This window comes from Hirundo rustica, chromosome 16 (genome assembly GCF_015227805.2).
Source record: "Hirundo rustica isolate bHirRus1 chromosome 16, bHirRus1.pri.v3, whole genome shotgun sequence".
In the NCBI taxonomy this organism is placed as follows: Eukaryota; Metazoa; Chordata; class Aves; order Passeriformes; family Hirundinidae; genus Hirundo; species Hirundo rustica.
The window spans coordinates 1,238,175-1,378,877 of record NC_053465.1 but is presented as its reverse complement, the minus strand read 5'-3'; the positions used below and the strand labels follow the sequence as shown (position 1 = coordinate 1,378,877).

Genomic DNA, 140,703 nt, shown 5'->3' with positions numbered 1-140,703 from the left:
ATGTTGATATGTTGCCATGGAGGAAGGCTATTAATGAGAGGAAATTAAATTAGATCACCTCTGTGCATTTATCTGCACACAGCGCAGCTACAGTCTCGAGGAGAGGGAGTTCTTGTGGGAAAACAATTAATAGATGCAGGTGCACAGGAAAAAAAAAAAGAAAAAAAAGGGCATTTCTTACAGATCTCCGAAGGATGCAGATGATATTTAGGCTCTTTCACATGCTAATCACCAAATTTCACAGACACGGGCTGCTTTATTTCACACAAATTTCCTAATTAGCAAAAACGCCTTGTTTTCCCGGAGCCGCTGTCCAAAGGCAGGGGATGTAAAGCACGAGGAGAGCTGCTGGGACACCCCGGCACCGTGTGGAGCACGGTCCCACCGCAGGACCATGGGTGGGGAGTGCCCAGGAATCCCGGGGTGCTGCTGGGGAGTGCCCAGGAATCCCGGGGTGCTGCTGGGGAGTGCCCAGGAACCCCGGGGTGCTGCTGGGGAGTGCCCAGAAATCTCGGGGTGCTGCTGAGACCAGGAATCTCGGGGTGCTGCTGGGACCAGGAATCCCGGGGTGCTGCTGGGATCAGGAATCCCGGGGTGCTGCTGGGATCAGGAATCCCGGGGCGCTGCTGGGACCAGGAATCCCGGGGTGCTGCTGGGACCAGGAATCCCGGGGCGCTGCTGGGACCAGGAATCCCGGGGCACTGCTGGGACCAGGAATCCCGGGGTGCTGCTGGGACCAGGAATCCCGGGGTGCTGCTGGGATCAGGAATCCCGGGGTGCTGCTGGGGAGTGCCCAGGAATCCCGGGGTGCTGCTGAGACCAGGAATCCCGGGGTGCTGCTGGGATCAGGAATCCCGGGGTGCTGCTGGGGAGTGCCCAGGAATCCCGGGGTGCTGCTGAGACCAGGAATCCCGGGGCACTGCTGGGATCAGGAATCCCGGGGCGCTGCTGGGACCAGGAATCCCGGGGTGCTGCTGGGGAGTGCCCAGGAATCCCGGGGTGCTGCTGGGACCAGGAATCCCGGGGTGCTGCTGGGACCAGGAATCCCGGGGCGCTGCTGGGCCGGGAGCGATGGGGGGCACTGGGTGTGTGTGGTCAGCTGGGACAGGGAAAGGGCTGGGATTCAATGGATCTTCTGAAAACAGCACAGCCACGGGCAGGAGGGCTCTGTGCCAACGGGAACTTTCTGCCCCGGATCCATGGAGATGAAGCTCCTGAGTGGAGCCTGGAGCAGACCCTCAGCGCTGCCACATCTGCTGGGTTGTTTGCGCTGGGGTTTTTCCCTCCTGTCGCTTGTTTAGAGCAGCTCTTGAAGGAGCTGAATTTGCCCCTGGAGGGCTCCAGAGGGGAAGGTGGGCAGGACCCTCCAGGCCAACATCTCCCTCCTTTCACTCCCCTAAGGAGGAAGGGACAGTAATTATCATCTCTGACCAATCAATTCCCACTCCGTGACAATTCTTCACTTATTTTTTTGCGTGATGGGGTGACGAATGAAAGATTTTATAACTGGAGGTAATTGTCCTCGGTTTAAAAACAAGGAAATTGAGCCCCAAGGTGACCAGAATTACAGTCAGGTACGACACAAGGTATTACCCACAGGGGGTAAAAATCCTTCTGAACAATGAGCTCGGCAAGGAATGGCACAAACTCTTTACTCTGGAAGGAAATTCAGTAGAGATTAGGAAAAACTGTAATTAAGATAAAATATGTATATCGTACATTAACAATGTCGTAGGAATAAACAAATACACTAGAATTAAATAACTGTGCCACCAAAGATTTTTTTCAGTAGATCTTTCACTTCTAAGTTTCGAGAGAGATGTACTTAAATTAATTTGGATGAAGAAAATGTACAGTATATTTGCTGAGGTTTTGTTCCCCAGGGAGAACAAATTAAGGACAACTTCTCTTTTTCTCTGCGCTCAGCCACAACCTGGCCGAAATCTGAACAATAAATTCTGCCCCTGGGCTGAAATCCTGTATGACGAGTCACAGCCCCGAGCGAAAATTTCCGAGCTGAGCCAGGCAAAGCCCTGCAAACGGGAGCCGCTGCTGATGACAATCCCCCCAAACCTCACCGTGCCTGCGCGAGTGTGCGCCACCATAATACAATTTCGTATGTTAAACAACAGATGTCAAACAGAAGAAAGGAAAGAGGCCTTTGCTTTTCTTCTGCTGTGGACCTTGTTCTCCCAAAGCAGCCATTTTTTCAGTTGCCATGACAGTGTTAATAGGAGTTTATCATTTTCCCATGCCTGCTGCATACTGATGAGGGATCAATCCGGGACTGCTATCTGCGGGGCTGGGGAGGGTCCAGCGCCTCCAGCCCGCTTCCAGAGGGAGCTGTTCACCTTCAGTCCAGGCCAGGCTGAGGATACGCAGCAGCCAGGGCTAACGAGCCAGCCCAGCCACCAAAAAGTTGGATTTGCTATTTCCTGATCTGTGCCAGGGGGGGAAAAGCAGCTGTGAAATATTCAGAGAGATAAGGAATCCCTTCAGCTGCATGGGGAAAGCTGAGATTTCTGCGAACTTGGCTGAACTTCGGGTCCTGGAAAGTTTTTCTTTGGGGCATTTTGTTTTAGTCTGTGTGGGAAAAGTGAGATCTCACCTGCCTGAAAGCTCAGGGATTTATTTCAGAGGTGTTTTGTCAGGGCGTTGTGTGAGCCGGGGCATCCTGCACAGATCTGAGCATTTTCCTCAAATCCAGCAGTGAAACAAAGGAAGAAACCGAGATTGGGAACTGACTGCAGAACGGCTGGGGGTGTGATTAAAGTGATGCTGGACAGTTTTAGCCTAAAAGTTGAGGAATGCCACGACACAAAACCCAGCCCAGCGGCACAGACTGGAAGAACTGAGCCCCAGATGCAGAGGCTGTTCCTCCTCATCAGTGCATCAGCTGCACTGGGAAATGCGGGGTGGAATTAGGATTATTCACATTTCTGCCCTGATTTACTCTCGGTGGCCAAGTGAGCTCCAAACCAGGCCCGTTGGAGCTGTTTGAGACTCTCAAACGCGTTATTTATCATCACACCGATGGTGCCATGGATTTCTAGATGTAAATTTTTCACCCACTTTCCTTTTGGCTTCCTGTGTTTGTTTTGCTGCTATAAAAGCCCAAGGAAATGAGGGCAGACTCTTTTCCCTTTTTCTCCAAGCAGATTTTTTTTTTTTAAAAAGAAATCTGAAAGAGTTTTTTTGGTTTGCCTTTTCTTTTTTTTTCATTCTTTCTCTTTTTGAGTGTGTGTTATTTGCAGTTGTTCTTTTATCACTATCTTCAGGAAGCAGCATTACCATGCTGCAGATAAGAGGCGCATCCAGATGTGCATATCAAAGGATGAACAACTACTTATTAAGAAAAACTTCTTTTACTCCGAGCAGGGTTCAAAGGAGGAGTAAAGTCTGAGGCATAAGCGACAAAACTGTCTGGCAATTCTGCGCATTGTCAACCTAATGCACAGAATGGGGGAGAAAAGGGTTTCATCCCGAAGAAATGGTTGCAAAATGCATGTGGGAAGACAAAAAGACTCAAAGGGCAAACACCCTTCTGCCCAGTGACAGGATCACCCAATTCCTTTAATTTTTAACTTTAAATTTTTAATTTAAAAAGGTTTAATTAAAAAAAAAAAGTTGTTGAAATATGCTATCTTTTTTTTTCATAATGTAAAACGAGAAGTTCCCAGGGAAAGGCAGATGAAGCCAGACTCATTTGGATAATGCTGGGAAATGCTTGAGCTTGCAATGACTGTGTGGCAAAGTATTCATGTGTTACCCATAATCCTCATAAAATATTCAGCTTTCTCTTGAAAACTAAAGGAAAACGGATTTTTTTTTTTTTTTTTTGCGAAAATCCCAACTTCCTCTCCATTGCACGTTCAGTGGGACTGGGTTAGATCTGCTGAAGTGCATGAAAATCAGCTTTTCCCCCTCTGCTTCCCTGTCCTCTCCCACCAAGGGTTGGGAAGACATCTCCAGGGAGGGTTTGTATTCTTTTGGGTGGAATCGGTGCTTTCTGAGAGCTCTCCAGTGCCTCTGGATATCTGAAATCACAGCTCACTTCAGGAGCTGAAATATAAAAACGCCGCAGAGGCTCAGGACTAAGAGTGGGAATCTGATGGAGGTGCTGGGGTGAGCAGGATGTAACTCAGGACTCACCCTGCAAGCGACCAGGGAAATTCAGCTGCAAGCAGCAAGGTTTTCCCTCGTCCTTGCAAAGGCCTTCTGACAGATTATTTGATTATTCCTAATCAATCTTTCACAGTGATTAATTGAAATAAAATCATATTCAGGTTCCCACCCTGGCAACAACACAGCACAGGGGAGTTCAGCAGCTGCCTTAATCACTGCGAGTTTCTGAGCCCTTTTCATCTTTAGCTCTGCTGAAAATATGAGATTGCATAATGCACTCCTATGTTTTATATAACAGCCTCACATGGCTCCACATTATAATTTCACATCGGTTTTACCTCAGAGTTTCTAACAGGTCAAGTAACCTTCTGATTTCATTTAAAGTTTCCATTATTCTCCTCTGAAAAGGAAAATCTAGCTCTTGTTTGGACAGCTTTGGTAACTCCAAAGGAAAAATTGGGCATTATAGTGAATACAAAAGATTCACTTTCCATGCATTAGGCTTTTGAATTGCTTTCTTAATGCAAAGTTGGACAGGAGAGTATAGGCAGGGGGAAAAAAAAGATCATTTTGTGTCCATGGTCAGATGTCAATATTGACAAAAATAAATGGAATGTAACAATAGATCCTTGCAAAGATGAAGGTCATATGACTAAAATGTCTGAGCAGGCCTTGCACTGTGGTTGTATCTTATTGCTGTTTGTGATAAATCACTGGGTTCCCCCCCACCACCTCCTTTAAAACATGCAAAAAGGAAATCTGGAATTTTAGCCTGTTTGAGGCCAAAACAGCGAGGGTGAATCTCAACTGTGGCACTTAAACAATGAAAATAAAAATAAAATTAAGATAAAGAAAGCAAGAAATAAGCCTAGGGGGGGTCAGGAGCGTGGGCGTCACTGAGGTCTGTGCACATCACTCCCCAGCGCACGGTTTGAGATTTATTTGTTCCAGACTCAGATGATGCAAACTGCTCTCCCTGCCCAGGGCACTGGCTGAGCCCCGCTTTGTAAATTGGGTTAATTAGTGATAGTCTGCAAACTCCTGGCAGCTTCAGCTGAGAGATTTCCTCATGCCAGACTTTCCTGCCCAAGTCAATCCCTTCATGAATTCATGAAGCGATTCTTGCAGGGTCCTTGCAGGTTTTTATTTTGCCCGGTTAATGCCATTGTTTGAAGTGGAAGAGGCTGCTGGGGCTGAAGCCCTTTCCCAAGGTGAGGAGCAGAGCTGAGCCCTGCGCAGCCCCAGAGCGGCACTAAACCCTGGGCAAAGCCTGCCTCGCTCCCTGGGCACCACAGAAACCCCGCTTGTGCCGGACCTTCGGCTCCGCACCCCCTGGGAATTTGGAAGTGCTCATCATTTATGGTCTCCACACGCAGTTTCTCGTGGGTTTGGAGTTCCCACCTCTTCCTTTTTTATTCTGGGAAGGTCCCTATCCCAGGCATTACTGCTTGTCTTTTGTGAGGCCGAAAGAAAAATCCTTGGATGCCCAGAGCTCCCAGTTCAGAAATATGGACAGACACTGTAAAGTGATTCAAAAAAATAAAATAAAAAAAGCCACTTCAAGTGCTTCAATTTCCAGCTGATTTATAGACCTGATGAAAGCGATATTCTTGACATGATTTTTTTTTTTAATGACTCATTTTTTTTTATTACCGCTGCAGTCTGAGAAGTTCCTCATGTCTCGTCTTGCATGACAAAAAATCGGCTGTTGAGTTCAGCCCAGAAGACAAAGCAGTGGACAAAGGTTTCCCAACCATGGCATTGTCCTCCCGGAGCGCTGAACAGCCCCACCGAGTCTGTTTCAATTACACTGCCATTTCCTAACTCAATCCAAAATATTTCTTCAAAAGGCTCGTCTGGTTGAGGGTCATGATCATAGGTGGAAGGTCAGTTAGTCATTCACAGAGACGTTGGCTTCTCCTCAAATCATCTTCCATAAATCTTAAAGGAATGCAGGATTATGGCAGGAGGGGCAGGGGAGGGTAAGAGATATTCACACAAAATTTCCTCAAATGCAATGTGAGTAGGAGTTTTTCCTTTTTGACAAATGAGGATTTCCCCACCTCTGAAGGAGAAGGAGCTGCACTGCTCCTGAGCACGAGAGGTTTCTGTCCAGCACAGGACCTGCCGGGGAATTTATGTCAAGGTGCCCGTAATCACTTGTTAATTATATGATATGGTATAAATATGCGTATTAAAAAAAAAAGTGTGCCAGCACAGCTCTTGTGAGGGCAGAGAGGAAAAACACGGGAGGGGAAAAAACCTCCTAAATTCCAACAAAAACCACGTCAGGGCCACTTTGTTTGCTGATTTGCTCAGTTCGGGACGCGCAGGCTGTGCCTGGCCCAAGGACGACAAACCCTGAGCTCCCCAGGGGATGCCCTGGAGTGCCACCTCCTCTCCACCAGCTCCTGGATGTCTGGAATGTCCTGGCAGCGCTGCCAGGGACAGCCCTGGGCTCACCCCTGGGTGCTGACAATTTTGCTGCAAAGCTTTTGGAGAGATTTTGGGGGATCCATTGCTCTGACTGCGAATCATTCAGTAATTTCAGTGTGGGAAATTCTTACTCTGAACGTGCCCAGTCTGGAGAGCCCTGGGTGAGCCCGGGGTTGATCTGATCTGCTCGAAGTACAACGAGCCAGTCCCAGAAAACCGACAGTGCTGCCACTGAACGGCAGAAGAAAAGTTCCTTAAACAGCTGGCGAAATAAACTGTTGATCAGATGTAAAGAGGAGAGGGAGGATTCCCAACGTATCCTTAGTTGTGCTGGAAAATACAGAAATTGGCTGGGTGCTTCGATTTTCTTGTGTAAAATTAAAAAAAAAAAAAAATGAAGAAAGGTTCAGTTGTACTCATTGCACAAGAGTGTCTTCCCTCATTTGGAAGAGTTTGTGAAGTTTGGTGGGCGAAAACTGTTAAAAAGATGTCGAGTGTTAGCAGCAATAAATCCGTATTTGCTTTCGCTTCTTAAAAAGACTACAGATTTCAGAAATCCATACTGGAGATTATTCCAGCGCCAGCAGAACTTTTAGTGCCTCTCATAAAAAAAATAGAGGGGCTGATTCTCCCCTCCTGATTGTCGGCAGGGCACAACAAAAGAGTTCTGAACGTGGGTTTGATGATGAGGTGTGAAATGTTTCAGTGATTTGTTTTGTGCTCGTTCCTTTCATTTCTAGATCACTCATGACAAACAGCAATGTATCAGCAGGACGAGACAATTTACCACTGCATGAGCTAAAAGGGGGAAAAAGTTCCATACATTTTATATCCCTTCTGTAGTCACTGCGCTGAGCTGGAGATGACCGCGGGTCACGGAGCTTGTGCTCGGCGCGGTTTATGTGTTTTATAATTTCTTTGGAGGATCTCAGCTATTTTTATTTTAGGGTCCTCAGATAAGGATGGTGTTGTCTGGGCTTTCTTTCACGAAACGCCCTCTTTCCTGACACGATTCAAAAAATCGCTTTCTCGTTAAAATAAAATAAAAATAAATTAATTATTAAAAAAAAAAAAAAAAAAAAAAAAAAAAAAAAAAGCCCCCAACCCCTGAGCTGAAGCTTTTCCCCCTTCTCAACTGAATGGATTTTTCCTTTGTTTGTACATGACAATTTGGAGGGGGGGAGAGTTTTGTGCTTAAACTGCTCATGTGACTGTGTCACATGCGTGTCAGCTACAAAAGGAGCTTTGGCACGTCAGGTATAAATCTCCATTAAGAGAGAAAACAGGCAAGTTTTACGTGACTGGTATCTCATTCACAATCATGAACCCATTAACCATCTCCAAGCACTGTACCAGCCGGGGCAGGACAACCAGAAAAGGAGAGGTTTGGTCACGCTGTGGCACCTACAGGAGCAGTCAGGTTTCTTAGCACAGCCTCCAGTTCTCATGGTATAAAGTAGAGTTTTTATAAATGACAAACTGTTAATTTGGAGCCGCTTCGTGCTGATTTCTGCAGGAGAGGAGACCCGTGTGACAGCCTGGTGTCTGTCGCTCCTCGCAGACCTTTCACCCCAAGAAGCTCTTGCATTTGTTGCCTGGTCTGATCTGAATTTGAGGGGGAGGCAGAGATTCATTCCATGAGAAGCGCTGGATATCACAGAGGGGCATTTTTATTTCCAGACTGCAGAAAGAGCTCTGATGTGTCCAAGTCTTTACTGGACTGCGAAGCATCCAACTGCAAAACACACAGGAAACCTTCGTTAATTCCACTGCTTGTCCAACAGCTGCTCCTTCTGTACCATTTCCCCCAGCAAGCAAATCCCTTACAGCGGGCAAAACCAAAAGGACACGAGCACAACAACAACAACAACAACAAATTTACTGTAAACAGGATTTTTAATTTGAAACAAACTTTGTACTTTGTTCCTATCCCTCCCTGTGCCAGAGACACACAGCCCCTCTCATCTCCACCGCGTAAAACTGAAACCAAGTTGCTGGAACAGCCTGGCAGTCTTTATCTCATTCATCAGCATTTTATGATCATTTTGAGTTAAAACTCCACTGAAGGCAAGCTCTGAGAGCCTCACCACATCCCTGGCAGCACATGGGGTAGCTGCTTTTCCAGAAGGCCAGGGTAACTCTGCTGATGGTGGTCACTCAGACAAGACTCCTGCATTAATATTCTGGGAACCTCCGAAACGTCCTGTGCTCACTCAGGGCTGAAGGAGCACTCTGGTGGTTCGGAGAGCTCAGGTTTGTTCCCTCAGTGGCAGCCAGGTGTGTGTTCCCAGAGCAGGGGGTGAGGAGAGGGAGGGACAGGCGCAGCCAGGACAGCTCTGGTCCCTTTGCAGGGCTGGAGCTGAGGGGTTGCTGTCATTAAGCTGCAAAAGCAGGAGCCTGCACCAGGAGGAAATGGGCACATAAAGCCGTCCCCCACAAATGGTGACACCCCTGAGACCATTCTGGTTTTAAGAGGCTTTTTAATTTGTCCGTGGGTGAAAGGAAACGTGGCTTTTGTGCCGAGGTTCTGATCAATCTCTTTGTGACCAGAGGCAGTGGACAAGGCACGGGGACAGATCCCTGCGGGTGTGAAAGGGCTCTGTGCCCACCCAGAGCTGGCAGCTGAGGGCAGGATCTCTGCAAAGTGCAGCTTAGCCTCCAAAAGGATTTGATCAAACATTTTTGAGGTTTTTTTCCTTCAATATCACAGCCTGTCTGAGAGAAGCACTTCTCTCTCCGTGACATTTTCGTTAACAACGTCGGAGCAAGGTGGAATCGAGAGGCGAAGGTGACAAATAATGAGAAGGTGTTAACCCAGGCAGTCTGTGCAGTGTCTGCACAATTTACACTTGTGACAGGTTTGCTCCAACGCTCGGGGCTGGAGTTCATTGCCAGAGGTGCAACAGGGGCTGCTTGTGCATCATCCCCATCCTTTGGGAACTGCAATGCTCCCTAAAAACCTGGGGCACCCTACCAGTGCTAGAAAGTGGAGCTAAAGACGTTCCTTTGGAGGGGGAAATCCACCAGGCCAGGCCAGGATGGGCACAACCATCCCACAACCAGCCAGCCTTGAATTTACGAGGTCAGGCTGAGCTGCAGAATTGATCTGGACCTGTCTGTGCATCCTCTGAATTTCCTGGCTTCACTTTTTGGTCTTTTGGCTTCGTTGAACGGACTCCTTCCTTTTGGGGTCGGTGTGAAAGTCCTGCTTGCATTTAGCCCATCAGCAGTGGCCGCTCGCCCTGCTGCTCTGGGCACTTTGTAAAGGAACTCTGGCTGCGATTGCTGGTTGCCATCATAACTGAGAGGCTCCTCCTCTGGTGCCTCGCTTTAAACGCAGCTCTGAGGCTCGCTGGTCACTAACGCAGCCTGGTCCCTGCGCTTGAAAAGGCTGGGGAAGCACAGAAGTGATTCTGGTGTTTTCCTGCCCCCATTAAAAATGCTCCACGTCCTGTATTTGCACGGCTGCCAAGGCGATTTCGCCCCGGCCTGCTAAGCCCTTTTCACTCTACTGTAGGTCTGATTGTGGAGGCGTTTTCCCAAAGGGAAGCCCGGGGTTTCCCCCTTTGCACGGCCCAGAAGCGCTCCTGCTGTGACCCTGCAGCAGGGTCTGTCCCAGCGGGGCACGGGGGGCACTTCCAGCCCCGCTTCCTCCTGCAGGCACTGCCCCTGCCCCCGGGCACTGCCTGCCTGGCCGCTGCTCGCCAGCTTGCAGCCACACCTGCTGCGGGCCACTAGCCCCCTTTGATGAGGAAAACCTTAATACCTTCCAGTAAAAATCACTGCCACCCCCTGAGCCTCCCCTCCCGCTCCTCCCTGCCGCGAGCAAACCCATCCCTGGGTTCGGTGCTCCGGGTATAAACGTTTCCTGGAGCTCATAAACACCTTTGTCATTTATCAGAGCAGCGAGAGAGGTTTATTGGGCAGACAGAAAACTCTGATGGCATCAGGAGACTCCCAGATCCCGTGTGTGGGATCCCAAAGAGGGGCTGAATGTGGGGCCAGGTTTTAATTCCCAATACTACGGGCAGTTTTTAATTGCTCCTAGCGATGATTGCGACTTCCAGCAGGAGCTGCTGAGCACTGTCTGGGCAGAGCTCATTTTACAGCAGTCCTGACCAAATTGAGGGAGGTAAAAGGAAAGGGCTGGGGGAGGAAGAGGAGATCTATAACTGGCATGTTAATAAAACTCCAGTTTGTCACTTCAGCAGCACACCCTGAGTGTAATAACCAAGCTTCCTTTCTATACCCCCTATGAGCTCCTTTGTATTGACAGATGCCATTTGTTCATTTACGACGTGATAATAAAAACCTTCAGCTCTACTGAATGTTGTTCTTTTCCTCCCCTGACACTGGGGCACCAAATGGTTTGTACTGCACTCAGCAGGCACTTTTCATTAAAGATCGTGCCATGGAAATGAACTGTATTTGAAAACCATTTAGGAGCAGAAGTTCTGCTCTTGAATAGGCTGCACAGAAACCTTCCCTGGCGAGGCAGCAGCTTCCCAGGAGCCTCACCCGCTCCCATGGATGCTGGGATGAGTGGGGGGTTTATGTCCAGCAGCATTTGGGGGTCCAGCTGCTCAGATTCCTGTAGCAGTGATTCTCCGTTGCTATCAGCTTCCTGTGATTTTTTTTTAATCTCTATCTGATTTTAAATGCCTCAAAAAAAAAAAATCTTTCTTTGTGCTTATCTGCGCTTCTTCAAACTGGTGATTTCAAAGTTTTCACACGCATGCAAATGAAGCCTAAACTGTAAATTCAGATGGCTGAAAACGAACATTTGAATTGATAATTAAGCCTTTATTCAGGAATGCTTTAAACGTGGCTCAAACCATATTTTAAGTACTGGTCAAAATTCAGGCTGTGACAGCACCTGCAACTGTGATTTGATTTGCAAAGTTACAGAATGCTTCGAATTCCCACTGACCTGGGCAAAACACGAATGTACAGCTTTGGGCTGGACTCACCTTGGAGAATCAGGCCCACAGGTTTGCAGTGCTCTATCCAAAACGCAGTACTTAAAAAAAAAATTAAAAATTTACAACGGATAAGCAGAGCAATGAACAACATTTGTTCAACCCATTAATTAATTTTTACCCTGGGCAATAAGTAGTATTTCTCTCCCTCTGTAGAGTCAGTTATGAGTTTAGTAGCTGGCTGTAGGTTTTGCTGTGAGTATAAATAAATAATCTGCATGAATTATTTCTAATTAAGCCCCCCAAAAATTATTATTGAAGCAAAAATAATTCACCAAACTGGAACACAGCCACACTCTACTTTTTAAAATACCAACAGAATGCTCTCAGCCTCTTCCCTAGGCAGAACTCTAGAAACTCATTACCAGCTTCTGCAAAGCTGCAGTAGGACAGTGTGTCTTTATTATGATTAGGATTTAAATTAATCATATTTCATTGTACTTTACAAAATACCTGTAAAAGGAGTCATTGCTAACCACAACAAAAGGTACTAATAACTGTTCTCATCCTTCCCCGCTCATCCAGGAGGGACCTTTATCGCCGACATTATCACTTGTTGCCAAACAAGTACAGAGACGTTAGCCCGGAGGATGGAATAGTTTAATCATGGGGAAACAATTTGCAGTGCACAGATCTCAGCTGGTTCCCTTTCATCTGCTCGCAGTTACTCAGCGACTCCCGAAAATCTGTTTTGTAGCTGTAATAAAATTCATTCGCCACTCTGGCACGCACACACCAAATGGTTTGGCTAATTCCGAAGTGTCACAATCACCTGGAACAAAGACAGGATTCATAAGTTTTCAGGGGGAGTATCCTGGGGTTTTGAATTGCATAAACATGATATTTGTCTTCCAACAAATACACAGAGTGGATGACATTGTAGATGGAAAGTGCACGTAATGCACTGTAGATGTGTAGTACAGTACAGATGTAGGGTCCGGGTTTGTCTCCGGATTTACAGCATCCATGTGCTGATTTAATCCACACTACACGTGTGTTCTCACTCGCTGCATGGATGCACTTCGACTATTAAAAAGCAACAGTTACATTTATTCAATAGCCCCTTTCGCTTAGTATGACCAAACCCAAGCAATCACTTCTTGGCAATTTTTCGTTAAGATCTAAATAATTTTAACTTTGTCAGAGCTGTCTATCAACTTCTAACTTGCTACCTGAGCAAGCCCGTTTCTTAAACTTCGATTAGACTGGCAGTATCTTTTTCTGTATCTCTTAAGAAAGTGCCCTCTAACACCTTCAAGCCCTGTACATCCGAATATGAGCAGCACAAATACACGTCTAATGTTTTTCATGTTCCCTTATCTCTTCCTCTCTCGCACAAAAATGGCTTTTGCCGGTGGCAGATAAGATCTCCGGGTGAGCACAAAGCTCCGGGGTTAACTCGGAGGGTTCCTCGCTCTTCTCAGGCTCAGCTGCTCCCGGGGCCGTTACTGTGGTCAGGCAGGGCTGGGTTCAGCTGCCGGGGGAGCCACAGGGGCAGCAGAGCCGGCAGGGAAGGGACAGCCACCTCCTGCCTCTGGTGACACTGACGCCTTCCCTTTTACCTGCTGTGTTCTCGGGGTTCTGCGCTGCCCAGGGCGCAGCTCTGAGCTCACACTCAGTGTCACTCAGCTCTCTGCACACGGCAGGGACACAGAACAAATCCTGCTCCTGATGGACACCAAGGAACAAGAAGGATGAGACCTCACAGCCTGGAGATGGAATCGGACAATTAAACCCCAATATGCAAATGGACCAAAACTCATCAAAGTGTGAGACCTTGTGACCGTTTGTCCATTTTTTTACCATTTTGTGCCCATTTTGTGTGCATTTTGTGCCCATTTTGTGCCCATTTTGGTTCCACCTCGGGTGTGTCCCTGCCCAGGCTCTTGTCCTGCCCAAGCTGTACCCTAAAGGCCTTTCAATAAATCTCTGCTTTATTCTCCGGCTCTGTCCAGTCTCTGTTCCAGCTCAGCCCTCCCAAGGCATCCCCAGCAGAGCACTGGGGCTGGGCCAGGCTGTCCCTCCAGGAGCTCCCTGGGAGTTCCATCAGCCCCTGGAGAGGTTTGGTGTTCAGCTCCGTGCAGAGGGGACACGAAGGTCCCCATGCTCACCCTGCAGGGTAGGAGCTCGTCCCAATGTGTGGGTGAGGGAAGGGGGCAGCTGAGAGGTGGGATGGGGATGGCCACGGGCTGCTGGTGTCCGAGAGCGTTGTTCTGTGTCAGGACAGCTGCCTCTACCCCAGCCCACACCCCCCGTGCCTTTACTGACCCCTGGGATCCCAAACTTCCAGGGGAGAGGAGCTGGACAGTACTGAGAGGTTCTGGGCAGTTCTGAGAGGTTCTGGACAGCTCCAAGCTTCCCAGGGTGAGAAACCAGATAGTTATGAACTTCACTGACCCTTGAGATCCCAAACTTCTTGGGCAGAGGACCTGGACAGTTCAGAGAGGTTCTGGACAGTTCTGAGTGGTTCTAAACAGTTCTGAGCTTCCCAGGGTGAGGAGCTGGACAGTTCTGAGAGGTTCTGGACAGTTCTGAAAGGTTCTGGATGGTTCTGACCCCCAGGCCAGCCTCCGTCTGCACTGCAGCAAACAGAGCAGGAACAATCCGCGGGCTGCTGGAGTCCATGGTTTGTTCCCTGTGGCACAGGAAGCAGCACAGGTTCTCTGCAGGACGTCAGAGGGGCAGGTGTGGCCCCTTGCAGACCCCTGGCACCCCTGTGCCCCGGCTGTGACACCCATGCCCTGTGCCCCGCAGGCCCCCGGCTCAGCCCTGCCGAGAGCCCCAGGGTGCCCATGGAGGAAGGGAGGAGCAGAGGGAAATGCGGCGTTGGCTGAGGACACTCACAGCCCCTGGTAGTGCCCTCCCTCAGCTGGAAACTTCCTGGGCAACCTGGAGCAACCACTCTGCTCCCTCTGCCTCAGTTTCCCCCTCTGTGCAGGAAAATGTGCACATTTCAGTGTTTCCCAAGGCTGCTGTGACACATCATACCCAGCTACTCCCCGATGGGGACCATATAAATTCCACGGCTGCTTTATCTGATCCAGCAGTCGTGAGTCTGCCTGTCTGAAAGCTGCTGCTGCTCTCGATAAGGAAACATTCCAGCTCCAGAAATTCCTTTTTGAGGGGAGTGAGGAAGGTCTCAGTCATGTTCTGCTGAGCAGGTGCCTGGGCAGCAGCAGATTCATGGTCACATCCCTGTCCTGGCACTCTGCGGTTGAGAGTCTCTGGAAATGCGCACCAAGGTCCCCTGGCAGGCACCTCCTGCCATTTCTGCAGTGCCAAGGTAGCCCTGGAGCCCAAATTTCTGCCCAGTTTGTTTAAAATGAGTCACTGCTGGTCGTCCCTTTTAAACAAACTGGGCAGAAATTACTCTTCTCATGGGTTTGGCTTGTGGAGTTTCTTTAGAGCAAAATAATGGAAATTAGTTATTCTAATCTCGCTTGAAAATTAGATTTTAATGTGTTTAAATACACGTAAAAGCTCCTGACTGTAGCCACTGCAGTACCCCTGAACTCCTCTGCTCCTCCTGGGTGGCAGCTGAGGGCCCTGGGATGCAGAGATGCCTTCTTTACCTCCTGTGGCAAACTAACCAGAGGAGCTCCAGGCCACGGGTCTCTCCCTCCACATGCAAACACAGAAGAGGTTTCTGGGTTACAAATTCCAACGGCGACGCTGGCAGCGCCCCAGCTGGGCACACATGCCGCCAGTGCCCACGGAAACCCTTGGAAAAATGCCATCGTGCCACTTCTGTGGGCTCCGAGGCTGCACGTGAGCGAGGCTGTGAGCTCCCGGCAGAGGCACGGGCAGTTTGGTGAGTTTGTTACCCAACCCTCCCCTGCCCTCCCCACCTTTCCATTTCACCCCACCTCCCTACAGTCAGTCCTGCAGGGTTAATTCAAATAACCTGTTTATTACTGCAGCAGTTCACAAGAAACGTGACTTGTCTACTTCTGTTTATAGAGCATGTAATCATTAGAATAAAATAACAACAAAGATCAAATCACCATCTGTATTTAAAAGTGACCTCGAGTCTTTCCTGGGACAGAAACACTGCTGTGAACACCTCGGAAGCTTCGGGGAGCTCAGCTAAAACCTTTTCCATTTTTTAACAATGCACATCATTAGCTTTTGTTACGGTGGGCTTTGCTGTGTACAGTTATTTATGTTTTGTTGCTATGGCAGTCGCTTCTGGCTTTGAAAGGTGGGGATGTTTTGTCAGTCAATTGGAATCAGATTAACTGAGCTCCTTCTGATATAAAAGTCTCAAATCAATACAGTGTTCACCTTGTAAAATGCACTTTTTTTGTTGTTTGTTTAATGCCTCCTGAGATCAGATGCATTAAAATCCACGTGGAGCTAACTTTTCTTTCTCTTCTCACCCCCACACTTCCCCATATGTGGTTTTGATTTTCCCCTCAGGGTACCTATGGGAGGTCTGGAAAACTCTTGGGAGCTTTCAAAGAATGTTAATATGTATAACGCCGCATTTTCAGTTTTAAATACAACATGTAAAGACCTTTCTTTTTGAGGATAAACAAGGAAAGCTGCTAGTTAAAAACTATTTGTAAGAAAAAGTTCCCACTTGCCATAAAAAAAGCTTAATAACATTTAATTGTATTTCTTAGCATTTTGCACCCATAGCATTAAGCTTTTACGGTTCCTTGTAAAATGTCTGGGTAACATTGACTTTTAATTCTTCCGAGCTGAGCTGGTTTTTAACTCTTCTCGATAAGAAATTTCCACCTAATGGTCCAGTAGAGCATTTTCTATTCAAACCCCGAGCGTTTTGTTTGCCTCAGAGCAGAATGTGCTCCTGGTATCTGCGCTGATCTAACAAACCCCATCTCTGCCTGATGCTTTCTGTGAGCAGATTGCAATCACAAGTGGGAGCAGAGCTTTTTTTCTTTTTTCTTTTTTCTTCTTCTTTTTCTTTTTTTTTGCCGTAAGTAATTCTGCAGATAAGGAGAATAAACATTTATAAGATCAAACTCCGCAGCTCAAGCACAAAGACCCGGCAGGTTTGGGTAGATGGCGATTTCGTGGCGGTGATCAGCAGGCATTAAGTTATTGGTTATAGCTGCACTCCCTCATTTTATCCTCACTTGAAGAGTTAGCTGGGCAGTGCTTCAGATAAAGACTGTGAAATTTGATCACTGGAACTAAAATGGATGGCTTAGCCGCCTAATCTCCTCCATCCCGTTATCATCGGCTCCCAATCCCCTCCCCACACCATCCTCAAAATTGGGAAACAGCCCCGGACTTATGGGAATATGCTGCTGGGGTAAAGTAAACAGCCCTCCCAGACTGTGTGGCCCCAGCCCCGGCCACAGGTGGGCCCGCTGGGCGCCCCAAAGAGGGAACATTAACTTTTGGGGAGATTATGGCACGTTTGTCTGTGGCATCAGCTTCTCAAAGTCGACGGTAACTGATTGTCTCGATAGCAGAAGCGTCCGAAAGCATCTGATAATATATTGCTAACTTGTATAATCTGCCTTGATCCCGGCAAATTGCCTCTGAGGCCAAATGCTGGCAGGCAAGGGAGGAGTTTGGAGCGAGCCAGGGGAGAGAGAGCTCCACAAACCGGGGAGAGCAGAGCCCCAAATGCTCCCCTGCCACGGGCATCACCCTGGGTTTGCTTTGGGGGTTGCTTTGCTTTCCCCCACAAGAGACTGCTCCTCCGCTAATGCCAATGAAGTTAATTCATGTTGCAGGATCGGTTATTGATCCCTTCCCTGTGGCTGCACTCGAGGGAGGGAGCGAGCCCAGATGCGTTCCCTTTGTGCCGGGTTTCTCTTCACCCAGAGCCAACCGCCCAGCCTGGAAATGCACCGGGATTGCTGCCTGAGCGTCCTTCACGGAACTTCCTTCATCTGAAGGAAAAAAATAGGTGTATTCCTGATGTCACACGTCCCTTTTTCATCCACAGATCCTACTCAGCCTCACAAAGGGGAAAATGATCCAGATTTTGGTGATAACTATAGTAAAGTACAACTAAAATCCTAGTTTAATACGAGGTGTTTATTCCATGCTGCAGGAGTATATAAACACATAGTATCTCAGATTTTGAACGTATCAGGCTGAAAATAATTTTAGGGGAAAAAAAAACCAAAAAACAAAAAACAAACAAAAAAAAAACCACCAAACTTTTTTTCCCAAACTACATCAATCTCTTTGTGAGAAAAGGTTAAAAGTGGGACAGAAAGTAAACGGATTGGGTTAAGAACCTGAACCTCTGGAATTCCAGCAATACAGGTTCATGATTAGATTTTAACTGGACAACTTCTTGGGCATATTGATAAATCATCCCCGTCTACACTGTGTACACTGCTGCACCTCCGACAGAAAAGAGCTGGTGCCAATTAACCCAGCCGGGACTGTCTGTGATGTTATTGGCGGCGTTTGGCCAGTTTGCCCCTGGTCTGTCGGCTCTGGGCTCCCGCTCCTTGCTCTGGGCAAGGGGGAATCTCCCAGGTACAGCTGGAATGCCGCAGGTGGGGCTGGGGCTGGGCTTTGTTCTTCACGTTGTGGCATCAGGACTGCTGTGAGTAAGGAAGTGATGGCCTAATTGAATATATCATTGTTGCAGTTTGTGTATTTCCTCCGTCTCACTTCAAATCGAACTCCTCTCTCCAAAAAGAGAAAGCTCCCAGCGCCCGCGCTCCCCATCCCCCTTACCCAGCCAAGGGCATATTTAAAACTTAAGGGCAAAAGTTCCATAAAACACCGCCCAACCCTTTGCAAATTCCCTGCATAACTCTCACATGCATCCTCTAACTTCAGTCCATCCCTACTCCAAAGTTGTAATTTGCCCTCCAGTCCTTTTCTGTCTCTCTCTTTTTTACAATCACCGAGATGGCAATTAGCTCAAGAGATGCACTCAGAGCTCCGCTTCAATTACCGATCCCTCCTCTCAAGCGCTCTGCTGCTCTATGCTAATTTAAACCTCCTTTTGCATGAACATCACCCCGAATTCTGTAATTGTTCCCTCCTGATCGGAGATTTGGCTCAAGCTTTTCACCCACGAGTGTGGTAATCACAATCCCAAAGGCGAATTTGGGACGAGGTTTGGTTAAAGAAAATCCCCTGGGGCAGAATCAGTAAAACTAAAGGAAAAGAAAAAAAAAAAAAATTAGCAGTACTAGACCATTTATGCAGATTTTTTTTTTATTTTTTTTTTTTTTTTTTCCCTCTCCACAGAGCTTCCAAAGAGGAGTAAACGTTGTCATCTGCACGTTAGAGGAGCGAGCCGAGGCAGAGAGCAGAAAGTTCCATCTGATGGGTCTGGGCAGAGCCAGCGCTGATGTGGAGCAGCAGGGTTTGGGGCATTCTCTGTTTGAGCCATTATTCCCTGTTGTTTTTTGGGTTTTTTTTTTTCCCCTGGATGAGGTTCTAAAGGGGTGATACAGCCGATCCAGAGGGGTCAGCACGACATCCCCTTCTCCTGCAGGTCGTTTGTCTGAAATACACGCCGGGGATATCCTGAGTGGAATGTTTCTCCTGCTGCGAGCCCCAGCTCTTCCTCCTGCCTTGAGCTGAACCCTGTCAGTGCATCCCAGCCCCCCGAGGTGTCCCCTCTGCCTTGCACACAGGACAGATTTAAATAACACGGGAGAGGAATAACGTGGGAGGTTTAAATAACAGATTTCAATAACCTGGGAGAGGTTGAGGTGTCAGATATCGAGGTGCCAAACGCTCTGGAGCAGCCGCTGGGAGAAGCAGCACAAGAATTCGAAGGCAGCTGTGCCAGTGCCAGGAGTCCTGCCTGGAAAATGGTGCCGGGCCTGATGGCTGCAAGGCCAAAAATTGAACGTGACACTCTCCTACTCCTCAGACCCCAAATTCCTGCTGCTGTGTATTAAGCATCCCCCTCGTGAGGTTAAAGCAGCCCATAAAAGTGCGAAGCAAAAAGTCCAAACTTCCACGGGGACCGTTCCATTTTCTCTGTGTGGCCATAATGGGGTTATTTATGGTGCATGTAGGAAAGATTAAAGGTTTTCATAATAAAGGAAAGCGAGAGCTCAAGAACTGGGTGCCTCCTAACAGCACTGACTCTCAAGACAGGATAAATCACCCAAGCAACCATTAAAACTTCAAGAAGATTGCTTGTAAACCTCCAAGCCATGCCAATAAAGCATATTCCTCTCCACGGAGCAGCCCGGACGGTGGAGCTCAGCAGTTTTCAGAGCTCAGGGCTCCGCACAGTTTCACCCTCCTGTCCCTCTCCGGGGAGGGCACGGTGCCAAGGAAGCACTATGGAATCGATGGGATCTGTAAAGGTGGGATCACAGGGACAGCAGGCTGGGGAGGAGGGAACCTCCCAGCCAGAGCCCACCTCGGAGCTGGGCTCCATTCCTGCCCTCAGCAGCTCCGGGCCGTTTTTCATCCCGCTGCTTCTTGGGGGTCTCCCATCATAACACAGTCTCAGAGGCGCGTTTTTATGGGCTTCAGGAAGTCAGGAAAATATTCCAAGGCCCTTCAGGGTTCTGGTTCATTTGCATTTTAAAAAGTCAAGACTTCCAGCTCCTTCCACTCTGAAAGACCGAGTGGAAAGTGCAATAAATCACAGTTTGAGCTTGTGTGTGGCACAGCACCAGGCAGGGATCCTTCCCTGAGTCCTACACCAGAGAAAAGCCCCAAACCAAAGCTTTTATATCGTTTCTCCTCATCCTGCTGGTGTTTGGTTGTCTGGTTGGGATTTGTTCCGTTGGTTTTGGTTTGTGTTGGTTTTTTTCTTCCCCATTTCTGTTTCGGGAAAACCCACCCCAGATTTCGAGGTGTGACCCTGCTTGCCCAGGCTGGACAGAGGTAGGTGCTGAGGAAGGTGATGAAGGAGTTAATCTGGGCCAGCACTGGCCCAAGAATAGTCCCAGAGACAGATCGTGCCTGGTCCAAATTCTACAAGCGGATTTTCCTCATGTTTCATTTCTTTTTTAAGCCTTGCTCAAGAGAAGTAACCAGATCCAATTTTCATGTTAATTCTCAAACTCGATTTAAGAGAGAGGAGTAGATTTATGAAGAGTCTTAATTCTGCCGACTGCAGGCTCCCCATGGGGGTGTTCAGGGATTTTCTGGGGAATTCTGCTAACAGACTCAATTCCCACAGCAACAGCTTGACTCTTACTGGGGGATTTCTGCTGTTGTTAAGTAATAAATCACAATTCCCATAATAAAAATAAGGAAAATCTACCGATATTCAGACCAATGATAGTCAAGCAATTGTTCAGATTTTGGGAAGCGTTTTTTTCACAGACAATATAAGAAAGTCTTTCTGGGATAGAAATGAATTAAATATCTCCAAATACATTACCAATTGTCACCCGTGTAAATCAATGGGAGGATGAGGATGACAAACCAGTGCAATGTCATTCTGTTTTTTTCATGGAATTCTAAATCTAAATCGTTGAATTTTAATTCCAAAGCTGTGCAGGAGGAATTGTCCTATTGAGTTGAAATCCATGGATCTTTGTTCAAAGACTTTGGTGCAAACTGGGATTTAACAACAGGAGAAGATGGATCCAAAGCTGCTGTCCATACAAACCAAGCTGTCACAGTGCCCAAAACAACCTCCAGATATCTCATTTACCACAGGCCTGGCTTTAAATTCATAAATATTCCAGTCCCCTGAATGAAGGAATGAAGGGAAATTTAGAGGAGCTAGAAAAACCTCTCTAAAAATGAGGTGAAAAACATCATCGAGCCAAAATCCCACATCTTTCCGGGGAGGAAAAATTAAGAAATATCAGTGCCAAAACTCTCACAGGTGATTTGGGGACCCACTGCAATAGACACGAGCACTGGGATGGGCCCAGGGTGTGGGGGCCATGGGGGGTACTGGGAATTTGCCCCCCAAGCAGTTGGAGCCAAGTGGTGGTGGGGAAGGGGGAGATGTGTCTGGGAAACCCCAGCAAATTCCACCCTGGTGCTCCTCCATGGCTTGCACTGCTCCAGGAAAACACTTGGCACCTGAGTGAAGAGAGAGTTTCCTGTCTGGAGACGCCAAATTGTGTTTCGTGGATGGCCAAAGTGCATTTTCTTTGTCTGGGGGAAGGTCAAAAGCACTGAAGCAGCAGATCTGCAGTCACACCAAAGCAGGAGAAGTGAATTGGGAGTATAAAACAACCTGGCAAATGTGAGGCAAGCCCCTGAAAATCTCATTCCTGTTTATTTCTGCTCCCTTCCTCCGCAGATGTTTGTTGTGTTGCCAGCACAGTGTCAATATCTGATTTATTTTAAGCTCCCTCCTGAATTAACCATCCAGAATCCCCCCAGAAATGCCCACGAGATTTGAAGTTAGCCTGGAAATCTTTCAAAAGACCCCAAAGATAACCGCACTGGGTCTCCTATTGCATTTCCATTTTATGGCATCTTTTTATATTCTGCAGTAGCCTTTTCTGAATAAAAATGAGACAGCCTCTTAAGAGGCCTTTTTATTATTTGCATTTGGCAAAAACAGCCTTAATGAGCTGTTAAGAGTCATTCCCCTGCCCTATTGTTGGCGATGCATGGGAGACTGTAAAGCGCTGAAAAGCCAAAAGACAATTTATGATCCCTGATGCCATCCCTTCCTGAGACAATCCCACAGAAAGGAAGATATCCGCGGAGTAGGAAGTCCCTTTATTTAAGTGCCTGAGTAACTTTTACTGGAGTCATAACTGTGGAATTCGCTATTTTCATTTCAGAGCCGCCCCCAGCCCGCCTTCCCCGGGAGAGGAGCGATGTCACCTCCTGCGCTCCCCGCTCGATGTCACCTCCTGCGCTCCCCGCTCGATGTCACCTCCTGTGCTCCCAGCTCCTTGTGATGCGCAGCCACGGAGAACAGGGAGATGGCTCAGGGAAAACTCCCCGTCCATCCCCGGGATGGAACAAATTCCAATCCCGATAATAAATCCCCATCCATCCCTGGGATGGAATACATTCCAGTCCCAATAATAAATCCCCATCCATCCCCGGGATGGAATCAATACCAATCCCGATAATAAATCCTCATCCATCCCCGGGATGGAATAAATTCCAGTCCCAATAATAAATCCCCACTCATTCCTGGGATGGAATAAATGGCACCAAACTCCAAGCAGGCACCAATGAACTTCTGAAACTCCTTTTTCTTCTTCAGGTTCCGTGCCCAGCCCTGCTCACATCAGCCGGGGTGATGATGAGGTGCTCACGCTCTGGGAAGGGCTCAGGAACTCGAATTTCCTCAGACACGGCACAGGAGCACCAAGGAAAAGCCCCACGCCAAGCGTTTTTCCAAGCAGAGGAACGGGAGGTTCTGGGCATTGCTGTCCCTGGAAATACATCCAGGAAATGTCCGAGGTGTTTGCAGGGACTGAGGGCGCTGAGGGGATGTGAAAAAATGTTGTTTATTTTTTTGTTAAAATGTAAAATTTTAAAAAAAGATGGTAGAGTTAATAAAGTAAAGGGTTAACTTTGCCAGATGCCAGATGCACTCAGCCAAGAGCACACTTACTATTTTCTGAGACATTTTAAAAACATTTTTTTTATTCCATTAGCTCGTCACATATTCATAGACTATTATGTATATTCACTTTTTTTACAAACTAGTTTCCGTATTTCAGGAACGCTCCCGGAGGTGGCTGTGAGAAGGGTGACGATAAAGTGACACAAGCCCTCAGCAGCTGGATTCCTGGCACTACCCTCGGCCTCTGATTCTTCCAAATGTTCCTTCCTTGGGGAATTGCATTTGCGTGAAAACGCAGCACAATAATTTGAGGACTGCTCGCCCTCACGGTGTGCAGAGGAACAAAGCAGCTGAAGAGTGAACTAAGCAATCAGTTATATTTCATTTTTTTCCCTGAAATCGCACCTCTTTCACTCTCTTTCCTCTGCTGTGACTTACAAAAGTGACTCGCAGTGCAGCCGGGGCAGTAAAACGAGGAACCCAGAGCCGCCCAACGAAAAGGGGTTTTCTGCCGAGAAAAGCTCCCCAATAAATGTCGTGTTCTGCACAAATCGCTCTGCTCCCGGCGCACATCCCCGGCAGCCCTCCCTAACGCTTAACTCAGCCACCTCACAAAAATAATTGTGCGAGGCAAATTTCCTCCACCTCTCTTTGCTCGCTGCCGGGCTGGAGAAGGTTTTTATGGAAATGGAGGGGGGGAAGGAGAGCAGAACGACCCCAGGGGCTGAGAGGGGATGTCCCTGCAGTGGGGACACCTGATGGAGAGTCCTGCCGGCCCCACAGAACTGCAAATCAGAGCAGGGGCTGGAAACCCAGCCCAGCTGCTGCTGCCACGTGGTATAAATATAAATATGAATATGAATATGAATATGAATATGAATATGAATATGAATATAAATATAAATATAAATATATAATATACAATATACAATATACAATATACAATATACAATATACAATATACAATATACAATATACAATATGGTATCTAGTATATAGTGTATAGTATATGGTATATGGTGTATAGTATATGGTATATGGTATATAGGGTATAGTGTATAGTGTATATATATAAAAAACAAATTTATAACGAATATATATATGAACATATATTTTATATATACAATACATCTATAATATATAAATATATAGATATATAAAAATATATATAGCGATATATAAATATATAAATAGATACAAAACTATAATTATACCTAAACATAAATATATAAATATAAAATAGAAATAACACTATAAATATATCTATAAATAAACATAAACATGTCTATATTTATATATTAATACTTTAATATATTTCTATTTCTATTTCTATTTCTATTTATATTTATATTTATATTTATATTTATATTTATATTTAAACACCCCGAGCCCTGGGTCTGAAGCGGGGTGAGGGAGGGAGCAGGAGCGCGTTCTGGCCGCGCGTGTGAGAACCCGGAGCACAAAAGCCGCTTACGCCCGGCCCGCGGAGATTAGCTAACGAGAACCAACCGAGGCGTTCCTTTCAGGAGGCGTTATTAGCATATTTTTCATCAATACTGCACTTAGCAGGCGCTGCAGAGCAGGAAGCGGTGTTTAACCTCTGGTTCCGACGTAAGGAGATTACTGGCGGTGCCCGTGTCACGTTCCACCCCAGAGCCCCTCCGTGCCCAGCTCGTCGCGCTCGCTGCAGCCGATGCTCCAAGATTTATCCAGAATATTGACGTTGACGTGGCTTTGTCTTCAAGGCTGCGCTGAGGGGGTAAAACCCGGCGCTGACAGATAATTGGTGCCGTTAGAAAATTCCGCCGGCTTCTGGCGGACTCGGGGCTTTAACCACGGAAATGTGCAAAGTTTAAAGGACGGCTCGTTCTGAAAGTTAAAATTCTTACAAATAGATGGACATCGCCTGGCTTTTGAGGCACAGCCAGGTGAAGCTACTTTTTCCTGTGTTTGGATAGAAAACTCTGAGCCAGGGGAGATTCTGCTGCCAAAAACTTCCATTTCTCAGTAACTTTGGTGAATTGGAAAATGACAGAAGTAGAGTTTGGAATAAAACTATAAAGCAGGTGAACTTTATGGGCTGTTGTATTTCTATTTTAAACAATTCCTTGCTCCTAACAGTTTCTTTTTTAAATTTTTCTTTTCCTAAAGGATTTGTCAATTGCAAGGTGGGTACCAGGAAAGTTTTTGTTATTTGAAGGATGCAGCATTAATTAATAAAATATAATGCGAAAGGGGGAAAAAACCCCTGTAACCGCTGAATTTAGTTTAGCGGAGAGTTGCAGCAGCATCTCCCGCTTGCAGGAACTGGTTTGTTCTGTTACAAAAAATCTTCCAAAATAATTAAAAGAGCCTCCTTTTCCATCTTCTGGAAAAACAGGGGTTTATCTCCATGTAAAAGAAAGGAATAAATAAAGAAACTCATTAAATTCAGCCATTTAGCTAAACAATGCAGCTGTTTTGCTGTTTGGCTGGAGTGTTGCATGCAGCAGATTTCGTGCAGCAGCACAAAAGAGACCCTTCCGATTTTTTTCCCCCCTTCCACCCATCTCCCCAAGACTCATCAGCACAGCCCCGAGCTCTGCATTGTTTTTTAAGCCAAAGAAAAAAATCTCCAAGTGAACAGTGACAAAGAGTTTTCATGCCCAAGATTAAAGTTAACAAATCAGGAAAAATTCAAGACGGGGTATTTTTTTTTCGTCCTCTATGGTGTTCCTTCAGAGGAAGTCTTTAGACCCTTTTTTTGTGCATCTTCAGGCTGCAAAGTTAATTCGAAGGGGCACTGCCAAGGTTGGCAAGCTCGGAATTTGATTTGACTGGCTGTGCGTGTTCCCTAATCGCTGCTTGGGAAGCCTGCATAGCTGCACATCTTTCTATCTTGAGGGAGAAATAAAAAATTCCTGCAGGGAAATATATCAAAGCTTCACGTCTGACTTCATGGGCAATCCTGCAAATCTGCCCAGAGTTTGTGCAGAATAGAAGAAAAACATATTTGAATGAAAAACAACTTCCTTTGCAAGGTTCCCAAAGGGATGAGTGTAGTTTAACAAGAAAAAGAAGATGATTGAGGAAGAGGAGGATTCTGTAAGTATGAGCACTACTGAAATGTAAAAACCAAACCAGCACAGGAAGCATTTGTCAGTGGCTTAGGGGACGCTTTTTATCATTCCAATAACTTCTGAACAGCAGCCTCAAAGTGATTTTCTTCCTTTTGCTCTGAGGACATCATGCGTTTGCTCGTGACTGACGAGTTACAGTCAAACCCCGTGGAATTATTCCTGCAAAACAGATCATGGAGCACCCGAGCTGGAGTCTCTCCGTTTTCCTACCAGCTCCAGGTGGATTTTCCTGGGGGGCTGAGGGGTGTGAGGGTCTGGGCTGGCTCCAGCAGGATCCATCACCGCTTTCCCCTGGAGCGTGTTCAGGTGAGCTGCAGCTCTGGTGGGAGCTGTCCAGCAAGGGCTGCACCAGCAGCAGCAGCAGCAGCAGCAGCACACCAGGGATGCTCTGAAAGCCCCAGATCCTGCTTGGCTGCTTTGCACCCGGAAAAACCCAACAAAAATCGGGGACTGCGCATTTTCATCCCCTGGGAATTGTGCAGAGCCACAGCAGCCGCTGCAGGGAAGGGAGGGATGAACCTCCCTGGAGGAGAACAAACTCAGCCAGGGCCACATCCCCGGGCCCTGCAGCCCCTGGGCCCTGCCCTGGCTGCACTGGGGGGTCTGTCACACCCGGGGTCACCTGAACTGGGGTCTGTCACACCCGGGGTCACCTGAACTGGGGTCTGTCACACCCGGGGTCACCTGAACTGGGGTCTGTCACACCCGGGGTCACCTGAACTGGGGTCTGTCACACCCAGGGTCACACCTGAGAGAGAAGGGTCACCTGAACTGGGGGATCTGTCACACCTAGAGTCACCCCTGAGAGAGAAGGGTCACCTGAACTGGGGTCTGTCCCACCCAAAATCACACCTGAGAGAGAAGGGTCACCTGAATTGGGGGGGGGTCTGTCACACCCAGGGTCACCTGGACTGGGGGGGTCTGTCACACCCAGGGTCACACCTGAGAGAGAAGGGTCACCTGGACTGGGGTCTGTCCCACCCAAAATCACCCCTGAGAGGGAAGGGTGACCTGAACTGGGGTCTGTCCCACCCAGGGTCACCTGCACAGGGGTCTGTCCTGCCCAGCACCAGCCCCGTTGGCTGCAGATCTGTGGAACCCCACCTGCTGCCATCTCCTCGTGCAATCAGCACCTCTCCAGGGATTTCGGGCTTTCTCCAGCCTCTCTTTTCCCCAGAAGCTGTCCCAGGTTCCCTGTCCCAGGTTCCAGCCCCTCCCATCCCACCTCCCAGCCCGAGCCATTGAATTCCAGAGCCAACCACAGCACTCCACTCACTGTGTAAAAAGGAGGGATAACCACACGTGAGGGATCCATTTCTCAGCTGGAATTCAGCAAAGGATCGACTCATGTACCAAAATTTAAGTCATTTACAGGCACACGTTCTCCCGGTATTGCTGAAATGTTTAAAGCTGGGTACGAGCAGAAGCAGATTTGTTGAATCAGGACCTGAAATGGCACCTCCTGCTCATATAAAATACACTTTAAAGCTCATTTTGGAGCATTGTACTAGAATAAATCCTTATCTTAGTACTAATAAAAATAATTATTTTATTATAATTATTAGAATAAGCAATAAATATCATAATTATAATAATGGAATTAAATATTTATAAACAAAAATATTTATAGTAAAAGAAATCCTTATCTTAGTCCTAATAAAATTATTGTTGTTGTTGTTGTTATTATTATCATTATTAAATAATAATAAACAAAATATTTATAGTAAAATAAATGTTTGTCTTGGTACTAATCAAAACCACTATTATTGGTACCTTTCCTGCAGCAATTCACAGAAAGAGAAATGCTGTACAATCGCAACTGACCTTGCCTCTTGATCAACCTGATAATTAATAGCAATAGAGAAAAAGCCCTGTATTTCTGAGTGCTGATCGGGCAGCAGAGGCACTCCAAACATCTGAAGAAAAAACAGTTTGTTAATTGCTGTCTAGACAGTTTATTGCTGCAATAAGATCAAAACACAGAATACTGAGGTTTGTGGTATGAATCATGCAGACTAAACAATTGTTTTATTGCATTTACAGAGCACTTGATTTATAATGCAGTCAGCTCGGTAATAAAATTCCTCCGTTGTATATCCTGAATAATTTCACCTCGTTTCACATCTCCCTGGCTGAATTCTGTCGAGATGCTTCGAAAATGTCTGGATGGAGAGGGGATTGGTGCCTGGTGTGCACGCAGTGACCGAGCCGGGGTCTCTGCTGCGCCGTCAGGGGCACCCCGCGCCCATGCAGCGTTCCCTGGGTCAGCTCTGGGCTCGGGGATGCCCTGAGGAGCAGATTTATGGGGCTGCAGCCCCGCTGAGGGCTCTGCAGGGCCCGTCAGGCTGCCCCATGGCAGGAGGGTTCACCCCACCCTCAGCTAAAAGGGGTCAGTCGGGCAAGAGGCTTTTCTCCTTTTTTAAAAACTTTATTACTCTACAAAAGTTTACTAAGAAGAAAGATTTATCTGCCTGCTTCTGTGGGCATCTCTGGGGCTGAAAGGGAGCTTTTTTGGAAACCAGGAAGCTTTGGGGATGATGGAAATTCCTCCTTATGAAGCGCTGAGCTGGGCTAAGGGAATAATTGCAGGAATCTGAGTCTGTGCAGTGTGCCACCTTTCCCTGGGAGCATCGAACGATGTTGCCTGTGTTTTGGACAAGACATCTTTGTATCATTTTCATTCCCCTACTTTTGACAGATAACAATCATCCCAATATCCCCAAAGAAATAACAGATGAGGTTGTAGTTCTGGAGCAAAATCAAACCAGAGACCTAAACGTGGAGAATCCCAGTTCCCCAAGTGCTGGGCTGCCATTCTCCCTCCATGGAGTGGAGGCCCTGACCTCCCTGGATGACAATAATAATAATAATAATAATGATGATGATGATGATGATGATTCAGGGAACAGCTTCAGAACGTGAGCCCCAGCAGGAGGGTGGCACAGCCAATGTGTCCTCTGCTCCAAAGCTGTCCTGGGGAGGACAGAGCAGAGGAAATCCCGGTGGGAAAAAGAGAGTGAGGGAAGGATTCTGTCTGGGGAAAGGCACCAGAAGGTTGTAGAGACTGTGAGCAGCAAAGGTAGGTGCTGGGAGGTGCCACAGGCAGCCCCAGGGGTGACAGCCAGGGTGTGACAGTCCCTGTCCCCTGGCAGGGCACCCTCTCCCCCAGCAGCAGCTGCTCCAAGCACAGGGGCTGGGGGCCCTCAGCCCTTGATGCTTTTACTTTCTTTTACTTTCTTTTGCTTTCTTCTGCTTTCTTTTACTTCCTTTTACGTGGCTTTAAACGCTGCGAGCAGCATTTCTGTCGTTTATTGCTGCTCAATAAAGTTTTATCTCGTGGAAGCCGTGATTTATTTACTCCCTCTTGCAGAACCAGGCATGTGCTGCGTCCCACACCGGCACCCCTTTACCAGATTCATAAAACGTGTTAACAATTCGTTTAAAATTCATGCACAGGGCAGGCACAGCTCCCTGCCAGGGCAGTATAAAGCAGCACGTGCCCTGGCGTGTGGCACTCGCTCCCAGGGTGTGCTCTGGGCTCTCTGGGGCTGCTCCCCTGAACAGACACGCAAACAGCATCTCCACATCTCCCGGTTATCGCGCTCATTTGCCTCCTCAGCTACCAGGAGAGCACAGACTGTGAGAGTGGTAGGTTTAGAGAGCGGCTGGTCAAGAGTTTATCTGCAGCCTTTCAGTTTCTGCGCTCCCTGCTCCGCTGGGCTTCCACCTGCCCTGACAGGAGGCAGCTTTTCGCTGCTCTGGCTCTGCGTTAGGAGCAGAAAGCTAAGGTGAGGTGAGACTCAAAATGAGGAGTTTTATCCCTCTGTGCCTCTGTGGGAGAATCATCTGAGCCTGTGGCTCTCCCGGCAGTCCTTCAGAAAGGTGTGGCTTTTAGGAATGGCTGTGGAACACCCCTGGTTGCTCCCTTGCCCTGTGTTTTGGGGTTGCTGCACTGCACCTGCTCACAGCACTGCTCTTTTCACTTTCCAGCACCAAAGGACCTGAGCCACGAACATCCCAGCCCGGGCTGCTCTCAGCAAGATGCCCCACTCTGGGCCTTGGCCAGGCAAAGAAGATTCTGGGAACACAACCTCAGGCTTCCTCATCCTCTGCTTCCTCTATAGTAATCAATAATTATAGTAACTAATAATATAATAATAAATAATTATAAACAAAAATTCATTTATAGTAAAATAAATCCTTCTCTCAGTTTTTGCATAAGAACGGAATTTGCATAATTCCCAGCCTAAGGAGATGGGACTATCTCTGCAGTTTGCTTCTTCCCTTCCCACCCAGTCCCAACTGGGGAAGGGAGTTTGTGAATTCCAGGGGATAAGTTAGTGGCAATTCTGAGGTGCCCTAAATAGGAACACTAAAATTTTGGGGTGTGGGCAGGTCCCAGGAGTGCTCCAGGCACCAAGTGCCCTTCAAAAGAGCGCCCAGCTGGGTGTGCATTCCTCACCACGTTGCTACACACGGTTGTGCAATATTTGGCTTATTTGTGCAACATAATTAATGAAACATGTCTCGTTGGCACCAGCGTCCCCAGGGACCCTAAAGCAAACGGGGGCCTTTGAAGCCAGAGAGGGTCTTAAAAGCAGAAAATATTTACCACAAGTTTATTAAACCAAGCTTCACTGGTAATAAATTAGCAGCCTGTAGACAGGCCCTTATCTTGAAACGCTGCCACGGATCTCTGAGAAAAATACAGCAACGATTTCCAGCGTCCAGAGCAGCTCTCAGCCTCTCACTCGCCAGCTGCTGACACACCTGGCTACCGAGAGCCCCAGGTTTGGGGGGTGAGACGTCACCCCACAGGGTGAGACGTCCCTTCCTGGGGCAGCTCCTCTGCAGGAACCTGAGCCCCAGGGCTGGCGTCCCTGTGCCATCCTCAGACACCCCCGGAGGACGCCCAGCCCCGGAACCCCCCGTGTCCCTCCTGTGCCCGCAGCCACCCAGCCATGGCTGGAAGGGTTTGGAAGGCACAGACCCAGAGTCTCAGTGACCCCAGAGTCTCAGTGACCGTGCCGGGGGTGGTGACAATGCCCACCCTGCCATCTCAGCTCGGGTTCTGCTGTTCCAAGCCCTCCAGCCGCCGCGGGGTGCGCGGGTTTGCACGTCCCTCACGCACGCTGCCCCACTGCGGGGCAAAGGATCCCGCAGCCTGGCCCCAGGGTGTTACACCCCCACGAGCTCTGCCCGGGACCCACACTTGGAGCATCAAAGAGCACAGGAGAGCTCCTTGCTGCTGTTTCCCTTTGGGTTTTTAACGGCATTTCTGCAGGTGCACAGCTTAAAAAGGTTGTTTGTTGGTTTGGTTGGTTGGTTGGTTGGTTGTTAGGTTGTTTGTTTGTTTGTTTGTTTCCTCAGTCTGCAGGAGTTGGTCCAAATTCCAGCTGGAGCAAGAGCCATTCGCAGCAATGTGAGGTTTGATCTTTTAACTGCGATCTCCACATTTTGTGTTGCATCACTGAAAAACTGTTCAGATTTATTTAATAATGATGTGTTGGAGTATCTTTCTCTTCAGTATGTTTTATAGGTGGGGGCAGTTTCTGCAGCCCAGCCAGTGCTAAATCAACCCCAAGGCGGTTGAGGATGTGTGCAGCTATTCATAAGTTCATTTTAGTGCAAATGCCTGCCTTAGTTAATAAACAATTAAGTTTAATTGCAGAATCAAGCAATTATGTGCCAGGCAGCATAATCCTCATCCCGATAACTACTCAAGAAGCCCAAAACCTCTGGATTGTGGCCGTGCCTTCATGGCACCAAGGGCTCAGGGCATTCTTGCCCTATCACATCTTTCCCAGTCTCCATCCCTTGATTTTTGGGTGTGTTTTTAAGCTGGACCAGTTCCCTGGACTGAGTCACAGATTTCAGAACAAGGTGAGCCAGCACAGGAAGGACTTTGGCGCATGGAAGAGGCAGCGTGGAGGGAATCCTGGATTTATGGAAACCACAACTGTGTCCAACCCCACGGAAACAGGAATCTGTGCTAAGGTTGGCGATGGCCCCAACCTGCCGCTGATGCCTGTTCCCATGGGAGAATCCCTTCCCAGCAGGGCTCTGCACGGGGCTGATCCTCTGCCTTCCGAATTCCTGGAGGGCTGAAGCTTATTTGTACATCAAACAAGGCCCAGTTGGAGTCTACCACGCAGAATTGTCCCCCTAATATAACTCAGCTGTGTGTGTATTTCATTGCAAAGAAAATAGAGCCATGGCTTGCACCAGGTCCCCTCGTCAGAGGCCACGACATCAGCGCCAAACGCTCATCTGATTTCTGTGTGTTAACAGAGCTGCACCGGGCAGGAGCCTCCAGAAATGCAAGTTTATTCAGAATCATCTGAAATATCCGGAGTTGCAGGCACAGGGGATTGTCCTAGTTTCTGTCACCCAAACACTAACCCCCTATAAATCATTAATTTCCAGACTGTTTATTATCCAGGGGAAGTAACAAAACAGGAGTATCACATAACACATCCTAAGAATGCCTTGTTCATTTTAAGAGCAAATAAAACTAAATAGCACCAAGTTGTTACCGATGCAGCCTACGAGGCCGAGCAGAGCACAAAAAGGGGGCTTAATCAGACAGAGGCCACAAAATAAACAGGGGGGGAAAAAGAAGGGGGAAAAAAAGGGTTTGGACAGGAGTGGCCACACGTAGACATCTTCACACAGATATTCTTTGTTTGCTGTCCCAGGGAAATTGCCTCTGCTCATTCCGTGGCGGGGCTTTCGGAGCAGCGATGGTTTCCACAGCTGCCCCCAGCCTCCTTTCTCACAGGAATAATTTAACACCCGTCCCCAGGCAGAGCACAGAGCAGAGCCTGCCTTTCAAAATAAAGAAAAAAAATCATCTCAATTAATTGCTGCGTGGAGAAAGCAAACTTCTGGGTGTTTGGTTAGCAGGGCCTGTCCCTAATGGGTTTGTCATGTGGCACCAGGGGCTGCCTGTGACGGGGCAGGGACATTAATTCCCAGCTGAAGATGAGGAGCAGAGGGAAGGGACATTAATTCCCAGCTGAAGATGAGGAGCAGAGGGAAGGGACATTAATTCCCAGCTGAAGATGAGGAGCAGCAGAGGGATGTTTATCTGAGCTGTGATTTCTCTGCATTTCACCCTCCTGAGCAGCCCCAGGGGTGCAGAGAGGATGCTCCAGCACCCACACCCTGCCCAGGCACAGAGAGCCACCCTGCTCCGAAATGTCGGCACAGAGGTGCGAGCAGGAACAAGAAAACGAGATAAATGAGGTGGGAATTGTGATTTATTTTGTGGCCTTTCAATGGATAGTGCTGACAGCTGGGAAATGCAGATATCCCGGCAGGTCTGCTAATACAGCACAGCCAGGCTCTGAGCGGCTCCGTCCTGCTGAACCTCCCCAGCCTGACTTTTTTGTCAATTTAGCTTAAATGCCTGCCAACTTCCCCCAGTAAAAAGCCCTTTTCTGGGCAATATTTCAGCGTTTTTAGTGAGCTGGGTGTTCTGCTGGTCACACTTGTCAGGAAGGTATTGTGCCACTACAAGTGATGTTAGTAAAACTGTAAGCCGGGCCTCACACGTTATTTTTGCTCCATATGTTATTTATTTCAATCTTTCAAGGTCCCAAAATACTATGTATTTACAGCTGCCCTTTAAAGTTATTGTTAGTTACAAAATATTAGAAACATAGTTTCATCTATAAAATGTATAATTAAATTAATCTTTACCATACTTTCTTTTTTTACCTCACACAGGAAGCATTTTAGTCTGATGCATACCACGGACATATAATTAGTACTTTTTACCATAAACGAGATTATAACTTACACTGTCCACCCTGGCTCCAAAAATCCTTGCAGATTTTAATTCAATTGCTGCCCTTTATCGGGATGAAAGCATTCAAATTCAATTACTGGTTTGGTTATTCAGGGTGGGTTTGTGCCTCTGTACGGGTCAGATGTGGTGGTAGTTTTAAACACGGGTTTAGTGGAAGTCTCAAATTAGGCACTTGCATCTATATTTAGGTGACTAGCAGGGTTTAAATGCTGAACATCTGACTTTTCCAGCTGAGGTTTGCCCAAGTTGGGGTTTAATGGGAATGGAGGCTGCACGATGAAAGTTAAGGGACAGAAATTCTGAGGTGTGTCTGAATTCCAGTGGGAATTGGGCACCTGAAATGCTCAGACTCTTTTGAAACCTCCCTTCCACGCCTAACTGTCCCCTTCAGTGCCCAAATCCCTTTCAAAACCTGGCAGGACACTTCACAAAGTCTCCTCATTCTCTGTGACTTGTCCTTTCCATGCCTGAGAAATTCCAGATGTTTTCAGCACCCTTTAGGCAGAGCTGCCCTTTTGTATTTTAGCTGAAGATGAGATAGGTGTGCTTGGAGTTTAAAGACATTTCAGACAGGGCTTGGAACGAGCCAGGATCTCCCTTTTTGGGGTGTCTCTCTTAAAGACATTTCAGACAGGGCTTGGAACGAGCCAGGATCTCCCTTTTTGGGGTGTCTCTCTTAAAGACATTTCAGACAGGGCTTGGAACGAGCCAGGATCTCCTGTTTTGGGGTGTCTCTCTTAAAGACATTTCAGACAGGGCTTGGAACGAGCCAGGATCTCCTGTTTTGGGGTGTCTCTCTTAAAGACATTTCAGACAGGGCTTGGAATGAGCCAGGATCTCCTGTTTTGGGGTGTCTCTCTTAAAGACATTTCAGACAGGGCTTGGAACGAGCCAGGATCTCCCATTTTGGGGTGTCTCTCTTAAAGACTTTTTAGACAGGGCTTGGAACGAGCCAGGATCTCCCGTTTTGGGGTGTCTCTCACAGATGGAGCTGTTTGCAGAGCCAGACCATTTATCCTCCTCCTCCAGAGCCAGGCCTGTGTTTATACCAGCTTGTTTAGCTTACTCCTAATGCACATCCTAGGACCCACCTCTCACACACATCCCAAGACGTGTTTATGAAAATTCTTTATAAGCAAAATATTTTACTCGCCTCGAGCGAGTTCAGATCCAGAACAGCCTCAGCGCCACGGGCTGGTTCAACACCCTCCCTGTGCATCCTGGGTTTGAGAACTCAGCCTTCAGCCCACCCACATCACCACAGCAGCTCCAGGAGCAGGAGCACGCGGCCAGTCCTGCGCGGGCTTTGCTGTAATTATTAGTCAGGAGATTAAACACCACTTGGAGATGCAAAGTGAGCTGTCAGCTGGAGAAGAGCCGGGGTTTGGGCCCAGGTTTGGATTTAATTCTTTAAAGGTGTCTTTGGAGCAGGTAGTACATCCCTCTGCAAAGGGTACCCCTGAGCTGTGACCCTCCTCTGGCAGCTAATTGGGAAATCTGTTCCATCCAGGGGTCTCCAAGCAATGGCAGCATCGAGCTGCCTGAGCATCAACACCTCGGGCTCAAAGAGATCCTGACTCTGCTTGTGGGTGCTCAGCACCCCTGAAAAATCAGGCAAGAGGCTTTGAAAAACTGAACAATAGCCTGAGTCCAGCAGGAAGCAAAATCATTTCAGATTTGCAGAGAGACACATAAAAAGGGGACACGACACTCAGGAGATATTTTATTATATTGGACAGCAACTTCATAGGAAATGCTTTCTCAGGGAAGTGATTTATCGAACTGTGCGGGACTCATGGCCACCCAGAGAAGGATTTTAAAAGTTTCATGCAGCACTGGATGACAGCACCATCTTTGTTCAGCTGCTGTTGCTAATGGCATTTCTGCAAGGCTTCATTCAACCTCGGGCTTCACCGTCTGATCTATATCTGATTTTCAGCTCAAAACAGAACCAAGTGCGGTGGCTGATTACCCTGCTGCTCTTTGGCACCACCTCTCCTGAGCACCAGATGATGTCCCGTATCAAAACTCCTCACTGGATGAGACAGGCACCTTTCCCTCCTCCTGCTTTAGTTATTTCTGTCCCACACGCTCATTTCTGTTGTCCTGAAATCAAGTTCTGGAGCTCACACCCTGCAGGAAAGGTGAAATAACCCTCAGGGAGGTTCTGCCTCTAAAAGATATTGGGGATGAGCTCCAAAGCCCAGCAACAGGCAGCAGCTCAGATAAGTTTGTGTTGTGTTTTATCTTTTTTTCCCTAGGGTTGGGATTAAATGTGTGAGACGCTGTTTCTTGTTCAGATTCAGATGTTTATTAATTCTTATTTATACTACAGTCTCACAAACCGTGAGTGCTACAGCACTTCAAGCCAACAAACTAAAAATGGAGCTGTGTTTTTTCTCTACAAGGCCTTTTAAGGATAAACTGTCCAATTAAGAAATGACACTCAACTTATTTTTATTTTTAACTCAATAACCAGCCGCCCGTGGCTCGCAATATGGACTTTTTTATCTAATTACAAAATACTACCTAGGTTCATGAAGAAGAAGGTGAAAAAGGACTGGCCTTTGCCCTAAAACGTCTATCTTGATATATATATATATTACTATATTCTAAAACTTTAAACCCTAAGTTCTGCACCCTGTGCTGTCACACACTTCTATCCAAACCCCACACCCACAATCCCAGCGCTGTCACTGGATTTTGGGAGCTGTTCCACAGCCTCAGGTCAGTGCAGTGTTTGCCTGGGGTCGGAGCCTGGCAGCACAGGAACTCTGGAATTCCCAATGCCCAGGGTTCCAAGAAGTTTCCTTCCCTGCACACTGGTTTGTACCCACACCGAATCCTCACATCCTGATGCCACCTGCCCAAATTCCAGATTCATCAGGATTCAGGCGGGCACCACTGAACTGCTGCTCTCAGCCTTCTGCTGCATTATTTATGGTCATTCTTCCCTGAGAGGGGGGCAAGGAAGAAAGAGAAGAAAAAATATCTAACGTGCTTTTTAAACTCATAAATACAACGACTGAAAGGCAATTTGGCAAACCCGTTCCGTGGCTGTGGGCCCAGTGTGGATCTGCCCACTTAGCTGAGCTCAGCCTTGCTGAGGCTCCCTTCCACCTCGAGGAATCTGTCACGGGAGCCCATCGACCAGAACGTGTCCCTTTATTCTCCATGCCCTCACTTGCTGCCATCCATCTCCCTCAGCATTTCCTCTCCCCATCCTTGATACCTGGTCCGAGCTGGAGCTCCACGATCCATTTACCTGCCGTGACCATCGGACCAAAACCAGCAGTGGACTGGAGCTCAGGTTGCCAGCAGGCTGGAAGCTGATTGCCTGCCTGTTTTATTCACCTGGCATTGAAAGGAGCTGGAAAACTGAATATTCACCGAGTTTAGATGAACAAATTCCACATAAGACAGAAACACAGCATTTTGCTCGCAGTTTTAGGAGGAAAAAATCCCTACAGAGCACAGGCCTACACACTGCCAGATATTAGCTTAAATTATCCCCAAAAGCTCCAAAATTACCTTAAAGTTATCTGAGACTTTATTATACATAAATAAATACATATATACACACAGAGAGGTTATATATAAATACTGGAAATATCTATATACCAGAAATATATATACTAAAAATGTTCTGTTTACTTTCTGAGGGCTTATGACCTTAGGATGAACCCCACCAAGACCCCACATTTTCAAGCTTTCCTTTATCATGCCATATTTTGAGATTACTTTAGAGATCTGCAGAAGAAAGGCTGCTCTTACAAGCATTTGTTTCTCCAGGAACTCCAGTTCTAAATGAAACCTCGACCATCGTGGGAGCTGGAAACCCGAAACCGAAGAGTTTGTATGAAAAACTGCTGGATTTGAACAGTGAGGGCTCTGAATAGCCCTCATTCATTTGCAGGACGACCATCAGCTGCCTCTGTAATTGCAGACCCCCAAAATTATGGAAGTTTGCAAAAACATCCCCTCATGCCCTGAACTGAAAGCCTTTTTCCTTGTTCTCTGAGCACACGGACGGAACTTCCACGGTATTTCACAGGTGACAAAATTACACAAAAGGTTTGGTGTACACGGGAGTTTTGGTCGTTCAAGGATCACCCGGACATCACCTGGACAACCCCAAGGTGAGGATGTTGGGGTGTCTGTGCAGGGCCAGGGGTTGGACTCGGTGATCCCTGTGGGTCCCTTCCAGCTCAGGAGATTCCATGGAATAAAACCAGATTTTATGACATGAAATCAGTTTTTTGTTTTGTTTTGGTTTGGTTTGGTTTGGTTTTTTTTGTCTGGTTGGTTGGTTGGGGTTTTTTCCTGGAGTAAATGTTGAAAGCAGAAGGTAGAAAGGAGCTGATGGGTCACCAGCATGAGGGGGCCAGAGCCTCAGGTGTCCCCCATCACCCCACTGGTAATGAGCACATTCCACATTATTCCACTGCTAATGGACACCTCCACTCATCCCAGCGGGGCTCTGAGCATCCTCACCCATCCCAGAGATCCCTGAGCATCCTCACCCATCCCAGAGAGCTCCGAGCATCCTCACCCATCCCAGAGAGCTCCGAGCATCCTCACCCATCCCAGAGATCCCTGAGCATCCTCACCCATCCCAGAGAGCCCTGAGCATCCTCACCCATCCCAGGGATCCCTGAGCATCCTCACCCATCCCAGAGAGCTCCGAGCATCCTCACCCATCCCAGAGATCCCTGAGCATCCTCACCCATCCCAGAGATAATGAGCATCCTCACCCATCCCAGGGATCCCTGAGCATCCTCACCCATCCCAGAGAGCTCCGAGCATCCTCACCCATCCCAGAGATCCCTGAGCATCCTCACCCATCCCAGAGAGCTCCGAGCATCCTCACCCATCCCAGAGAGCCCTGAGCATCCTCACCCATCCCGGAGATCCCTGAGCATCCTCACCCATCCCGGAGATCCCTGAGCATCCTCACCCATCCCGGAGATCCCTGAGCATCCTCACCCATCCCAGAGAGCTCCGAGCATCCTCACCCATCCCAGAGATCCCTGAGCATCCTCACCCATCCCAGAGAGCTCTGAACATCCTCACCCATCCCAGAGAGCCCTGAGCATCCTCACCCATCCCAGAGAGCTCTGAACATCCTCACCCATCCCAGAGATCCCTGAACATCCTCACCCATCCCAGAGATCCCTGAGCATCCTCACCCATCCCAGAGATCCCTGAGCATCCTCACCCATCCCAGAGATCCCTGAGCATCCTCACCCATCCCAGAGATCCCTGAGCATCCTCACCCATCCCAGAGATCCCTGAGCATCCTCACCCATCCCAGAGGGGCTCTGGGCTCTGCTGGGGAGGGAGCCCAGCTTTGGAGGATGGATCTGGGAGAAGATGCTGTTCTCTGGCTGTGGAACAACAGAGGAGCTGGACATGCCACTCCTCAGGACTTAGTAAGGCTGAAGAGGTGAATTTATGGATTCCTTTGTCCTTTCCTTCCTGGGGCAATCCCTGGCCAGGTTTGGAGCTTCAGGGAGCAAATCCACAGCAGGGGAGGCTGCACCAAGAAAACACCGGGTTCCTGGTCCCAGGAGCCACACACACCCCCCGGGACAGGAAACCCGGTGTTTGAGCAGCGACAGGATCAGGCTTTGCCTTGTTACACGAAATTTCCAGGCCTTACCAAGTTCTCCATCTACACCAAACCGAATTTTGGTGTCACTGCCCACGTTTAACTCTGTAGACACCTCAATACTGGAAAAGCTGCTTTAACCTTGGGGAGCACCCTCAGAGCTCCACTGCAAAGCAGGGAGCAGAGGAGTCCGGAGGATTTTAAATTCCCGGCGCTGCAGCAGCTCCATTCACACAGTCAGGGCCTGAAACAAGCCCAGCCCGGAGCTGCAGAGGCAAACCCTGCCCGCTCCGAAGCCAGCCTGCCCTGAGCACCGCTCTGTTAGCGCTGTGAACAGCAGAGCCAGACAAAGCTGGAGGGAGAAATCCCCGCGGTTCTCATTTACACCGTGCACCCAGCAGCCTCCCCCCTCCTCCGGAAGAGTTACAGAATGCATTAATTGAGCTTCGGGGTGGCTGATAATTACATAATTGCAGACTAATTTCCCCTTTCCTAGAGGTGAAGTTGCCCCGGTGGCAAAGAGACCCTCAGAGTCCTTTCAGGAGCAGAAGTGCTCCTGCACAAACCAGAGCTGCTCGCGGCTCGGAGGGCGCCAGGCTGATCCTGGGTGGGCAGCTTGGGGCTGGAGGGCTCCAGCCCCATGTGCAGGCTCCCCTGCTCCCTGGAGGGACCTACATGCACATTTTGTGGCCTGAGGAAATGACCCAGCTGAGCCTGCAGCCTTTTTTTTTTTTTTTTTTAACTGGGTTATTTTTCAGCCAGTGCAGCACAAAAAGAACGAAAGCGAGGTGGGAGCACGGGCTGGTTCGGCCGTGGTGCTGTTCATGCTGATACTCAAATGTCACCGAGCTAAACTGGGAGGCTTCGGCTCTGTGGGCTCAAAACCCTGCCCAAAGCCTCGCTGCCACCTCCTTCCTCTGCCCATCGCTGCCTGGGAGCAGGAATTTGGTTCATCCCAACCCGGAATTCCCACCAGGGCTCCTGGCTGGGCCTCTTGAGCTTTGCCAGGTTCTGGTTTAACAGCCCTGAGCACACCCAGGGCCCAGAATAAAAACCAGAGGGACTGAGGGGCTGGGGCTGCTCCCAGGGCATTGGAAGCAGTGATTCCATCTCTGCCAGAGGCTTTAGCACCCAAATGCGGGCTCCTCAGCCTCGAGTTCAGCCAAAATTCAGGATCCCCAACCTTGAGTTCACCCAAATTCAGGATCCTCAGCCTTGAGTTCACCCAAATTCGGGCTCCTCAACCTTGAGTTCACCCAAATTCAGGATCCTCAGCCTTGAGTTCACCCAAATTCGGGCTCCTCAACCTTGAGTTCACCCAAATTCAGGATCCTCAGCCTCGAGTTCACCCAAATTCAGGATCCTCAGCCTTGAGTTCACCCAAATTCAGGATCCTCAGCCTTGAGTTCACCCAAATTCGGGCTCCTCAGCCTTGAGTTCACCCAAATTCGGGCTCCTCAGCCTTGAGTTCACCCAAATTCGGGCTCCTCAGCCTTGAGTTCACCCAAATTCAGGATCCTCAGCCTTTGAGTTCACCCAAATTCGGGCTCCTCAGCCTTGAGTTCACCCAAATTCGGGCTCCTCAGCCTCGGTTTCACCACCTCTCGCTGAGTTCAGCACCGATCTCTTTAAAGCCGGAGCCAGGCGCGGGTGCTCTCAGGGTGATGAGGATGCTCCACCTCGAGCGGCTCCTCCAGCCCCGGGCAATAACTTCATGTCGCTGTAGGGAGGATAAATATTTGTGCATTTCTTGAGATTACCTCACCTGGCATCTGAAAGCCAAAGCGCTTCCCAACCTTTTGCTTTTCCCCCCGCACCCCCTCAAAAAAAAAAAAAAAAAAAAAAAAAAAAAAAAAATATATATATATATATATATAGATATATTTCTCAGCTGTTTTGAAACTCGTGGCCTCAGACTCCAATAACAGCCTGCAAAGGTTTGTAGGAAACAGGTTTGCAAATGTATTTAGTGCATGGAAAATGATTTTCTGAAGAACATACAAGATGTTCTATCTCACCTAATTCTCTGTATTGATTTCTGCGGCATCATCTTCTTCCTTCCCTTTCTGATCTTTTAATGCATTTCTGTTGCTTCCCAAGGCACAAAACTCCCCGGTTCTTTTGCGAAACGGAACAAAGAAGTTTTCCTTCCCAATCAGTAATTTCGTTTTCCTTTGTAATTGTAAAAAGAAACTCCTGAAAAATCAATACATGCTTGCCAAGTCGTACACAGCCGGGAATGGAGCAAGCTTAGTAAATAAAGGAAATTGCAATTTTTCCCCCCTCTCTTCGGTCGCCCTTTAGCACACGCAAGGTGACTGCCAATCTCTTCGGCGCTTCCCACCCCAGCTGCTCTCCCTGCCCTCCCTGAAAATTTTCAAGTTAATCTCGGAGATGAAAAGAAAAGTTTGAAAAGAATTGTTCCTGGAGCCCAAATTCCTGATGTCCCAAATTACAGCAACCCCCACCCCGAAGCGGCGGCTCCTCGGGGTAATCTGAGCCCTCTCAATTAACCAGCACCGAGATAAAGATTGCTCATGCTAAAGATGTCACACAACACCGGCCTTAGAAATTGGAAAATCTCGGCCACAGGGAAGATACCTGCCCGGCTGGATCAATAGTTTCAACATCTATCAATATTTGGAGACGATTTACGTTCTTGATGTGCAAAATTGAGTGAATTTGTGCACCCGAACCAAACGAGAGAGGCTTCTTGTGGAAAAAAAACACTTTAATTAAAATGTACGAGGGACCATTTACAAGCGAGAGCTCAGAGGCTTTTTGCCGTTTGTAAAATCCCCACTCGGATTTTGGGGGCTGCTTCCAAATCTGAAGGGGCAGAAGAGAGCTGTGTTACCAGCTTGATTTGCACCCGCAATTAAACAGACACCGAGGCCAGGCTAATTTACGCTGAAACTTAATTGCAAGCATAAATCTTGTGTATACAAACGACATACAAATAAAACCTCTCGCAGATACTCATGATCTGTTACACAAAGGAGCCAAGAGTCCCAAATCTCCTTTATTTTTTCACAGTTACAGGTCTCGCTTCGGGCCCACAGAATTACTTTAACGCATTTGTCTTTTTTTTTTGCCTAAAAATACCTAACTCTGGGATGTCAAAAACAAAACAAAACAAAACAAAACAAACAAAAAAATAAAAATCCGGAGCCAGTTTGTCCTGGCACTCTTTTAAACGGGGATGTTGTTAACAATTAATCAGCTGAAGAGTGTGGGGAGACAATTGATGGACTCTTACTCCAGCGTGCTGCGAAGGTGCTTTGCTGCTCTTCAGTTTTGGTGGAGGGAGCCAGGACTGAGTGTTCTGAGGGAAAGCTCGGGGGGTTGTGGTTGGCTGAGGCCGGTTTTTTTTTTATTTTTATTTTATTTTTTAAACCATATTTCATGTGTCAAAGCACTTTGAGACTTCAGGGCTGAGCTGTGCCCAACCACAGCAGAGCTCTTTTTGCCAGCAGCAAATTTCTGCGCAGTCCAAAGGAGGAGGCGAGGAAAGGGAACACCCAAAAAAGAACAAACATCAGTCCAGGCTGGGCGCTCCCCCTGGAAATACCTCTCACGTAATAACTTAACTCCGTATAAAATTGGGTGTTTGGGGAAGCCTGGAGGAGGAGATGGAAGGAGGGGAAGGTGTGAGCTGGAGTTTGGTGCCTGGACCAGGCTGGAGCATCCTTTGTGGTGTTGGGATCTTCATGGAGGCTCACGTCGAACTCGCACCGGGCACTCGGAGGGTGGAATTGTCATTTCCTTTGGTCTCACGGCTGGTCAGTTCAGAGGCAGTTCGAGTTTTGTTTTTCTCCCCCGAACTGTATTCAGGAGGGTTTTTTTCCCCCGCTCGGGCTTATTGTGCTCATGGTGTGACCTACTTAACCAGGGGCTGGAGGCTCGCCGGAGTGAAAGGCCACAAACAGGAAAAGATATCATATTAAAAAAAAAAAAAAAAAAAAAGAAAAAAAAAAAAGTTTTCATGCTTTTGTCCTTTACGTGCTGCAAGGTGTCAAGCACTGAGGCAGCGCCGGGACCATTGTTCACCCAAGTGCCCCTTTCAAATGGAAATGTCTGCAAAAGCCATGTCAGCAAAAGGAGCTCTTGGCTTAAACTCCGGCTCCTCCCTTATACCCCACAATAAAACCCGAGACCCATTAGTCCATGCTTAGGACTCGTTTCTAGGTTTTAAAGCTTCTTTCAGGCACAGTTTTAGCCTCGTCTGGCTGTACCACTACCACGGGCGAGATTAAAAAGTGGCAAGGTTATGTATCCATGGACCTGAACGTCAGGGATCTGATTTAGGGTTTTTACGAGCGAACCCTGTTAAACAATCTCCCTCTGGAGCTCCACGGGCCTGGCTGCGTCCACAGGAAACAGGCTCAAGGATTTCCAAAGGTTTGTTGATTTTTCAGCTTTCATGCTCCCAAGATATATTTCCTTTGAAGTGTCTCAAATAGGCTAGTATCCAATTATATTTGTAATCCCAATCTAATTCAATCAGGGACTCCAATTATAGCTGATCTGCCTCTTAATCTAGTTAAGGTCTGTGGAGCAGACTGCACCTTTGCTAGCATAACTACATTAAAACTTAAGCTGTTGATCCAGGGATAACCAAGTTACAGGACACAACTAGCTGAAAAGCAGGGGGTTTGCAGTGGAAATGGGTTTATCCCGGTTCAACCCAAACCCTGCACCAGCTCTCATTGCAGCCAGACCCCCGCCAAGATTCTCACTATGAAGGGCCTTAAAATGCACTTTTGTCCCGAGCCAAACACAGCTGATTGAGCTCCGGCTGGTGTTTTCTTCCTCCCCAATTCTTCATCCCAGCTCCCCGCAGAGAGGGAGAGCCAGGTCCAGAGGGGCATCACCCCGAAACTCTCTGGGGCCTTGCAGCTGCCTGGCACCTTCCCTGCTCCACGTGTGGCCTTGGCAGAGCTGGAACGGCCAGGCTGCCACAGCTGGAACAGTCAGGCTGGCACAGCTGGAGTGACCAGGGTGGCACAGCTGGAGTGACCGGGCTGGCACAGCTGGAGAGACCAGGCTGGCACAGCTGGAGTGACCGGGCTGGCACAGCTGGAGAGACCAGGGTGGCACAGCTGGAGGAGCCAGGCTGGCACAGCTGGAACAGTCAGGCTGGCACAGCTGGAGGGGCCAGGCTGGCACAGCTGGAGAGACCAGGCTGGCACAGCTGGAGAGGCCAGGGTGACACAGCCTGAAACTTCAGACAAAAATCCCTCAGTTCATTTAAAAGAACGGCATTGGAAATGTCATCAAACCTGGAGATAACGCACTGACATCACAATTTCTCGGGACAGCTATGGCCAGCAGAAGGTGCCAGCAGCTTTGAGTCTCGGACAAGGAATGACCTGCAGGAAAAGCTGGAATGGGGAGAAGGAAGGGATGAGCTTCTCCCACACTTTGCTCTTGGTACCAGATCTATAAACTGTGAGAAGAGGACAGCACTGAGTAAATCATGCAGATGCTGAGGTGTGATCATTCTGTCCCCTGCATTTTCCCCTCCCTCCTGGATAAAGAGCAGAGCTCTAAACTTGATAATTTTAGATATTTGAGTCTTCATTCCAAGCTAACGCTTCATAAAAATACAACTCATACATTTTCATCTTTTTTTTTTTTTTTCCTTTTGCTTTTGCTTTTATATGGATAAATCTGTATTGACTTCTTTTCATGGTTTTAAGTGTTAATGTTTTGGTTTGAGTTTTTTTCCTATTGACTTCCAACCATAACAGTTGGAGGCAAGGGACTTGGGGAATTTTTAGTTGGTGAAAATCTGTCTTTTTAACTGAGTTATCAAAGAGCAGATGGCACCTCCCAAACCTGCTCTGAATCTCCACTAACAATTGGTTGCCAGTTCTCCTCAAAGTGTGGCATGAACCAAATTCACCCACATGGAAAGTAGCCAAAGTTAGGACTGGGGTGTAACTGATAAAAGTAATCGGAAAAACTGCTGTAGCAGAAGAAACGGAATTAAGTCTATCTAACACATTTTTTAAAAAATGTTATTAATCATAGTCATTAAAGCAGAAAATGAAAGCTAATTTTACTAAGTAAAAGCCCCCTGCTAAGTGGTATTTTGACATCTGAAAATAATTCAGTTTCGATCTCCGTGCTCCGCTGACACGAGCGAGGAAATTGATAATTCTCTCTGGAGCTGCCGTTTCAAGTCATCTCCACACAGATGATCTTCTCTGCACGTACCAGGAGCAGACCTGGAACCAAACTCAGCCCCTTGCCAGGACAGGCAGCGCGTTCCTCGTGCCTTCCACCAGCTGCCTTTGAGGAAAACACACAGTGGACCAAGAAACGGATCACGGAGCAACCGCTGCAGCTCCATCGCGGTTACCTGGGACAGGGACACAGGGGGAGGCTGCCCTCCTTTGCCATCCACCAGGTTGTGTTTCCACTGCCATCTGGTTCAATATTTCACTGGCGCCTTCAGACACTCTTTGGTGTTCCCTTAAAAAAATAAAAATCCACCTCATAACGCAATTCCACGCCAGGCAGGGGATTCGCCCTGCCCGGGCTGTGGCAGCCCTGATGCACCCTCACAGCAGTGCTGTAAAAAGGGAGGATGATGAGACATCTCCCGAGGCTGCGTTACAGCAGAGTGCTAAAAGAAAGGGTTTGTGTACCTTGTCTGGGAGGAGAGGATCTCACAGGATTCCTGTTACTCTCCCCGATCTATCACGGGGCCATGAAATTCAGAGAAGACAGCAGACAAAGCCAAGTTACACCTCCCTCTGATCTTAGGTTTATTCAGAAGCGAGTAAGTGTTTGTAATTGAGCAAATATTGCAGAGCAGGGGGAATGTTACTCACTTAGCACCCAGGTAATCCATCCCAAAAAAATACTGATATTCGTGGGGGAAAGACCTCTCATTCTCAGACCGCATCTGACATCTAACACAAGACATTGCACAGGGACGCTTTTCACGCTGTGAGAAATCAGAGCTGGTAAAGTTTACTCCTGTGCAGGTGGAACATTGTGCAGGGCATTTTAACAAACACCCAGGGGTTTGTTTGTTTACCTGCCTAACCCACACGCCTCTCATTCCACCCGGCTGGGAGCTCTTTGGTGGATCTTTCATAAAGTTACAATTCCTGTGTTATTCCTTTCCCTCATCTGGGAGAGCTGAGCTCGGAAAGAACACCTCTAACTTTGGCCCGAAGCTCAGTAATGAACAGGAGACCCCGAAAACACAAACATATAAAAATCTAAACACCAGGAGCATGGCTCAGACGATAGCTCAGTGATGTTTGCATTCACAGTTCCCACAGGGAAGCTGCTCCAGCACTGCTGTGGCTGCATTATCTGCAGCTGCACCACCAGGTCCAGCAGGGAGCTGCTCCCCGAGTCGTGGCTGAGGTTGCTGAAGGATTGCTCTCCATCCTTCTCCCACTCCTCAGTGCTTTCCCTGCTCAGTCCCGCTTTGCTGGCTGCCCCTAAATCTCCTTCCAGCCACCACATTAATTCGGGTCTCTCTTCTCTCTGCTGGTGATGGTTGTCACACCATTAGCACAAACTCATGTCTTCAAAACTCTTGGCCGAGGTGCTCAGCAGCTTCGAAAAAGGAAGAGGAGGACGGACTGAGGAAAAACATAACCTTTATTTTGCTGTACAGGAGGAAAAAAAAAAAAAATCCCTCCATTATCAGTCATAATGGTATAAACGGTGATTAAAGAGGAGTCTGCTGGGTTTGGATTGGGGTAGAGTCTAGTCTGGAGGAGTCTCTGCCCTTGCCAACATTCAATTTAACACCCTTATGAACTGCCTCTCAATTTGAATGTCTGGGTCCCTGCACTCAACCTTGATTAACCGGCCCAGCCATGAATGTTAATCACCCCGATTTACATCGCCTGCAGAGCTGTGGTCAGCTTCATATCATGGGCAACCCGGCAGCTCCCTCAACATGTCCCAACAGGGAGCTCTCACTTCCACGCCGAGGAGATGAGCCCTGGGAGGTTTGTGTGGCAGTGAGCTGCTCTCGGGAGCAGGGCAGGAGTGCCTCACCCCAGAGAACCGCTGTGCCCCAAAGACCTGCTCCTTTTTCGGCTCTCCAAGCTATAAAGATGTAGGTAACACACGGGAAAAGACATTTTTAGTTACATTTGGAATCTTGAGTATGTATTTAGAAATATGCATTACTGAACGCATAAAAAAGAGACAGGCTTTAAACTTGTGAGTTCCTCCCAGCAACAAACTGAGCTGGTCAGAGGAGACAACGCAGGATTTAGGACAAAATTCTTCACTGCGGTGGGAATTAATAACCGCATAGGGAGATGTATACAATATATACATCTTCAGCAAACACCCCTAGCAGATTTTTCCATAGATGTAACAGTTTTGCAGAGACATTCCGGAGGACAGGAATTTCCAGGGCTGGGCAGAGCCAGCTGCTGGCCACAGTTTCTGGTGGCAGGAGTTCCAGGTGCTGCTGAGGCTGGGTGCTCAAAAATCCCTTGTTATCACTGCCTGCTCCTGGAAATCCGCCTATCAGGGACGATGCCGCAGCTCTGTTGGTGGTAGAAGATTGTTCCTGTGGACTTCTCTTAAAAAAATAAATAAAATGTCAGGCTCGAAAAGGAAGCCTGCTATTTTTCAAATCCAGGAGCTGTAATCATGCTAATCCATATGATCGTGCTAAAGCCAAGCAAAATGCCTTTTGCATATGATGTAATCAGCCGGGGTCGCCTATTTATAACCACCACTGCCTGGGAACACCTTCCCAGAAAAATACAATCAGGACAGCTTTCCCTTGGTCACATTCTCCCCCTTCCTTCCCGTATTTTTCACTTTCTTTGTGCTCTTTCACCTACTTTTGCTGTCTTTCCAACCCTTAGTATATCAACTTCTTTATTTTTATTTTAAACCAATGCTTCCCATGCATTCTGTTTTATCTATGCTTTAGAGCCGTGCTGAGCGAAATCCCGGTCCTGTGAAATCAATACCAAAACTTCTATTGATTTCATATAATATATTCCTTTAAATTCAGTCCAAATGCTCCCCAGGAGTTGCCTGTTCTAAGTATGGATCTACTGTACAGGGCTGTCAGCCTCTCACAGCTGGATACATAAACCAGCGTGGTTTAATAAATTCATCGGTGTGGCTCGGGAGCTTTCTGTGTAATAACTGGAAATCAGTTGGTCATACTGAGCGTATCAAGTGTAAGAGGAGAGGATTCGTCAATGCAAATATCTATCTGTGGATCGATTGGTATCAATCTTGTCTAACAGTCTATTTCCTCAGGACACACTTTGGGAACAAAGAGCAATTCAAACTGTTGGTTAAACAAACAAATATAGAGGAGCTCTTTGGGCAACACGGGGGTGGAGTAAACACCGGATAAAAATGGTCAGCGATTTCAAACACCTGTTAATATCTTTCGTTTTATATCAGTAAATACAGAGTTTCTCTGGATGTAACGTGCCCAATAAAGTGCATCAAGACAGGAGGTTTTAAACCATTTTCTGCGTGCAGGAGAAAGCGGCCTGGAAACCAAAATTTGTCCCCTGACCTCCACGTTCAGTAGTTGTTCAAGGAGGAGGGTGACACCTTCTGCTCTGCAAGATTTGTGTTATCCTTAGCTAAATAAACCCCCCTTGTGAGACGCTATAAAAACAAAGCCAGCCCCCAGGAGGACACAGGACTAATTAGATCAGGATGCGCTGCTTACCTTGATCTACAGCATTAAGATATTTTATGCCTGTCCCATCCAGGTCCCCCCTCCTCAAGCACCACTGAAATAAAGATAATCCTGACCACTACTCGCCGTGACCGTGCACAAACACCGATTTTAGCACCGAGTCGACGCTGTACAGCCCCCGGGGGTTCTGCAGGGGAAAAGTGCCACTAAAGGACCCGGCGAAACGAGCCCGTGGTGTTGCGCAATGTCCCGTGGCAGCTGCGTGCCTGCCTGGGGTGCCATCGCTTCCTCCCTCCTGCTGGTGAGTCAGGTTTGGGTTTTCCACTCGGCACCTCCCCTCTGAGCCCCGTCACCCCGGTGGACGCTCCTCGGCACAGCAGCTGGGGATCCCTCAGTGCACGGGAAACTGAGGCACAGACCCTGCTCGGTGTTTGCTGGTGGACGCAGTGACCGAGCGAGCCTTCGGACGAACCTGATTCTCCCGAACCCTCACCCCATCTCCTCCTCCTCCTCCAAATCAACAAAATCATCCCCCCATCAAATAAATCTCTCTGCAGTGTTTTCCAGAGAACCATTTTATTTTTCATGGACAGACCCGGGGCGCGTGCGTTGCTCTACATTAAATCAAAAAGCAATCACGCGTCCCACAAAGATTTGCCGTCCGCATCTCCACTCATTCATGGATCCTCTTGTGCAAGATCCGTCTGGTTTCAGTGGGGGTGGGAGGGCTGGGGGTGACTCTGCTGTGACACTCGGGGGCTTTAGAGCACAGCTCAGCCCCAGGCTCAGCTGAGCCGGGTCCCGCAGCCACCTCCAGCCACACGGACTGTCCCCAAAGTGCCACCCAGGGCCGGGGGCCACCCGGCTGGGGCCCGTGCCACGTTCCCATGGAGCCAGCAGCCGAAAAGGGGAGCGGACATGAAAATCATTCCACTCCGCATCAACGCAGTCGACTTGGTGTGGGAAAGCGCTCTGAAAGCGCTGTTGCTTCAACTTTTTCACACGAGCCTTTGCGCGCCCCACGTTTTTAACTTTGCTGTTAAAAACCCGACTCGCTCAGCTCCGCAGCAAGCGAGGCTTTAAAGAGCCTGCGAGCAGCTGAAGCAGAGCAGCCTCATTACGCTGCATCCGCTTTTAAAGCCCCTCCGGTCGCCCACCCCACCGCGGGAGCCCGGGCTCGCCCCTCCAGCTCTTCCCTTTGCCACCTTATCGAGCGACAAAGGAAGAATGAGCATTGTCCCGGGCTTGTGCTTGCTTTAGGGGGGGGAGAGAGAGAGGGGGGAGGAAAAAAAAACAACAAAAAAAACCCAACAAAAACCCCAAACAACAAAACTCTTTAAAACGCGATCTAAAGGGCGCAGGTGAGACAACAAAGGTGCTGTCGGTGTGCCGGCAGGAGAGCCGCGCCGCCGGGGTGTTTGTTCAGCCGGGGAGGCGGCGGTGGCCCGGGGGTGGCCCGGGGGTGCCCCGGCCCCGCGGGGCTCTCGCCTTTGTCGCCCGCCGGGGCGGGCCGGGCGCGGGGACTACATGGCCCAGCGTGCCCCGCTGCGCGGATCAATGGGGCTGATTTGAATAATCTGTGAGCCCTTGGACTCAGGCCAATCAGCCGTCAGGGACCCATGATAAATCGCAATGCATTATTGATAATCATAATTACTCTGACATGCGCATTCCGCCCAAATTTCCCAACTCTAGGAATTTGTTGTGAAGGGGAAAATAATTGCTACTATTGCACGCTCCCGATGCTGGTGCACCATGTCGCGACGGAAGCAGGCGAAGCCCCAGCACATCAACTCCGAGGAGCAGCCCCCAGATGCTGCAAGTGGTGAGCGCAGAGGGGGCGCGGAGCGGCCGCGGCTCCCAGCGCGGCTGATGCGAGCGGCGCTTCCCGGGGGCTTTTTCCACCCTCGTGTTTCACCCCCCGCTCCTTTCCCCCCTCGGGCTCTGCCCGGAGCCGACCCTCGGCTCGTCCCAGGGTTTTTTTGGTTGTTTTTTTTTTTTTGGGGGGGGGGGGGTTGGTTGGGGGATGAACTCCCCCGCGGGTTTGAGCGAGGCACGGGGGGCTCCTCGTTATTTTGGGGGGGGCTCGGCCGCGGGCGCAGCGCTGCCCCTCGCCCCGCAATGCCCCGCACGCTCCCCGCCGAGCCTCCGCCGGCTCCCGCGTGGGGCCGCGGCCGCGTGGGAGGGGAGCCCCAAAACCTCCCCGAGGCCGGGGAATTTGGGGGGATGGGGGGGGAAAGGGGTGGGGGAGCATAGGGAGAAATTACAGACAACTGCGGAGGGGTGGGAAATGGCTGGGGCTGGGTTTCATCGGTGTACTTAGCACTTTGTCGGGAGTTCGATGAGGATTTTTGTGGGGCTTTAAAAAAAAAAAAAAAAAAAAGAACGGGGGTAAAAAACCCGCCACACTCGGACTATTTCTGTTGGAGATCACAATCGCCCTGGACCTTTTGTAGCTTGACCTCCAGCCATCTTTGATTTCCGACTTCCTAAAATAACTCCGGTGAGCTAATGTGGGGTGTGCGCCAGCGCTTTGTACTTGGGCGGCGTGGGGGGACTCGGCCAGCGCGGATCGCTCTCCCCGTTTCGGGGAGAGCTCGCATTCCTGGGCCCTACTCCGGGAAAAGTAGAAATTCGGGCTGAAATCATCTCCCGGCGGGGCGGGCGTGCAGGGGAAGGGCGGAGGGGGCACTCCACGGGAGCAGCATCCTCCCGAGCCGGGCTGCGGGGGCTGCGGGCTCCTTTCCCCCGGCGCTGCGTGCGGGGCTCCGGGCGCCGCCGCCGTGCTCGTCCCGCGGCCGGAGGAGGGCACGGCCCGTCCCGGGTGGGGAGCGTTCCTTCCGAGTTGTTGTGGCTGTTGTGCCCCGATGTTCTCCGTGTGTGTCCCCCCCCCACCCCCCAAGAACTTTCTTTGGGTTCTTTGCTTGCGTTTGGGACTGGTTTTGTTTCCATGCCTAGAACCGATCAAAACCCGTGCGCATTACGGGAGCTGCTTATTCCCAGTCCGCAGGAGGTTCGGGCTCTTTAATTTTTTTTTTTTTTTTTTTTTTTTTTTTTTCCCCTTCCCTCCTCCCCCCTTCTCTTCTTTGAGTCGAAATGTGCAATTGTTGGGTCCGGTTAATGGTGACTTAAGAAACAGCATGCTGGCCAGAAGGCAATAAATCCCATGTTTAATGCATGACTGTTTTCCTTTGTGCATATGGTTAGGTTGGGGGATGGAGGTGATGTTTCCACATGTAAATCTCTGCCCGCTGCTGGAAAGGCACCTCCGGCCCCGCGCTGAAACAAAAGGGTTAATCACTCCTGATGCGGCCGCTGGGGCGGGGGAGGCGTGCGGGAGGGACGGAGGGAGGATCGCTCCGCACCGCGCTCTCCGGGGCAATGGCCAGCTGCTTTTTTGTTATTGTTGTTCGGGCTTTTTTTTTTTTTTTTTTTTTTTTTATTTTATTTTCCTTTTCCCCGCTCCCGTTCTCAATTTTACCAGCCGAACCCTGGATGGAATTCCCTCCGGGAGCCCTCAGCGGCCGCCCAGGCCGGGGGGAACCTGGGGGAGCTGCGAATCCCTGGGGGGGTTTCTCCTGCTGCTCGTGGGGTGCCGTGGGTTTGGGGGGCTCGGGGCACTGAGCCCCCGTCCTGCGGCATCTCCGCTCCCCGAAATACAACCGGGGGCTGCGGCTCCGGCGGCTCGGACCGCCCGCCAGTCTCCCAAAGAGTCCTGATATTCCCCGCTCCAGGTGTGCCCGTAAATAATAAGTGATGAAGCTGCATAACAAAGTCGAAATTCCGCAGGGATTTGTCTGGGGCATTAGCGGGGATATACACGTGATCGTAATAATAAAATCAAGCCCTTATCTCCTTTTTTGCAAGTATTCCCCTTTTTTTCCACCCCCTCCCGCAAAGCGATTTGGGACCCACCTCTGTGAACAATGCAGCGGGTTAAAGTGTCCCGCGAACCTGGGGATCCATTAACAGGTCAAAAAATCAGCAGGTGGTCACGGGGGAATAATGCTACACACTGGAAATTAGCATTTCCACAAAAGGGCTTGAAAATGCCTATTGTGCTGGATTGCTGCCATTAAAAATCGGATTCATTCTTAAAAAATACAGTATCAAACTGCAACTTTTTTTCTTCTTCTTTTTTTCCCCTCGGGGTAAAATTAGCGTAGCTTTGCTTCAATGATATCTGCGATTGGTGCGCTGGGCTCTGTAGAACCGGAGAGGGATGGTGGACGAGGAAAGGTTGAAGGAGGAAAGCCCGAGTTTGGTGGTGGTTTATGTTTATGTCAGGTCCGGTTTCGGTTGGTGCCGTCGGGTCTGCCCGGCCCGGAGCCCCGGGCTGCGGGAGCATCCCCGCCGTGCCCGGGGTGCTGCAGCCCTGGCAAGGGGGTGCCGGGGGGGCGATGCCCGGCTTCTTTTTCACTTTTACCTAAGTGGACCATTACACTGGGCGCGGGGATGGAGCCCTTTCGCCGGGCTGGGCGGCGTGTGACGTTTTGACAGAGCTGCTGCTCTAACCTTTGCCTCCTCCTGCTTGCCGTGGGTGGTAAGTTGATGTCAGGCTCACAATTAGGACTCTCATGCAATTGACCTTGGCAGCGGGGTTTGCGCCGTTTAGCTCGCTCTTAAACGCCGCGCCAGCGTTCGAGCGCGCTCCGGGCAGGTGTGGCCGGGCGGGGGGCTCGGAGCGACACCCGTGCCTGGAGATCGCCGTGCGGGGGATGCCGGCGGCTCGGCTGGGTGCCGCGGTGGCGGTGGCCCCGCCCGGGGTGTTGGTGGCCCGGCGGGGTCGGAGCGTGGGCCATGAGTGCCCTCCACCGACCGGCCCGGGCAGCTCCGGGCAGCGAGCGCGGCGCTTCCCCGGGGGGGCTCCGAGCCCTTCCCCGGGGGGGCTCGGGGCGCTTCCCCGGGGGCTCCGAGCCCTTCCCCGGGGGCTCCGAGCCCCTCCGGAGCGGGGCTGTGCCCTCCGGACCCAGCGCCTCGGGTCCCCGCTTTCCCCGCGGGTTTTAGCGCTTGTTTTGCTCCTCGCAAGTTCTCCTTCACTGTGGTTTGTTCTGTCTTCGGCTGAATGTCTCGCTTGAAGTTGTGCCTAGGCCAAAGGGTGGGTTAGCGAGTGGATAACGAAATAATTGAAGCCTTGAGAGCGGGCCCTGTAAGCACGTGAAATGCTGAGTGTGGGTGTAACGCGTTTCTGCCTCTTTCTTGGGTAGGAAGACGCAGCTGATGAATTCAGCAAGGCCTTTGGAATACCTCTGTAAGTCGTCAGTGGTGCGTTTTACTCGCTCGAGAAAGTGATTTTGTCCCAGTTTAAATGCGTTAAATGGCGTTTGCTAGCGGGAGAAGGGCGATTTGGGGCAGGGCAGAGCTCTTGGGAGCAGCAGAAAAGCATCGGGGAAGCGCGACCCGGAGCGACAGCGAGCTGATGGCAGGGGGTTCGTGTCTGGAGAGGAGTGGAGGGCTGGTAATCAATCCTGCAGGGGTTAATCTAAACCGGGGAAATGCGTGGTTTTGTTAACCTTAAGGCAGTCGATCAGATGTAGGCCGTGAGGAAAGTAAGCTCAGCAAAGGTATTAAAACTCATGAATAAAAAAAAAAAACAACTGGGTGGGAAAGCTTGAGTTGTTTCATCCGAATTCAAGTGAAATAGTTGAGGAAAAAAACAAGTCACTAATGGCTTAGCAGCACCCTTCTTGAGATTGCATCAAACCAGATTTACTTCACTACTTTTACTGTGTTCTTAAAAAAAAAAAATTAATTCGAGCGGTGTGGATTTTATCAGCCTTCCTTGTCGATGACCGTCTTGTCCTACACAATAGTGGATTTTTTCCATCCATTTGCCAGTGATTCAATCTAACCCCCCTGCTGGGTTTACTGCATTCTTCTAACTTATTGGATAACTAGATGCTGAGAGATAACATTCCTGAAATTCGGGGGTGGGGAGATAAAAAAAAAAAAAAAACCCCACGCCACAGTAGAAGTCCTGTCCCTGGGAAGCCTTTGGAGGAGAGGGTTAAGTGAAGTGCACGAGTTGTTGTGGCAGAGCTGCCCTCTCTGAGTCCAGGCCAAGATATTATCGTATTGTTATTATATTATTATTATTTATTATCTTATATTATCCCCAATGTTTCATTCGGGGGAGCTGAGGAGCTCTGATGGCAGCACTTGGGCCGGGGAGAGGAGGTGGTTACAAATCACCACGATTTTCACAGAAGCTCTTGGGTTTCTTACAGAAACAGTCAATTGCTCCTTTGTTATTCCAGCTACTGTAAAAATAACCCAGCGCCCTGCTTGTGAATGTATCTAAAACCCTTTCTTTAAGGTGAAAGGGAAAATCATGCAGAATTTCCCTGTTTGTCATGCAGCAAGTCGTTGCAAGCTCCGAATTGAATTTATTCAGAGTCCTGAGCTAATGCTTCACTGCCAGGAAAATGAAAATACGTGGCAGGGCCAGGCTGCCAACCTCTGCCCGCTGCTGCCCAGCACGGGGACCTTCGGTTTACTGGGGTTTCTTTCTCTGAGATGGCAACTGCTGCTCAGAACCAGAAACGTTCTCAGAGATCCTCGGAATTGTGAAAACGAGGAGCGTGGGCTGTGCTGGAGATTGGGAAAGGGGCATTGAATTTAGTGTGATCTTATCAGCGCAGAAGTAGAAAAATAAGGAGTATTATCAAGGGAAAGGAGATAAATGATCAGATGCTTTGAAGCAGTTAAAGTTTGAGGACTTGTCTAGACATTATCCTGGAGTATCTCCTTGGGGGTGGGCAACAGTGTTTGGTGCAGACATTTCTGTGCCACTGGAAAAAGTAAAAGCTGGGCTTATTTTTTTAGCATTTAGTGACGTGGAGCCAGTGTTGTTCTGCCTGAGAGATGGAACGGGGAAGGCCCCAAACACTTAGAGATTTGGAAGAGATGTTCATGTTTTAGTGTGTTCTGTGAAACAGGAAAGTAGTCAAAGACCTCTCGAGTCAGTGTAGAGCAGTTCTGGAAGTTTATTGTCTTTTTTTTTTTTAACCCAGGTACCTCCTCACCAAGTGTATCTACTCAGACTCCTGCAAAACAAGTTTCAAATAATTATTCTTGCTCTTGATCGTGTAGTAGTTGTACTTGTCTGCAGGCTGGACTCCTGTGTGTTTTTAGAGTCAAATCACTTTAAGATTTAGAGACACTGCTTTAATGATATTTGGGATGGGAAATGTGTGCTGCTGTTCTTGTTTCTTTCACTTAGGGGAGTTGTTCGGGCTGAAGGGGAAGAGTTTAATTCTCTCTGGTTAAATAGAAGGCATCCAAACATTTTTGATCAGAGCTGTGCTGAGAACTTTCCTCCCCGTTCAAGGACTTGTGCAGGTTTGGATTTCCTGCTCTGCAGATCACAGCAGCACAGGCCTCTGGTACTCGGAATTTTTGAAATTGATCAGATGTTTATTTCCAAATGTAAACATTAAACATGGAAATTTGCTTTGTTGGATACACACAGTGCCCTTGTAGAGGTAAGAAATGGCAAGGTTTGCAATATCCTCCCTCCGAGGGGTTTTACACCCCCTCAAGCAAGGTCATGTGTTTGAGCTGGAGGGTTCCTCTCCACGTTCAGGACACTCCGGGGTGGTTTGGCCACACCTGGCACAAACCAGAGCCTCAGGAAGCTCCTGAGCTTGCAGAGTCCCGGCTTCACCTCGGCCCAGGGGGTGGCTGGTGGCAGGGACTGGTGCCAGGAGGTCTGGGCAGGACAGATGAGTGACCCCGCTCCCCGTGAGTGACCCCGCTCCCTGTGCCCCACTGGGCAGCGGCAGGTGAACTCGCTGCGCCCTTGGCTCCTCTCAGAACTGGAGCAATCCCCGTGATCTCCAGGATTTCTCTGCTGATGGGGGCTGGAACTCTCCCGGAGCCCTCCCCGCTTGCCCCTCACGGGGAAGTTTTCCCTGCTGAGCGCTCCTGCCCTGGGCGCTGCCCCGCCTCGAGTGCGGCGGGTGTCTCGTTTGGAGGATGGCAAGGCTGAGCAAAAACATCCTGTTTTGGTTATAATTTCTCTTAACCTCTTCCAGTTCACATATTTCACCGATTTGTTGTTGTTTTTGGTGGGTTTTTTGGGGGTTTTTTTTGTTTTTTTTTTGTTTTTGTCCACATGCTGATTCTGCTCAGCCCAAGCAGAGGGGTGCTGGAGTTGGAAGGGCAGGAGTGGACTTGGAGCCCAGCTTGGCTTTCCCTGCCCCTTCCCAAAAGTGGGCGAGGTGTGGGTGCAGCTGAACGAGGCCCCCTGTGAGGATTGGAAATGCCTTGGCGTGGTTTTGGGAGCAGGACTTCGTTATTTGTGTTAATTTTGATCACCATCCGAATCAATGCAGGCTCATACTTACTTGTGCGTCAAGTTCCGGTTTTAATAATTGCCTTGCTACTGTGTCCATGCTGAGATTACTTTTGGGGTGTGTTTGCTTTTGAAGGATTTCAGCGCTAATACTGGCCTGGCTTTGCTTTTGTCAGCCCTCTTGGATTATAATTACTATTAATAATGGCAGAGTTAAAGTCGATACAGTTAGAATTGCTCAAAATTCCTCTGTTAATGGTCTTGTACGAATTTCTGAGAGATGGTTAACAAAGAAATAGAACCTGAGGTGCAAAGAGCAAATAACTCTGTGGTGTTTTGCACAGTGCTTCAATGCTTTCTCTGTCCTTGTGTTCCTTTTAAGCCGTGTTGCAGGTGCTGCCTTGCAGGATTGTTCCAGGGGTTTTTTTTACCTTTATAAAGGGATTTTCGATAAATCTCTTTTCATTGAGACTTGTGAGAGTCCTTTTATAATATGTTTTTTCTTGTAAGCTGAACTGAGGTGCATATTTCTTTGGGGTTGTGAAGAAATGGGCATCAAAACAAAGAACAGAATTTCAGGTTGATCTGAACTTGATTCCAGTGTCTTATATCTTTAATTTGCAATTTGGGTAGAGTCAGTGATCCTAATAGTGCATGCTTGGCCTAAATCTAGCAATTATTAATGTGACTTTCTTTTCTTTTAAGGGAGTCCACAAGACGTCCCAGGTGATAGGGATGGTGAAATGAGTTCCAAAAGGTGCCGCACGGAGGAAACCAAAATCTGTGAGAAATGCTGTGCAGAGTTCTTTGTTCTCTCTGAATTCCTTGAGCATAAGAAAAATTGCACTAAAAATCCACCTGTTCTAATCATGAATGACAGCGAGGGAGCTGTCCCCCCTGAGAGCTTCTCCGAGGCTTCTCTGGGGACCTTCCCAAGCGACCGGATGGACGGCAGGGCACGCAAGGACGTCCAGGCCAAGGGCTGCGCCGGCTCTGTGGAGAAGAGAGAAGGAAAAATGGATGCTGAACCGGTAGGAGGAATGTACCTTAAAATAGAACCCCCGCTGACGCCCGCGGCTCCCGGCCTAAGCTATCTCCCAAAACCCAAAGTCCCGAACACTAACGTGACCCTGCAGACGATCCGCGGCACCAAGGTGGCCGTGAACCAGCGGACGTCCGACGCCATCTCCTCCTCGGCGGCCGGCTTCAACGCCATCCCCATGATCCTGGAGCAGCTGGTGTGCCTGCAGCAGCAGCAGCTCCAGCAGATCCAGCTGACGGAGCAGATCCGCATCCAGATCGCCATGATGGCTCCCCACGCCCTGCACCCCTCCATAGCAGCTGCTACTGACCCGCTCAAAGCTCTGGGCGCCCACATGTCCCAGCAGCTCTCGGCTGCCGTGGCTCTGATCGGACAGAAGGCTGGAAGCCAGAGCCTATCGCTGGAATCCTTGAAGCAAGGAAAACTACCTCATTCTAACACTGGCATTGCAGCCGCCAGCTCGCTGGCTGCTGGGCTCTCCTCCTCCTTCCCCCTGAAGCCGGAGGGGAGCCGAGGCCTCCCCGGCTCCATCTCTCAGTTCCCGAATCCTTTGCTACCTCAGTCCTCCAGCTCGGTCATCTTCCAGAACCCGCTTTCGGCCGTCTCGTCCGTGATGGATTCCTCGAAGAAGGGGAAGGGGAAACCCCCCAACATCAGCGTGTCTGAGAGCAAACCGAACGCCGAGGAGCCCTTCTTCAAACACAAGTGTAAATTCTGTGGGAAGGTCTTCGGCAATGACAGTGCCCTGCAGATCCACCTCCGCTCCCACACCGGGGAAAGACCCTACAAATGCAACATCTGTGGGAACCGCTTCACCACCAAAGGAAACCTTAAAGTGCATTTTCAGCGTCACAAAGACAAGTACCCCCACATAAAGATGAATCCTTACCCGGTTCCTGAGCACCTGGACAATGTTCCTACCAGCACCGGAATCCCCTACGGGATGTCTGTGCCGCTGGACGAGTCCAACCTGATTGTGGACAGCAAACCTCTCCTCACAACTCTGCCTACCTCTGCGGCCACCGGCGCACCTCAGAGCATCTCCAGCCTGGCAGGCATCAAGGAGCCGCTGCCTGGTACGTTCTCAAGCGAGCTGCAGTCCAGGCCCTCTCCCGAAAGCGAGGGCGGCTCCTCCTCGTCGGGGGCGGTCGGTCACGAGTCGGGGACGGAGCAGAGCTTGAGCTCACCGCAAGCTACCTGCAGCGTGAGCATCTTCCACGTAAGTGGGTCAAACGAGCAAGGCTCGGAGACATCAAAGCTCCAGCAGCTGGTTGAAAACATCGACAAATCCTCTGCTGACCCCAACGAGTGCCTGATCTGTCACAGGGTGCTGAGCTGCCAGAGCTCGCTCAAAATGCATTACCGCACCCACACCGGGGAGAGGCCGTTCAAGTGCAAGATCTGTGGCCGTGCCTTCTCCACTAAAGGGAACCTCAAAACCCACTACGGCGTCCATCGGGCCAACACCCCCTTGAAGATGCAGCATTCGTGTCCGATTTGCCAGAAGAAGTTTACAAACGCCGTGGTGCTGCAGCAGCACATCCGCATGCACATGGGCGGGCAGATCCCCAACACCCCCGTGCCAGAGCCGCCCTGCGACGGCGCCGAGGCGGATCCTGCCGTGCCCGAGAAGAACGGAGACGTCGGCCGCCCCGAGGAGATGGTGGAAAGCATAGACGTGGAAGATGACCTGGACTCTCAGGACGGCCCCAGGAGCTCTTCCAAACCTCCCACTCCGTACGACGCGCAGTCGGAGTCGCCCGCCGCGGCCGCCGCCTTCTCTGGGGTCACGGCGCTGGAGAACCAGATGAAGATCGTCGCCTCCTCTCTGAATCTGCAGCGGCAGAGCAGCCTGAAGTCCAGCGACAACGGCTCGGCAGAAAGCGATGGCATGACCAACGACTCGTCCTCGGTGGCGGGAGATGCCGACTATCAGAACGGCCGGAGCCCCGCCGCCTCCGAGGCCGCGTCGCTGCAGGCGCTGTCCCCGGCCAACAGCCAGCCTGAGAGCGTCCGGTCAAAGTCACCCGCCTTCAACAACCAGGAGGATTCGGGCACGGGCAGTAAACCGGAGGGCCCCGAGAATGCTCCCGCGGAAATGGAAGGGGTTGTCGGGGCGTTGGATTTAACGTACGGCAATATCGGTCGGAAGGTCATTAAAGAGGAGCCTGGGCTACACTTTGCGAATGGAGAATATGGTGAGTGATAAAACGCTGGCGGGGATTTGGGGTGGGGCAGTAGGAAATCAATCCTGAAAGCACCAACAGGGAACACAACTTCCTCAGCTTTCCCCTCTTGCTGCTCCTCTGTTTGGATAAGGGCACAGGCCCTCTAAAGTTTTCCTGACTAAGTCGGGCCCAAAATGCAAAGGCTTAAGTGCTGTCATCTCATTAAAATTAATGTAAACTGTGCCCTGGCTGCCTTTCATGGGCTCACTTGGTATCTCCTTACAGCTCATCAAAAATTCACATTTGTGTTTTAAGGGAAAACTGCTTATCCCAAGAGTGTGACATGAAAACCCTGAGGTAGTTTGCGTTGTTTGCGGGCTCTTAACCATTGAGGTCAAGGTTGATCTAAATTTGTCCTGAAAGACTTTCTATCTCATAAGCTCACCAACAAACCCTGGGATGAACTGATTTGTTTTGGGGTATCCTAGGAATTGTGGTGGGCTCTGCAGATGTGCTCTTCAGGCCCACGCAACTTCAAAGGCAGCGCCTCGAGTCTCAGCCAGGCTTAAGCTCAGAAACAGAATTATGTTGGGATAAGCATCACCTTTGCTTTCTTTCCAGGTCGAAGCAGTATTCCAGCCGCTTTTGTCAGAGCCCCACCAGCCCTGATAAAGATGGAGCTGCCCAGCGATCGTCCCCTCAGCGCTGGCCACTTCATCGGCCCTCCAGCTCTGTCCCCTGGGGTGGCCCCTCTGCTGGTGCCGCGCCCCAAGTTCTGCCGTCCCGCCAAACAGCACATCTGCACTACCTGTGGGAAGAACTTCTCCTCCGCCAGCGCCCTGCAGATCCACGAACGCACCCACACTGGGGAGAAGCCCTTTGCCTGCACCATCTGTGGGAGAGCCTTCACCACCAAAGGAAACCTGAAGGTGGGTCCTGTCTGCTGTCCTCTCCTTAGTCTGTGAAACTAAGACTAGAGATGGAAAGACCCTTTCTAATGTTTGACCTGCCTTTGGGACAGCACTGATTTGTCTTTTAGTTCCTCGAATACTTTTGTCTCTTGTCTCCTTCCTGAGTTTCTCCACCAGTTTTTTGTGTAAGTTACTGAGATCACCTGCAGGTCTTTGCTGCTGTCCTTGACTTTCCTTCTGGGATGGAAGGGAAGGCTTAGCCCTCACTAAGCAGATTGCTTTCTTTTTTGATTTGGATTTGGATGTGTCAAGACATAAGCATTTTGTAGACTGCTACAAAATGCTGCCTGCTGAGTAAATGCATTACACTGCGCTGCTTGAAATTTGGTGAGATGAGAGGGGATAAAGTAGGATAATCCTGAGATGGCAGAAAGTGCGTGGGGATTGTGTCTAAGCACGCGCTGAACAAGTGCTGTGAGTCTGTCCTCTTGCCAGATGAATCCATTGGCCCCGTGAGGGACTCAGCTCCCTCACTTGCACAGAGGCTTCTCCCTCCTTGTGAGAACCTCTTCAAGCTCTTCAGCCCTCTGGCATGAATGCTGATGGGGAGAGAAAATGCTCTGCAGTGTGTGAGCAGTGCCTCGCTGGGAGCGCCAGCAGAACGTGGTGTGCAGGATTCATTACTTGGTGGTTTTTTGCATTACCCAGTATTTTTTTCAGTATGGTCTGTTTGCAGCAGATAATGTGCCTTCTGTTTTGGGGGGAGAGAGGGTGGCTTTGCCAGCACAGTTTATTCCAAGTGTAAAACACAGTCCTCCAAGCCAGCTCCAGCGAGCCACGGTGATGTCAGGCAGTGGAACGACTGTGTCTTACACATGGCCAGGAAGGGAACTCCAACAAGAACCACCCAGCTTAAATATTCACCTGCATGCGGACGGAGCAAGCCTGACTTCTTTGGGCTGCTGGGCCGCAAGCAAAGCGGGATTTGGGTTACACCACCGGAGAGCTGCGGCATTAACGATTCTCTTTGCTTTCCCCCCCCGCTCCGGAAGGTCCACGTAGGAACCCACATGTGGAACAACTCAGCCAGGCGGGGCAGGCGCCTGTCCATCGACAACCCCATGGCCCTGCTGGGGAACGACCCCAAGAAGGTGTCGGAGATGTTCCCCAAGGACATGCTGGCGCCCTCGGTGAGCATCGACCCCGCCGTGTGGAACCAGTACGCGGCCGTGCTCAGCACCGGGCTGGCCGTGAAGACCAACGAGATCTCGGTGATCCAGAGCGGCGCCCTGCCCGTGCCCATGGCCGGGGGCTCGCCCCTGAACTCCGCCCCGGCCTCCAAGGGGGACGCGGCCCAGGCTGGCGCCGCCTCTGACGCGGAGAAGGCGGCCGGCGCTGCTGCAGACAGTGTGCCAAAACACCAGTTCCCTCACTTCCTGGAGGAGAACAAAATCGCCGTTAGCTGAAGGCTCGAGAGGAGTCTGCCTACAGAGAGAGCAAATATATATAGACACAAAAACGTATATTTTTAAGAGATTCCACTTCGGCCTCCTATTTTCCTATCGACGTGCAAATGATTTTATGGTTGTCTTTGTAAGAGTTGCCCGGAGTACAATCATCATATTGCTTTGCAAATAGTAATTAATAAAGAATAGGATTTCCTTCTATTTGGAAAGATGCGGGTCTTGCAAAGTAGTTCCTACGTGTGACTTTAACGTGTACAGCCTTACAGAAGTTTCTGCAACTTGAAATTCCAAAGGTTAGCGTATTTACCTCTTTGTTTAGAGTGATAATGGGGGTTTTTGAACAGAGTGGAAACAACCTACTGTTGATGGAAAAGCTTCTATTTACTGATGAGAAATGGAAACTATTAATGCGGGTAAATATCCTAGAATGTCTGCCACCCTCTTAGAATTTTTTGTTTGGGTTTTCGGCTCTGTGTGGTTTCTGAATGTACTTTTTCTTAAAAATGGCTATAAAAACTACAGTTTTTGGTTTTGTTTTGTTTTTTTTTTTTTTAATTCCTTTGGGTTTTTTGCCTCAGAAGTTCTATGAGAAGCAAGTTGCTGTTTTTTCTTTAGTCACTGCTCCTAAGTAATTAATTCTTTGTGTTGACTGCTGCTTATTTAATACTACTAGTAGGACGGTCCTTCAAGTATAGTGCCAAAATTCCTGCTTCCAAAGATGTGCAGTTTCTCCTAGATGTTTTATTTCAATACCAAGAGCCCCAAACAAGCATGGGTGGGTATGTATATACTTTTTTTTGTTGTTTGTTTGTTTGTTTCCTCTTGAAAGGGAAGACTTGCCTTGGGAAGTCAGGTTTAAAAGCTCTGCAAGGAATCTCAGGTGACTGTTGCAATTTGCCATGGGAACTGGTTTCCTTAGCAAGAGACTTTTTGGTTTTTTGTTTTTGGTTTGGTTTTTTTTTTTTGTTTTGTTTTTTGTTTGGGTAATTTAGGAGATCAGTCTGTGTAAACCTGTATTTAAATATGAAGTATTCATGCTTAGGTTAAATGTTTTGTGGGTTTTTGGATGGCATTCCTGCTCTGGTCGTTAAGGTTTTTTTGGTGGTCTGTGAGCTTGCATTCCACCAGAACGGTGATTAATGATCCGTGTGTGTTGTATGAAGGTTGCTGGGATAGTCATCTGGATTCTAAGCTATCTACCTCATTTTTTCCCTTTTGTAGTTGTAGTGTCTATTTTTTCTAATAATGACCACTGTAATGGCTGAGATTCAAGCAGATGCTTCCATGCACTATGTGAAACCAAAACCTGATGTATTATTAGTGGAGGCACCTGAGGAGTTGCTGGACTGACCTTTCACTACTCCTCGAACGCCTGCTGGAACTGGATGTGTAATGGGATCTGAACCAGGCTGCAATGGGTGTGGAAGGGACTGAAGGAGGGAAAGAAACCTGGCTGTTGACTGCAGGAAATCTTCAAGCCCAGTCTCTGTTGTGGAAGGCCCCAAAAATGCAGATTTACCAAAAGTTTGTGTGATGTTGTTGCACCTGATTCTTGCTATTATGATCTCTGTTTGCCGAGTTGTGCCTTTCCCGCTGGACTTGTGGGTAAGAACATACCAGTACCTGTTTACACTGTAAAATGGATATTGTTACATAGACCACACAAAAGGCATCCCAAGTGTTGCGTTTCTACGTTGTGAATGTATGACTTCTGAGAACTCTGTAGTTTTTGAGTACCTACTGATGCGTTTCTGTTGACATTTTTTTGAGAATAAATTTTGGGATGGCTTTTTCACACTTGGTGCTTAACATTTTTCTGGCAAAAGGCTTTTTGTCTCCTGAAGGGCGAGTTCAAGAGGCACTGTGCTGCTTCACTCCAGGGACCTGAAATCCAGGTAGAGTTAGGCTGGAGTTCATTACTTTTAGAACAACAGGAACCAGGAGAGCCGTGGAGGAGTCTGAGCTCCATCCCTCAGGAGCAGCTGGGGTTTGATGCAGGGGTTGGGACGTGCCAGGGATGTTGATTTCCAGAATTTCTAGAACGGAATGACAGGAATATGTGCAATCATTTTTGTACTGTGATCATCCAACAAAGGGAAAAAGAATATTAAGTTGTCAAATTGCCAGTGCCTGAAGATGCTGGCTGCATAGAAGAGGGATAAATAACTTCCCCTAAAGAGCAAAGAAAAACAGTTCTGAGAGCAGCCCTGATAAAATGGAAAAGTGCTGAGATCCCGATTCTTAACAACGTGAACCAGCAAATTTATTCTGCCCTGGGGAGGTAACAGGGGAGGAAAAGGGGTGCAGAAGCAGGGAGCCCTAAAGCTGCACCTTTCCAACACCAGAGCTGCCTGCTCACGGTGCTCCTCGCTCCGGCAGAAAGGCAGAAAGCAAACGCTGGTTTTCTCATCTCTGCCCCCAGGCTCTGAAGGAAGGTGTAGGGAGGGCAGGACCAGTCTGAGCTCCAGGAAGCTCTGTCCCTTCCAGTGCTGGGCTGGATTTCTGGCCGAGCTGTGGGCTCTGCCTGCCTCTTCCTTACCCTCCGTGGTAATTCCGTGTTCGTGGTGCAGTGAGGTGCGTGTATTGTTCGGCATTGAGGGGAGGTGAGGAGGGAAGGAGTTGGCACAGCCGGGTGCTGGTCCAGGAGCAAACAGCGAGGAGCCTGCTGGCGGAGCAGGGCAGCACGGGGCGGTGGCAGGCAGCTGTGCTGTCCCTGCAGCTCGGGGCTGTGCTGCCCTGCCACAGTCAGCGGGCACCGCAGGGCTCTGCTCCCCAGGCCACGGCGTCAGGCGCTGGCTGTGCCCACAGCTGTGCCAGCCCGGTGCCGAGGCAGCTCCTGGCTGCGCCGGCCTGGACCTTCCCACAGCGCCTGGACACCAGGCAGGATGGAGCTGAGCCCATTCCCGCAGCAGGAGCTGGGCCGGGGGATGTGAGTGTCCGCAAGGCGAGCGGGGCTGGGGCTCGCTGCTCTCCCCTGTGCGAGGGCTGAGCCAGCGCCGCCTGAAATCCGTGTGGTGGAACTGCCCACGGAGGCACGCGTGCTCAGCTCACTGTAACAGCTGCAGTCGCACCCTGACAGCTGAAGGAGACAGCTGATTGTCCTGTGGCCTTTGCTGATGTGCGGCAGGAGCGGGTTTAGCGAGCTGCAGCGGGCTGAGAGCACGGTGGGCTCGGTTTGTGCGCTGTCTCTGCCCGTGAGCCTCTCCTCGCCTCTTGCCTGGAGGATTTGCTTGTTGGTGTTTGTCACTGCTTACTTTGCCCCTCACACAGAGGATGTGCAGGCTGTTGCTGCTGTGTAAGTAGCGTATGTGCTTGCGTGAGTTAAGGTAAAATCTGGCTTGATTAAAATGTTAAATTTGAACTTTGCATTGCTTAAAACAAGCTTTAACAGTAAGTACATTTGCTTTATCTTGATGTATCCTCAGATATTCCTCTAAAGAAAGATTTCTTTTAGCCTGTCCTTTCTGTTCAAAACTACCCAAAAAGCTGATGGGAACTTCGAGGAGGGGATTTGACAATTGCAGATGAGCAGCTCTGGGCTGAGCTCAGCGAGGCTGGTTTGCCTTTCCACAGCTGGCAGTGGGGTTGGCAAATGCCGTGTGGAGCAAAGGGTGAATGACCATGGAGCTGGGATCAGCACAGGGGAGAAGGACTTGCCTGAGCTGCTTGGACTGACAGGATGGGGCTGAAACAAAGGAGAAGAGATGAGTATTACATTAATTTTCAATTTTTTTTTTTTTTTTTCCTGTTAAAGGCCATGGTGCTCTTTTCAGGGTTTTTATTCTGGAGTCAGGGAAGGTGATTGTTTCTGTCTGCAAAATCACAGCGTGGGCAGAAAGCTGCCCTGGCGTCTGTGTGATCCCAGGAGGTTCCTGCTCACAGCTGAGGTTTTCTTGGTGCTCCTCTGTGCTGTGTGCTCAGCCCAGAGGCTCCTCTCTGCCCGGGGTGTGCTCGGTGCTGGGCTCACGTGTTTGACTTCAGCTCACGTTCACCACTGACCTAGAAAAGCTCCTGGCACTGCACAGCCACAGCAGGACAGGAAACAGCTCAGAGGCTCAGAAAGAACCAGCAATTACACACTCCTGCAGCCCATTACCGTGCTGTCTATTCTGTTATCATGGCTCCTGTTTTGTGCTTGGAGTTCGTGGCACAGAAGGGGCCGTGTTCTCTGTGTCCTCTGCAACATCCTGGTTGCTGTTGGTGCTGTCTGGTTTCTTGGAAAGCTTGTTTGTTAATAATGCCTGTTGTCAGTGGTTCTGTGCTGGACGTCCCAGCCTTCTCTGGCAGCATCACTCTCCTTTTAAACTTCTTTATTAACATATCTGATTGTCACATCTCACCGGCCAAAGATTCGCTTCTCTGACTCAATTTCTTTGTGCAGAAAGTTGAAGTCTCAAGTCAGGATGAGAGCAGGTGGATCTCAGCATGGGCCTTATTTTCCATACTTGGTTTAGGCAAAATCCAGACGTGACTAAACATCTGTGTAAGTGTCCCTCTACAGAAAACTGAAATGCCAAATCCAGTAAAATTCACCGCATCTAGTGCAATTAAATAGGTATGTGTATTTATCTTGAACCCAGCTCAGAGCCACCTCCAGGGATGGGGACTCCAGCCCTCCCTGGGCAGCTCCTGCCAAGGCCTGAGCACCTTTTCCAGGAAAGGGAACAAACCCGAACAGCCTGAGCTGGGTCAAAGCACCCAGTTTGTGGGCTCATGAGAACCTGAGGGCCAGGTGCACGCACACACCATGGTGTGTTGTGAACAGAAGGCGATGCAGGAGGAATGTATGGCAGAAAGAATGGCAAATAACCAGTGTTCTCAGCGTGGTGATACAGAATCAGTCCTGAAATCTTCCATTCACCTGCTCTTCCCAGCTACTCCTGGCTTTGCAGTGCTGTGCCTGTGGTAACAGAGGATGTTTGTAAATCAAGTTACCTGCGCTGGCTTTGCAGCCCTTCACAGTCCCGTCAATCCACTTGACAAAGTTTGTTTTAGAAAAATTTGTCTCCACGCAGTCTAGATGTTCAGAATGCCAAACATAACCTTTTTTTTTTTTTTTTTGACACACTGTTTTGGTTTTCTTTCCCACGAAACCAGTCTGATTACTTAGGTCCTTAAAGTTCAGTGCACATTCAGGTGATTTGCTGCCTCAGGCTACCTAAATTTCTGTCTGTATTAAAAGTACTCCACCCCTCTCAAGTCCCAAAGTCCAGATTTGAAAAACATCAGATTCCTTCATTACTTACTCTTCTGTTTTCCTCTCAATTCTTCCAGTATCAAATGACAAAATAACTAAACGTTATGTAGGGATTTTGCTTTTTGTTTTGTTTTTTTTTTTTTTAACTTTTTATAAAAGTAGCAAACATAAAACATGTAACAAATATTTTCAGTTTATAGCTTTACATTTTTGTGTCCCACTCGCAGGAGGTGTAACACAAAAACAATATGGGAAGAATTCACAGAACAGCTACAGCTAATAGCCAGATCATCTCTAGAACTAACAAAAAACCCCACAAATACAAAATGCAAGTGGGAGTTTATTTGCCTAGAAAGCCTCTTTCTTTCTTCATTTCTTAAGCTGACAGCTGTCCTACCTGAATGACAGTTTGACTATTATGGTCTTAAAAATGAGGTGCTAAAGGGTTGTTTTCTTCTTGATCCACAACATATAATTATGCGAGGAAGAAAAAGATCCTACACAGGGACTGCACTTCCTCAGAGCAGCGTGAGCAGCGTCTGCTCTGAAACTTCATTAGGAGAATGCCAAACGTTCCCTGCACAGCGGAGCCCGTGGCAGTGGGAGCTTTATTGTAGTTTCCCTTAGCAAGTGTTGATGGATTTATGGAGGGCTTCATTAAATATAGGCTTAAAGGATATCCGCTATCGCCCACTTGTCAAAAGCAAAAAAATAATATCAAAGCCATCCGTGCAGCTCCGAGCTGCAGGTGTTAACAGTGCTCCGTAATCTGGGAGTGTTTAACTCCCCAATTAATCGCAGTAGTCTTGTCTGAGCTCAGCCCTCTCGGAGATAAATTTCCAAGACGAATGCATCCCGTGGAGGCTGAGGGCACTCGTACAGCCGTCGGAATTCTGGAGGCTGAGAATTTGGGGTTTTCTGGGAACAGGCTTCCAAAACTGAGTGATGGCACCGGGGTTGTGGGTGTGTGGTTTGAATGGAATTGTGTGATCTCACAGGGTGGAAAACTTAGAGTTTGGGGTTTTATTATATAGTAACATGTGGGGCAAGATGGAGGATTTAGGGTTGGCTAAATCCTTCTTGTTCACCTTCTTCTTCTTGGTTTCAGGTGTTTTTCTCTTATTGGGTGAGAAGGTCCACATTGCAGACCTTTGGTTTCTGGTTATTGGGTTAAAAGCATAAATAATTTAGGCGTTAATTCACGACTGGACAATTTGTCCTTGGAAAGGCTTTGTAGAGATAGGGAGGATCCATTTTGCACTGAATGGGAACGGGCAGCCTCGGCAGGTTTGCTCTGACTTTGAGGGCTCGGATGCCACAGCCCCAGCCTGTCTCAGGGGTGTTCCACAGCTCCAAACTCACCTCTTTGCCTGTCTCTGGTGGACGGGGAATTGTCCCAGCGCAGGAGCCGAGCGCTGCACGTTTGCCCTTGGCAACCAAATCCCTTCTCCTGCCGTCCTCACCAAGGGGGCAGCTGCAAACCCAGCCCTGAAACAAAGCTGCAGACACCGTGTGCAACGGGCTGTGCTTCCAGACCGGAGGGTGCACCCTGGTGTTTGTAAAACACGCACTTGCGGGATCAGATAATAACAGCTACAAAGAATAACTGGGCTGCCTGGGGAATTACAAACATTTTGTTCAACCTGTCATACACCCTGAGTCTGAGCCAGCTCCTCAGATGTCAGAATTCTCTGACAGTATTTTGATACTCATGGTTAAGGGGGGAAAAAATAAAGTAAACAAACCCCAAAGTAATTCTAGAATTGAATTAATCTTTCAGCTTGTAAGAAGGCTGGATAAACAGGATATAATTATTATGACTTTCCTCTGTGTTCATCAGGAAGAAAAAAAAAAAAAAAAAAAAAAAAAGGTCCTGTGCATAAAAAGCCCAATTATTTATTTAGTAGCAAAACTATAATGGAAGAAAATTTATTGCATATTGTGCTAAATAGGTAATGAGTACAATTTGCAAATGCGTTGTCAGAACCACCGATCCATTGTTTGAGTGGGACACTGGCACCGGGACCTGCTCCTTGGGCAGACCCCCAAAATGCAATTTATTTACGTGTTCTTTGATCAGTGGAGCTGAGAGACCTGGGTGCACTGGAGGATCAGTGAGGCCCTGGAAGGCCTCAGGTGTGGGTGAGAAATTGCTGAGAGGGGCAGGGAGGGGACAGTGCTCTGCACCACAGAGCTGCAGGGGAGAAATGGGGAGAGAGGCAAGAGATAAGGCGGGAAAGGCTTCCAAAACCGGTGGGGAGCTCTGTGGCAGAGGCTGATGGACGCAGGAATTTCTGGTTTGATTAAGATGCACCTGCAGTCGTGTCCATAGGCTGGGCTTTGCCAGGATCAGCTTGTCTTTGTGAACCTGAACACCGCCAGGCCATGGGAGACTCAGCCCATAAAACCTAATCCTACTGGCAAAGCGGGTGTGCTTGTGCTGCCTGCTCGGGGAAAAGGTGCTAAATCATCCCCAGCAACAGCCTGGTACTTTCATCCAGCCCTTTGTGTTAAAAATGGGGCTCAGCCTTGGAGTTGCCAATGAACCGTTCCTGGGTTTGAAATGGGGTTTGTGATGTGCTGTGGTGAGGGCTGTGACAGCAGCTGATGGACTCTCCTCCCTGCAGGACACAGCCTCGGAGGGGCCAAGTGCGCCAGCTCTGGTTCTAAGATAAATCACTTGGTGGGATCACTAGGAGGGATGTAAAACTCCTTGCTCTGCTGGTAATTTAATCATCTGGAGGGGAAAAAGTCCTGGGAGAAAACAAAAAAACATAGATAATGATGTAAAATTATGGAAAATATCTCATCTCCTTTTAATTAGCAGTGGTGCAATATGAATCCTGGAGCTGGCAGGGCTCCTTTATGAGCCTCAAGTTCTGTGCTTGCAAAAATAGAGCATCAAAGCAAGCCAGTGGCATCAGAAAAAAAAAAAACAAAAAAACAAAATTGTTTCTATTTCACTTGACTTAACAATTCTAACTTCTCAGACTTCATATCCTTTCATATGCAAAAAAAAAAAAAAATCAGATGTAGAATATGAGAAAAAATAGAGCAAATGTATTTTGTGAGCTGAAGTGTTTGTGGGAGAAGGAATTTCTGTTTCTACTTCAATTGTCTCCATGCGGGGGTAAGAACAGTATATTGGGAAATAAGAAATTAAAACATGGTATTACTTAATTGAAATACATCCAAAAATCAATCCAACAAACAGTTTTTGTAATAAGACAGCCCAAGCTAGGATGGCATTGGAAATATCTGCCTAAACTGTCCAAGTACTGGTGCCTGAAATTGGTGTAATTCTTCATTGTCTTGCTGAAATGTCCTCATTGCAAAATGTCAGGATGACTCTGCTCCAACTGTAAGGAAAAACATCCAGTGATAGTTGCAGGTTTTGTGCTGGTGTAAGCCACAGTGTAACGAGATGCTTGAAATCAGAAACAGAAGTGCGGGAGCAAATTGTGCCTAAACCTGCAGAGGAGATCTTGAATTTGGATCCAGAAAGGGGCGGCCAGAGGAGTGGCTGAAGGCCACGGGGCAAGAAGGGTGCGAGCGGCACCATAAATCCCATAAATGCCATAAATCCCAGCCCCGTAAGGTGCGGGGAGGTGTCGGGGAGGGAGCGCAGCTCCGAGACTCCCGCGGGCTGAGGGAAGGACAGGAGGGGCTGAGCCTGGGAGAGAACGGGAAACCAACACGGGGTGGGCAAAGGGCAGCATGGGGTGGAGAGCAGGGCAGGTGACGGGCGGGGTGGGGCGGGGTGGGGCGGGGCCGATCAGGGTGGGGCCGATCAGGGTGGGGCCGATCAGGGCGGGGCCGATCAGGGTGGGGCCGATCAGGGCGGGGCTGATCAGGGCGGGGCCGATCAGGGCGGGGCCGATCAGGGCGGGGCGGATCAGGGCGGGGCAGATCAGGGTGGGGCCGATCAGGGTGGGGCCGATCAGGGCGGGGCGGATCAGGGTGGGGCCGATCAGGGTGGGGCCGATCAGGGTGGGGCCGATCAGGGCGGGGCAGATCAGGGTGGGGCCGATCAGGGTGGGGCCGATCAGGGTGGGGCCGATCAGGGTGGGGCGGATCAGGGCGGGGGCCGATCAGGGCGGGGCGGATCAGGGCGGGGCGGATCAGGGCGGGGCGGATCAGGGTGGGGCCGGTCCAACAGCCCCGGTCCGGGCTGTTGCGGACTGGACCCCGCGGAGCCGCCGGGTGCCGGGCTCGGGGCCGGGCCGGCGGAGCATCACCGGCCGCCCGGCGCGGCGGTGCCCGGTGCGGCGGGGAGCGGCCGGAGGCGGAGCCGGCGCTCGGGGCGGGTGCGGCACCTGCGTGCTGGGAGCGGCGGCGCCGGGCCGCCCCTCGGCGGAGCCGCCAGACGGCGGCGGCCGGGCTGGGCTCTGCCGGCAGCGCATCCCCCGCTCCGCTCCGCCCCGCGGCCGCGGCCATGACCGACAACATCCCGCTGCAGCCGGTCCGGCAGAAGAAGCGCATGGACAGCAAACACCGCGGAGGGTGAGGAGGGCGGCGGGGGCGGCGCGACCCCCGGGGCGGCGCTCGGGATGCGCGGGGCGGGGGCGGCCGCGGGCCGAGCCCGGGCAGGAGGATGGGGATGAGGATGAGGATGAGGGGAGGCAGGCGGGCGCTGACAGGTTGCTCCTGACGCCATTGCCGTGGCACGCCCGGCGCAGGGCAGGATCCGGGCGGGATGCGGGGACAGCCCCGGCGGGGAGCGGCTCGGCCCGGCCCGGCCTTCAGCGCCGGAGCCGCGGACACAGCGGGGCAGCAGCGCCCGGAGGAGCCGTGTCACCACCGCCGGGGCCGTGTCACCACCGCCGCCGTGTCACCGGGGCCATGTCACCGCCGCCGTGTCATCACCGGGGCCGTGTCACCGGGGCCGTGTCACGGCCGCCGCGCCCGCCCGGCCCGGCTCCTGCTTGTCATCATCCGTCCCCGCTGTGGCTGGAGAATCGCTCGGCCTCGGCCGGCGAGGAGCGCAGGAGCGCGGATGGTGCGTGTAACAAAGGCCCCGGCTCCCATTAACTGTATCAGCGCAGCAATACAATATCCACGCGTGCCGCGGTGCCGTAGCCCGGGTGCGCGATGCGTCCCTGGAGGAGGCGTGTGGATGTGTTCATACCCACGGCGTTCCCGTGCAGGAAGTTAAGTAAGAAAAATGGTTTTCCGATACTGTTCCGTTGTGAAATCGCAGCGCCGTGCAGACAGGTTGTTCTGCACGCAGCAGGGTGTGCGTGGCATCCTGGCTGTTAATTATCACAGCATTTCCTTCGTCCCTGGAGAATCTGGGGCTTTTTAAATGTGGCGATTGATGTTGGCAAAATAAACCAAAATATTGAAGGAAACCTTCACTACTAGAACAAGGCGAAATATACACGCTTGCCTTGTTTGTGTCTTTGGTTGGTAGCTCCGAGTCCTGTAACTGACATTGTCGTACATCGTTCACCTCGCGCTGGGTTTATCCTCGTTGTCAGCGTTGTCTGCGGTTCGGGGGCAGCACCCAGGCAGGGCTGTGTGTGTGCTGCAGCAGCAATCCCCCTGCTGTGTCACACACGCTCCCCAGCGAGTGCCACGAGCTGCAGCCACCGTGGCCTTGCGCTTGGTGACATCGTGATTGAAGGGAGAGGTGAAGGCCTGGGAAATTTCTCAAAGCTGCTCGAATGGTTTCTTCTCCTGGAGTTCTCTAATCTGCAGCAAGAGCCCCTTGTGTGTTGCATGTGGTTAGTGCTGCCCCCAGCTAACCCAAGCCATGGTTCGTTGCCTGTGGATTCTCCCTGGTTAGCAGGCACAGAGACGCTTTCCTGTGGTAGCAAAAAATTCCAGCTGCACGGGAAGGGAGCTTCCCAAGGGTTTTTTTGCTCGATAGCTGTTGAAATAGATTGGATTTGGGGTTTCTGTTTGGTGCAGTGATTGTTTGGAGGTGGGATCTGTCATATATGAGGAGCCCTTGTTTTGGTGATGTGATCTCTTGGTATTTGATCAAGTGATGGACAGCAAAGCATCGAAGTCAAGCCAGCCCAAACCAGTGTTATAAACCATGGAAGAAATCATCCAGCGAGTCGAGTGGTCCCTGGTGTCACAGAATAGAGTCCCGGGAATCCTAAGCCTCCTTTCTTCTGTTCCCTCTGAGGAAAAACCCAAACAAAAGCCATCTAGTTTATGTCCCTCGATGCATATGAAAGCAATATAAAACCCAGAAATAAGCAGGTGTTGATGGGCTTCACTTTACCATAGCCCCAACTGGTTTATATGTGGGGGCTCCCCCACCAGCGGGGGTGAGTTTTCAGACAGATTTTTGTTGGTGTAGTTTTCCGGAGTGGGGAGCGAATTTCTGGCCATGAATGACTCTAGAGAAATCTTTGTTTCTGTTAAAATGAAGTGAGAGGTGCCTCATTCACCTGTAGGGCAGGTGCCATGGGCAAGGCTTTCATTTCCCTCGGCCTCTGGCGTGCTCTGGAAGGAAGGCAGGGAGGAGCTGGCTCGGTGGCGGTGCGGAGAGGAGCGATGGCTCACACAGCTCAGGGCTGTGCCGGGGAGAAGCCAGGTGCCCGATGAACCGAGTGGGAGCAGTGGGGATCCGCTCCTGGGCACAACCGGCCCGGCTCTCCTTGCTGCCATCAGAGGCTGAGCGCGGAATGCCCGTGCTGCGTGCCTCGAATCCAAAGGCTGTGCAGCTCTCTGCGGAGCTCCGGGAGCGCTGTGCCAGCCGGGAGGGGAGGATGGCACAACGGCAGCAGCTCTGGGATGGGGTGAGCTGCCGGGGAGGGAGCTGCGAGTTCCTGGAGTGCCCCGGCTGCTCCGCTCAGCACATGACACGGGTTTTCCCCTAAATAGCTCGTGGTGTCAGTCCTCAATCCTGCGAGGCTTCTTTTAAAGCAGCAAGCTGCTGTGCTCACGCTGCTGCTGCCGTGGAGAAGGCCTGGATGCAGAGCTGCAGGGAGGAGAGGGAGCGAGGCGGGGAAGGGAAGGAGGAGCTTTACAGGAACACTTGATGAAGCCGTGCCGGGGTGCCGCCTGTGTGCTCTGGCTCTGTTTAAAATGGCAAATTCCATTTCAGAGTCAACAGAGAGGGAGGGCAGCTCCTGCCCTCCGTGTGCCAGTGTGGGTGTGCCTTGGCACCTGCAGGGCTGGGGCTGGGCTCCCTTCCCGCAGCCGGGCTGCAGGAATTGCAGCTCTCCTGGCCCCTGCCAGAGCCGTCCCCGCCAAGGGGAACGTTCCAGAATGTTTCACGTGGGCTGTCTCATGTGCAGGGGCATAAAAAGGCCGAGGTGGTCGTGCCTGGCTCTGGTTTTCTTCAGCCATGGAAAATTTGTCCCCTGCTTTTGGAGCAATGTCACGTGGGGGGTTGGTTTGTGTATTGAAGGTGCCAAGCACGGCTTGTGAGGGCAATGGGAACAAAATCTGAGAACTGGGCTTGGTTTCGAAGCGACTGAATATGTTGATGAACTTCAGCACTAATTTGACAAACGCTGCCTCAGTACTGCACAAACCTGGCACACTTTTCCCGTTGGGTTTGTTTTACACGGATGCATTTTTCATTCCATCTTCAAATACTGCTCCGTCCAGCACGCTGCATTTATAAATAAAACCTGCTTCTTGCTGGTGGCTGTTCACCTGGCAACTGACAGGCAGTCTGCTGTGTTACTGCCTTACATCATCGCTGGGAACGTGGTTTTGTAAGCAAACACAATCCCAGGTGGAGTGCAGAGCACGGCTGTTCCTCCCCTCCTCCTGTTCTTTTGGATCCCTCTGCAGATTAAGATCACTTACAGGACTGAGGTTCAGGTACGGTTTGCATCCAGAGAGATTTTTTCCAGTGGTTGTGACTCTGTTTGGGGATTTGTGAGTTTGTTTCCATTTTTTGCCAAGTTATGATTTAAAATGTCAATTGCACAGTGCTGTGTAAGCTGCCCCATATAAACAGCCTTCATGTACTTTTCGTGGTCTTTCTCTAAGGTGATAATTTTTGAAGTCCAGTATTTACCCTTATTTGCTGGTTTTCTATGCTTCTGGGGTTGTTGCAGGATTGTTCTTGAGTTGCAAAATGGAGAAGGAGAAATGTTTAGGAATGAGTTCCTAAACTTTTATAGAAAGCTGTTTACATTTCTGTAACTTTGTGATTCCTGTTCTTGGAAAGTGCACATTAATTTTATCAGCGTTTCTCAGCAGCAATGTAAACTCTCAGCTGTTTGTCTAGACAATCTTTCCCTTTTCAAGATGCAGTCTTTAGATTTCATGATGGAAAGCGTTTTACTTTTCCTGCTAATGCAAATAATCCTCTGCCAGAAACTTCCTCCTGTGCCTCTGCCTTTGCTCTGAGCAGAGAATTTCATAGTAATGGAGCAGCCCCTTCCCTCATCACCTGTGTCTCTGAGCTTGTGACTTGAAAATAGGGGAGAGAGAAACAGTAAATCATAGAACTACACAATGCCTGCAAAGTTCTTGCAGGGAGGAACAAATAAAGTGACTGGAAAAAGCTGCCAGCTCCAGTCCAAAGGACTTTTTATTTCATGGGCACCCAAGCTAATCTGAAAGCACATCTGTGTGTGCTCAGAGTGCTTGGTTTCTGGTGCCCATATGAGTAGATTTTTCTTTTTTTAGATTATTCTGTTTCCAGGGGAGAAAGGGAAAAGGAGGATTTTTGCTCTTATTGATTCTTCCCCAGTGAGGTTTAAGACATCTCTAAAAAGTTTAAAAATAATTCCTGATTAAGGCAATTGGATACTTTTTGGGGGAGTGATAAACCTCTGCCTGGAAGGATGAGCACACGGTTCTGTGCTTGAGAAATTGCTCTGTTCTTGTCAGAACTTCATTTTCACCTTATTTCAGCAGTTCGTGGGCTGGCAGTTGAGCACTTACTGTCAGGTAAGATCCCTGCCAGGGCAGGGGTTGGGTGGTGGATTGCTCTGTGCCCACCCGGCACGGGGAGGACGCGGTCAGAGGGAAGGTGAGGGTTAAACACCAGCGCTGGGGCTGGCTAGGTGCCTTCAGAACGAAAACCTTGGAACGTTTGTGGGGTAGAAGTCAGGATTTGCTGTCAGGATTTTCAGCCCCTGGCACGGGAGTTCCTGGCTGTGAGGTAATGGGATTCCTGAGTGCTGAGGAACCTCCCCAGCACAAGTGTTGCAACGCGGGGCTCTCAGGGCTGCTCGTGGTGTCCTGTTCGTTGGTAATTTTTTAATTAAATGCTTTGCAGGAGCCTCGTGCAGTAAGGCTGTGTAGGAGACTCCCAGCAGAAATGCTGGATATTCTTTACTTGGGCATCGATGCTCCTTTATGTCCTGATATTTGCCTTCAAAACTTGCTGGGCAGGAAGTTTTTCTTTTGTTTGTCTAATGAGGTTTTCAGTTTGCTTTCCCTGTAATTCGGGAGGTTGCAAAAGCTGACTGCAGCCAGGCAGGGATTTCACAAAGCTGTTCTTTTTACTCAGCAGATTCTCCCGTGCCCTTTCTTGCTTTTTCTTGGAGCTGCATAATTTTTAGGTTATTCCTCCAAGCCTGTAGTAGCTCAGCGTTTGTAAATTACCGTCCTTACAGCCACAAGTTTGTTTGTGGTGGAAATGCTGCAAGGGGTCACCCTGTTGTAAATGTTGTGATACAGGTGTGGGGGGATTTTGGCTGTTGAGTACAATCCCTGTAAGAGGCCCAACCTAAAAAATAAACAAAGGTAAATGGTTTCAGATGTCTGATGGCAAGGACTGACTGATTTTTTTTTTTTTTTTTTTCCCCTAACTGGGAAGCACATTGTGATGAAATAGGGTGTGTGGGCACCAGATTTGCTCCCTTGGGTAAAGCTTCTTTTTGGAGCCTTTTCTCCTTTGTGAAAGAAGGAAAACCACTTTTTTTCTCCCTTTTTTTTTTTTTTTTTTTTCCTGTACAGCATATCTATATTCTGTTGGAATCCAAATTACCGCCATTTGCACTGCTTTCTATTCAAATATATCTGAGGTGCAAGTGGCTGTTTCTCTTATTTCTTCACCTGCAAACACAAAATTAAACTGCAATAAAAGGCATCCAGCTCATAAAAAACACTTTTGTGGTAGAGCTTCCGAATTTGAGTGTTTAACACCAATTTTGCTATTTGTCTGGTCTTGGTAACCAACTGGTTTTCCATGTGGATTTTATACATAAATGTCATCAGTCTGGCTGATGCTGGCTCTGCCAAATGCCAGTGAAATTCAGTAGGGAAATCTGTTCTTAAAGGAACGAGGGCATCGGGAAGAGATCGGCTTTCAGAAAGCTGCAGTGACAGCAGGAAAATGCCCTTTTTGGGGCCTGGGAGGTGATTTTGGACAGGGAGGTGCAGTAAGGATGGCTGATACATCTCTGCATCTTTCCTGGAGGACCTGACCTCGGTTTGATGCCGAGTGAGGATTTGTGAGGTGGGGCAGGGCAGGGTTTTGTCTCCGAGCTCGGTGTGAGCAGAGAGTTCCCGGTGCCAGCGCCAGGCTGAAGCTGCTGCAGGGCTCCTGGAGCTGCTGCAGGGCGTGTGTGCGACCCAGAGAAGTGTGATGGAAATCAACTCATCAGTTAATTGCCGGTCCTTCTGCAGGTGTTGCGAATGCTTAAGATGCTGTGGGAGGAGAGAGCCGAGGCCTCGGACCGTGTGGCTCGGCCACCCAGAGAAGAGAGACCAGAGGTACCCTCGCAATGTCATCAACAACCAGAAATACAACTTCTTTACCTTTCTCCCTGGGGTAAGCACGACTAAAGCTGCTTTTCATCGTCCCACCCCGATTCTCTCCCCGTTTTTCGGTGGCTGTGCAGTGGATAAGTGCAGAACCTGGAGCTGGAGAAAATGATGGGGCTGTGTTTGGCAGAGTTCATGCCAAGACTGCCTCAGGGCAGCAGCAAACCAGTCACAGAACTGTCCTGAGCATCCAGAACTGCTTTCAAACTGCCCCAAGTCAGCCTTTAGTCACTGGGAGAGCATGCAGAAATGTTTCTGGTTAGTTCAACGTGCGTAACATCCTCCCTCCTCTTTTTGTCTGCTTTTTTTTTTTTTTTTTTTTTTAGGTGTTGTTTAACCAGTTCAAATACTTCTTCAACCTTTATTTCTTGCTCTTGGCCTGCTCTCAGTTCGTGGTTGAGATGAGGCTTGGTGCACTTTACACCTACTGGGTTCCTCTGGTAGGTCACTCAAGGTTTATTTATCCTAGAAAGTTCTGGTGCTTGACAAAATCTGGAAATGCCTTTTCTGCGGGGTGGAAGTTTGCACCTTAAATCTGATTTTTAACTTGCTCCCTGAGGCCTGTGCTGTGCGTGTTTAGAATTTCAGTGCAGTGAGATCCCTGGTAAAAGCCAGAAAGAAGTGAAGGGGCAGCTTTTGGACGCTGCTGTTAAAATTCTATTTGTTTTAAAGCCTGGATCTCCATGAATTCTCTCTCAAATGCTGTGTTGCATTTGCTGTGTGAATCTGCTGCTGGTTTCGTAGGATCCTGTCCTGTACATTAAATAAATTAAATATACATGACCATCTCTCTGTTGTACGGGCAGCTGTGACTTGTCTGAGCCAGGTGAGCAATTAGAAATCGCTGCCAGAAAGCAGGATAAGAAACTTCTTTGTTCATTACTGCTACTAATGGGAGTGTTGGGGCTGGAGTGACACACGGGATGACACAGTCAGCTGGAACATGTGGGAATGTTTTGGGGTGATTATTTGAAGGGCCTTCAAACAGCTGAAACCTAAGCTGGAAACAGCTGATGCTTTTTTAGTTTTATTTTGGAAAGCAGGTAGGAATTTCTAGGTAAATCAACGAATGCATTTTGTTACTGTATTAATTACTTAGGTCACACATTTAGATGTGAGTACATACTAGCAACCTGCAGTTCCTAACATCGCCTTGCTCCCCTCTTCAAGTCCCTAATCCACAGAGGGAATCAGTACCTGGCTGCAGCTTTCAACACAAGTTGTAAAAAGTTCATTTTCTGTGATGCATGAGGAGCGTTTCAGCTGTTCAGTGAGTCTGAGCTAAAAGTCTCTGGCATAAACATGACTCTGTGACACCAAGCCCATAAAGAGTTGGTTTGCATTAATTATTTTTTACATAGTGAGGGATGTGATGTGGGCATTTCCTCACGGCAAGAGGAAATGAAATGACTGCTCATGTGCACACAGAAGTGGGACTGAAGCCCTAATCAGGCAAACGTGTAATTATACCATGAGTAGTGCACATAAGTATCTCTTAGGGTGCTATTTGTGTAGGTGGAGTGTCTGTGTACATGCACATGAAGGCACACACAAGCATTCTCTGTTTATCTGTATATGTAAAAAGGGGGTTGTACGGATTTCTGGATACATTTCTGTACAAAAAAAAAAAATCTCCCAGATGAGTTGTGCTGACTTCAGTGGCTCTGAGGTGGTGAGCACTGAGATTTGAGGAATCCTGCCTTGGCTCAGTTGTAGTCACTCAGCTGTGAGGTGAAATGAGAGCTAGAGTTAAAGGAAGTGAGAGATAGAGTTAAAGGAAATGAGATATATTCAGGTAAACTTGACAAAGATTTTCTTGGGGATAGACTGGACAAGGATTTGCCTGTGGTGTTACCTTTGCACAGATGTGCTTGGGGAGAGCATTGTGATAAAACTGGGAAGTTTCTTAAGCAGCCAGTCTGGTCTTGAGCAGCGGGTGTGTGTTCGGTACCGGGGGTTCTCATCTCACTGGAGTGATTCGGGAGGATCAGGCGGAGTAAGGAAACGCAGATGGTTGGCACTGATAAATATTGCTGTTATTAGAGGCAGATGTGACTTTTTTCCCTGACCTTTTCATGCCTGCTGTTTCCCCCCGTGCTGCTGGCAGGGGTTTGTGCTGGCTGTCACCGTGATCCGCGAGGCGGCCGAGGAGATCCGATGCTACATGCGGGACAAGGAAGTGAACTCGCAGATCTACAGCAAGCTCACAGCCAGAGGTCGGCTCCGTGGCTCCGGAATCCAGCCCTGCTGACAGCCAGAGCCAGAGTTCAGGCGCTGGGAGGGGGCTCGGGGCTCCCAGGCACGTGGCTTTGTGGCCGCGCTGCCGCTGCCCGGCCCGGGCTTTCGGGTGGCTGCTCCTGGGTGGCTCCTCGCCAGGCTCTGGGGGAGGTTGGGCTTTGCTGAGGGATCCATGGGGTGGTCTGGGTGGGAGGGGACCCTAAAGATCGTCCAGTGCCACCCTATCCATGGGCAGGGACGCCTCCCACAGTCCCAGGGTGATCCAAGCCCCGTTGTCCAGCCTTGGGCACTGCCAGGGATGCAGGGGCATCCACAGCTGCTCTGAGCACCCTGTGCCAGGGCCTGCCCACCCTAAAGATTCTAAAAAAGGCTGTGAAGTGTGTGTTTGGCAGCAGCAAGTGATGTAGCTCCTCAGGACCGGCAGGATGAGCTCCTGCATTTTGTGTCTCCACGCTCTGAGGAGTTTGGAGCCCTGGTCTGAGTGAGCCCAGGCTGGGCTCAGCTGAGCCTGACCCTGCTCTGGCCATTGCTTCCAGCTGTGCTGTACCTAACAAAGACATTTAAATTCTCATTTGAGCAACCCAGTGCTGCCTCACTATGGAGCCGCTCCTAATACCGTGACAAAGATGGTGAGGCCGGGGTTTTGTTTTAAAAAGGGAACGAACCGAATTCGAGCAAGTTTTGGTTCTCTTTCGTTTCCAATTTTTAGTTATAAAAGTTGATACCCCTGAATTAAGACGCAGTGGTGTAGGTGTAGTAAAAATACGCTGCATTTGTAGGAATAAAGCTGCTTTTCAAATGTAATTGCTCAAGGCTGGATATATTTCACATGCCAGGAGTTATGAGGCAGCTCCAAACTGGGGAGTTTGAGTTTCTGAATATTAAATCCCCTTTTAATAACGTGTTCTTACTACAACACTTAAAATGCTTGGCAACCAACAAAAGCCTCATCTAAGAGGGGTGTACTACATCTATTTAAAGATATAAAAGAGTTGCCTTCTGGATTCTATTCAATGATCTATAAGGGGCCTGACCTCTCCTTTAGTTCTTTTCATATTGCTATTACGTTTCCCATGAATGATTTCCCTCCCCCCAGTCCTTTAACTTTTCTAATTTTGTGAAAGAAACCAAGGAGGATTGGCAGCTGGGCACTAGCTGGAAATCTCAACCCACTGTATTTAACATGAATTTTGTGCAGAAACAGGAAGGAGACTCTGTAGTATAGTTTAGAGTAGAAAAAAAAGTAGAAAATTATTTATGATTGTCACACGGTTTGGGGAGAAAAGTAATTTTCTGTCCCTCACTGAATCTCAGTACTGATTTTTTTGGGGAGAGCTGATCATCTCCTTTTCCACTGATTAAAACCTCAGCACCTCTGGGAATTTACCTGGGAGCAGGGAAGGGCCTGGTGAGGCTGGGGATGAACATTTGGGGCTTGATTTATCTCACCCCTTTTACAGTCAGAGGAAAAGGTTTTTAAGGGAGAGTGTTACCAGCTCAGAAGGAGAAGCAGCAAATATCAAGATCAATTTGGAACAGCTGACCTGAGGAATTAATTTCCAGTGTAGCTGGCAGTAGGATTTGGGCTATTTCCAGGCTGTTTCTTTCTTGGCTGCTGCTGGGCAGCACGGGTCATGCTGCAGGGTTTGGGCACATCCCTGTGCTGAGACCTAGTGACAAAAAAACCCTCCACCCTCAACCTTTTTTTATCTTTTTACCCAGACGATCCATGTATGTTCCAAAGGGATGAAACCAGCAGACTTCTGGAAAGCATTCTATTTCAGTGGAAAGCTCTGCGTTTAGAGGAGAGTTGTTTGGATTGTTATAAAAAATAATCAAATTTCAATCCCCTATTCATAAAGCCACAAGCCTCCCTGTGTTCAGGGGTCTGTGTTCTGATCTGTTTGATGGAAAGCTCGAACTGTGCTTGCAAATTCCTGGCTTGTTTTTCTTCTCCTGCAGCCCCCCTCCCTGGGTAACGCTGCATAATAGAGAGAAACTCCACAGAAAAGTGGGAAGGGACCTCCTACTGAGGGGTGCTACTTAAGATACAGATCATTGGCATTTACCAGCCATAAAAAAACCAATATTTTCCCAAACTCTGCGAGTCCTGCTCCACAGCATAAAGCTACAAAAGCCACAAGTTTGGTGCAGCACATCAAACAAACCCACCCCCTCTTCTTTTTTTTTTATTTTTTTAGATGCATTAAACTTGTTTTAGTAAACCTCTAGCTTCCTCTTTAATTCCAAATTAAGTGTTTGGATCTGTACTTCAGTGCAGATTTGCAGATCTGTTGTGAAATTTTGACTTAAGCGCTCACAGGGCAAAAAAGTGCATCTTCCCTGGATAATATATTTATTACTTGAAATGATCTGCTTTCTGGTGCATCCATCATGCTGCAGATCTGGTGATAATTTCAAAGACCACAGCTTAAATTGGAGCAAACTGTTTGCATTTGATTTTGTTTACTTCCTTGTCTTTAAAAAAGATGAATCAGGACACGGCAGAGAATGAAACAAATACCAGACACATTTTTAACAACAGATTTTTTTTTGGAATGAGAGATCAAGACTCATTCCTTTTAAAAAGTGATGAACGCCAACTTGTAGTCTGATTAACTTAAGGAAGTACAAACTGAAAGTGAAATAAACGCTAAATAAACCTGTGTGTCTTTCGAGGAAGCATTTCTAGTCTCACTTGAAAAACCAGGGGTTTATCATTACAAAAATACTTCAATAGCAGAGCAGCACCGGGAAACGGAGCAGTTGTGCTATTAGCTGGTTTTAAACGGGCTTGAGAAAACATCTGATGTTTCGGTGGCAGCTTCCCCACAGAAAGCAAAGGGAGTCACGGAATTCCCGAGATCAAAATAGAACGGATTGGAGCTTTATGGGAGTCCTGAGTCGAAGGAAACATCTGGTCCTGGGCTGCCCTAGCGGGACGTGTGGTGCACTCCGCAGAGATGTCACCCACGGCGGCCAGGCGGGCTGCAGGAGCAGAATTAGCTCCCCAGAAAGGGAGTAACTCCTCGTTTGTAACTCCTCATTTCTCCAGGAGTTACAAATCCTGCGCTGCTTCGGGAGGGCCCCTCTTTGTTTTACCCTCAGACAGCTGAGGTTGGGAGGGTTCCTGGGCAAGACAAATCTGCCCCAGCTGCTTTGGGTTTCCTCATCTTGGAAAACTCTCGAAGCAGATGATACTGTTTGCAGAATAATGATCCCCAAAGCCTTTTATGTGCGTAACGATAGGAAATCATCACCTTGCAGCTTTGTCCTGGCGTTAATTTTTCTTTTGCAGGGTGATTTTTTTTTTTTTACCCCGTTAAGGAAAACCTTACAAAAGTAAGTTTGCCTGAACCCTTCAGGTAGCGCTGCTTCTGCTGACAGTCCCCAGATAAACCCTCGTGATCTTTAAGAGAATTCAGAAAATACGGTTAAACAAATCCCCAGGTTTTTTTGCACTTTGGGTGGGGAATGGCCGTGCCTGTGTGGGAAGAGCACACGGGGCTTTTTTCCCCCCCTTCCTTTGCACAGGAGAATATTCAAAAGCACTTTTTGTTGTTTCGTGAATAACCGTATTAAAAGGGGAGGAAGAGATGTTATCTGTCAGACCCTTTTAGTGTCATAGTACCTAACTTTGTATAGCCCATACAGAAGACTGCCAGGGATGCTTTTTTTGATCCTCTTGGAGTGCAGCTTTTCTTTTCAGGCCCCAGCGTAATGGACTCTTAATCCCCGGGTTGCTTCCTGCCCCGGCAGAGATGTCTTTAGCCCAGCATTCATTTTGTTTACCTTTTTTTTCTTTTTTTTAAACAAACAAACAAACAAAAAAACTAAAAAAAAAAAAAAAAAAAAAAAACCCCAAAAAAAAAAAAAAACCAAAAAAACCAAAAAAACCCCACACAAGGCAAACTCCAGAATCCATGAAAGACCTATGAGATATTTGTGAAATGGACCATGACTGCTTATAATTTGTAGGAATAATTACGGCATGCGAGGAAGTCTGCGTTTATTAGCAGCAGTGATGAAGCATGTTGTTAAGCACACAGTGTGTCACCAAAGCAGCAGGCTGCCCCCAGCCCAGAATGGCTTTCATTGTTAATTTGGAGCAGAAACACTGAAGCATATCCTGAGAAGGATGCTAATGAAGGGACTGCCAGTAGTAAAATCCCAGTGACCTTTGTGCTTTGTGCTAATTTCTATTCCCCCTTCCCTTCCCCCTCCTGCTTTCCCCCTGAGCTGCTATCTGGCCAGTTAGCCCGTGAATTTCGAGGTACAGTAGGAGTGTTGTCCGTGCCAGGGTGAGCTCCACGTGCCTCCCCCACTTCCACTCAAATCACAGCAGATTAAAGAGGCTTTTGTTGAAATGTAACAGACACGTAGAGGCAGGGTTCAAATTAGCTGATTATAAATCACTGGTTAGTCTGAAAAGCCAAATCTAGAGCTGGCTGATGATTTGAAATTACTAGCCAATTGTTAAATTAATCCCCTGTTTTAAAGCAACGGGGAAATGTTTGACAGCTGCAGAGGAATAAATATTTACGTGATTTCTGTAGGACCTGTTCTCTGCTCGTTTGGCTGGTCCTGCAAGGGCCGAAGGAGAGGTGCAGAGCTGAGCCAGATACTGGAGCTGCAGCAGGGGAGGAAATGAGCCTGGGTTTTGGATGGACCCGTGGTGCCTTGGCTGGAGAGTCGAGCTTTACATTTTCAGGCACCTGAGGAAAAGGAGTTGGATTTGATGGTTCCCTGCTGGAACTTTCTGGTCTTGCTCTGTCATCTGCCTGATGCCGAGAGCATTTTTGAATTTGTGATTTCAGCAGTGCAAAGAGGAGTTGAAGGAGTTGTTTCAGAGTTATGACTCGAGAGTGGCTGGGGCTTTCAGGGCTGAGGTCTGCAGCTGTTACCTGAGGGGTTTTCTGCCCTTTTTGGGACACCCACCCCTTAGTGGGAGTAGTGGGCTCAGGGAGTCTCTGTGGTGGGAACATTTCCCATTTTTGTCCCCACGGTGCAGTGGAAGGAGGGGAGGGGAGGAGCAGCACACAGCACCCCAGCCCTGTCCTGCTCTGCTCTAACAGCAGCACCTTTCCTCTGCAGGGACTGTCAAGGTGAAGAGCTCTAACATACAAGTGGGTGACCTCATCATTGTGGAAAAGGTTTGTCTTTGTGTTCATCTTTCCTGTGTAAAGTACTTTTTATATTTTTGCAAGACCATAGGAAACGAGATCTTTTGAATTCCTACTTAGTTTACAATAGGCTTTAGAGTATCAGGTGTTGAACACAAGTTAAAATCTTTAATCACTTTACAGGGTTCCCCCACCTCACCAATGACATCATTATCTTTACAGATGAGGGCAGATCTGTAGGCATGTACCTATAACCTCATTTCTTCCTTTAGCATAGCAAGATGAAGAGTTTCCCTATCCTTTCTGTGACCGTTGGGCACAGGTTAAACACCTGGAGCAAATGCAGCATCCAGGTGTTTCTTTGGGTATAAACATTGCAGTTTTGGGAGACCCAGTTATCCATTTGTAGGTACTGGTATATTCAGGTATATTTCTCCCTTTGTACAACTTTTAACGTGTTTTCTTTTAATCCACTGATTTTATGTTTTTCCCACCCGCTCTCTGTGACCTCTAAAACCATTAGCATGAAAATACTCAGTCCAAAAAGAGAAACTTGGTAGCTGCAGATTCCAGCTAGAACCTTCCTGCTAGCACAGGACTCCTTGAAAGGAAACCAGCACGAGTTTACAATTTCTTCATACTTCTAGAATTACTCTCCAGCCCTTTTGTAAACCTAACCCTTGGGTCTGGTCAGTGGGAGCTGGCACCGGTTATTATCCTGCCCTTGGAATTCTGCAGGGGAGCGAGTTGAGGATTCAAAGCAAGCTGAATCCCGAGCTGCAGGCTGACAAAGGAATCCTCTTTGTGCCCTTGCTGCTCCGGGGAAGGCGCTGCACACGCGTGCGGGGCTGGCTGCACAATAATGGCCTTTCTTCTCCTCCCAGAACCAGAGGGTCCCCGCTGACATGATCTTCCTGAGGACGTCGGAGAAGAATGGTAAACATCTGGAACCAATTGTCAAAATAGCCATTAACCTTTCACTGGTTGTTTGGGGAAAATTATCTTTTGGAAATAGAAATAGATAATAGTAAAATTTTAGAGAGAGAGAGAGGGAGCTCGAGTGGTTTTATGGACCACCACTTCTCAAGATTTTATATTCCAGTTTTGTTTGCTGATCAAAAAATCTAGGGGTTGAGTCCAGGGTAAATGAATCTGGTTACATTTTAGATATATTTTCTTACTGTTCAGGCTTGTTTTGTTAAGTGTGGGATAAGGGAATGTTTGATCAGAAGGATTAGAAAACAGATTCACGGGAACATTTCGAGTGTCTTAAAAAGTGCAGCGCAGAGAATTCTGACCTGGTGAATTAAAGGAATGTGGTGCAGGGACATCATCCTTCCGTTATTAACAAATGTAAGTCGGACACTGTTCCCAGAGAAAGAAGGACGTGAGTGTCCGAGAGGGGAAGCCATCCCATGAGTTATGAGTCGATGTGCCTAGGACAGAGCTGGGGGATCCCTGAGTGCTGTTCCCATCCCCAGGCTCCTGCTTCCTTCGCACGGACCAGCTGGACGGGGAGACAGACTGGAAGCTGCGCCTGCCCGTCACCTGCACCCAGCGCCTGCCCACGGCCTCTGTAAGCTCCTGCCTGCGACTTCTGTGCTGGGGAGCTGTGCACGTGCTTTACCTGAAAACTTATGGGTGCTGTGCACGTGCTTTACCTGAAAACTTAATGGGTGCTGCAGCCCTGTTTTCGGGCTGCAGTTGCTTTTCTGGGGCGCAGACACCTGGTAAGTCCCAGGAGTCTCTCAGGTGTCCCCACAGGAAATCCCCTCAGTGCTCTGCTGCCCCAGGTGTGTTTTCTGTGGGGTTCTTGGGCTGCAGTAGGCACCGAGATAATTCTAAATCCTGCCAAGTAACTCTTGGTGCAGTGTTCTGGTGAAACTTTGGTACGTTATTAAGCTGTGTCTGTTTGGTAGGACCTGCTGCAGATCCGCTCCTACGTCTACGCAGAGGAACCCAACATTGACATCCACAACTTTGTGGGGACCTTCACCAGGGTGAGTCTGCTGGCACGGGCTCGAAATCAACCAGAGATCCACCAGGGTTTGTGAAAATTCTCCATCCTATCAGAAATCCCTCTGCCAGCTCGCCCAGCATCCCTCTCTGAACACCTCTGTGGGACTCTTCTCAGCCTCTGCTCTTTCGCTTTACTGATGAGTTTGTTTATTTTTCTTTTTCCTGTCGTAGGAGGACAGTGACCCTCCAGTAAATGAAAGTTTAAGCATAGAAAACACCCTGTGGGCCAGCACAGTGATTGCATCAGGTGAGGTGGAGACCCGCGTAAAATTGTTTTTAAGGGAATATGTTAACAATTTTTAAAGGTATTTCTGTTGATGGAGTAATAATTCTGTCAGTTGGAGAAATTAGCAGTTGGAATGAGGTCTCCCCCTTGTCCTAACACCTCTGGGGAGCTGAGCTGAGATCTAATTGCCTCTTGGACATTCCTAGATGAGAAAGAAGTGGAGTGGCCTTTGGGGCCCTTCTTTAGCATCTAGGACCAGAATAGCACTTAATTGCCCTGCGCATTGACATCCTAATCTGTAACAGAAATGGTGTCAAATGGATTCTGGGAGCAGAAGCTGAGATGAAAGATTTCCAGGTAAGTGCTTCCATTGAGTTTGTCCTATACACTCTTAAAAAAAGGAAAAAAAAAAATCAGGTCTTTGACAGATTTTGACTCACATGTGTGATAAGCTCCCGAGGCCTGATTGAATCAGTGCCCCCTTGTAGAGGCTTGTTTTAGTGAAAGCCTTGTTCCTCTGGTGCCCAGTGTGTTTGCAGAGTGTGCTGGGCAGTAGCTGGAGGAGGGTGGAATTCTGGAGTCCAGTTCTGGAATTAAACTTGTCAAATGGAGAGACTTGACAGTGCCTTTGCAAATAGAATTTCAAAGGGATTTTGCAATTGAGTCTGTTTGAAATGGCCATGAACCAACTTGAAACACTCCTTTTTTTAACAGATCAATGTGTCTTCAAGCTTTTTCTAGCGGTGCTTCCTCTCATTTGGACTGACTTACCAATACAAAACCCAATTTTATTCTAGCTGTGGTAATAACAAACAGCACGCTGGAGGTTATTTCTGTTAGGAGAAAATGTGGATGCTGCTTTTCTTCTGCTGTGAGTGGAAGCTGTTGGGTTGTGGTGGTGCCTGGCTGGGGCAGCCCCTGTAGGATGAGGCAGAGCAATGTGTCTTTCTCCGTCTGCTGCAGGAGGGCTGGGTCTGACTCTGCTCGCAGTGGATTTGGAGTAGCTGTGCCATCTGCTGATCTGAATTGTGATGATCTTTCCACCACCTGCCATCTGGCTCCAGGGATGATTTGTTGTTGGTTTTGGGGGTGTTTTTTTAAAGGAATGCTTCTCAGCATATTTTTAGAAACCACCTCTCTTGAATCAGCCTTATTTAAAAATAAGTCACTTGTGGCTTGTTAAAACTTTGATCATTAGTGAGAGCAGGGGAATAGTAGTGTATAAAGCAGCAAGGTAGTGGCAGTGCTTTCTTTGGAGTTGGTTTTCTCCATTTTTACAGACTCCTAATGCTGGGCCATAGCAGCTTTTGAACTGTTGATGGTAGATAGCTTTTTCTCCGTGGCTCTTTGCAAAGTCTTTAAGAGAAAACCCACAGAAACCCTGTAATTTATGGTGCTGAACTGAACTATGTTTCTGCAAGAAGGAAATTGAGAATTTTGTCGCTCTCAGCTCTTTAGCAACTGTGGGACATAGCATTCAGATTCACTGATGGGCTCCCAGCAGCTCCATCTGCTACAGGAAGGTAGGAGTTGGTATGATTCACTTTGTGGTAGGAAGAGTGTTTAGATAAGCATTTAAACTACATTGTAGATTTTAAAATAAGGTAATTTTGTCTTTGAGCTCTGGAACTCACTGGATTTGCTCTGATTGTATCAACCTTTACCAATAAATAGCCACAGCCCGTAGCTGGTTTGATTTTGACACACAGTGAAGGTTTGGTGGAATGCAGCACCAAAGTGGGATCCCGAGCTGTGGGGGGAAATCCAAGAAATCCTCCATCCCCACCAACTTTTATTTCTAGTGGGGGGAGTCAAGTGGATCAGAAGGGGGTCAGGGAAGGTAGAGCAAAGCTGGCTGTCCTTCCCATGAGCTGATGGAGTCTGTGGTCAAGCTGCGTCAAGTCCAAGCCTGAGACTGAATTTCTGCCTGGGAGGCTGTTTCCTGTTCCAGTCTGTGTTTTCATAGGTGTTGTGTGGCAGAAACCAGCTTTTTGAATTTCTGGTCACTTCTGAAGTTAGCCTGCTGAAACTCCTTTCCACCTGACAAGTATTTTTATGGAGAAAACCTCTGTGTGTGCAGGTACTGTGGTGGGAGTTGTCCTCTACACGGGGAGGGAGCTGCGCAGCGTGATGAATACTTCCAACCCAAGAAGTAAGGTATGGTGGAAAAACGGGTTTGTAGTAAATTAGTAAATTTAGTAAATAAATGGTTATTTAGTAAATAACAAGGGTCAGAAATAGATCATTTTAAAAAAGATGATCCCTTCCAAATACTCTGTGTACACACTATAGGGACAACCTCATAATAATAATTCATATTTTGATATTTAAGATGGTTACCATAACAGAACCTATTTCTCCTGATGATTTTGATCCTGTTATACATGTGTCTTCTCAGTTTTTTAAGGCTGTCAAAAACCGTTGTTTTACGTGTTTATAATGAGACAGTCCCAGTTAGAATAGAAAAGCTTTTGCTGCCTTCTTCTGTTGTAGCAAAGCTAAGGCACGGGGCAGGGATGTTTACCCAGCCTGCAGCTCTTGGCAGCGTGAGTCCTCTCACACCTCTGCATCTTCTGCTGAGCTTCCAAGGGATGGAAATCTCATTTAATAAGCTGGCAAGAGTATTGATTATAAATTTAAATATGTTCGTAGTGTTTTGAAAGAAGAGAAGCTGACTAGTGGGGCATGGCTCTTTGGCTGGAATGGCAGTTCACTTCCTTTGTGAGCATGGCACTGAGCTGACACCTTCACCGGTGTGCCTGAAATCTCTCTCTCCTGCTGTCCTAGATTGGTCTCTTTGATCTGGAGGTGAACTGTCTCACCAAGATCCTCTTTGGGGCTCTGGTGGTGGTGTCCCTGGTCATGGTGGCCCTTCAGCACTTCGCAGGCCGTTGGTACCTGCAGATCATCAGATTCCTGCTGCTCTTCTCAAACATCATTCCCATCAGGTAAGGGGCAGCCGTTGATGCTTCCCAGCAAGCGCTGCTGTGTTCCTCCTTGCTTCCAGCCCAGACACCTGGACTCTCACCTGCTCCTCATTTCACAGCTGAGCAAGGCTAGAACTAGAAATGAAGTTACTGTTCAATCATAAGCATTGCTTTGTTGTTTCTGTTGAATTTGTTCAACTTATTAACCCATTCACTGGCTTAGTGGATTAAGCATTTAAATTCCCTTCTCTCAGCGTTGGGACTGCCAGGTTACTGCAGTAAGAACAGAGCAAAAAAAAATAAAAAATAAAAGGAGGGTGTTTTATACAGAATGTAGGGGAATACATTTGGAGGGCAATGAAACTTTAATATGAAATTGTACTGTATTAGTAAGTAGATGAGTAACTTAGTTTGGGTGCAGGTCTGGGATTCATTTCAGTTCCATTTTCATTCTTCTCTCTGGTATCCATCACTGTCCTTATTCTGTGTCCACCTTCCCCTCAAAGCATATCTTCTCATGGTAATTTTATCATCTGTCCTTGGATCACAGTGTAATTACATTTGCCACCAGAGCACTGACTTTGAATAAACTTCTCCTGAAACTCTGCTTTGGCACCTCAGGTTCACTGTGGAACTCGTTGTCCTTTCATTGCACTGTGGAGGTTCACAAGGATTTTTTCCACGGTTTACTTGGTTATACTTCTTACTTTCCTTGTTTCTCTTTCCTCCTGTGCAGTTTACGTGTGAATCTGGACATGGGGAAGATTGTGTACAGCTGGGTGATCCGCCGAGATTCCAAAATCCCTGGCACTGTGGTTCGGTCCAGCACCATCCCTGAGCAGCTGGGGAGGATTTCCTATTTGCTTACAGACAAAACAGGTATTGGGGCAGAAAATACAGCTTTGAGTCATGGTGTGTTGTTTGGATTTTGTTGTGGTTTTGGCCAGGAAAAGAGGATAATGTGAGATTTCTTTGGACTGGAAGAAATAGGAATTTCCTGTCACTTTGATAGTAGGATTCAATCAGTTTTTGAAAAAAAGTTCTGCTTTTTTTTGTTCTGAATGTGGTGTAAGTAAGCTAGGACAGGAATATTATACTACTAGAAGGAATACTTAAAGCCTGCTATTAAAACAAAAGCTGAGGGTAAAAATAAAATTAAAACCAACTTTTTAGAGCTAATTTTCAAAGCTAGGGTAAGATAACTTACATATATAGGCAGAAGCTGTCTGCTATTATTCTTATACTTTTGAAGCTGAGCTTAAATTGAAGGCCTGAGCTGTAATGAGAAGTTTTGGTCTGACGTAAAATCCTGGTCTCGCTGAAGTCGTTTCCAATGTTTTTGGTTCCAGTGGGACCAGAGCCATGCTTGCAGCTCCTGCTGGCATTGGCTGTGGGGTGAATCTCATTGTCATTTATGCAGCCCCACTTCCCAGGAGGATGAGCGCTCAGGTTTGTTGGTACTGGGTTTTGTGCCAGCCTCGGCTGTGCTGGGAGTGCTGCAGTGACCAGTTCAGCTGCTGGCCCGGGTTCAGGTTCCTCTGCTCGGGGCACAGCCGGGACAGGAGGTGTGCTGGGGAATGGGGGTGTCGTTCCCACCCCGTGCTGCTGCTTTTCCCAGGGACTCTCACCCAGAACGAGATGGTTTTCAAGAGGCTCCACCTGGGAACGGTGGCCTACGGCCTGGACTCCATGGACGAGGTGCAGAGCCACATATTCAGCATTTACACACAGGTACAACTCACTGCACTCCCTGCTCCCAAAAGTCCTCCACGCCCCTGGGCCGATGGTGAATTCATGTGGTAGGGATCTGCTTGTGAGCTGCTTTTTGGGAAAGTGGGAAAGTCATTGGATGCTTAATGCATTAATAACGTCTTGATTGCTCGTTATGTTCCACGGGTTGTTTCACATCACATGCAAGTGTAAGTGTGTGCCCGTGTCCTGTTGCTGAGGTCTGAGTCTAAAATAACTTTTATTTAGCTATCCAGCTACCTCTTCTCTTTCTCCTTCCTAGGGTTTGGTTCTTCTCTTGGTGTTGTGACCCTTAAATGACAGAACTGTATTTAAAAAAAAAGAGAAAAAACCCCAAATCACAAACCTCCAGACTTCAGCTTTATTTACCTTCATTTTATGCTGAATCTCCAGAGAAAACTTGACTACTGGTTAATTATTTGCTGAGGTGTCCAATATTTGTCAGGAACATTTGGGTGACTGCCTGGTCCAGTGTGCAAGCAGTGACTGAGAGCACTGCAGCTGAGGGTTTGCTGTCGGATTTTGGCAGCAGTGCTGATGAGCAGCGATACTAAATTTGAAGATCTTACGGGTCCTAATCACTGGAGTGGAAAATAAGGTGTGGAATTACCCTGGTAATGGATATGTCTCATAAAACTTTCATAATTACCGAGTGAGATTCCTTATAATGAGAAGCATTTGCTGGCAATGATTCATTTTGAACTGTAGTTCTTATTCTTTGCTTTTATTTTTACCATGTTGTGGCCCTTTGACCTGGAAGCGAAACTTTTGTCCTCTTGACACTAAAGGTCAACAGAGCAGGAAACTGGATCACTGTGTGTCCCTTCTTCAACTGGGATAATTTAGTAATTGTGCAATTATCTGAAGACTCCCATTCTGACACTAAAAATAGTATTAAAAAATAAATGAATGTAATTAAGATTTTCTAGCTCCATACAGAGTCATCTGTTTCGTGTTTTCACCAATTATATTCTCTTGCACATGAAACCCAAGTGACTCTAAATTTCCCAAACTGCTGGTCTTTTGTGGAGTGAAAAAGTGGTTTCTCTGAGTCTTTTGAGGTTGGTGTGTCACCCTTCGGGGGATTTGCAGCAAATGGGCTTTTTCTTGGTGTACTGTCCCAAAACTTAGGTAAATCTCTTGGGGCCTGTCCTGGTTTAGGGCAAATTTGGGAGAAAACCTCTGACCAGGGTCCCTTCAGAATATCAAACTCAAGTAGACCCCTCCCCAAACTGGTCCAGGAAAAGACCTCCTCAGAGAAAAGTGGAAGAAACTGTTTATTCAGCAATCAAAGTATCTACAAGCATTAAAAAAATGGAATAATATGAAACAATAAAACCTCTCGCTGTCCAAAGAGATGGCAAATTCAGAAAGTCCTTGTTGTGGAGTGTAGCTGGGCTCACTCAGTCTCTCATCAGTCCCTCCAGCCCTGGAAAATGTCATTCTGGGCTGCAGATGGGAGATCAGGGTGCTCCTTTGGGTTTTCAGTCCAGAGCAGGTTTGAACAGTTCCAAGAAAAAGAGAAAAAAAAACAGTCCAGGGAATTTCTCTGCCTCAGCTAGCTAAAAGCAAAGCACGGGAAATCTCTGTCCCGCTGTCTGTCCGTGCTGCAGGCAGCACAGTCCAGGAGCAGAATGTGGAGCAGTGAGAGCACTTTGAAAACAAACTCGGCGCTTCTCCTTCTCCCTGCTTCGCTCTCGGAACCGGGCCGAAAGGCACGGAGCACGATCTCCACCACAAACACGACAGACGGCTGGGGACCCAAGCGCCACGAAGCCACCCCAGGACAGGGCCCTTCAGGGGCAATGCCGCGGGAGCCGATCTGCGCTGGAGGGTTCCCGGGGGAGCCCCGAGTGACGGCGCGGGGAGAGCGCGTCTGGTTCGTGGGAGCGCGGCTCTGCGCGGTCCGTACGAGCCGAACCCGAACTTCTACCCTTTCCCTCCGCGGTTAAGAGCGTGTTGTCTCGTCCCTTGTCCCTCAGCAGCCGCAGGAGCCCCCGGCCGTGAAGGGGCTGTCCCTGGCCACCAAGGTGCGGCGCACCATGAGCAGCCGCGTGCACGAGGCCGTCAAGGCCATCGCGCTGTGCCACAACGTCACCCCCGTCTACGAGTCCAACGGCGTCACCGACCAGGCCGAGGCCGAGCGCCACTACGAGGACTCCTGCAGGGTGTACCAGGCCTCCAGCCCCGACGAGGTCAGTGGGGTTGCGCGCGCGACCTCGGGAAAACCCGCGGCTGCTTGGGGGAGGCGCTGCGCTTTGGTGAAGGGGACGATATTTTGTTGTGTCTCACCTTCTTTGGCCAGGGTCGGGGTTAAACGCGCGGGATGGCGTTTCTTGTTCGGACTCAGATGTTTGTTGTCAGTTCTTACCTATGGTACAGTCTCACAAACCGTGAGTGCTGCAGCACTTCTAGCTGGCAAACTAAAAGTGGAGACGCATCCGCCTCTCTACAAGGCCTTTAAAGGCTAAAGCGTCCAATTAAAAAATGACACCTAAATTATTTTTACTTTTAACCCAGTAACCAACCACCATGACCCGCAATGTGGGCTTTTCTATCCAATTACAAAATCCCACCCAGATCCATGAAGAAGAAGGTAAAAAGGACCTTGCCTATGCCCTAAAACCTCCAACTTGCTTTATATATATGTATCTATCTATTACTATATTCTAAAGCCTTAAACTCTTAAGTTTTCCACTATGTGATAGCACACACTTAAATCAAACCACACACCATAATCCCAGTGCTGTCACTCAATTTTGGGAGCCTTCTCCATGGCCTCAGGTCAAGTGAAGTGTTTTCTTGGGGGTCAGAGCCTGTCAGCACAGAAAGCCAGAAATTCTCGGTGCCCAGGGTTCCAACAATGTTTGAATGCATTTCTTGCTCTGATAAGATGTGGAGAGACCATAATTGCCCTCTCAGCTGTTCTGCCTCTCTGCCTGGAGCTCCAGACTGGTATCCTGGCTGTTCTGTCAGCCTCTGCATCACAGGATTTGGCCCCTGCTTCTGCACCTTTTGTCCAGGGTGTGTTTTTCATTTCAATGCCGTGAATCCCTTTGACCACGTTTGGTAAATTATGAGCAATCTTATCTTGTCTGGGGAAGGACAGCTTGTGGAAGAGGGTTGGAATGCTCCCACAGCTCAGCTCTGCGAGGTGTGTGACCTTCCAGACCAGTGGAAAGCTGTAAATCACCGTAACCATGGCACGTCACACGTGCAGGTGGACAGAGTGCCCAGGTTAATTCTGAGGAGGGACTGAAGCGCACAGGTTTGTTTGAGAGCAAAGCTGGGCCCTGCCAGTTCTCTGCCAGCACCCAGTGCAGCCAGGGCTGTGCAGGTGGCACAGTGGGGAGAAGCTTAAAGCTCTCCAGAGACTCACCAGAGATTTTTCCTGAGCATCTGAGAGATCAGGATCAATACAGGAATTAGAGTTCAAGTGCTGTTTGCTACCCACTGCAAAATTTGGGAAAGGTAATTATAGCGTTGTTTCCTTCTGTGACGAAGACAGGAGGAACAAAATGTGGTTTCACGAATTGGTTATGCTTCTTGAATACATATTTTAGTGCAACAAAAGTAACACATTTTGCTTTCTATTAATTTGTACAATTACCTTTTCTCTGTGCGGGAGTGACTCCAAAGTTTGAGACTTCCCCTGAGAGTCCCACTGGCAGCATGAGGTGAAATCACCCTTTTGACTGCATTCAAAGGGTTCTTCCATGTATTGCCTCACACAAACCAGCCTTGCCTCCGATAACAACCCTCCCACCTTTGCCATCAGAAGAGAAGCTGGCTTGCCTCATTGTTAGGGAAGAGCTTTGCATGGAGCTCAGTGCGCTTGTTGGAAGCCCAGCTGTGTGAGGATCTGGGGACTGTTGTGCTGCTGAGAGACTGGCACAGAGCTGCTTTGCACATTTACATCCGTTCAAAATGCTCCCTTTAGGTTTTTTTCTCCCAAAGCAGGCAATTCATCCGTCTCGTATATATTTGTATATATTCATTTTCTTCCGTGCGTTATCCGAAAGCTGCGTTTCTGCTGTGCCCCCTGCGTGGCTGCGGCTGCACTGGAGTGCCAGCAGCACCTCCTCCCTGGGCAGGCTGTGGGTGTCCTGTCCCCGGGGGCTGGGGCAGCGTTTGCTTCCCTGCTCCTCTCCTCTAGAAGGTGTTGCTCTCCCCTGGAAGCAACTGCCTTTGCACTGAAACGAGTTCTGAATGATTTCCAGATGGCAATTTTTGTGATCTGCATCTTAGTTAGGTTTTTTTACCTCCTAAAGCATTTACAGGCTATTTTTGCACAGATTTCTGTTTATTTACATATGTACTGTGGTGTATAGTGAAGTCAGTGATTTTTCTTTTACTTTTACTCTTTATACTGTTCTGTCTTTAAAATATTTACACAGCAATTTGTCTGAAATGCCCAGGGGATATTGTTTATTTGTTTTACTATAGCATGATAACTAATCCTTCCAAGATTATTGTTTAAATTCTTTTTTTCCTTTCTGGTGGTATCTTAAGTGGAGAATTACAGCAGGTTCAGAAATCAGATACGCTTTGCTGCGCTGAGGAAATCTTGTCTGTAGGTCTTAGATATACAAATATTATTTAGCCGTGCTCTGAATGTCATCCTAGATGGTACAAAATGCAGGAGCTGCACAAGTGGAGTCCTTGAGAGGGGAATAATGCTGTTAAATAACATTCCCTGTAGGGGAATGGCTTTGGACTCCTGTTAAAGCCAGCCTTTGAAATCCTATATCAATAAAATATTGCCATGGCAGGGAAGGTCAGTTTATGAAATGAGTACAAAAACTTGTATTCTCTTTACTTTAACAGCAAGGGTAATTTCTACCAGTTGGCATAGGATTCATTTCCTGTAACAGAAAGCAGGATTTCCTAAATTTGTTTCCTGTGCACGCTGCCATTTAGAAGTCTTGAAGTATCTTTATTCAGATATCAGTTACAGCCTTGGGGCTCTGCGAGCCAGTTGTCAGTTGCAGCCATACAGTAACTAGCAGGGGAAATGAAATAGATATAATCTGATCAGAGATAAGAGTGCCTGGGATTCCTGGGCAAACAGTCTTTAACCCTGACAACGGCGGCAGCTGCCAGGACATGAAAGGGTGCGGGATCAATTGGTCTCTGCCTGCTGTCTGCCTGCCTAGGCAACCTAAAGGGGACCCTGCAGAGCAGCTCATGGCACAGAAGGATCAATTTGTCCCTTTAGAATGAAATTTATTAGTCGATATCCACTCCAGCGGTGGCTCGGGTAATTTAATTGTCGGAGAGAGCGAAGTTGGAGGATTCTGTGCCGGGCTGCTGTGCTTTGAAACACTCAGATCTGTATCAGGCCTGGCTTGGTTGGGGCTGCAGAATGCTGGCAGGGGCTTCACTGATTTCCCTCCTCAGTGAGCACGGGCTCCCTTTAAGGTGTTTGGGGGATTTCAAGCCTGCTTTCAATTCTCCTTCCTCTAAGTTGTAAAGATACCTTTGCATCCAGGATATTTCTCATCTCTCTGCTGTGGCTGAGAGCATCCTGAGTTACGTGTTTGTAGGGGGCAGAGAAAACCTGTTCTGCCTGCCATGGAGCTGGGATGTGCTCCCTATCCTATCATTCCGTGGATCCCAGCATCCTGTGGATCCCATCATCCCACAGATCCCATCATCCCGTGGATCTCATCCCGTGGATCCCATCCCCCCACGGATCCCATCATCCCGTGGATCCCATCATCCCCTGGATCCCATCATCCCACGGATCCCATCATCCCATGGATCCCATCATCCCGTGGATCCCATCCCCCCATGGATCCCATCATCCCATGGATCCCATTATCCCCTGGATCCCATCATCCCATGGATCCCATCCCCCCACGGATCCCATCATCCCGTGGATCCCATCATCCCGTGGATCCCATCATCCCGTGGATCTCATCATCCCCTGGATCCCATCATCCCCTGGATCCCATCATCCCGTGGATCCCATCATCCCGTGGATCCCATCATCCCGTGGATCCCATCCCCCCATGGATCCCATCATCCCATGGATCCCATTATCCCCTGGATCCCATCATCCCGTGGATCCCATCCCCCCACGGATCCCAGCATCCCGTGGATCCCATCATCCCACAGATCCCATCATCCCGTGGATCTCATCATCCCGTGGATCTCATCATCCCATGGATCCGATCATCCCACAGATCCCATCATCCTGTGGATCCCATCCCCCCATGGATCCCATCATCCCGTGGATCCCATCCCCCCACAGATCCCATCATCCCGTGGATCCCATCATCCCACGGATCCCATCATCCCGTGGATCCCATCATCCCGTGGATCTCATCATCCCGTGGATCCCATCATGCCACAGATCCCATCATCCCGTGGATCTCATCATCCCGTGGATCCCATCATCCCACGGATCCCATCATCCCGTGGATCCCATCATCCCGTGGATCCCATCATCCCACGGATCCCATCCCCCCACGGATCCCATCATCCCGTGGATCCCATCCCCCCACGGATCCCATCATCCCACGGATCCCATCATCCCACGGATCCCATCATCCCGTGGATCCCATCATCCCGTGGATCCCATCATGCCACGGATCCCATCATCCCGTGGATCCCATCCCCCCACGGATCCCATCATCCCACGGATCCCATCATCCCACGGATCCCATCATCCCGTGGATCCCATCATCCCGTGGATCCCATCATGCCACAGATCCCATCATCCCGTGGATCCCATCCCCCCATGGATCCCATCCCCCTGTGGATCCCATCCCCCCATGGATCCCATCCCAGTGCCCAGACACTGCCAGATGTGCCACACCTCCGATGTGCTGCTCCTCCGTTGGTCCCTGTGCACGAGGCTTTGCTCCCCAGAGCTTTGTAGGATTGCCGGGGGGTGCTGGCAGGGAAGGAGGGAGGAGGTGTCCATGCAGAGGAGATGCTTTAGGCCGAGTGGGAGCAGAGGTTTTGCCCCTTCAGGCATCCGGAGCTCACCAGCGCGGGGCTGCGCACGCCGAACGTCACGCAGGGTCATGCTGGGAATAATTCCCAATAATTATTTATTAACCAGAGTATTAGAAAGCCAAGCTCCATCTCTGCTCTGGGAGGATTATCCAACTGCACACTTAAATGCACTGGGGATGGCTTGGAGAAACTTTTGAGAAAGATAAGCTTGAAAGAGCCTTTGATTTGTCGTAATCTCTGTGAGTAAGCCTGCACAAACTTGTTAATATTAAGCCAAATATTGATTCAAATTGACTTAAAGGTCTTTCAAGGCAAAGCCAACTCAATTACTTTTTTTTTTTTTTTTTAAAATCTGACAATTTAAGGCTGCTTTGCGAAAAGAAAAGTTTGGTTTAGGCTCTCTTTCAAGCTTTTGGATGAAAAGGAGCTGAGTTCACAAAAGCTTCTTCAGTTAGTCCCAATCTTATCAATTCATTAACAAAATCTCAACTCAGTGCAAGTATTTACAGGTTCTAATTTTATTTGTACCTCTTGTATGTGATTTTCCAAAATCAATTTCACTTTTAACGGAGGCATTTGTGGTCGCTTGAGGCAGCGGAGGCAGAACCTGAACGGCAGAAGGGATAATTAACCTTCAAGTCGACAGCAACCATGTGCCCAGCACTCCTGTGCCTTTGAAAATGTCACTGTGAAACACTTGCAGCATTTCATGTCTGTTTAGGGAAAGGATCCCTTGATCCTTTCTGGGGGCCAGTGATAGATGGGCTCGTGTCAGCTGCTGCTCCATCTGTTACGGCCCAGACAGCTTCTGGAGTTAAATCTCAGCCAGCTCAGGCTGAGATGGATGTGTCAGCTGAGCTGGGCACTCTGGGGCGTTCTCAGGGAAGCAAAATAAACGCTTTGGTCTTCTGGCGTGGTTCTGGGTGAAACGGAGCGAAAGCTTGTAGAGAGCTGAGTTTTGTAGGTCCTGAAGCAGTAGAGGCTGAAATCAAAATGATGCCAACCTCAGTTCAGTTAAACCTTGAACAAGCTGGGGGTTTTTGGGGGGGGGAATTTTTTTGTTTTTTAATGTTTAAGGAGAAAGGTTCTCTGCTGAGAAGTGTCTGAGCCAGCCTTCAGCTGTCTGGCTGATCTCTGCAAAATTGTTGAAATTTGTTGATGGGCTGTTACTCCTGAACACACAGAGAATAACACCGAGCTCGTTTTGTTTGGGTTGTCGTAATATGAATTTTTAATGTGCTGCATTAGTGTTTCTGGCTTTGAAATTGTAAATCCAGGGTGAATGCATCGTTTTGAATTCTTAATTTCATAGACAGCAAGCTGGGAAATCGCTGTTTCCAAAAGTGAGTGTAGAGGGGTTTCCCTGATGTGCCCGAGGAGCTTTGGGCACCCAAGGGCTGGGTGGAGGATTCCAGTGCCTGCTCCTTCCCGAGGGATGTCCTTTGGAGTGAAGTAATGGAATCATTGAGGTTGGAAAAGCTCTCCCAGCCCATCAAATCCAAGCTGTGCCCAGTGCCCACCCTGTCCAAGCCCAGAGCACTGAGTGCCAGCTCCAGGAATTCCTTGGACACTCCAGGGATGGGGATCCACACCTCCCTGGGTAGTTCCAATCCCTGAGCGCCCTTTCCATGGGGAAATTCCTGGTGTCCAGTGGGACATGGCAGTCGGGGCAGGGAGGTGACACACGGACAGTGCCACAGCTGGGTCAGACGCGAGCTGGGCCGCCCAAACCCTGCAGGTACTGGCAGGAAGGGGCTGAATTGGGAAAGAGCTGCCAGGAAGAGCCATGGAGGGGCAGCTGTGTGTATCAGTGGATGTTTGCCAGCAGCATTAACGACTGATGAATTAATGACTGCTGAATTCTCTGCAGCCACCTGCTGTCCCTCCCCTCGGGAGGAGTGGCAGGAGCCCTCACTGTTACCCTGGTTTTTCTGAGTTTTTCTGAGCCTTTTGATTTTCTTAAATGGAGTCAGATCATTTTAGTTATTGTACAATATCAAGAGCAGTTTTCTACCTTTTTCTCACAGATGTAACAGAAACAAATCCTTTGTTTTTCATTCTCTGTCCTTTGTTTGCACATTTCTAACCTGAAAACAATTGTAACTGACAATTGGTCTGGCCACTGAGGCTGAGGGGTGGAAACCCCAAAAAACCAATCTTCTGCTAGACCCACAAATGTATAAAAAGTAAAAAAATAAACAATGTGGCTCTCTTCTCTCAGCTCTTTCAGCTGGGAGCTGGATCAGAGGAACCTCTGCGAAAATCTCTTGTCTGCGTGTGACTGCTTTGTGTGTCTCAGTGACACCTCACCACCGTGTCCTTCTCCTCGCAGGTGGCCCTGGTGCAGTGGACAGAGAGCGTGGGTTTGACTCTGGTGGGCAGAGACCAGTCCTCGGTGCAGCTGAGGAGCCCGGGGGGGCACATCCTCAACTTCACCATCCTGCAGATCTTCCCCTTCACCTACGAGAGCAAGCGCATGGGCATCATCGTGCGGGTGAGGCGGGGCTGGGCGGGGCACGGCCGCACCTGGGCACCCAGGGGGGCACCCAGGGGGGCACCCAGGGGGGCACCCAGCGCTCACCTGGGCTGGCCCCTGCCCAGGGGGGTCACCCAGAGCACGGCAGGGCAGTCCCTCCCCTGGGACCCAGGTGAAACCTTGGAGGATTTGGAGTGTGCTCTCTCGCAGGAGCTGAGAGGGGCAGGTGGCACAGAGTAATCCCGGTGTTAAATCTGGGGGTTCAGAGAGCCACGGAAGGCACTGCCTGTTCCCACAGGTGCCTTGTGCTGCAGGGGACGCCTGCAACAAGTGCGGTGTGGATCCAGCTCAGTACAGCAAATTAATTCTTCAAATTAATGACTTCTGTCGTGAAAATCACGCGGAGACACTGGGCAACCTTTTCACGACCCAGAATAAAAATATTATCAATAGAAGAGGGGGCACTGAAGAACCTCCCTCCTCATTGCTTTTATTGCAAGTGCAAGCTTTTAATTAAATACTCTTTTATCAAAGGTGTAAGAGGTGGACAGGCCATCAAAGCCAGGGGGAGCTTCATTAAATTCTGTTTTTATGCTCAACAGAACTGACATTTTCCCTGAAATTTTGTTATTTTGAATGTAACAGTGCTCCTTTTTCTTTTCCCTTCTTTGAGTTGAAGTTTATTCCTTTTAAATTACTTATTATTTATCTTCTCCTCCACTAGGAGTAAATAGTTTGTATTTCTCTGTTTGTATTTTAGGCAAAACCAGCAAAACTCCCACTTGTGGTCAGTGGGAGCAACATCAGGCTTAGATCCCAACTGTAAATACCTTTAAAGGAGCGCTGGTCCCTCTCTGTTAATTGTCTTTATTTTGTAGCCATTCAGCTGCTCTGAGCCACTAAAATCAGCTCCGGGTGTGCTCTGTGCAGAATTAGGGTTGAGTATTGAGGCTGGGTATCACTTGGCCACATTTCTGGATACTCCAAAATAATATCTTCAAGCAGGGTTTTACCTTCCATTTAAAAAAAAAAAAAAAAAAAAAGTGTTTATAAGTAGGTAGTTATTAAGTAAAATTTGCTTTAATTAAACATAAATGTGTGTGTGTAGGCACTGCATTTGGTTTGATCCACGGCTTGGAGGGTGTTCACCTTTTCAGAGCATCTCCTGAAGTGTGCTGCTTGTTTAAAACACAGAAATAGGGGGGAGGGAGGGCAGCAGGAAACATCCAGAAGGAAACTCACCCAGGGAGGGAGCTGCAGCTGCACTCAGCACTGCAGTGAGCAGAACCCAAAGGGAACCATTTCTGCTCACCTGCACAGGTGTCACCTGTCCTTAAAACTGATTTTTTGGGCTGTGAGAATTGAGCCAGGCTTCCTGCACAGCCTGGGGCCAGAGTCTGAGCAGAGGCTCCCGTGTCCAGCCCAGCAGTGCTGTCCCTGCAGGCACCACCTCCCTGCACGTCCTGCCTGCTCTGCCCCAGCAAAAGATCTCCTTCAAACACGACTTCCAGTAAAGAAAGCAGCGGTTAATGGTGACAGCGAGTCGCAGATGCTGCCTGGTTTGGGATATTTTTGCAATATCTGAGTGTTTCCTTGCGCTCAACTGTCGTTTCTGTACCTGATTATTTCAGTTCTAAGAAATCCTGTCCTACCCAAGCAGCCTCCTCACCGTGGTGTGCACTGACTTATCTTCCTCTTTGAAGGAGGCCCGTTTGTTTGACCACAATATTTTCCATTCTTGGTTTTCTTTGCGTTTTCTTTCCCCTTAGCCATGTGGAATGATCTTTGTTGCAGAGCAGAGATAGTGCAATTGTCATATCTGGAATTGAAAGGAGCCTTTGAACCGTGGCCAGAGGCAGACCGTGGTGGAAAAAGATGCTTCCTCAAAACAATGTAACTGGCAAATCTGTGTGCAGATTTATAGAGTGATCTTGCCATGATCTGAGAACGCACTAACCTCCCCCTGAACTCGGGCAGAGGAAATGACTAATGCAAGGAGATAGCTGATACAGTATTTATATTGGACAAAAAATCTAAACTATCTTAAGCCAGCTCTGCAGCACGGGAAGTGCAGTCTTTATTTGGTTTCCTACAGAGATGTTGTTAGACGCTCTTTGATCAAATAATTTCGTAGATAAACCTTTACCTTTGGCTACTGCCAGAAGTGGGGTGTTTTATTTAAGCGGGTTCTGGTTGTTTTGGAAGAGTGACACCCGTTTTCCTCTGGGGATGTGGGATGTGTATCTCTGTGTGGGGGCTGCATGTTCCAGGACATTGAAAACCACACTTGGGCTTCATTAAGAGCATCTTCCTGGTGAATATCTCTGCGAGCTTGGCACAAATATTCAGCAAAGGAGCCTCATTATTCTTGGCTACTTCTTAATTTCCTCAGCAAAGACACTTCTTTTCTCTGCAGTTTTAGTGTCCACATCAGGTGCTACATTTTGCCAATTTTTTTTTTTTTTTTTTTTTGTGCTATGGGTTTAAACTCTGTTTTCCCAGTGCCACAGGACCTGGGGCTTTTATTCATGTATGAGAACCTCCACCACTAATTTCTGTGCTGGTGGAACAGACTGACCCAAACATTAGACAAGAGAATGAAGTGTCCACTTTGCTTTTCTTTCATTTTTCTTATTCCTAGAGTACTTCTGCACTTCATTCACAGCTGTTTATTTCAGACCTTCCTGAGTTTTTTGGTTTTGCATTTTAAGTTTGTTTTCCTCCTATCCCTGGTGGCTGTCTCGGTTTACAGAGCAGTTTGTTCCTTACTCATTGTTTCGTCTCCTTTGAGGACACTGCCAGGGTTTCCGTTAGCTTGTAATACTCAGAGCTGTGGCCTCCTTACCTATCTGCCTTTTTAATTTGTGGCAATGTAAATACGCTTTGCTTGCCGTCTGTAAACTCCTGGTGTCAGATAAGGCAGGCAGCAATCCAAGCTTTCTGTGGCAAGTGTGAGCTTTAATTCTGCTGATTCCCTGTGGTGTAACAGAGCAGGTAAATCAGAGTGGGTTTTCCTCAGCTTTCTGCATCTGTTTTGCTGTTTCAGGTAAGCAGGGAGTCGAGTTTCAAGGTGAGGGCTCAGGTTGTTCTGGAGGCACAGGCAGTCAGGGCTGGGAGGGCTCTGTCTGCGTGGAGATGCTGATTAAAAAGCTGATCCTCCCTGCCTAAAGCATTAATTCCTGCTGCGAGGAACTGAGTTGCAGTAGAGCAGGCATCTCCTTCTGGCCCCAGAGCAGAAGCTGAGCTGGTGCCCCTGGCCCGGAGCAGATCCTGTGCCTGCCGCGCTGAGGGTTCAGCACTCGCTGTTCACCCTGTCCCAGCTCACACTGCTGTGCTGTCTCTGCAGGATGAATCCACAGGAGAGATCACCTTCTACATGAAGGGGGCAGACGTGGTGATGGCTGGCATCGTGCAGTACAACGACTGGCTGGAGGAGGAGGTACGGGAGGGCAACCCTGCAGCCCCTGCAGCCCTGCAGCCTCTCCCTGCAGCCTCTCCCTGCAGCCTCTCCCTGCAGCCTCTCCCTGCAGCCCCTGCAGCCCCTGCAGCCTCTTCCTGCAGCCCCTGCAGCCCCTGCAGCCTCTCCCTGCAGCCTCTCCCTGCAGCCCCTGCAGCCCCTGCAGCCTCTCCCTGCAGCCTCTCCCTGCAGCCCCTGCAGCCTCTCCCTGCAGCCTCTTCCTGCAGCCCCTGCAGCCCTGCAGCCCCTGCAGCCTCTTCCTGCAGCCCCTGCAGCCCTGCAGCCCCTGCAGCCTCTCCCTGCAGCCTCTCCCTGCAGCCCCTGCAGCCCCACTGCCCCACTGTCCTGCTATGTCGCTCTTTAATCTTCTTTTTCTGCCACAATCAGGATTAAATGTGCCAGACAGTGTTTCTTGTTCAGACTCAGATGTTTATTAATTCCCATCTCTGTTACAGTCTCACAAACAGTGAGTTATACAGCACTTCTCGCTAACTAACTAAAAATGGAGCCCCGTCTCTCTCTCTACCAGGCCTTTTAAGCACAAACTGTCCAATTAAGAAATGGCACCTAAATTATTTTTACTTTTAACCCAATAACCAACCACCTCTGGCCCACAAGGGGATTTTTCTGCCCAATTACAAAATCCCACCCAGACCCATGGAGAAGGTGAAGAAGAAGGTGAAATAGAAGGACTCAGCCTCTGCCCTAAATCCTCCATCCTGCTTTATGTCTATTCCTGCATTCTAAACCCTTAAACTCTGAGTTCTGCACCCTGTGCTGTCACACACTTCTATCCAAACCCCACACCCACAATCCCAGTGCTGTCACTCAATTTTGGGAGCTGTTCCACGGGCTCAGGTCAGTGCAGCGTTTGCCTGGGGTCAGTGCCTGGCAGCACAGGAACTCTGGAATTCTCAGTGCCCAGGGCTCCAGCACTGCTCCAGGACAGTGCCTGGCCAGGCTGGGCACTGCAGCAGTGGGCACCCACTGCAAGCCACGGGGTCGCTGATCCTGGCAATTCACTGGATTAGTGCTCAGCCAAGTAAATCCACAGGAACAAGGGCATCAGTGGCGAGCCCAGCGTCTTTAATGTAGAATGAATCCTGTAAAGAAGATGGGTTTTGCTCAAAACCGATTGGCACTCGCCAGGTTTGTCCTGGGCTTGGTTCTGTGTTTGGATCTGTTGGAGCCTGAAGGGTCTGATTTCAAAACTACGTTTGGCAGCTTTGTCCTGGGGTGTGTTTGTCAGGTTAGCAGTGACGGTGGCACTGAGTTCATGGAATCCCAGAATGGTTTGGGTTGGGAGGGACGTTGGTTCTCATCCCATCCCACCCCTGCCGTGGTCAGGGACACCTGCCCCTATCCCAGGGTGTGCTCCAAGCCCTGTCCAGCCCGGCCCTGGACACTGCCAGGGATGGGGAATCCTCAGCAGTAGCTTCAGTTGCTGATTCCCTGGTGTTCAGAGAAATAATAATAACTTGGTTTTGTTTTAAAGATTTGGTCACCCAATATGTGAAATCTACAAATCACAGGCTTGTGCCCTTTTAGAGACAGCAAATTTAATCAGTGGGGTTGTTTTTGCCACCCTGCTGTAGCAGAGAGGACATTTTTCTTCCTGATCACTGGGCTGGGTCACAAACCATTGCAGATCCCTTCTTTCCTCTCGAGTTTATCATGCACTTTATCAGATGTTACAGACTCGCTGGGGTTGCTCAAATGGGATGGGTATTTTCTTAACCTGCTATCTTACACTGCCATCTCCACGCTGCTGTGCATAAATCATTTCAGTGGGGCTGCAGCTCATGGTTTACGATGTGATCCTTCTTTGCAGTGTGGTAACATGGCTCGGGAAGGCCTCAGGGTTCTTGTCGTGGCCAAGAAGTCTCTGACAGAAGAGCAGTATCAAGACTTTGAAGTAAGTTTTTATTTGGTTATTTCCCCTTTGTTTCAAACAAGCACTCACTGAAGCGGTTCTCACAAAACTCTTGGGATAGTTCTGCCCCTCACCTCCCAACTCTGCTAGAGTTGTTGTTCTAAAATGTCTCGATATTCTTTTCATCAAGGTTGCTTTTCACTTGATAGGTATGAAGTGTTTATCCCAGCCAAGCCCCTCCCAAGCAGCTCCTGAGTCCTGACTAACCAGGATAAAACCAGGCAGCTCGCTGGCAGCACGGGCCCCACGTGTGTGGTTTGGTGTCTGCCCGGGGCAGGGCCTGGCTTACCCGGGCAGGCAGAACGGGACCTGCTCAGTGAATGCCGGGCTCTGCTGGTGGAGCTGCTCAGGGCTCTCTGGTGCCCTTGTTTCAGGGGTGTTGCCTTTGTGTGCCCTGTGCTGCCCACCAGCAGCAGCAGCAGCTCCCTGGGGCATTTTCTCTTTCTCCAGGCAGCAGTTGACAGAACAAGAGGACACTGTCTCAGACTGTGTCAAGGGAAATATAGGTTGGACATTAGGAAAATGTTTTTCACAGAAAGAGTGATAAAGTGCTGGGATATTCTGCCCAGGGAGGTGGTGGAGGCACCGTCCCTGGACGTGTTTAAAAAAAGACTGGATGTGGCACTCGATGCCATGATCTAGTTGGGGTGTTAGGGCATGGGTTGGACTCAATGATCTCGAAGGTCTCTTCCAACCTACACATTTTGTGATTCTGTGATTCCACCTCACTCTGTGCCAGGCACCTCGAGTTGTCCTGCCCTGCCGGCTTCCATCTCTGAACTGTGGCATCAGAGCTGGGTTGGAAGGCGCCTCGAGGAGGCTGCAGTTCCAAGCTGTGCACGGGGACACCTTTCCCTAGAGCAGGTGGAAGGCCACCAGGGAGGTTGACTGCTTCCCCCCGTGCCCCCAGAGCCGGGCTGTGACCGTGCTGTGTGTCCCCAGGCTCGCTACGTCCAGGCCAAGCTGAGCGTGCACGACCGCTCCCTCAAAGTGGCCACGGTCATCGAGAGCCTGGAGATGGAGATGGAGCTGCTGTGCCTCACTGGGGTGGAGGACCAGCTGCAGGCAGACGTCAGGCCCACGCTGGAGACGCTGAGGAACGCTGGCATTAAGGTCTGCCTCACCCAGGGCGCTGGGTGCACAGCGCTGGGACCCTCTGAGCGCGCGGCGCTGTCCCACGGGCAGTAAATGAAAAGCTGAGGGGCTCTCGGAGCGTTTTAAACGTCACCTTGGGAACAGAACGTGCTGCAAGTCGGAAATGTTAACACCTGAGCGCGTCACCTCTTGTGCTTTTCATCCCCTCACGTGCTCTGCAGAGGAAGGGATCGCGTGGGCACGAGGAGGGTCCAGGAGACCTTGGGGCAGTTCTTCTTTCAGGGAGTTGCGTGGAGCAGGGCAGGTGTGGCTGTGTTTGGTTTGTGCTGCAGGAGGCCCCGTGCTGGGCTGGGAGCTGAGGATGTCCGCGTTTTCAGTAGCCACTAGAGGGGAGTCTGAGCCAAGGGAATCAGGGACTGGATTATTTTTTTTTCCCAGCTTTCTGGGCTCCAGCATCTCTGCCTCCACACCTACAGCCCGAGCTGTGCTCAGCAGTGAGGGAGCTGCTGTGGTGTGTGTGTAGGTTTTCTCTCTGAAAGCTTTTGTCAGCCCTGCAGAAGGGGGAAAAAAAATGGATTAAACATTCAGATTTGGGTAAGAAAAGTAGGTGAAAGGTCCTGGTTGTGGTTTCTCTGCTTTAACATGCAAAGTGAGCAAAAATCTGAAGCCGCGCTGTGAATTCAAAGCAGGGCTCTGTCTCTGGGGCTGGGGTAGGAAGAGGAATTCAGTGCTTGGGATGAGCTTCCAAAAGTGCTTTTTCTTTGGGGCCACCCCTGTAAACAACAGAGAGACCAGGGGAATCAGAGTTCCTCAGGGATGTTGTAGTCCTGGCCCAGCACTCCAAAGGGTTTCCCTTCTTCCCTTTCCCCTCACCTTGGCTGGAGCTGGTGTGGAGTGTGGGATGTGCTGGGCACTCCTGGCACTGCAGCATTCCTCAGGGCATTGCATGTGAGGAGTAAATCCAGAGAGAAGGGGCTCTGGCAGCTCATGGCAGGGACCATCTTGTTAAGATCAAATCTCTTTCCAACCTCAGATTATTAAACAAATAAATGAGTCTTTGTGTGGGTTTGTTTTTGTTGATGTTTTGTGATTTTCTGAAGGTTTTTGTATTTCTCGTTAAATATTCTCGGGTGGTGTCTTGAAAGAGTGAAAACACCAGTGGAAAAAACCAACCTCACTGTGATATATTTACACTGGAGAAAGAATTCCCAGCCATTGCTGCTGACATTGCTTTCTAACTCCCTCCCCTCACCAGCACAAAATAAAAGGAGCAGTGTAGATTTTGAAAAAAAAAAAAATCTTAAAAAAAACCCAAAAGCCCTCAGCCAAGCGAGTGTGTTCCAGACGTACACATCAGCACTGAGCTAACCCCAGTTGCATCATCCACATTTCAGGCTGGGCCAGGAGGGATCTTTGTGCAGCAGGGCCCGCTTGAGAAACGGCCGGGGAGGGACACATTAACACACAAATACTCATTTTTTTAGCTCGCATTTTGTGGGTTTATCAGCAGAATCTTGAAATACTGCAGGTGGGAAGAATGTTACACAGGGTTTGTTAACTTCCTTTGTGTCTCAGCCTCTTTGAGAGCTTCGCTTTCTTTCACGGGTGAGGATTTTCTTGCGTGTTTTAAAATAGTTTTTGAAGAATAATTTGTTCGTGTATTTTCACAGTCCTTTTATAAGGCTGAGGAAGGCAGGTGGTACTTGCAGAGGTCCTGCAGACGTGGTTGTTAGGCTTTATTTAACACACGGAATGTTTGGGTTTTAGGTGTGGATGCTGACGGGGGATAAGCTGGAGACAGCCACGTGTACAGCCAAGAACGCTCACCTGGTGACACGGACACAGGACATCCATGTATTCAGACTAGTGAGTGACACCCACAGAGCCTCTCTCTGCGCCCTGGGACAGGAGGGGTGTGAGATCACAGCTGGGTGATAAATAAAAATACCAGCACTGCACTTCTATTCTTTCGACCCAGCTTTCTACCCCCAGTTTTTCTCTCTGTGCCTGCATGCCCTCACTCGGTGTGCTGCCTGTCCTGGCAGTGTTTCTTCTGTTCCCTCTGGCATTCTGCGCTGTTTTCTCACCCCAGTGAAGCACACCTTGCTCAGTTCCGCCCTCCCCCAGGTGACAAACCGAGGAGAAGCCCACCTGGAGCTGAACGCCTTCCGCCGCAAGCACGACTGCGCCCTGGTCATCTCGGGGGACTCGCTGGAGGTAGGGCCGGCCCCAGAGCCCGGGCTGCGGAAACCCCGGTGCCACAGAGCAGGTGTGACCCGGCTGTGTGCTGTGTGTGACCCAGGTGTGCCTCAAGTACTACGAGTACGAGTTCATGGAGCTGGCGTGCCAGTGCCCAGCCGTGGTGTGCTGCCGCTGTGCGCCCACGCAGAAAGCGCAGATCGTGCGGCTGCTGCAGGAGAGGACGGGCAAACTCACCTGTGCCGTGGGTGAGTGAGCAGCCAGGGAGCTCTGGGAATGGCACCTGCAGCTCCTCTTTGAGGGGACAGTCAGTGAACAGTCAGCTCTGCCCAGGGGATGGCACCTGCAGCTCCTCTTTGAGGGAACAGTCAGTGAACAGTCAGCTCTGACCTTGGGGATGGCACCTGCAGCTCCTCTCTGAGTGGACAGTCAGCTCTGACCTTGGGGATGGCACCTGCAGCTCCTCTTTGAGGGAACAGTCAGTGAACAGTCAGCTCTGACCTTGGGGATGGCACCTGCAGCTCCTCTCTGAGTGGACAGTCAGCTCTGACCTTGGGGATGGCACCTGCAGCTCCTCCTTGAGCAGTCTCACCTCACCTCATACCACCTGGAAGCAGTGATTTAGGGAGCGGTGCTTTTGTGGGATGACAGAGAAGGTGATTGAAGTTTTGCACGTGGAAGTTCAGTGCCAAGCTCCTCATCACCCTTTCAGGTGGCATCTGTGCAAAACAGAGCTTGGAGGTGATCAGGTGCAGTGCCGCTGTGATTGTGGGCTTTGTTTCAGCGCTGCAGATGTAATGGTGCCACCTACAAGTGGGATACATCCATCACTGGCCTGGGGCTCTATTAAAACAAGCCTTAGGAACTCAAAATCATGATTTCTGTTTAAAACCTTGCTTTTGTTGATTGGGTTAAGTGTTTCTCATAGTGTTCCAGTGTGGTGCAGATGGCTTTGGTGAGGTTGCAGGTTGCCCCTGTTGCTTAACTCCCAGTTTTGTTTGTGCTCTGCCCTGCAGGTGATGGAGGGAATGATGTTAGCATGATTCAGGAGGCTGACTGTGGTGTTGGAGTTGAAGGAAAGGTGAGATTACCTCATGGTTAATGAGCAGTTCTGTGGCCAGTTTTCAAGCCACTCTTAAATGAATCCTCAGATATTTGTGCAAGAGAGGGAACAAGCTCCCACAAGAATCATCATCAGACCAGTAGCCCTGTCATGAGAAATCATTTGGCTATAAAGGAGACTGCTGTTAAGGGGAGTTCAAATTCATGATTTGGTTCTTGGCAGAATCCCCAAATTCGTACCCTCATGGTTGGTTTTGGGGTTTTTTAATGCTCCAAGTGCTGGAGTTATAATTACACTGATAAGATATTCCCTATGTGCACAATTAAAATGTGTTCATATTAGTTTGCAAAACAAGCTCTGGGTTAGAACTCTGATTCCTGCACCTGGAGCTGTGTGGAGCTGCAGGGCTGCAGCAGCAGGCTCAGCTTGCAGTGAGCCAAAATTGTGTGAACTTTTGAGACAGAATTTGTGTTCAGCACTGCCTCGATAGGAGTGTCACGTTAACTTGTGTGCTGTGAATCAGAACCCAGAGGCTGCTTAGAATTGGAGGCCAAGGTTCAAACGGGAATTCTCCTCATATTTTTGCTCTTTGCTTAAAACCCACAGTGGAAGGAGAAGCACTGAGGCAATGCTCTCCCTCTCCTAACATACTGCAGATATCCCTGGAAATTCTGTCAGTGGCAGCTCCATAACAACAACACGATGCTCTTTGTTTCCAGTGCTGAAGTGATCTCACTGTGTTGTCCTGGCTCTTGTTCCCAGGAGGGGAAGCAGGCATCGCTGGCAGCCGATTTCTCCATCACTCAGTTCAAGCACCTGGGTCGTCTGCTCATGGTCCATGGCAGGAACAGCTACAAGAGGTCTGCAGCCCTCAGCCAGTTTGTGATCCACAGGAGCCTCTGCATCAGCACCATGCAGGTGAACGGGCTGCCGGGACGGGGGTTCAAAAGAGAGGGGTGGAGAAGCCAGATCGTAAAGGAAAGGTGCCGTGTCTCATTTGGAAATGAACATTTCTGAATGTTCCTCTGAAAATTTTCACGGGTTAGGCCTTGAGGTTGTTAATTTGATAGGAAAACACATGAGAAAATCCCTGGTATTGGACAAGTACCAACAACTGCTCCAAAGGACTAGAAAGCGTGGATGTTCCCTTAGTCTGTCTTCATCTCAGGAACTGGCAGAGCCCACTGCAAGAGTGCTCCAGTTTGAACAGAGTGTATTTTTAAGCTGTTACTTCTGCTGCAGTATCTCAGTGCCTAAAAAGCTAATTTCTTTTCTAGGCTGTTTTCTCGTCAGTATTTTACTTTGCTTCGGTTCCTCTCTACCAAGGCTTCCTCATCATTGGGTAAGAGCTCGCTTTTTACTGGCAGTGAGGAAAACTCTGCACAATGGACACTTTGGGGCTGATTAAAATGCAAGCCATGCCCATCTCCACCCTGCTCAGAGCACTGCTTCAGGAGCTGGCTGTGAGCCTCGTCCCCTTCCTGTGCAGGCACACACAGAAACCTTTCCAGCAGGGTGGTGTGTCACCTTTGGGAAGCAGCCCATCCTGCAGGAATGTTGTTTGATCCCAGTAAAAAGCGGAGGGACAGATGTTCTGGGCTGGTGTCTGCACAGCAGTGAGAGGCAGTGCCTGGAGGAGGAACAACCCAGCCTCAGTTCCTGTCCAGAAACTGCCTGAAACAGGATATTGCAACTGTAGTACCAGCATGACTCTTTATACTTTGGAATACATAATTTAAAAAAACAGCAAATTCATCTCCATTGCCTTCTGATACAAACAGAATCAACCCTGAGCTGAGGGCAGATTTTGGGATGGGCACAGATCAGTGCTTGGCTCCATTAATAACCCACTGCAATATTTGAGCCAGTCACTTGTGTGTGAGTGTTCCTGATGAAAAGTCACTCAAAAAAACCAATCCTGGTGGTTTTTTCCTACCTGCAAAACTCTGGTGTGCTCCATTTGCCAGTTTTTATAGTGTGTACATTATTGGGCACTTAATGAATATTGCATTTCCTTTCTGGAGCCTGGCATTTGTTTGCTCATCTCCACCTGAGATAATTTTCTGGTCTCCTGCCTTCTTCCCAGGTACTCCACAATTTACACCATGTTTCCCGTGTTTTCTCTTGTCCTGGACAAGGATGTGAAATCTGAAGTTGCAATGCTGTACCCAGAGCTCTACAAAGATCTTCTCAAGGTGCGGGAGGCTCTTGTTTGTGTGTTTTGCTTTAAGGCAAGATCCGTATCTTGATTTGAAGCTCTAAATGTGCAAAGAAGATTGCCAGGAGATCCAGAACTTTATCAGGCATTTCCAGGCAAAATTCTGTTAATGTCAAATTTGAATCAACAGATAGAACCAGAATTCCTGGCAGTTGCTTATTGAATGCTGCATGAAATGCAATTTATTAAAAATGGCTGGGCAAGTAGAAGTTCATTCTGTGGGAAATTCTAGGGATTTAATATTACCAATTTGTTCCATAATAAAGGGAAAAGAGGAATTGTTGGGGATTTGGCACTGTCCTGAAGCCAGACAAGGGAAGAGGGGAAGGGATATGCTCGTTTGATGGAGGCAGGAGGTTATCCCAGAGTTTCTTCAACAGAGATTTGACTGGAGCGTGATCTGAAGGTTTCCTTGCTGTGCCATTTTTGTAGCTTTAGCATCTGAGTCAGGTCCTTTTCCTTAGACAAAGAAAACTTTATTTTATGTTTACCATAGAAATATCAGGAAGGTAAATTTTGTCTTACGCTCCTTTTTAATTTTTTTTTTTCTTCCTCCCTGGAAAATGTTTTGGATAACTGGGTTATGCAGTACTATTCCCTGGGAACATCTCTCCTAGCTGAAGGAAAGGGTGGACTGAGTCTTCCCCAGATCCTTTCCCTCAAGGATTCCTGTTAAACAGATACTCTGAGAAGCACAGCCTGTTTTTCCAGAGCCTCAATAAGTCTCCATCTGGTTTCACTTGGATGTTGTCTCTTATGTCATAAACCACTAATTCTTCAGCCATCCTTAGGCCTGGCCTAAACATAGGGGGGTTTGTGCTGGTATGGCTGTGTTGGCTGGGGATGGGTTTTTTAAATCTCTCTGCCTTCAATGTGAGGGTGATTTGTGTGTGTCTAGAAATGCAATATGAATGTATTCACATCCATGTGTGTACACACATCTTGTATTTCACAGTGCAGTGACCGAACTCCTGAGGCACCTTTGCACTGAATTAATTGTGTGTGCAGTCAGGGCCAGGCTGTGCTGGGGCAGCCCTGAGCTTCCACAGCCCCTTCGTGCACCCAGAAAAATGAGAATAAAGGGGCACCACTGCAGGGCTGCTTGGTTTGGTTTATTCAATTTTCTTCAAGATCGTCTTCCAATTATCTTATTAATTTATAAGTTGATCAATAAGTGAATTTCCGTAGAATAAAACCCCAATGGATGTTGTAATGCATCAACAAATGGAGCTTTGTCTTTTTTTTCCCCACCCAGGGACGACCGTTGTCGTACAAAACATTTTTAATCTGGGTCTTGATAAGCATTTATCAAGGTAAGAAATCAACTTCTGCTTGTGCCTTTAGATGTCGTAGTGTGTGTGACTACTTCCTGCAGGAAGTCAAGTAAGGCATGAAATTAATTTCCCAAAGTATCCTTGTGGTGGTGAATAGATTTTTTTTTTTCTTTTTTTTTTTTTTTTTGGTCTCGGTAGAATTACCAATGGAAAAAAAATTACAAGAACCCAAATATTGGCAGTAATTGGTCAGCCCTGTGATGTAGAACTCAAACCATTGTGCCTCTCCCCATCAGAAGCATCCACTGTAATTCTGTAGCTGCCCCATCTGTAAAGCTGAGCTCACAACTCGCCCCTTCTTTTGGGAGAAGTTCTCCAATCTGTGGATTTTGCAGGTTTTTGTTGGCACGAAAAACGCAGCATCTGTATTTTTTAAATGTAGCCTTCTGTATTTTATCCAGAAATGGAGGTGGCAATAGCTCTGATTGCTTCACAGGCATCTGTAATTCAGGGTCAGAGTCGAGCTCACGTTCTTGATTATATCTCATATGCTCTAATTAGGCTGCTAAAGCAATTAAGTAAATGCCTTAATTACAATGTAATTTCAACAGCGGATGTGGTAATTTGGGTATATATCTAAGAAGATATTTTCTCTCATTTTGTTTGTTGTCTTTTTTTTTTTTTTTTTTTTTTTTTTTTTAAATCAAGTACCCTCAAACTCAAATGTTCTCTATAGGTGTTAATCAGGGAATTATAGAAAACAGGTCAATAATGTGAAGCTGAAAGCTGAAGTGCCAAAATTCCTCATTTTCCAAAACTCTTTTATCAACAAGACTCAGAATAAGGGGTCAAAATAAGCCGGTAGTTCTGATGGATTTAATTGACGTTGGCATCCTCAGCAGGGAGTGAATCTAGGAGTGTGAAATCTCTGTTAGCTTTATTTCCTGAAATCTGTCACAGGGGTCCTGTCACTGTGAAACACAAAGAAATCACACGCAGACAAGAGATTTCTGCAGAGGTTCTTCTGATCCAGCTTCCAGCTGAAAGGGCGGAGAGAAGAGAGCCCTTTGTTTATTTTTTTTACTTTTTATCCATTTGTGGGTCTAGCAGAAGATTGGCTTTTTGGGGTTTCCACCCCTTAGCCTCAGTGGCCAGACCAATTGTCAGTTACAATTGTTTTCAGGTTAGAAATATGCAAACAAAGGACAGAGAATGAAAAACAAAGGATTTGTTTATATTACTTCTGTGGGAAAGGTAGAAAACTGCTCTAATATTGTACAGTAACTAAAAGATCTGACTCCATTTATGAAAATCAAAAGGCTAATAAAGAAACTCAGAAAAACCAGGGTAACAGGGTCCCACGACAGGGATCCCGGGCTCGGGATGCTGAGTAACACAATGGCAAAGCCAGGGCATGGAGAGGACACTCCCAGGTGGTGGAGGGCTGCAGCCAGAGGGTGAAAGATTCCTGCCTGAGCTCCGAGCACTCTGCTTACAGCCTTTGGTTAAAGTGACTTCACCAGCGCTGCGCTCCATAACCAGCAAACAGCGGCCAAACAACCGGGCCAGTTGCTAGCAGAGATGAGCCCGACCAAAACTTGAGCAGCCCCAAAGTCTGGAAAGTTCACAGCTGGGTTTGAACTCTGCGGCTGGAGCTGGGTTCCCTCGCAGGTTTTCCCTTCCGGAGGCGGCGCGAGTGATGGATGTCGGTGTGGATTACTCACGCTGCTCACATGAGTTATTTGTGCAGGTGGCCTGGAGCAGCCCTGGCCAGCCAGGAGAGAGAGGAGCACAAACAATGCCTCGTTAGCTGAGCTTTCATGGCGTTCTCCTGGGGGAGGTGTGAAGGGGAGAGCTCTGGGCCCAGGCAGCGCAGATTGAGGCTCACTTGTATCCACTGAGCTTTTCATCGCTTTGCTGCCTCTTGGCACCGAGGCAGTGGGGTAGGGTTTAGAATTATTTGATATCTTTTAGCTTCTGAGTAGTGACCAAGTGCTTTTGTGGGAGGATAGAGTTTCATGATGTTAGAGACCTCCAGCTGCCAAAACAGCATGTATTAATTTCCTATCTCCACGTGTCTATGAATATGATAGACTGTTAGAAAACTTTGGGTGCCTCTGCTGTAACTTTTCCCTGTCTTCTCATCAGTTCTGTCTCCTAAATAGTAACTGATTCGTTGTCGTTACGTTCATCGGGTTTCATGAAAAACAGCCTCAAGACAGGATTGTTTCAGCCTTTCCAAGACCTAACCGTGGGTTTGAGCGCTGGTGTTTGGCCGAAACAGTTCCGTTCCCTTGCAGGTAGCATCATCATGTACGGAGCGCTCCTCCTCTTCGAGTCCGAATTTGTGCACATTGTTGCCATTTCCTTCACGTCCCTGATTCTCACCGAGCTGCTGATGGTGGCGCTGACAATCCAGACGTGGCACTGGCTCATGATCGTGGCTGAGCTGCTCAGCCTCTCCTGCTACATCGCCTCCCTGGTCTTCTTGCACGAGTTCATTGGTGAGGTTTAATGCTCTCCCCCAGTCAGTTCACGGCCGGGATGGCAGCAGGACTGAACGGAGCCAAAGGCTGTTGGTGGAGCCGACGGCAGGCACAGGGACGGGGGTACCACAGGAGGCTCTGTGGGATTTCAAGGCACTTGGAAGATATTTTACGGTTTCTTCCCACAGCAAAAGGCTAGAGAAGGTAAAGGTGGCCAGCAGAGAGTGCTACCCAGTGAATCTCATCCATCTTTGAGCTCCAGCACGTGTCAGCTGTCCCACGTAGCACTGACCTTTATTTCCAGATGGGAATTTGAGACGGAAAGTTGAAGTCTCTGCTGTTGGATTGAAAGATTTGGTCTTTTAAACTGGGTGTAGGAGCTGCCTCCTAAAACTTACCTTACTTTATCTGTTCGTTGGGATCACTGGTTGGTGGTGGTGTTTTAGTTGCCTGAAGCAGAACTAATCCTCTTTCCTGGCTGGTGGAAAAAGGGTGAGGAGTTCCAGATTCCCCCAGTAACTGTCGAGCTGCAAATATCAGACCCATGGGCTCGTTCCAGTGTTCGTTCAGGAGCCACAAGATGTCACTGCTACTTCCATAAAGCTCTTTCCTAACTGAAGACAGCAGGGGTAACTTCTCCCCTGGCTGGATCTGCCTCTTGCGCGTGGTTGTACCGGCTCCGTTTTGGACGCTGTAACTCTTTTTGTAAAGACTCTGAGGAGTTTTGGGTCAGGAGCTGTGTTGGCTGGGCTCAGCCGAGCAGCAGGGGCGGCTCCCGGGGTGGGAGGATATCCCTGTTTCGGGTGGGCTTTGGGAGGGCAGTTACCTGTGACAGCCACATTCCTCACTGCTCAGCGCATCTCTGCATCTTCGGGGGAAGAGAAGGGCAGAGGAGTGAGGAGCCAGGCGTCATAGGAGCTTTGAACTCGGAGGAGGGGCAGCTTTAAGAATTGTAAAATCGCAGAACGGCCGGGGTTGGAAGGGAGCTTTAAGATGGTCTAGTTGCAGCCCCGTGCCGTGGTAGATTGAGCTGCTTTGCTGCACCCTTTCCCTTCCCTTCCCCGCGTTCCTGACTCTGTGCTCGTTTCTCCACACAGATGTTTACTTCATTGCCACCTTGTCGTTCCTGTGGAAGGTCACTGTCATCACCCTGGTGAGCTGCCTGCCCCTCTACGTCCTCAAGTACCTGAGACGGAGGTTTTCTCCCCCCAGCTACTCGAAGCTCACGTCCTAGGGCTGCTGCTGGCACACAGACAGACGTTGCCCAGGGCCCAGAGACAAACCCCAGCTGTCCCCACGCCCAACACCTGCCTCAGGACCCCGTGGTAATCTCTGTCACCTGCTGCTGTGGTGAGACCCTTCCAGACTGCCCTGGACGGGCCCCTGACGCCAAAAGGGAGTGTTTGGAGGGTGGAGGCTCTGAGTTCATCCAGTTCTCGGCACTTTTGTTCTACTTCACTGGGGTCAAATGCATGGAACTGCGATGGCAGTGGGTTTCTCTTGCATGGTTCCAAGTCTGTGGAAGCTGCTACCTGACCTTGGGATTTACATTTGATAATTTAAAGTGAATTTTTTAAGTGTCTGCGCTGTTCTTTGCATTGTATTACAGTTTTTTTTTTTTTTTTTTTTTAATGTTATTCATCTTTTTGATTCAAGTAGTTACATTCTTTTTACATCTTGGGACTCCCTTAATGTAGGTGATGCACTACACTGCTGACAGCTGATTCCTGATTTATGGCATGTTGTTTCCATAACGGGGCTCCAGCCTGTCGGATCTACACACGCTGGAGAATCTGAGCGTGTCTGAGACTTTCCTTCCCTTGGAATGTGGTCACCCCAGTGATTTTGGAGGTATCCAGCCATTGATAAAGACAGAGGAGCGGTAGCTCAAAACGAGGGAATTCAGTTTTGTTTAGCTTTTGTGCTTCCTGTTAAAAGGAGCCGGTGACATAATAGTTTTACTCTGTATTTATTTGTGCAGGAGAAAATTATCTAAACTAAAGCAAATCCTCTTTGGAACAGAACTTTGCAGTTGATCATCCTTGAAATGTGTCGACAACGTGAGAAGAGACTCGTACTGTTCTGCAGACAATGTGGCAGACGTGTCTTGAATCCTTGGAGACTGAAAGGAGAGGTCACAGAGCTGCTACTCCTCACAGCTCCATGAAATCTGTTTCCTGTTAGTGTGAAGCTGTGAGGGTGAGCTGCAAATAAGCAGAGGCACTCCTGGGTGGATGTTTTAATGACATGCTCCCTGCAGAGGGGTAGTTTCTGGAGCCTTGCACTTGCTTGGCTCTAGAAACCAGACCTGAATGGCAGGAGTGGGCTCCTACAAAGGCATTAGGCTTGTGTGCAGAGCACATTTATGTGGTTTTAATTTTCAAAAATGAAACTCGGTGAGTTCTGTCATTACTATAAATTTTGATCCATGTTATAATATCATGAGGAGAGCAACATGTGCTTGGGCTTCTCAGCAGAAGGACAGAGACTCCCAGGGACCTTTTAGAGCTGGGTTGATGCATCAAACACGGATGGGCTTTTAGTGGCAGCCATCCTTGTCTAAGGCTCTTCAGTCTGTGCTGAATTAGCTGCTTGCTGTCTTCTTCCCACATCAGAGAAACCACGGGCGGAGCTGGCACTGCCTGGCGCCGTTGGTCCTTGGCTGCACAGGAGGGAAAGAGCCCAGAGCCTGAGCTCCTGTCCCAAACCAGAGCCCAGAGCCTGAGCTCCTGTCCCAAACCAGAGCCTGAGCTCCTGTCCCAAAGCAGAACCCAGAGCCTGAGCTCCTGTCCCAAAGCAGAGCCTGAGCTCCTGTCCCAAACCAGAGCCTGAGCTCCTGTCCCAAAGCAGAACCCAGAGCCTGAGCTCCTGTCCCAAACCAGAGCCTGAGCTCCTGTCCCAAACCAGAGCCTGAGCTCCTGTCCCAAACCAGAACCCAGAACCTGAGCTCCTGTCCCAAATCAGAGCCTGAGCTCCTGTCCCAAACCAGAGCCCAGAGCCTGAGCTCCTGTCCCAAAGCAGAGCCTGAGCTCCTGTCCCAAATCAGAGCCTGAGCTCCTGTCCCAAACCAGAACCCAGAGCCTGAGCTCCTGTCCCAAACCAGAGCCTGAGCTCCTGTCCCAAAGCAGAACCCAGAACCTGAGCTCCTGTCCCAAATCAAAGCCTGAGCTCCCTCCTGGGAGCTGGGCTCACAGCTTCCTGTGAATTAATGCCGTTTTGCCAGAAATATCCTTAACACTGTCTTCATCATGACTGGATAGTGATGGCCATGCCGCTGCTCTGGAGTCCCCAGACAGCATTTCGCAGAATCGTGGAATGGTTTGGGTTGGGAGGGACCTTAAATCCCACCCAGTGCCACCCCTGCCATGAGGACACCTCCCACTGTCCCAGGGTGATCCGAGCCCCAGTGTCCAGCCTTGGGCACTGCCAGGGATCCGGGGGCAGCCACAGCTGCTGTGGGAATTCCTGTGTCAGGGCCTGCCCACCCTCCCAGGGAGGAATTTCTTCTCACTATCCCATCTAATTTGCTTTCATTAGTTTAACCAAGAATTCCTCCTGGCCCGAGGTGGTGACTGAGCAGCCCAGCCCTGTCCCTCTCTCCTGTGTGTTGGCAGTTCAGTGTCCTGCAACAGCAACGGTGCCAAGCTACTGTGTGTAAATATTTGAGACATATAAATGCTAGAATTCACTGTTTCCTCAAGTCAATACAGTTTACACTGAGTGGACCATATTTGCAAACCATTGGCGTACATCAAGAAAGGGAGTGAGCTGTGATCTCATTTGTATTTATTGAATCATAAGTTTAGTAGCATATTTAGTAGTTGATAGTGATCTGTAGCTGTGTTTTGGGGTGTGGATTATGTTCTTTGCAGCTCGTGGTTTTGCACAAGGTAGTAAATCCAGGAAGTCATTTCTGCCTGGATATACACTACATTTTTTCAAAGCAGAGACTAAAACTGCCATCTAACAAACAGCAGGAAAGAGAAATACTTCTGTTTTTTTAAGTTTAGCACTTTATGTTTGCAGCCCTGTTCTCTTAAGTTATTTAAAAATGTTTTTAAAAGTGAAATTTAATACACATGTTCCTATTTACTGTACATTAAAATAAATGGATTCTCTGCTGGAAATTTCATCTTTTCCTCTAGTGCGCTCATAATTTGTACTTTTGGGGGCGTGAGGCATTGTTCTCTTCTTCCGTGTAGTATCTTGTTTGTGGCCTCAGTGTTCTTCCTATTCCTTTGTCTGTGGGTTGTGTGCTGTGGCAGTTCATGTGTGACCTGTGTGCTTTGGGGCTGCTCCAGGTGATGCCCCTGGGTGCCAGTGTGAGTCTCAGCGTGGTACTGCTGCTCCTGGCTCCAGGTGATGCTCCTGGGTGGGTTTCACTGACACTCCAGCTGCCCCTGGCTCCAGGTGCTGCCCTCTGTGAGTCTCACCCTGCTCCTGGATGGGTTTCACTGTTCTCCTGCTGCCCCTGGCTCCAGGTGCTGCCCTCTGTGAGTCTCACCCTGCTCCTGGGTGGGTTTCACTGAGCTCCTGCTGCCCCTGGCTCCAGGTGCTGCCCTCTGTGAGTCTCACCCTGCTCCTGGGTGGGTTTCACTGTTCTCCTGCTGCCCCTGGCTCCAGGTGCTGCCCTCTGTGAGTCTCACCCTGCTCCTGGGTGGGTTTCACTGTTCTCCTGCTGCCCCTGGCTCCAGGTGCTGCCCTCTGTGAGTCTCACCCTGCTCCTGGGTGAGTCTCACCCTGCTCCTGGGTGGGTTTCACTGAGCTCCTGCTGCCCCTGGCTCCAGGTGCTGCCCTCTGTGAGTCTCACCCTGCTCCTGCTCCCTGTAGCTGCCACCACCCCGTGCTGAGCTGCTGCAGGGTGAGGTTTTGTGGCTCACCCTGTTCTCTTCCTGCACCTCTGCAGTGATTCCAGGTGTGTCACAGCGCTCTCTGTCCCCTCCACTCCGCGTTTCTCTCCTGCACCGAGCTTGTCCTGTTCATCTGTGCAAACATTTGTTTAGCTCAGCTGGTGGTGCAGTGGAAACTCGACATTCTGTGTCCAACAGCAGCGGCTTCAGTCAGTGCAGGGTGTGCTCAGAGCTGGCTGAGGGCTGCTCAGGACCATCCCTGCTGTCCCCCGGGGGTGGGCACAGTGCTGGGAGCTGCTCCAGAGCTGCCCTGAGCTGTCCCAGCCTCGGCCTCTGGAGGTGAGCTGGGTTTGGCAGGAGCCCCAGGCCAGAGGGGGAATCCCTCCCGCTGCTCTGGGGGGTTGTTGCAGGAAAGCTGCAGCTCTGCTGCATGGCAGCCCCTGGATTGCACTAGCAGGGGTGGGAGCCCCTGGGTGCAGCTCAGTGTCGCAGGCTGCTCCTGCGGGGTTGTGCTCATCCCGGTGCCCTCCTCAGCAGGAGCCGATGGGCTCTGTATTTATTATTAGTTATTTCATTAGTGTTAAACTCCATGGTTTGCATGAAATCCTGTGGTTCACAGCTTTGCCAGTATGGTCCATTACTACTGCCTACGACAACTTGCGTACTTACATGCCTTTGAGAACGTTTTTAATTGTTAAAATTGTTTTAAAGATCAGTGTGAAGTTAATTTTTAACGGGGAAGTGGATTCTGGTGTCAAAACGGTGTTTGCTGTGGTGCCAATGTTTTGTACCTGTCATCCAGCTAAACAGCCTGTAAATACTCCTGAGTCGAGAGAAATATGAATGCCAGTCATTTATTGTTCCGTGGTGTTACATGTCGCAGATGTGTAAGAACTTAAAAGGGAATGTTGTAACACAAGGTGGAAAAAATAAATTTTATGCAACTTGTTTACTTCAGCCCTGTGCGATGCACCTGGTTAGTCCTGGCCAGTCCCAGGTGTGTGGGAATTGTCAGGATATGGAGAAGTTGTCCTGTGGGCCTCTAACCTGTGTGTGGGAAATGCATATCCAAGAAATGGTCGGAGCTGCTTCGTTAAATTCTTTGTGTTGGCTTTAACGAGGGTGGTCATTGCTGCTGGGAATGAGGAGGGGCTTTTCATTGGGACACAGATACATCCTGCCCTGGGAAGAGCAGTGATGCCACAGCATTGGGAACAGCTCTTCTGGGGATGTTCTCATCCCTTGGACATTTGATTCAGTGAGTGGCTGGGCACGAGAGCAGTCCCAGGGCGAGGAACAGGGGGGAGGCAGGATTTAACACCGAATATTCTCCACAGGGGAAACGTCAATAGCACTGAGTACAAAAACAGTGCAGCAATTTTCTACCAAAAATGTAATAGAGCCATAAACACTCTTAAAGAAAGAAAATTCAGAATGCAATTGGATAAAGCAAATCTCTAACTTGGGAGACTCTTTATTGGAAGCAGTGATAAACTATCCCTCGGATCACTGACCATCTATGGAAGTGTTTCTTTCAGATCCTATAGGACACAGATGCCCTTTTTAATGACTGACTTGTTTTTGGTGGAAAGTAGTTAGTGCAGATATTAAATAAACCATTTTTGTGATGTTTGCACACATCAAATGAATGGTGTAGACTCCAGAAATCGCAGGAACAGACTTTGCTCCCAAGTGTTCCCAATTTCCCACTCTAAATGGGTTACATAAGCCCTGGTTAGTGGTTCCTTTAATTTATGGACGGTTTCTTTTTAATGGTGAAATGTGTAATTAAAAAAAGCTAGAAATAGTTTTTCTAAACTCACTCTGGAAGGGAAGGAGAATTTCAGCAATTTTTTTTTTTTCTTTTTTTCACCCAAACATTGCATAATGGTAGAAATGTCAAAGATTTCCGTGGGGTTTCATTTCATTCTTCATGTGGCTGTGGTCATGCAAGAAGTTTGAACGCTGCAGGGGCTGGCAGATTTTTGGAAGATCACACATCCTGGGCTAAGTTTTCAGCCCGGGCTTTAGCAAAGAATGCCAGTGGCCTTGTTTTTCACATTGGGGTTGTATTATCCGCTGGTGTGTCTCTGTTTTTCCTTTTTCCTGAGGAGAAGGAATAGGTGCTGGCTGGAATTGGGTGTCTGGCTCTGGCCCTGGGTCTGATGGAGCTGCAGAGGGCTCCCTGCACCGTGAACCATTTGGAGAGAGGAAAACCTCGCTGACCTGCTCTGTCCTCACCTTCTGATGGCCCAAGCCACGACACCTGCCACTGCCTCTCGTCCCCTGCGTTGCGGTGGCATTGAATATTGTCTTACACCTTCACTGGAGGGAGGGAGCTGCTCCTGTTCCCCTTTCCCAGGTAGGAGATGGGGCCAGACAGAACCTGTGGTCTGGGCTGGCCCCACAGGCAGAGCACAGAAAGCAGAAAAATATTCCTGTCGTGATGATTAGACTTTCTCAGCACCTGAAACATGGGAGTCAATCTTACGGGAAAGTTCCTTCTTCCGCAGAGTTTTAAATGAGAAATGGGATCGCAGGCTTCAAAAACCCGACTGGGCGTGTTGATAAACCCCAATCCAAACGTTTCAGTGGGTTCTCTTGTGCTCCTCTGGAAGTGCAGATCCAAACCCCATCTGTGCTGTGTTAAGCCTGGAGCTGCAGGGGAGGCGCCTCTGCAGCCGCCCGGGGCATGAGGAGGGGCTGGGGTGTGCCAGCCCTGGGTGCTGCTGCAGCACCTGTGCAAGGGCAGTTTCAGTGTGACACTGGGGCTTCCTCAGGCCCTGAAGGGGGCCTTTGGAACTCTTGATGCCTTTAAAACTCTCTGGGTTACGTGGTGCATTTCCAAAATTTTACTGCTGTGATTAAAGTTAGAGGTGATAAGCGTCCTGCAGGATCTGGCTGTGAGAAGAGTGTGATTCCCTCTGCTGCTCTTCCTCCCTTCGTGGCCCAAGACCTGAGTGAGTTACAAAAAAGGGCTTTAAAAATCACAGCATTCCCACTTGAAATCCTCCCACTCCTGGCCTGCTGGAGTTGTCCACGTAAGGCAGAATATTGTCTGCTCTTCAGATTCCCTCAGAAAGGAGTAGTAACAAGAACAATCTGTGCAAAAGAATTTAACGCAGTAAGGATGGGGGTAATAGTCGTTCTCATTTGTCCTTTTATGTGAAACAGATTTTATTTTAAATGTACACTCTGAGCAGCTTAACCGTATCCAGAGGGTTGTTTACCAGGGCAAAAGTGGAGTTACCCACGGGATAAATGAGAGTACGAGCAGAGGTGAGAGGGCTGCGCTGGGTGGTTGTGCTCAGCAGCTCGGGAGCGCCCTGGGCACCCCTTGGTGGCACTGGGACACGGGGGTGTCCTGCCCGTGCTGTTGGCAGGCAGCAGATTGACCCCTGTGCTTCAGTTCTGCTCCAAAGAGCTCTGCTGCAGCTGTGGCATTTCTGTGCCCGCCCTGTGCTGCCTCTGCTGGCTTTAAACCCCACCTCGGATTCCTTTCGTACCGATGCCACCAACCTGTGACAAGAAGTGATGCAAACTGCTGTTGGACCGGGGCTGCTGTTAAAAATAAGGACAAATCAGATGCCCTGTAATGGGCTCACTGGAGCATTTCCTTGCTCCAGCAGCAGCGGTGTCACTGCCACGGGGAGAAACAGCGCTCAGAACAGCTCTGGGGAAGGCAAGGGATGGTGCCCACAGAACTCCTCTGCACCTTTGTAAATCTGAGATCAGGGTTTGGAGTAAAAGACCCATTTACAAGGATCAGCATTCCCTCTGTCAGATTTTGGTAGCTGACCTTTCCTGGAGACGCTCCCGAAGACAAATTCCCTGGGTGAAATCTCAATTTGCAGCTCCGAGGAGAGGAGCTTCCCCAAGCAGCAGGAACGGAGCACGGAGCCGGTGTCACTGGCAGAGCCAGGGCTGGCGTAAAGGGACAGCTCACACCCACCCACCCCCGCACACAACCCCCGGGTTCTGTTCAAGCCCGAGCTGAATCCTTGCCAGTGCTCATTACCCAAGTGTGGAACTAATTCTCACGAGCGCCGTGCTCTCCATAAATTGCCTTCAGAAGAAAGAAACCTCTTGTGTTTCACAGGTGAGTGACAGCCCTTCCCCGCAGCGCCCCGTGAGGGTCCTGCTGATCCCCCACCAGGAACCCTGGCCAGATTTGCACAGCCCCAGCTCATCCTTCAGCTCCCGCCGCAGCCCTGAGGGGCACAAAGCCTCCAGTAAGAGCGGAGCCCGCGGGAAATATCAGGTGTTAACACCCAAGAAAAAGCTGCCGCGCTTGGCTGAGCCGGGACGGCAAAGCCCGGCTCGGGCAGGCCTGGCCTAATGCAGAGGTTTGTGGAGGTGGCAGGTAAGGACTGATTATAGACCCTGCACTCCATCAGGGGCTGGCTGTCAGCCTGACTTAGGCACTGCGGTGCCTACGGTCGCACCGGGGGCTCTCTGCCCCGCTGCGTAACTGGATGCAGTCGGCTCCTGGAGGAGCGTGGGGAGTAAATCTGAGGTGCTGAAAGAAATACTGCAGCAGGAATTACACTGTGGGGAAGGTTTTATACGTGTCGGGGTGAATTAATGACTGGGTTTGGGGTTTTTTGGAAAGAGAGAGGAAAAAAGAAAAACACAACAAACTTTGTGCGCAAATGCATAGTTTAAAATATATTCTCTTTCAAACGCCAGCTATTTTAACAACAGTGTAAATCAGATTTTACAGACCACATATTTCAAGTATGAAGTTCATTAAATGTGTGAAATTCTAGATTAGCTGCCGGGTGTGGCCAGGGCCCCAGTAATGAATTGTAAATTCTGTTCAGGATATAATATCAGATTCCCTTACCCTGGTGCTGATATGAAAGGAGTAAAGCCACCTTTTCAAAACAGTCATAACCTTTCTTTATTATCTTTATTTAGTTTAGCCATCATATGATATAATGAATGACTGCATCAGTGTTTCCATCCTGAACCTAATGCACAGGTGTTTGACTTCATTAATTTGTGGGTTTATTATTATTATTAAACCAACTTATGTCTCGGTGTAACTGAAATTAACGCTATCAATTTCTGCACATTTTTGCCATAGTGGGTGGTTGGCTGTCTTTAGATTCAAGAATATCACTCTAAAATACAATTCCCCCTGAATCTGTGCAGAAAAAAATCAATGAATGAATGATGCTGTTCTAATTCCACTAAACCCTTCCACGGGAGCGAGGTACCAGAGGGAACAGCTCCTTCCTCGTGCTGTTCTGTGCAGTGACATTTGGGGACAGCTCTCAGCGGTGTCCAGCTCCCCTGGACAGAGCAGGAGGACAGAGATCCGGGGGTTCCGTGCCCCAGGGATGGGCACTCCAGGGATAAAGCCCTGGGTTGATCGGGCACGTGCCTCCGGACCTGCACGGCCCGGCCTTGCTCCTCCTTCCTCTCCTTTTCCCTGCTGCACTATCCAAAGGGAAGGACACTTCTAATCCTGATAGAACCAATAATGGGAGTTTTCCAGGTAGCTGGGCCTGAAAAATCCAGGGCTGAGTAGAAGAATTGGCATCTCTCGCTCGTGGCTGTTGGCTGGAGACCTCTTCCCGCAGCAGAATTTTCAACTGTAGGTGAAAAGCAAGTTCTCATTCGGAGGAAATTCGGGCAGTTCTGGTCCCAGACCCGGAGACCCCTGTGCTACGTGGAGCTCAGTGCAAGATCAGACACTCTGTAACCCCATCGAGGGAGTGAATATATTATTTATAATTATTTAGACAAAAGCGCGGTCGGGAATGATCCCGAAGCTGTCCCACGCCGTGAGGATGCTCCGGGACTGCTCGGGAAGTGAGTGAATATTTTATTTCCAGTTATTTAGAGGAGTGCACGGTGGGGAATGATCCCGAAGCTGTCCCACGCTGTGAGGATGCTCTGGGACTGCTCGGGAAGGGAGTGAATATTTTATTTCCAGTTATTTAGAGGAGTGCACGGTGGGGAATGATCCCGAAGCTGTCCCACGCCGTGAGGATGCTCCGGGACTGCTCGGGAAGGGGCGGGAGGTGCCGAGCTGCAGGACCCGGGCGCTGCTGGCTCCGGGAGGTGCGGTGAGGACAGCCCGAGCGTGGGAGCCCTGCTCAGCCCCGCTGTGCAGCGCGGCAGGGACGTGCGCGGCTGCTCCGGGAGCCGGGTGTGCAGGGCACACTCGGGGAGAGCAGTATTTACTTTGGAAGGGCGAGCGGCTTTTGTCAAAAATACTTATTGTTGCCGAGAGACTGAAAATACCTTTTGCAAGTGGAAAACAGAGATGTCTCCATGAAGTCTCTGATGATAAAATCCAGGCAGCTGCCCCAGCGGCCTGAGAGCACATCCTCAGGAAGCCTTGATGCCTTATCTCCTAAAGAGCATGAGAAATAATAATTTTAAAAAATAATAATCGGTGGTATTGCCAAATGCCTGCGTGGAGCCGGGCAGGGAGGCTCATCCTCCGACAGGGCGATGCTGTGGGCGGCTGCCAGGGGAAGTCAGGGTCCCCCCCCCGAGTCCCCCGGGCCGCCTGCAGCTCTCCTCTGCCGGGCACGGAGCTCCCTGCTCGGCCTCCTGGGCTGCGAGCCCGGCGGTGAGCACCGGCCGGGCCGTTCCCGGGGACAAATCAGCTTCCAAATCCATCCCCGAGCCAGGGAGCTGCTCGGGGTCGGGGCCAGCAGATGCGTCTGTCCCCTGTCCCCAAAGCCGGGCATCCCCTGGGCGCGTCCCAGAGGGTGCCACGGGCGTGGGGAGCAGCTGGCTCGGCTTTTGGGGGGTAGGGATGCAGTCCAGAATGTGCCCCTAAAAGGAAGAGGAAGTATTCTCCTAAAGAGGGAATAAATAGCTAAAAATATTAGCTATTAATAGCTCCTTACCTCCAAAAATAAAATCCCTTAGTGATACCAAAATAAGAAAGCAAAGGAAAGTCGGAGGATTTTGGCCTTCCTTTGAAAAGGGAAGCTAAAAATAACTCTATATATATAAAAATCTCTCGTTTCTAGGGAAAGTCTCTGCCCCCGCATCCAGCCTGCACAGTTATATAAGACTTGAACTACATCCCCCTCTCCTCCGCGGCCGCTCACAACGCTCTGGAGCCGCGGCCAGATGGAGAAAGGTTCCGTCAGGAAAGTTTAACTCAGCGGGGAAGCTGCAGCCAGTGGAGGACACGATTCTCTCGCTGAACTCTCCAAAAGCCTTGGAAATCTTACAGTTGTGTCATATGCTGGTTTGGGGAATGCTAGTCCGGAGGCAGCCGCCAGCCCTCTTTCGCTCCTTTATTTATTTATTATTTTTTTCTCTCTCTCTCTTTTTTTTCGCGTTGCACTGAGTTTAATTTGGGTAGCAGGATTCAGCAGTTTCAAGCTGGAAAAAACTTAGTGGAAGAAGATATTTTCGGAGAAGCCTGTCATGTGAACTAGCGGGAGCCGATCAAACCGAGCTATTAAAAGAAAGGCATTGTATTTTTAAACGGTGCAGCCTAGGGCAGCCAACCTGCGTGCCCGGCCCCGCGGGGCCGGCGCTGCGCCCTCCGCGTGGGAGGACGCCGAGCTTTCCGTCGGGGTGGCCCATTCTCCGCTCGCCCCGGGATCCCCTCGGCACCCCCCGGGACCCCCGGGTTGTCCCTGCCCGGCTCTGCCCCGCTGCCCCCGGAGCCCCGTCCCGGCGGCTCTCCAGCGCCGCGGGATCAGGGATGCTGCGGGGACCGGGCAGAGCCGCGGTGAGGAGCCGGGGCGGCGGGGCTGGAAGTTGCGTTAATTGCTTGTTCCTCCCGACTAGGAATTAATTAAAATCGTTTTGCTCACCACGCAAAGCAGCAGCTTTGGGAATCCTCGGTTTCCCTTAACTTCCCGAGCAGGAATCCGGCGATTGTGCTGCTGCTGCCGGTGGTGGATGCGCTCAGAGCCGGCGGGGGCTCAGGTGTGACACCTGTACCTGCCGGAGGATGTGCTCAGGTGTGACACCTGTACGTGCCAGGGGATGTGGGGGCTCAGGTGTGACACCTGTACCTGCCGGGGGATGTGCTCAGGTGTGACACCTGTACGTGCAGGGGATGTGGGGGCTCAGGTGTGACACCTGTACCTGCCGGGGGATGTGCTCAGGTGTGACACCTGTACCTGCCGGGGGATGTGCTCAGGTGTGACACCTGTACGTGCCAGGGGATGTGGGGGCTCAGGTGTGACACCTGTACCTGCCGGGGGATGTGCTCAGGTGTGACACCTGTACCTGCCGGGGGATGTGGGGGCTCAGGTGTGACACCTGTACGTGCAGGGGATGTGCTCAGGTGTGACACCTGTACGTGCAGGGGATGTGCTCAGGTGTGACACCTGTACGTGCAGGGGATGTGGGGGGCTCAGGTGTGACACCTGTACGTGCAGGGGATGTGCTCAGGTGTGACACCTGTACGTGCCGGGGGATGTGGGGGGCTCAGGTGTGACACCTGTACGTGCAGGGGATGTGCTCAGGTGTGACACCTGTACCTGCGGGGGATGTGCTCAGGTGTGACACCTGTACGTGCCGGGGGATGTGCTCAGGTGTGACACCTGTACCTGCCGGGGGATGTGCTCAGGTGTGACACCTGTACGTGCCGGGGGATGTGCTCAGGTGTGACACCTGTACGTGCCGGGGGATGTGGGGGCTCAGGTGTGACACCTGTACCTGCCGGGGGATGTGCTCAGGTGTGACACCTGTACGTGCAGGGGATGTGCTCAGGTGTGACACCTGTACGTGCCGGGGGATGTGCTCAGGTGTGACACCTGTACCTGCCGGGGGATGTGCTCAGGTGTGACACCTGTACGTGCCAGGGGATGTGGGGGCTCAGGTGTGACACCTGTACCTGCCGGGGGATGTGCTCAGGTGTGACACCTGTACCTGCCGGGGGATGTGCTCAGGTGTGACACCTGTACGTGCAGGGGATGTGCTCAGGTGTGACACCTGTACGTGCAGGGGATGTGCTCAGGTGTGACACCTGTACGTGCCGGGGGATGTGCTCAGGTGTGACACCTGTACGTGCCGGGGGATGTGCTCAGGTGTGACACCTGTACCTGCCGGGGGATGTGCTCAGGTGTGACACCTGTACGTGCCAGGGGATGTGCTCAGGTGTGACACCTGTACCTGCCGGGGGATGTGCTCAGGTGTGACACCTGTACCTGCCAGGGGATGTGCTCAGGTGTGACACCTGTACCTGCCAGGGGATGTGCTCAGGTGTGACACCTGTACGTGCAGGGGATGTGGGGGCTCAGGTGTGACACCTGTACGTGCCGGGGGATGTGGGGGGCTCAGGTGTGACACCTGTACCTGCCGGGGGATGTGCTCAGGTGTGACACCTGTACGTGCAGGGGATGTGGGGGCTCAGGTGTGACACCTGTACGTGCCGGGGGATGTGGGGGCTCAGGTGTGACACCTGTACCTGCCGGGGGATGTGCTCAGGTGTGACACCTGTACGTGCCGGGGGATGTGCTCAGGTGTGACACCTGTACGTGCCGGGGGATGTGGGGGGCTCAGGTGTGACACCTGTACCTGCCGGGGGATGTGGGGGCTCAGGTGTGACACCTGTACGTGCAGGGGGATGCGGGGGGCTCAGGTGTGACACCTGTACGTGCCGGGGGATGCGCTCAGGTGTGACACCTGTACGTGCCAGGGGATGTGGGGGCTCAGGTGTGACACCTGTACCTGCAGGGGGATGTGGGGGGCTCAGGTGTGATACCTGTACCTGCTGGAGGTTTGGGGGTCTCGGGTGTGACACCTGTACCTGCTGGGGAATGCCGGGGCCGCTGCCGAGCAGCGCCGGGGCTTTGCGGGACCGCGCTCGTGGTTTCAAAGCTGCCGAGACCGAGAAAAGCCTCCGGAGTGCAGCTTCCCGGCCCTTCCCCGCCATCCCAGGGCTCGGGCAGGAGCATCCTCACGGGAGAGCGGCTCAGCCCTGCGGGCCGGGGAGGAAAAGCTGCCCGAGAGCCGAGGGGGGCTCGGGGGGAGCTGCGGCCAGCGGGGTCCCGGGCCCGGGCTCCCCCGCTCCCCGGGGAAAGCCGCTTGCATAACGGGCCCGCGGGGATGGGGAAGGTGTTTCCGCCCCGACGTGTCCAAAGATGACAAAGGATAGGAAAGTGAGGTGCGCTGAGTTTCCCCGGGCCGCCTGCAGTTGCTAGCCTGCAGGACAACAAACCCGAGCGGCAGAAAGTTTGATTGCGATACCTCCTTCGAGTCGATTTGGGGAGCGAGGGAGCGAAAAATGGAAACGCGGGGCGGGTGCCAGGCAGCCCTCCGCTCTCACCCGGCCAAGTCCGGCTGCCGTGACTCACCCGGGGCTCCGCTGACCCCGGGGCTCTCCCCGAGGGGCGGCCGAGCTGCCACCGTCCCCGGAGAATGGTTTATGTGTGTGACCTCTCCATCCCTGCTGCAGGGAGCTCCGTGCAAGCGCAGCCGCGCCGAGATCCCGAGGCGAGCGGCAGATGCTCCTCACACACCAGTGAAACCCTACATTGTGAGACGGCCGCAGTTCATGACATCCCCGGCTTTATTTTCCTGTTTTCTTTTGCTTTATTTTCCTGTTTATACACGGGACGGGTAAACACGCGCGGGTTGTCTTGGTTTCGGAGGCTTCCTTGGCTATTTCATTCTTGCTCAGCTCCACGTGTATCGGTGGAAATCCATGGGGTTGCTCCTCTCCCAAATTGATCTAAAAATAGGAACAGAGAGAGGTCTGTGAAACGCCACTAAACAAATTCACCGATTCTTAATTTGTCTTTTGGTCTTTGTACGAAGAATCGAGCCAGCGGTAATTAGAAGCCAAAACCTGTGCCAGTAACAAGATGGGTATTAATAGAGTGCTGCTGAATTTAAAAGACATAAATATAAGCTGGGGACTTCGCTTTTCTCAATGATTTATTCAAAGGTAAAAGCAGCAGCAGCCCGAGCTTGTCTGTGCTGGGAAGAAGGAAAACCTCTGCACAGAAGCCCCGTTGCTTTGAAAGGCTTTGCAGTTCCTGCAAGTTTTGTTTAAAAAGCACACACTGGGATTTTTAACATCATCCATATTTCTTTCTTACTCGCTCTCTAACTTTCTGCTCAACAATTAAGTGCTTGTGCTGCAGACTGAGAAAGCCGCAGAGCTGCCTTGGCCCGGAGCTGCGAGACGTCATGGATTCCTGAGTGTGAAGTTGCAGGAAAGCCCTCAGTTTGGGAGATGGAGGCGATCCAGGGGTTTCCATGGCACTGGGATAAACAGGAGGAAACAGTGAGGGAATCCCGTTATTTTACAGCATTCAAAGACTATAAACACTCGGAGCAGGGAAGGAAGTGGCCTTTCCCTCTCTAGTAACCCTCATCTCAGAGCAGAGAACTGACTTCACTTCAGGAACACGCTCAGCCCAGTTCGGATCCCTCTTTGCACCTCCAAACACTCACTGAGGAGGCGAGCGAGAGGGGTTCCCTCTGTCCGGGCGGCACTGGCTGAAGATGGTTTAAAGGAGATTTTTTAATTATTATTATTTTTCCTTTTTTTTTTTTTTTTAATTTTTTTTTGCTATAGATTTTTTTTTTTTTTTTTAACTTCCCGATGCAGCGAGAAACTGCCTGCAGGCTGGTACACTACCACCACATCATGAGGTCTATGGATCAAGGTAGGGTGCGAGTGCTGCCTGTCCGGGTGCTCTCTGTGTGTGTGTGTCCCCGTGTCGCTCCCCTCCCGGCTCTCGGCAGGTCCCCCCCGGGCCGGGCTCTGTCCCGGGGCTCCAGCCCGCTGCCAGGGGTGCGCAGGAGGGGTTCAGGGCCAGAAGGGCCCTCGGGAAAGGCGCGGGGCTGGATTTAGCTTTGGTTCGGTTTGGTTTGAAGGGATCCGCCGCGGCGATACAAATCTGTCTGGAGCAGCCTCCTTTAAACTCCAGCCAGAGGGACTCTCCTCTTCCAAGCCATCACCCCAGGAGCCGCGCTGACTAACCCGGCCGTTTAACCCTTGCGCCGCCTGCCCGGCTCGGGGGCTCGGGGCGCCGCGGAGCCGCTCCGGGCCCGGCGGAGGCTGCGGCAGCGCGGGCAGGGCCGGGCCGGGGCTCGGCGGCCGCGGTGCCCGGGGGTGCCCGGGGGTGCCCGAGGGTGCCCGGGGTCCCGTCGGGGTCGGTGCCGGTGCCCGCGGGGCGGGGGCGCGGCCGGGCCGTGCGGAGGGCGGGGGTCGGGGCTGGGGGCCGTGGGTGGAGGTAAGAGTTAAGCTCCAGGAGAGGAGGAGCCAGCCCCGCCGTCAGCCCCGGCCCGAGGCACCGAGCCCTCCGCCGCGCGGCTGTCCCCGCTGCCGCCCGGGGACACGGGCAGCCTCCCTCGGGCATCCTCCGTGCTGCCCCGCCCGCCGGCCGGGCTCCGGGGCTGGGCAGGGCAGGGCAGGGCAGGGCAGGGCGTGCGGAGGCGGAGGGGCTCGGGCTCGCACGGAGCGGGGCTCGGGGCTCCTCTGCGGGCCACGCGGGCCCCGGGGCTCCGGGCACGGCCGTGCGGGGCTCTCGGGGTCCGGGCCGAGGATGCTCGGTGCGAGGGAAGCCGATGCTCTTGCATCGCCCTCGAGGAGCGGCGAGCCCCGGCGCTCGGAGCGCTCGGCTGTGACAGCGCTGCCGCTGCGGGGAGAAGGGGCAGGAGGTGCGGGAGGAGCAGGAGGCGCAGAAGGGAAGGGCTCTTCCACCGGAGCGCTCCATCCTCCGTTCCCCGCCCGCTCTGGCAGCGCCGCTCGGCCGCTGAGTCAGAGCCGGGGCCGCGGGGGCCGGGCGGGCTCCGGGGGCCGGGGCGAGCGCGGCGCGGCTGCCTTGGAGGAGCCCTTAGGAGCGGCTGTTTGTTTTCTCCGGCCGGAGAGAGCTCCCCGGGCACCTGCCAAAACACGCTCGTTAACACCTACACCCAAAGGGGATCGTCCGAGAGCTCCGATTCTCGGACGAGCCAATGGAAAGGCTCTCGAGTGGCTTTATACCGCCTCAGGATCAGGCCATTGCCCTGCCTCGCGTCTCCTCGGCTTTCTCCAGACAAAACTCCCCGTCTCCCGAGCGCTCCAGCTGCTCTTAGTCACTCTCACAACAGCCCGTGGAAGTTATTCGGATAAAGGGAACGAGGAGATTTCGTGCCCCTGTCAGCGATCTCACCTGCTGCAGGACAGCAGCGCATCGAAGCGCCGGGCAGCACCGCAACCCCTCGCAGTGCCGGGCAGCTCTGCTCTCCCCAGAGCCCTGCAGTCAGAACGAAAAGCACGAATTGATTTCTCTTATTTCCAGATCGAATATGTGAGCACAGCAGGCAGCGGAGCAGCGCAATCGGCCGCGCGGCAGAGCCTGGAGGTGCTCCAGAAGGAACACGCTCCTGGGCCCCAGGATGCATTTTTGCCTTGTGCGAATGCTTGCTGCTGTCAGTGGTGCAGGGCTCTCTGCAGCAGCCCCTGCCCAAGCCTCGCCTTTGTGTCACAAGGCTGCTCCCAACATTTCCACAAGGAAAGAGCAGCGTGAAGCTGCAAGGGGTTAATAATACGCGGCACTTTTGGGATCAGTCCCTGCCTTCGGGAGGATTCCTGCACCCACAACAAAGCGCTAGAGTCTTACTAATGCAGGGTGTGTAAATGATGATGTGTTAATAGTTTTAAGCCCTTATCCCCTTTTATGATTGGAGCAGGCTCGGGATGAGGAAAGAAGGCTCTGCACAAACACCCTGCCAGCAAAAAGCTGCTCTGGTGGCTTCGCTCCCCGAGCTGTGCCGCAGCAAGTCTCAGCCACGGCAGGGATCTTCCCCAGGTGCCCGTGGCTCCCTGCGTCATCCCGGGGTCCCACAGAGTCAGTTCGCTGTCACCGGACCTTCCTCTCTGCCAGCCTGTCCTGTGGGACTCCAGCCACGGTCAGCACACGATTCCAGAGTCTTTCGTGCAGGGCAGGGATCACATTCACAGCTGGGACACTGACAGAACTGGAGCACTCTTTTATAATATTCCAATAGATACTCTAAGTGAAATTTCATCACTCATTTTTTTAAAAAATAGCCAAGGATAATAATATCCTAGAACTTCTTTTCCACTACTGACCCAATCTATTTTTTTTTTAAGTATGATATGTGCATTCCTTTGGTTTGCCCAGCAGACTTCAGAACTTAATGGGAACGTGGAGATATGAGCAATTTTTCCATTGTCCTTTCTTGCCAAACCACTTTAAGCTTGAAATTGGGGGATAATATCTCTGACTCAACCTGACCCCAAAATTGAAAAGTAGCGTGTGTGTGTGTGCCTGTGCCTCTCAAAGGAACTACCAGATATTTCTCCCTTCTCTCTCCCTCCTTTTTTTTTTCTCTAATAACACTCCCCACACTCCAGACCAAGCAACCAGTCACTCACAGTCTGAGCTCATTTTAAAGAGCTTGGATTAAGTCCATGTGCAAGTTTTAGTTGCCTGTTAAATTTCTAATGCCTGCCACATACACCATTAGAACACTTAGATTTTTAAGACAGCATTGACTCATATTTTCTTTGGGTTTTAGCAGCTAAACAGACATGCAGCTTTCTTAAATCGCTTTTCTCTACCTCTTTTTCTTTTAAAAAGTTTAACGTGAAGATGCTGCAGTGCTAGAGATGCAGAGTAAATTATGTATCATGTGGGACAAATAATAATTAGCGTAGATATTTCTGAGATCAAATAAAATTTCTTCGTCTAGGAGCATCCCCTGATCCCTTGCAGTAGTGAAGTTATTGGTGCAGGGAATACAGCGGGGCAGTACAAGTAGAAACTGAAAATAGTAAATGAGAAGTTACACGGAGAAACACATTAAGCACTCTCTAACTCACAGTTTGTATTACACCAGAATTGCTCTTTTTAGCTTTGTTTTTGGATTCCCTGTCCCCCAGTACTTAGGTAGTCCAGTATCCACATTCTTTTAAAGTTTTATTAAAGTACAGCCCTGCCAAAGGCCAGCACGGATCCAACTATGTGGAAAAGGACTCCTTCCATCCTGCAGTTCCCTGAAATGGCAGCACAGTGGATTTCCAGTTCTGCTCTGTGTGCAGCCTGCTGCAAGCATACGTGGCTGCAATTCTTGTTAATGCTGCCAAGGACAGGCTTTGCTTCAGTCCTTGAAACACCTTTTTGGCTCATGAAAAGAGCTTTAAAGAAAAGACCCAGGAGTTAATGCTGGCTCCCAGATCTCAGGGTGGGTGCTGAGAGCACAAGCAGAACCGGGACCAGTCTCCAGGATCCTGGACACAGGAGATAAGCATGGAGGATCCTTGGGGAAAGGAAGAGTCTGAAAGGGATTGAGATTTAGGAAACCCAAGCAGTATTTATGGTCTTTGGACACTGTACTGCAGCCTTTCACTCCAGCCCTAATGCAAATCAAGCTTTGGAAGTGTTTGTCACATTGTTTGGGTTTTTTTCTTTGATTTGGATGATGTTTCTGAGTGTATACACTGGGCTGAAGAGCCCACACTCTGTTTAAGTCTAGGAGCTTCCCTGCCTTTCCTTCACCACTAATTATTAATGACAGACCGTGGGCAGTATTTATCAGTTATGTAGTTACTAACAGCTAAAGCTTAAACAATTTATAGTGTTTTATTTTCATTGTGGGCTCAAGAGCCTGTTTGGGTCTAAACTCCACTCAGCCTTTGGAAGGCTCCAAAACCTACAGCTGTCACTTGAGCTGAATTCTGCAGCTGCCTGCACCTACCAATGGCTTCATGCCCCTCTAATATTCAGGCCAGACCCGTATTTTGTGCATTTGTGACATTTCTGCTCGAAATAACACACAGGCAGGTCCAAACCCAGCCCCCAGGGCGTTGGAACTCACCTCTCTGTGCGCTCAGCACAGGTGCCTTGCTCCTGCAGGTTGTGATACGATCATGTGGGCCCGGTGTCCTCGTGTGCCCTGAGAGCTGCTGGGGCAGCAGCGGGGACACACTCCATTAAAGCCTGGTGCCTCTTGCTCCCTGACATCTGTCAAGCTGTCTGCTGGGCAAAAAACCCTCGAATCCTATAAGCTGAGCTAATTCCTGCGTTTCTCTAACACTTTTCTCATTGCTGTCTTGTCACCCTCGTTCCCAACCAGAGTCAGAACTGATGATTACGTGTGTTAGCGGCGAAACTCTTTCGCATGACACGGTCCTCTTGGAAAGCAAAGGGTACATTTTCCATTTGTGGAGTATTACTAATCCTAGGAGTAGCTGAGGATAAGTTTGAAGCTTCACATGCCTAATGGATTGCAGGCAAGCTGGGAAGGGAAGGATGGGACAGAGCTTTAGCAGAAGTCGGGGTCGTCTCCCCATGCCCTCCTGCCAATCACCCATATCTCATTTTGAAACTCAGTGTTTTTCTTTGTGTCATTTCTTGCTGTGGCTAATACAATTGATGCTCTCCTATCGTGCTCCGTGCAGTGTTAGCTGTGAGGATGACAGCTCTCTTTAGTGCTAAGCCAAGACCAGCAAGTATATTTTGTTTTTCTAATGAATTTTAAATAGAAGAGCCAATGATAAAAGGCCAGTGCTCAGCAAACAATAAGGATCACTGGACAACAGATATAAACAATCCAATTGAACTGATGTTTAAACAATTCAGAACAAATCAGGCCCTCGGGGAGAGCAGCACAGGTTCCCCAGGGGGCTGGCAGTGTCTGTAAATACCTCAGTGAACATTCTCTCTGCAGGCTCACCTGCCCTTTCTGGCAGTCACTTTTCCCCATCCCCTGGCACCTCCCAGTACCAAATGAATGCCACAAGGGCTGGTTCCAGCGCGGCTGCTGCCCACCTGGCCTGACGCAGCCTCACGGCAGGTTTGGCTGCTCCCCGAGTGCCCTTTCAGCCCCAGCCCCGTGCGGTGTTCCTGCTCACCCAGGAGCTGCAGGGGGACCAGCCAGGACTGGCCTCCTCCAGAAACTCGGTGGAGAACCTGACTGCAAACTGTGGGGAAAGCCTGAGCTCCTGTCCTCCGGTGGAGCAAGGGACGGAGCAAAAGGTTGTGATGAGAAGGCAATTTGTCATTGCCAGCTGGACACATTAATGAGAAAGGCAGTAGGATACAAGCCCAGCTGCAGAGATTCTGGTTCATGTGTGCTTTAAAACAGACTCTCTGTGACCTTAGACAAGTAACGTAGGGCCGGATTTGCCTTGCAGTTAATGCCGCCGTGCTGACAGGCTTAGCAAATAAAAACAAGCTGAAGTAAACACCAAAATACTTTTTTAATGATCTTGGTCCCTCTGCCTTTGCCTCCCTGCCCTGTCTAGAGACTAGGGTCATTTTTCAAGCTCACAGACCTGATGACAGCCATCCGCACTCTCACAAAGGGCACCATACAAGCAGGTAAGCGAGGGAACAGCCCTCTGACCACAGATGCTCTGAACACACAAACCCAGGGTCCCCAGCTCGCCACGAGTGAAGTCACTGCTGGTTGCAGCAGCCATCCCAGGGGCAGGAGGCTGTCGGGGGGCAGCGCCCAGCACCCAGCGCAGGGCCGGGGGAAGGTGGCATGAAAGGAGTCAAT

At 49.6% G+C, this 140,703-nt stretch overlaps 2 protein-coding genes across 5 annotated transcripts; both read left to right on the top strand.

The window, feature by feature from the left end:
- Positions 1 to 50,449: 50,449 nt before the first annotated feature.
- On the top strand, positions 50,450 to 64,847 carry SALL4 (spalt like transcription factor 4). 2 transcript variants are annotated; one of them, XM_040080362.2, is made up of 5 exons: positions 50,450 to 50,530; positions 50,865 to 50,994; positions 58,171 to 60,705; positions 61,297 to 61,604; positions 62,639 to 64,847. In XM_040080362.2, the coding sequence occupies exons 2-5, from the start codon at positions 50,925 to 50,927 to the stop codon at positions 63,050 to 63,052; spliced, it is 3,327 nt and encodes a 1,108-aa protein (XP_039936296.1). In that variant the 5' UTR covers positions 50,450 to 50,530; positions 50,865 to 50,924; the 3' UTR covers positions 63,053 to 64,847. The 2 variants fall into 2 exon arrangements, with proteins under 2 accessions (XP_039936296.1, XP_058278729.1); XM_058422746.1 differs by lacking the exon at positions 50,450 to 50,530 and having other exon boundaries at positions 50,839 to 50,994.
- A 7,776-nt stretch (positions 64,848 to 72,623) lies between these two features.
- ATP9A (ATPase phospholipid transporting 9A (putative)) lies at positions 72,624 to 122,525 on the top strand. Of its 3 annotated transcripts, none has more exons than XM_040079915.1 (28): positions 72,624 to 72,752; positions 78,807 to 78,951; positions 79,271 to 79,384; positions 81,052 to 81,160; positions 86,277 to 86,335; positions 87,190 to 87,241; positions 87,787 to 87,881; positions 88,225 to 88,305; positions 88,496 to 88,571; positions 90,631 to 90,707; positions 91,338 to 91,498; positions 92,214 to 92,356; positions 93,096 to 93,208; positions 95,212 to 95,421; positions 102,525 to 102,686; positions 106,015 to 106,107; positions 107,957 to 108,040; positions 109,001 to 109,171; positions 110,921 to 111,019; positions 111,281 to 111,370; positions 111,456 to 111,600; positions 112,369 to 112,433; positions 113,178 to 113,333; positions 113,693 to 113,757; positions 114,502 to 114,610; positions 115,889 to 115,946; positions 118,208 to 118,411; positions 119,491 to 122,525. In XM_040079915.1, exons 1-28 carry the CDS (start codon positions 72,685 to 72,687, stop codon positions 119,625 to 119,627), a joined length of 3,141 nt encoding a protein of 1,046 aa, XP_039935849.1. In that variant the 5' UTR covers positions 72,624 to 72,684; the 3' UTR covers positions 119,628 to 122,525. The 3 variants fall into 3 exon arrangements, with proteins under 3 accessions (XP_039935849.1, XP_039935848.1, XP_039935850.1); XM_040079914.1 differs by having other exon boundaries at positions 95,209 to 95,421; XM_040079916.1 differs by lacking the exon at positions 79,271 to 79,384 and having other exon boundaries at positions 95,209 to 95,421.
- Positions 122,526 to 140,703: the final 18,178 nt, after the last annotated feature.

What these genes read in the sequence shown, in the direction of transcription:
- ATP9A (XM_040079914.1), top strand. Translation starts at nt 72,685, where the DNA reads ATGACCGACAACATCCCGCTGCAGCCGGTCCGGCAGAAGAAGCGCATG. An exon ending in TTTGCTTACAGACAAAACAG is followed by an intron (nt 92,357 to 93,095) that starts GTATTGGGGCAG and finishes TGCTTTTCCCAG; the next exon opens with GGACTCTCACCCAGAACGAG. An exon ending in AGGCCTCCAGCCCCGACGAG is followed by an intron (nt 95,422 to 102,524) that starts GTCAGTGGGGTT and finishes TTCTCCTCGCAG; the next exon opens with GTGGCCCTGGTGCAGTGGAC.
- SALL4 (XM_040080362.2), top strand. Translation starts at nt 50,925, where the DNA reads ATGTCGCGACGGAAGCAGGCGAAGCCCCAGCACATCAACTCCGAGGAG. An exon ending in GCCCCCAGATGCTGCAAGTG is followed by an intron (nt 50,995 to 58,170) that starts GTGAGCGCAGAG and finishes TTTTCTTTTAAG; the next exon opens with GGAGTCCACAAGACGTCCCA. An exon ending in CCACCAAAGGAAACCTGAAG is followed by an intron (nt 61,605 to 62,638) that starts GTGGGTCCTGTC and finishes CCGCTCCGGAAG; the next exon opens with GTCCACGTAGGAACCCACAT.